The sequence below is a fragment of the Podarcis muralis genome, chromosome 5 (assembly GCF_964188315.1).
Source record: "Podarcis muralis chromosome 5, rPodMur119.hap1.1, whole genome shotgun sequence".
NCBI classification, from domain to species: domain Eukaryota; kingdom Metazoa; phylum Chordata; class Lepidosauria; order Squamata; family Lacertidae; genus Podarcis; species Podarcis muralis.
Genome location: NC_135659.1, coordinates 58,591,745 through 58,725,502, shown reverse-complemented (window position 1 = coordinate 58,725,502; position 133,758 = coordinate 58,591,745). Strand labels below are relative to the sequence as shown.

At 44.0% G+C, this 133,758-nt stretch overlaps 6 protein-coding genes across 17 annotated transcripts; 5 read left to right on the top strand and 1 right to left on the bottom strand.

Annotated features, from left to right (window-relative positions):
• Window positions 1-5,182: 5,182 nt before the first annotated feature.
• On the top strand, window positions 5,183-5,783 carry LOC114598462 (biogenesis of lysosome-related organelles complex 1 subunit 4-like). The gene has a single exon (XM_028732130.2). It carries the CDS (start codon window positions 5,183-5,185, stop codon window positions 5,759-5,761), a length of 579 nt encoding a protein of 192 aa, XP_028587963.2. The 3' UTR covers window positions 5,762-5,783.
• A 9,524-nt stretch (window positions 5,784-15,307) lies between these two features.
• Window positions 15,308-46,004, top strand: LOC114599260 (uncharacterized). 9 transcript variants are annotated; one of them, XM_077928940.1, is made up of 20 exons: window positions 15,309-16,008; window positions 20,516-20,571; window positions 21,749-21,833; window positions 22,349-22,506; window positions 24,286-24,338; window positions 24,887-25,000; window positions 25,936-26,061; window positions 27,122-27,247; window positions 30,293-30,436; window positions 31,822-31,944; window positions 32,400-32,498; window positions 33,977-34,117; window positions 36,275-36,373; window positions 37,162-37,517; window positions 38,445-38,569; window positions 40,376-40,431; window positions 41,646-41,735; window positions 42,940-43,038; window positions 44,272-44,412; window positions 45,221-46,004. In XM_077928940.1, the coding sequence occupies exons 2-20, from the start codon at window positions 20,526-20,528 to the stop codon at window positions 45,398-45,400; spliced, it is 2,361 nt and encodes a 786-aa protein (XP_077785066.1). In that variant the 5' UTR covers window positions 15,309-16,008; window positions 20,516-20,525; the 3' UTR covers window positions 45,401-46,004. The 9 variants fall into 9 exon arrangements, with proteins under 9 accessions (XP_077785069.1, XP_077785066.1, XP_077785065.1 ...); XM_077928939.1 differs by having other exon boundaries at window positions 15,310-16,025; window positions 20,516-20,588; window positions 21,751-21,833; XM_077928937.1 differs by having other exon boundaries at window positions 15,311-16,008; window positions 20,516-20,588; window positions 21,751-21,833.
• Window positions 46,005-46,006: 2 nt separating this feature from the next.
• PRICKLE4 (prickle planar cell polarity protein 4) lies at window positions 46,007-73,736 on the bottom strand. Of its 3 annotated transcripts, none has more exons than XM_077928948.1 (8): window positions 73,408-73,736; window positions 56,266-56,434; window positions 54,860-54,967; window positions 53,330-53,467; window positions 52,145-52,348; window positions 49,922-50,108; window positions 48,439-48,762; window positions 46,007-47,330 (listed from the first exon to the last, which is right to left on the bottom strand). In XM_077928948.1, the coding sequence occupies exons 2-8, from the start codon at window positions 56,416-56,418 to the stop codon at window positions 46,759-46,761; spliced, it is 1,686 nt and encodes a 561-aa protein (XP_077785074.1). In that variant the 5' UTR covers window positions 56,419-56,434; window positions 73,408-73,736; the 3' UTR covers window positions 46,007-46,758. The 3 variants fall into 3 exon arrangements, with proteins under 3 accessions (XP_077785074.1, XP_077785075.1, XP_077785073.1); XM_077928949.1 differs by lacking the exon at window positions 73,408-73,736 and adding an exon at window positions 73,146-73,281; XM_077928947.1 differs by lacking the exon at window positions 73,408-73,736 and adding an exon at window positions 72,283-72,417.
• Window positions 73,737-81,143: 7,407 nt separating this feature from the next.
• FRS3 (fibroblast growth factor receptor substrate 3) lies at window positions 81,144-105,123 on the top strand. 2 transcript variants are annotated; one of them, XM_028734133.2, is made up of 8 exons: window positions 81,144-81,490; window positions 86,103-86,196; window positions 88,954-89,090; window positions 89,473-89,561; window positions 90,422-90,608; window positions 94,531-94,692; window positions 95,929-96,086; window positions 97,905-105,123. In XM_028734133.2, exons 4-8 carry the CDS (start codon window positions 89,496-89,498, stop codon window positions 98,847-98,849), a joined length of 1,518 nt encoding a protein of 505 aa, XP_028589966.1. In that variant the 5' UTR covers window positions 81,144-81,490; window positions 86,103-86,196; window positions 88,954-89,090; window positions 89,473-89,495; the 3' UTR covers window positions 98,850-105,123. The 2 variants fall into 2 exon arrangements, with proteins under 2 accessions (XP_028589966.1, XP_028589967.1); XM_028734134.2 differs by lacking the exon at window positions 86,103-86,196.
• Window positions 105,124-109,036: 3,913 nt separating this feature from the next.
• LOC114598357 (gastricsin-like) lies at window positions 109,037-118,837 on the top strand. The gene is made up of 9 exons (XM_028732033.2): window positions 109,037-109,702; window positions 111,579-111,729; window positions 112,144-112,261; window positions 112,815-112,933; window positions 114,073-114,272; window positions 115,746-115,865; window positions 116,500-116,647; window positions 117,366-117,464; window positions 118,468-118,837. The coding sequence occupies exons 1-9, from the start codon at window positions 109,644-109,646 to the stop codon at window positions 118,621-118,623; spliced, it is 1,170 nt and encodes a 389-aa protein (XP_028587866.1). The 5' UTR covers window positions 109,037-109,643; the 3' UTR covers window positions 118,624-118,837.
• Window positions 118,838-123,807: 4,970 nt separating this feature from the next.
• LOC114598356 (pepsin B-like) lies at window positions 123,808-131,374 on the top strand. The gene is made up of 9 exons (XM_028732032.2): window positions 123,808-123,863; window positions 124,473-124,626; window positions 126,029-126,146; window positions 126,468-126,586; window positions 127,202-127,401; window positions 128,194-128,316; window positions 129,787-129,931; window positions 130,460-130,558; window positions 131,222-131,374. Exons 1-9 carry the CDS (start codon window positions 123,808-123,810, stop codon window positions 131,372-131,374), a joined length of 1,167 nt encoding a protein of 388 aa, XP_028587865.2.
• The last annotated feature ends 2,384 nt before the right edge of the window (window positions 131,375-133,758 follow it).

Here is a 133,758-nt window from a genome sequence, read left to right as displayed (position 1 = left end):
CTCTGTGGGACATACCAGGAGAGGCGGTCCCGTAGGTACGAGGGTCCTAGGCCGTATAGGGCTTTAAAGGTTAAAACCAGCACCTTAAACCTGATCCTGTACTCCACCGGGAGCCAGTGCAGCTGGTATAGTACCGGATGGATATGATCTCGCAGCGAAGACCCCATAAGGAGTCTCGCAGCGGCATTCTGCACCCACTGGAGTTTCTGGGTCAGTCTCAAGGGCAGCCCCACGTAGAGCGAGTTACAATAATCCAGTCTGGAGGTGACCGTCGTGTGGATCACAGTGGCTAGGTCAGGGCGAGAGAGATAAGGAGCCAACTGCTTAGCTTGGCGGAGATGAAAAAATGCCGCCTTTGTTATAGCTGTAATCTGCGCCTCCATAGAGAGGGAGGTATCGAAGATTACACCCAAACTCTTAACGGACGATGCTGGCACTAATTGCACCCCTGCAAGAGATGGGAGTTGCCCCCTCAATCCCATATCGCTCCGTCCCAGCCAGAGGACCTCTGTCTTCGAAGGATTTAACTTCAACCGGCTCCCACGTAACCATCCAGCCACAGCTTCCAGACATCTGGTCAGTGTATCTGGGGCCGAGTCAGGATGGCCGTCCATCAACAGATAGAGTTGGGTGTCATCGGCATACTGATGGCAACCCAGCCCAAAACTCCGGACAAGCTGGGCGAGGGGGCGCATAAAGATGTTAAAAAGCATCGGGGAGAGAATCGCACCCTGAGGCACTCCACACACCAAGGAGTGGCGCGATGACAATTCCCCCCCAAGCGCCACCCTCTGTCCCCGACCAGAGAGAAACGAGCGCAGCCATTGAAGGACTGTGCCCTGGATCCCCACGTCGGCAAGGCGGTGGTCCAGGAGTTCGTGATTGACCATGTCGAAGGCTGCTGACAGGTCTAGAAGAATCAGCAGCCCCGACCCGCCTCGATCCAGCTGCCTGCGGAGATCATCTGTTAGGGCGACCAGAGCCGTCTCGGTCCCATGACCAGCGCGGAAGCCAGACTGGAATAGATCGAGAGCCGATGTTTCATCCAGAAACCTACCAAGCTGTTCAGCAACCGCTCTCTCAATCACATTACCCAGGAATGGAAGATTCGAAACCAGGCGGTAATTGGATAGATCTAAAGGATCTAATGATGTTTTCTTTAAGAGCGGACGCACCACTGCCTCCTTCAGTTCCCCTGGGAATATCCCGGTGCCAAGGGACAAATTGATGATATCACCCAGGGGGGCCCGCACCTCGTCTGGACACGCTCTAATCAGCCAAGACGGGCTGTAATATGATTCTGGTTGTTTATTCAATACAGTAGTTTATACAACATTTGATTCAGAATATTTTTTTTATTGTTTTCCTCCTCTAAAAAATAGGTGCGTCCTTTGGTCGGGTGCGTCCTATAGAACGAAAAATATGGTGTACTTTATGTCTGGAAACTTTCAAATACACACAGGTCTTGCCGATGTGTCCTGTAAACCTCACCCACATGGGACAACAAGTGCCATGACCCTAGAACAGAATTCCTCATCTTCAGGACAGTGTGGTGGGTGTCTAAATGAGGAATTTAGGCTCAGGGCATGGTGTTTTGTGCTAAAGGATCAAGTCTGCTTATCGAACAGAAGCAGCAAGACAAGGAACTGGGTGAGGAGTTATCACAGGAATAGACAAAGATCTGAGGTGCTTCTCAGAAACAGACACTCCTGGGGTGATAGATGGTTGATGGAGGGACCCTGGGTGGGAGGCAGGGAAATGTTGGCCTCTTAGGGTGAGAGGCTGGGAGAAGAATGGAAAGAGCTGGCAGGGGCTGTGGGTGGCATGGGTTAAGAACTACATTTAAGAGAGGACTCCATAGTCTACTTATTCTATTTGAACTTTTTGTAGGTTTTTTTTAAATTTACATTGATTTTCTATATGTTATTGTATTATGAAAAACTTTAATAAAAATGTTTTAAAAAAGAAATAAACACTCCTGATTGGATGGAGATAGGGAAAGGCGAGCAAGGGTTATTTCAGATAGATAAAAGTGGTAGGGAGACAGGATAAGATCTGGAATGGGGGAGAAGCAGAAGACAAGCAAGAAACACTTGGTCTTTGTATGTGTTCTTTATTCCTTTGTGTTATTTCTTATTCTATAAATTCTGTTGTAGTTGTAGCTTTAAAAACCTTTCAAATTATTTGAACATGCCTACTTTTTCAATACTTGATTCAGATGGTGGAAAGAGTAGTAGGATCCCTGTTGAGGAATGTTGGGATCACAGTATAAAATATCTCATAAACATAAAATAAAATTCGCACAAAAGCATGGTAATAATAGAAGTTTACATTAGTATAAGTACAGTGGCTGGAAATAGCCAAAAGGAGAACTTAAGAGGATGCACAAAAACAAACAGGGCAGAAAAACAACAGCGCAAGAGTCAAACATCAGGCTGGAATTTAAGTAAAACGAGTGATGTCGAAATTAGGGCACTAGATTTCGATTTCTAAGGTGACTAGAAAATTCCATGTTACGTCAAATCATCAGAGCAAATTTAACCAATCACTGACCACAACGTGGCATTGGGTGGGTGGGGCTAAATAAACAGCATATAAAACGAGCTGCATTCGCCAACTTTCTTTCTGCTTCGAGAGACCTGAACAGTCAACAGCTGAGAGATTTGAAGAGTACTCTGCTTTAAAATAGCCATAAAAATATTGAAGATGAATTCAATCAAAATGTTTTCTGTCAATACAAGAGGTTTAAACGGTTCTGAGAAACGAAAAAGAATTTTCGAGAATCTATGTAAAGAAAACGCTGATGTAATCATGCTTCAGGAAACGCACATTGGAAAATACCATGAATATTTATTACGTGATATAAGATTGGGCAAACTTATTGCTTCAGCTAGCACTTCAGACTCAGCAGGAACAGCAATGTATATAAATGAAAATAAAATTGAAATACAGAAGACATATGAAGAAACAGAGGAAAAGTATAAAGGCAGAGTCATGATGATTCGAGTCTGTGTAAATGAAGAAGTGCTAAACATAGCTAATATATATGCTCCAAACAATAATAGAACTGAATTTTTCAGTTACTTATACAGAATCATGACAAGTTTTGACAATAGCGCGAAATGGATTATTGGAGGAGATATGAATTTTGTAATGTCAGAAGCTAAAGATAGATCAACGGATCCCAAAAACAACAGATCAACCTTATGCAAAGCAATGGAAGATTTGATTCATAATTTTGACCTGGTAGATGTGTGGAGATTTCATCATGTTGATACACGAGAATATACGTTCTACTCTCATCGGCATAAAACTTCATCCAGGATAGATATTTTTTTTGTCTCCAAACCCTTATTAAGCTATGTAAAAAAGGCAGAAATAATACGAACTATTGGCATTGGCATGGATATCAACAAAGCTAAATATGCAGATCATAATCCAATCGTACTGGAATTAGAAATGAATACTGGTACATTGTGTTAAACCATTTTGTGATCTATAAAAATATACACTGCATTTTTTTTCAAAATCAGTCAATTATTTTTTCAGTTATATATACAATTAATCAAATAATTCTGCAATAGATCCTTCTGTATTCTTTATGCATGTGTTCATCTTAAATAAATATTGTATTATTATCTCTTAAAATGTCTTTGCTGTTCTTTTCAAAGAAAGCCACTTCCGCAATAAAGAAAAGGAGGTGGGGCTGCGGGTATCATGCCCCTTCCCCACTTTTGCGGGGGCTGGCTCCAGCCCCCGCGATACCTAAGGGAATCCCCGCCCGTGTCATACCCTGGGCCAGCCAATCAGCTGGCTCTGGGGGCGGGGCCTCAGCTATTTAAACCTGCCGCAGCCGAGGCTTCTCCTCTTTCCCCCCGCTCCTGCAGCTGACTGGTTTTCCTGCCCATCCCTCCCCCTTTCTTAGGATAGGTTCTCTGACGTTGCTATGAACTTCGGTTGGTCACCGTCAAGGGGCCTGGTAGGAATTTTCCCCAAATGGCAGATTGGCTCCAGCCATTTGGTTTTCACCTACCTCGTAGCAAACCGTCACAACTCTTCGGTATTGGCGGTTAGGCATTGGTAGGGGTACTGTTCTATTGTTATGCAAATGAAGGGGGAAGGAGCGCCATCAACTTCCCCCAAGCAAGGGTAGTCCGGTAAAGGATTCCGGGGGGCGTGGCCTTGTCCTAAGCCTAAGGAGGTGTGGGCCCACGGCACACCCCACGTGTTGACGTCAGGGGGAGGTCCTAGTTGACGTGCCTCAGCAGGACTCCTTCCTCTTGTGATTAACCCTTCCAGCCTCTAGCCGGTTAATGGTTAGGACCAATGCCTAAGCCAATACCGCTCAATTCCTGTAATCAATAAGGTTGTGGCCTAATTTGACCCATTAACCTGAATTCTTGTGTCCTGTGTCTTTATTTCCTCGGGGGAGGCGGGAACTAGCCACGCAATGGGGAGTATCTCATGGGCCAACTTGTGAAGCAAGCACTGGTCCTGAGCAAAAGGCAGGGGCAGGGCCCGGGCTGGCATCTGAGGGTACTTGGAGGCAGAAGCCTGTCAATGGGGCCCCCAGATACCTGGAAGCAGCACTGGGCCAGAAGCAGGAATGGGCAGGCCCTGGTGACTGGAACAGGGTCCAGTGGGAGGCCAGAGGGCAGGTCAGGACCTGAAGAGAGGTGAAGCTCTGGGGCTGGAGGTAGGGCTCAGACATTACTCTGGGTCTAGGGCATCACTGGTCTGATGCTGCTTCAGGAAGCATAAAATGGAGACTGAGGTTTATATAGCAGCCCTATCTCTGTTGCTAGCCCTGCACTCACTGGAAGGTGCCATTACAGTTAAAGACCCCAGTCGGCTTCAACAGTCTTTTACTTTTACAGAGCAAGGGACTCTATATGATCCTCAGTGGAGTCCTCTGAGGATGGGGCACTGCCATCACAGGCTGGTCTTTCAGAAGCACTTTGGGTCTGGCCCTGTGTATCCTTCTCCATCAGCGTCTTTCCAGTAATCTGGTTCTAGGGTCAGGGCCCTTGTTTGCCCATGTGGGTGAGGTTTACAGGACACATCCAAAAGATATGTGCTTATTTGAAAGTCTCCAGACATATCGTTCAACATGACACCTATCAGGTTGGCTTCCCGATGCGCACGGGCTGAGAGTAGTAGCACGAGGGTGGGGGCCGAATAGATGAGGCGGCAGCTGAGCGGCGATGGCGGTTATATCTTTCAGAGCCACAGCAGCACCTCCGGGATGGGGGAGGAGGAAGAAGACAACGTGGCCGAAGGCGATGCCTGTGGAGCGGAACTGCTGCTGACCTCGGCCGCGGCGGACTACGCCGGGTACCTGCTGCCCTCACCGCTGGGAGGAGTCGCCCCATCCAGAGTGACCAGAGTGGATGAGTTTGTGGGGATGCTAGTCATGATTCGAAGTGATTCCTCTCAAGTAGTAAGTGAAAGTGTGCCTCATTTTCATGCAAAGGCAATGGAAATGAAGCAACTGTATAGAAAGATCGACAAACTGGAGGTCTTTGTAAAAATGGTCGGAAATAGTGTGTCAGGAATGGAAGAACAGATCACAAAGGCAGAATCAGACCTTGGAACGTTCCCAAATACTTTCAAAAAAATTCTACACACAGTCAATGTGCCATCTTTCCTTAACAAAACATCTTCCTCAAGGCAGAATCAAACAGTTTATGAACCTCCTGATCTCTTCAAGACAGAAGACTACCGGTACTTTCCTTCCCTTGGTGAAGCACAGTATATGTGATTTAGCTTGACAATGACATTATTGGAAAAGGGGAAGAGAAATGAAGTTTGGTGAGAAAAGGGAGGGGGAAGGAGGTTTGGAGAAAAAAAGGGGGGGAAAGGAGGTTTGGTGAGAAAAGGGAGGGAGAAGCCGAGGCTGCCGGCAGAGGAGCGCGGCTCTCCCCACCGCCCCCATTCAGCAGCCCAAAACCACCTGTTTCCTGTAGCCAAGCCTGCTTGGCTAACATGTTTCGCCAGTCAGTAGTAGCACAAGGGTGGGGGGCGAAGACTACTTCCCTTCCCTTGGTGAAGCACAGTATATGTGATTTAGTTTGACAATTACATTATTGGAAAGAGTTTTATCTAAGTGAGTTCAGTGCTGATCTTAGGTAGTTGCAATTCTTTGGAAATTATGTCCTGCTGCTTCCCATGTGTCCCAGGCCCTTTTCAAACATATTTCAGCTTAGTTTTGTATAGAATATACTGTTTTTCCAGTCTTCCAACAAGGTGAACTATACACTCATGTTTGGCAGCTAACCCTTGCAAGTAACCCATTTTGAAGGCAGGGAGAGGGAGATGGGGTTGGGGGGAGGCAAGCACACACTCATGCCACATGACTTTTAGGCATAAGTAGTCCTTCCCCCTCCCTGATTTTATGTGTGGGAAAGAGCATAAGTGTGTGCAAAATGGGGTTCCTTATGATCAGCTACCTACCAAACACCTTTTTTACCTTTCCAGGCTAGAAAGTGTCAGGGAAGGCAAGTGGGGAAGTAACACATGAGTTAATACCTTCCTTTCTCACACCTGCCTTTTTTTACTTGTCAACACTGAAAGGCTAGGTAGAAGCAGGTATACTTTTCTGTGTGTTCCTAGGCCTAAAATGACTCGTGGGGAGATGGAAGAGGCCAAGCAATAGAACTCATTTTTTGTCTTCCTCTGCCCAGGAGTGAACTGGCATATGGGCAACCAGTTGCCATACTCTATTAATATTTTCTTGGTTATTGTCATTTCAGAAATTGGAATAAAAAATGTATAAATACCCATCTGCAGTTAAGAGATTAAGTAGAGGGGAGAAAACAGATGCTTTTGCATCTCACATTTTTTATTTCTGCTGCTAGTATTAACCCACATACCACAAGGATATTAAAAAAAAATTATTACGTGGTACTTTTAAGTGCAATAAGGACCAAAACTATACATCCATGCCCTTTCAATTAATGTATCTGGATTCAGTTCAACGTATTGGGTGGAAATGCACTGTTTAAACAAGGAGAGGCGAAAGCTCCTTTGGTTTTTGAACTGCTGCAAAGTAAAGTCAAACAGCTATAGGTCCATGAAGATTCTATAAAGTGGAAATACAAAAAAAAATTAAAAAAATTACACCTATCAGACTGCAGTTTACACCCCTTTGCACAGATTACATTTTAGATTTCAGAGATCCTACCTTTCAAAATTCCCGATTGTGTGGAGAGGGTCCAAAGTGTAGTTGTTAATTGAAAAGAGAATCAATTTTGCACAGCAATTGTCTTATTCCATTCCCCCAACACCCGCTCGAAGAGGATGTAAGGAAACTGCCTGTTTCCTGTAGCCAAGTCTGCTTGGCTAATAGGTTTCGCCAGTCAGCATATTACAGTTGTCGTAGTCTCAATGTTAACCTTCTAATTGCCCAGCTTTCTAATTCTTTAGAACCTTTCAACAACTTTCAAGGTGTCCTGGTCTTTACTTTTTGAAATATGGCAACCCTAGCATAGTCTTCAGTAGCAAGTCTTGATTTTTGTGTGGAAACTAGTTTTTAAACAATTACAAAACAGCTTTGCTCTCTGCTTGGAGTTACAAACCATCGCTGTCCACTTTTGCACTTCCAATACAGCGCTCAGCAGGGACGCTGTGAGAACACACTGCACAAAAGTGTGTCACAGGCAACAAGGACTTTCTGTGTCTACCAGAAGCTTGTGCTATGTGACATACTTTAAACAGCCTTCACCAACTTGGGTCCTCCAGGTGTTTTGCACTGCTACTCCTTCAGCCCCAGGCAGCATGGACGGTGCTCTGAGGGCTGCTGTAGTAGAAAACATCTGGAGGGCCCTGGGTTGGCAAAGGCTGGTTTAAATCCCCCCTGTGGATAATTGTTCCTTATGGGAAGGGAGAGCCTGAGGCCCCTGTCCCTGCCCTCTGCTGCCTAGAAGGACTGTGAAGAGATGGGATAAGCTTACAGGGTACACTTTGTTCCCTCCTTCCTCCAAGCAGTTCTGGCCATGAAACTGTCAGGAGCTCGTCCTACACTCGAGTAGGACCCTGGCAGAAACACATGCCCGACTGGCATGTTCTCTCCCTCCTGGTCGTTCGTTCGGGAACTTCAAAAGCTTTCTTCTGCCCAAACATCACAGCGACCGATGCCAGCAGACACCAGCACACTTAGGGATCCGCAGAGCGTTCGCAGTTTGCGTAACAGACCCCAGCAACTCAGCATTTTGGCTAATCTACTTTATTTACATATAAACACACACGGAGCACTGCAACATGGCTCCCTCTCTCTCTCTAGCTTCAGACAGCAAAAAAGTGAAAGAACAAAGGACAATAGTCCCACTTCACGGAACACAGTAACACAAACATCCTGTCTCCGTCACTTCTCACTCTGTGGAGTCAAAACATAGACTGTCATGTGATAGACAAAAATCCCATGACTGCAATCATGGATTAGGAATTCTAACAAAAACTACTTAACAGACAGTTTTCCACTATTACAGTCATTTTCTGGCTTAGCCCCTGCTGTCGCTTTAAGCAGGGAGGATCAGGAAGATGTAATGTGACACAGACAGACACAGATGCAAAGCTGGATGCCAACAGGAGAGCATGTTATGTGTGTGACTTCATGTGTTTCCACAATGTGCGTTTGTATCTGTACAGCTCTCCAGGTGTTTATTGTGAGATTGCTTTGAGATTTTTTAAAAAAGGAATATAAGGCATGAATTGGCCACCGTCCTTGACAAATAGGAGAGTCCATCATGGTGCCGAAGGACACCATTTTGTTTCACGCGTCCATGATGGGCCTTGCCTTGCCTACATTTCCATACACTCAGGGGGATTGGGATAATTATATGGGGCTGGGGTGCAACCCATTTCTAAAACAAGGACGCGTTGGACCCTTATACTAAAATGGAGTTTAGTAGACAAATGGAAGTTTAGGGAGACTCAAAACCCATACCAATCCTGTGTCTACCTTATAACAGAATTTCAATGCAGGGGATTGCCTCACTAATTTGGTTTCTGCCATGGTTGTCTCCGTTTGAGTTACAATAGTTTAATACAGCTCCAAAGCAATATCTGTCTCTAGGCATAATGAGGCATAATTGTTTTCTCAATTAGCTGGTCTCTAATTGTTTAATCTGCCAAAGTTACACGAACCTATTAAATCCTTCAAAGCAGCAATACATTGAAGTTTAAATTATCAACATTTCTGTTGTTGTTGTTGTTGTTGTTGTTGTTGTCCACAACATTTCTGATTGCACTGATGAAATTTGTGGCAATTAACTACCCACATTCACTTTGGGCAAAAAAGCCATGCAGGTAGTCTCATATTTATCATCTGCAAGAGGAAGCATGAAGAGGAGTAGAGAAAGGCAGAATATAAATTAAATAATAAAGTAACCATCTTCTCTGTGGCCAGATTACTTTTCCCCCCTTCACAGATCAACCTATATTGATAGGACATAGGTTAAGTCACTGGGATTGTGAGCCAGAATAAAAAACCTGGGCTCAGGATTTACCAACATTTTTTCTGGATCTAGCTTCAGTCAGCTTACCCACATTCAGTAAGGTCCTGTACCTGTTGAGATATGAGCCTCAAGTCCAGGGGCTTCTCCGACTCAATGATCAATTAGCAGAGTAGCAGCTGCTTGTATTGCAAAAACGACACTGGACACCCAGAAAAATAATTAATAGTAGTTTACTTGAAAAATCTTATCTTTACCAGAGCCCTGACAATATGCAACTTGGAGGGGGGGGGGCGACTTCAGTACAGCATATAAAAACTGGAAAAAAATTAGTTCAGAGCAAAAAAAGTAAAACCCAGACAGAGAGAAGTGAAAGTACACATGAGGCTGCTCGCTGGGTAGTTTATATATGCTCCCAATGGCCTTGAAAGAGATAAACTACACAATATGAAAACAACAGTGGTCTGCTTCTAGTAGAAATGGAAAATTACTGACCAGCTAGAATTTTCTAGCATATTCTATCTTGAGCTGGAGTCTCTGTACATACATAAAACTTTAAAACCTCAATAGTACCTGCCACTTAGCTCTCTACTCTACCCTGAATGTATTTATTCTACCCATGTCTATTGCCAGACTGTTTTTGACACAAAAATTTAACAACACTACAGTATCTCAGCAGCATATAACTAAGAGGTAGAACTGATTGTCATCAGAACACTGATGTGACCAAATCTTATGTTTTTATTTTTTATTTTGTTTACCTAGATGCTCCATGTAGGGTTGAGGGAGATGACCACTGTTTGGGCACCGCAGTTAAGAATGGAGGGAGCAAAAAAGCAATACTTGCCCAAGGCTGCAATCATTCACCTGGGAACAAACTCCACAGAACAAGCACAGCGGTATCAGTGTGCAAAGAAGCATGCCCAGGATTGTGTTAATGGCATAAAAACTACAGCAGCATAGTTGCAGCTCATACACCAAGGACATTGCGATGGCTGTTAATGTCACACAAAGAGCACTTCTAAAGATGTATATAATCAGACCCAAGATTTCCAGTGAGTTTTGCACTCAAATAAATTCTTATCCCAAGGAAAAGCTTAGAAAGCAAACAAACACTTCTATAAACACATTCTCAGTTACCAAGATCGTCCATAGAATTAAATTCAACTCAACTGATTTAAATGGATGTTAGAATTACTGCCTCACTTGTTTTTTAAAAGGTAATGTGAAGATCTTCATATTTTTATTAATTCAAAATGTTTTTGTAATCTCTCCCTCCTCCCTCTTGCTCCATCCATCCATCCATCCATCGTAGCTTAAATAAAAGTTTACAAGTACAGCTTCAGTCCTGCCATATGTTTGTGGCAACTGCCCTTATGAAATAAGGTTAATTCCAATGACATCCACCTATAACAGACAGCACATAGCTCAGTTGATAAAGCATGAGACCCTTAATCCCAGGGTTGTGGATTTCAGTCTAGTGGCAAAAAAATTCTGCATTGTAGGGGGTTGGATTAGGACATAGGTGGTCTTCATAGTCCCTTCCAACTCTACAATTCTATGAGGGTATGATTTTTAACAGTAAGAGTGACTGAAAGCTCTTTTAATTCGATTTTAGCTGTTTTAGTGGTACTTTATTTACTGCTCTTACATCCTATTTTGTGTTGTTTTGCATCTTCTTCTTTTTTAGCTTTTTATTGTAAATTACTTTGAGCATTTGGTGATAAGGCAGATATAAATGCTTTTAACAAACAAATCTTGGCTAAGCATTGCAGCGTTATGAGGAAGCTTAGATTCCAATTCTAAAGCCATAGAAGTGGCCTGGGAGAAGGTTCTGCCCAGAGTTCATGGTGATGTCCCCAAGAAGGCCTGTAAGACCTTCCCCCAAAGGAGAGTGAAAACCCATTCTAGATCACTGTAGCACTTAGGTTTTTGTTAAGCTTTCCTCCCTACTCCCATCTCTGTCAATTTATTTTATATTATTTTCTTACAACATTTATAGACTAAAACAGTTTTCAGGGTGGCACATAACAAAAAATTAAACATTTAAAATTCAATAAATAATAAAACCAACTGAGAAACGGTTCTCAGTTCTCTCTGTATTAATTTTCTTTAATGACCACAGTGTTAGCTAATCAGGTTGTTGATTACCAGTTATTGTTTTGATTTTCTAATATGGTTAGAATGCCTGCTTGTTATTCAGTTGCCACTCACTAATAATACTCTAATTATTATTGTTATTATTTTAATAGTTCGCCATTCCTGGTACGTATTGGATGAGGGGAGGGCATTGTCTCTTCATGTATAAGGTCTTCCTGGAACTTCAAATGGTCCATTCATGGGTCTGAAGATAGTGTGGTAAGACAACTTGGCATTTTAAACTGAAGAAGCTGCTTGAAATAGACATTGGTCCAACAAGCCCATAAAGTCCATATCAGCTATCATCAAAGCAACTTTGTTGGGTTGAAATAAACGACAGACGAATGGCAAGTGTCATCTGGGAGGCATCTCCCGAGCATGTCTCGGGGAGTCCCGTTTATTGAATATTACAGCATTGCCACGTATGTGCTTGTTGCTGATTGGTTAACACAGATACATTGCAAAGGTTGCATATAAGACATTAATCATCAATAGATAAAAGGTTGGGAAAAGGAACACAGAGTTAGACAGGCATGAAAACCTCCTTCTTAAACAATTACTAATGATTGATATAGCGAGACTTAAAGAATGTACAGAAAGATAAGAACAGGTCAGGGATGTTGTTTCATGAACTCAATGTGAACTGAACATTCCAGGGTGGTAAGAAAAGAATGTACACAGATAGATAACTTCCCATCACAACTTCACTAAAAGTATTTGATTGATAAAGTTAGCTCACATTTACTTCCTTGGTCAGAATGTGGACAGGATGTAAGGCTAAGGGCATACACCACCATCTTTGGTGGGAATGCCCCTGCATATGCAACTTTTAATAAAATGTATACCAGGAATTAGTATCACCAGGACCTCCACTTTACACCTGAGCTTTACCTGCTACCAATCTTTAGAGGCCAAACAAGGATGTTTTAGCAAAGGATTTGTTGTAATATCTGTTGATGGCTGCACAGACTTTCTATGCCACCTAGTGGCCCTTAATTACATATAGTTCTAACAAAAACCTGCAAATATATAAAATAACCACTATTATATGCATTTTGACCATATGATTTCACTGTGATCTCACTTGGGACTTCACTATTATTCATCTTGATTTCCTGTATGACTGTAAAACAGGTGGCATTGATTAGTTACTATTGTCACAGGTCATCAATGTGGCAATCACAGATATACATAAGAGATTAAGAGAACAAAGGAAAGGTGATGGGCCATTAAGAAAGCAGGGAGAAGGCAGATGGGAAGACCCCTCACCAAACTGCAGGATTGCATGAGGCTCTGAATCTCAGAGTCACAGGTTCAAGCCCCACACTGGGCAAAAAGATTCCTCCATTGCAGGAAGTTGGACCAGATGACCCTTGTGGTCCCTTCAAACTCTACGATTCTAAATACTAAATACTGTGTATCTGAAGAAGTGTGCATGCACACGAAAGCTCATACCAAGAACTAACTTAGTTGGTCTTTAAGGTGCTACTGGAAGGAATTTTTTTTGTTACGATTCTAAAGTGAGACTGAAATAAAAGCCTCCCCTGAAGATCTCCAAACCTGGGCACCTTCAGTCCTTTTCATGAGTGGTACCTCTCAACTTGTTGTTGTTGTTTAGTCGTGTCCGACTGTGACCCCATGGACCAGAGCACACCAGGCACTCCTGTCTTCCACTGCCTCCCACAGTTTGGTCAAACTCATGCTGGTAGCTTCGAGAACACTGTCCATCCATCTCATCCTCTGTCGTCCCCTTCTCCTTGTGCCCTCCATCTTTCCCAACATCAGGGTCATTCTCTTCTCATGAGGAGTCTTCTCTTCTCATGAGGTGGCCAAAGTACTGGAGCCTCAGCTTCAGGATCTGTCCTTCCAGTGAGCACTCAGGGCTGATTTCCTTCAGAATGGATAGGTTTGATCTTCTAGCAGTCCATGGGACTCTCAAGAGTCTCCTCCAGCACCATAATTCAAAAGCATCAATTCTCAACTTACTTAGGCCATCTACGTTCATGTCATGAGATATAGCTACTTACAACACAATCCTATGCACATCTACTCAGAAGGAAGACCTGTTGAGGTGAGTGGGCATAGGACTGCAGCCTCAAAGGACTAGCTCTTCTCTTCATAGAACTCCAGGGTCATGTAGTCGAACCTCCTGCAATGCAGGAATCTTTTGCCCAACGTGGGGCTTGAACCCACAACCTTGAGATTAAGAGTCTCATGCTCTATCAACTGAGTGAAACCAGGACCCGCCAGTCTTAGTGGTGATTTATGAACATAAGAAACTAAGAAGAGCCAGCTGGATCAGGCCAATGGCTGTATCTAGTTGCCGACCAGATGCTTTCAGGAAACTCACAAGCAAGATACGGGCACAAGAGCACTTTCCACTCCTGCGGTTTCCAGCAACTGGCATTCAGAAGCATTGCTGCCCCAAACACTGGAACCAGAGCACAGTCATCATGAATTTGTATAAACCTATTTTAAAGCCATCTAGGTTGGTGGCTATCATTGCTTCCTGCGGGAGCAAGTTCCACAGCTTAACTATGTGCTGGTTGAAGCAGTGCTTTCTTTTAATCTTCCAACTTTCGGCTTCACTGGATATCCAGGAGACCTAGTGTTGAGTTGGGGAGAATTTCTCTACCTGTTTTACTCCATGCCATGCATAAATTTATACACTTCTATCCCATTAATTCTCGTTCACCTTTTCCATATACAGTGCTACCTCGGGTTACAGACGCTTCAGGTTACAGACGTTTCAGGTTACAGACGCCGCTAACCCAGAAATAGTACCTTGGGTTAAGAACTTTGCTTCAGGATGAGAACAGAAATCATGCAGTGGCAGCAGGAAGCCCCATTAGCTAAAGTGGTACCTCAAGTTAAGAACGGTTTCAGGTTAAGAACGGACCTCCAGAACAAATTAAGTTCTTAACCTGAGGTACCACTGTACTGAAAAGTCTCAAACGCTGCAACTTTTCTTCATAGGGAAATTGCTCCACCTTCTTGATCATTTTGGTTGCATCCCTTTTCTGAACCTTTTTTCCTTTATTCTTTTTGAGCTGAGGTGGCCAGAATTGCACTGACACCGTAGATTTGCACTAACGACATTATGATACTGCATTGGCAGTTTTCTTTTCAGTTCTTTTCCTAATAGTCCCTAAAAAGGATTTTGCCTTTTTCATGGCCTGCACACATGGGTTCGACATCTACGACGACACCAAGGTCTTGTCACTGCCATTTCTGACCTGGTGAGGGCAATATGTAAAATTGAGATTGGAACCATGGTCTCTCAGATCCTAGTTCAATGCACAAATTACTACACTGTAATTTAATGCACTTAGCCTTCATTTAAAAACAACAGGCTAAGTACTTTGAATGTGCTGTATGCAGAAGATTCTTACGGCAAGCGTCTTATTCAGTGCTCCCACCAACAGGGGCGAGGACAGGGCTGGATTTAAGTTTGATCAGGACCTAAGCTACTGAAGGTAATGGGGCTCTTTATATGTCCAGCTGTAGGTTTTATTTTGTTTTTTATCTTAAAATTTTGAAAATGTACATTCAGGTGTCTTTTTCTTTAATTTTTTCGGGGGCCCCAACAGAATGGGGCCCTAAGCTATAGCTTGTTTAGCTTATACTGTACCTAAATCCGGGCACTGGGCGAGGAAATGGAGCGGTGCAGTTGCAAGTTTTAGATTCACAACCCACGTCGGGGCGGGAACTCGGCGAACAGCCTGCAAGCCGTCATCTCCCTCAGCCTTCCATCTTCCTACCTAAGTAGCTGAAATGCGCAGATGACAGAGCCTTAACTAGTTAATGGAATGGAGAAGAAAGTACCCGCGCAATGCGCTATTTGACCAGCTAAGCCTTCTCAATCGCCTCGTGCAATTCTCTTTTTCCGCTCCCATGCAGAAGACGCCTGCAGCGATCTCTAAAGAAATCACACCCCATATAGATTTTATGCCCCTTTGGCAGCCTCAGGGAGACTTAATCGCTTTCCCGACAGCCTTTCGCAGCTGAGCGGGATTCTCAGCAGCGGGCCTTCTCCTTCTCTGACTTTCGGTTTCAGCGCGCGCGCTTTCGCCGGCTCACTTCTCCCATCTGCCTGCAGGGGAGAGCAGAGCCCGCGCCAGGGTTACTGTGGGTGACAATCGTACACAGGCAAGAGAAGAAGCGGCGTTTATTTGGAGCGCCTTTGGGCGCCTCTTCCTCTTTTCGGCAGCCGAGGCGCTGAGAAGAAGTTAGGGAGGCAATAAGCAACAAATCGAGCGAGTTTTCTCCTCTCTTTCTCTTTCAATGGGCTGCACTCGTCTTTTCGCAAGACCGAGAGGCTTCAGCCAGGTTTGATCTGGTGCGGGACGCGCAGCGCGTAGCTCTCCTTCCAACCACGCTTCTTTCAGCAAAAGAGAAACAGCGTTGGAGCTAAAAGGTAAAGACTTTTGCAAGGTAGAGGCTATAATAGACCTCTGGGAAATGAAGTTCATTCATGTAAACCCCCCCCCCTTAAAACAAAAGCTGATACTATGGAAATGCATCCCTGTTCTTTGAAACAGCGATTGTATGAAGGGCGGGGCGGAGAGCGACCAGTTGGGTTTGTGCTGCGTTGAGGAAGATGCTTTCCTTAAAGAAGAGGCCTTCTTGGGAAGGAGAAGGGTTTCCCTTTTTAAAAATACCCGCGCAGAATGGCAAAACTAGTTTCCTAAATATTGTGATTGCCGTATTTTGTAAGGTAGCTGCACATGGGCACAGCCAGGACTTTTGTTGGGGGGCAGAACCGATGTGATTGGTCAGTTAAATATTTTTATTTTACTTGATCTGGGGCTATGCCCATGTAGCTGCACAAGTTTTTAGTCTAGGGCTGGTCGTTTCAGAGGTATTGTTCCCCTCTCCTTCAGGGCTAACCGTTTAAGTTATACTACTGTACTACAGAATTTTAACTTTAGTGGTTTCAAGGGAGTTGTAGCTGTTTTGGGCCATAGCCAGGAGTTATTTTGGGGGTGGGCAGAACCGAGTTATCTTTGACAAAATTGGTTAGTTTAAGTATTTTTATTTATTTACTTGATTTAGGGGGCGCAGCTGCACCCCCTGGCTATGCCCATGCCTCAGGCCCTCTGATTTTGTATGTGGTGTTATAAGAAAAACTGCTCCCTTTCTCTTATGGGATATTCCGGAGCCCGTATAGAGTCCTTAAGTGGGTTCCCTATCGGTAGGAGAAAATAACAGAGTACCGTCTTTTTCTGTGTATAAGACACCTCCATGTATTTTTGGGGACTCAAATTTTTAAAAATGGGGGGAGATGGCACAGAGTTGTGCTTTTTTTTGCTGAGGATTGCCCAGAGTTCTTACATTTCTTATGTTCTCCATCTCGCCCTTTATTCACTGTGATTTGCAGCAACTGGTGTTCAGATTGCTTACTCCCGCCGATACCCAAATATGTAGTATGCAGCCATTGTGGTTGGTAGCCTTACGCACCGTGAATTTGTCTAATCTTTAAAACCATCCAAGTTGGTGGCCTCATGTAGAAGCAAATACCTTAATTTAACTATGTGCTGCGTTGTTACCCTTCGAAAGGAAGGTCTGAAAATACGCCTCGTCTTTCTTCCCAGTTCAAGACAAAAGGTGTTGTGGAAAGAGCAGCTTTATTGCTTACTGCAGCAAGAAAGAAAGGTGCCCCAGTGGAGAATTCCAAAAGCTGGGGCCGCAATACAAGAATTCAAGGCATCTATATGGCATTCTGAATACATGAAGCCCTCATGCCTGTATCATCTCTGCAATATTATTGGTTACAGCAACATGTGAACAGCTCATGGTTCTTTACCTGGCCTTCCAATTAGGCACCCCATATTTGGAGTTGTTTTCTACCTAAAACTCCCTGTATCTTATCAAGGTCTCTTCCTCAATCGGGGATTGGACTATATGATCCTCAGGGCCTCTTCCAACCAGGGTGGATAAAAATCAATGATTTTTTTTTAAAAAATCAGATTTTAAAAATTTAAATCAGATTTTTAAAAAATAAAATGCTTTTGGAGGAAAAATCTTTCCAAAGAGTTTTCTATTTAAGTTACATTATAGTCCAAAGGCTATTCATCAGGATATAAGGATTTGTTTTTCATGTGTGCTAAAGGCAGCCTAAGTTTTTGTTTTGAATTGTTTAACCACATCAGTTTACAAACATGGATACATATGCTATAATGTTATTGTTTTAGTTAAGTAAATTGTTAAAATTGTTATTAAGGAAATGATTATTTTTCTCCTTCTTGTAAAGTACAGCAGAAAATTTGTCCAAATATAAGCAGTTAACTTATTAAACCTCACAATAATTTCATAATTATCGGTCTATGTATTTCTAATAGTATAACCAAATCGGTAATTTTTGATATAAATGTAAAAACGACACTGAAAATTTATTATTCCAAAAATGAAACCTTCATCTGCTTGTAAATACTGTATTAAGATTATAGCAGCAAGAATTAGTCTTTCTGTAAAAAAAATGATTTAAATCAAGTCTTCACTGACTAGTGATTTAAATCATGATTTAAATCAAATCCACCCTGCTTCCAACTCTGCAGTTCTATGATCTTCCAGCTGGCTCTGGTCAGTGTAATTGACTCTGTACCAGCCTTTCCTTTACACCAGTATGCATACCTAAACTCTGTTAACTGGGCCGGGGGTCCTGCAAGTGCTACATGCTCTCCTCACTTGCAAATAATGGCACAGCTTTGGTAAACTGAAAAGAATAACAAGAATACAGAAATACAGAGAGAAGCATACCATATTTTTCGCTCTATAACACGCACCCGACCATAACACGCACGTAGTTTTTAGAGGAGGAAAATCCGTAGGCATGCCACCCGTAGGCATTCCCTCCATAACACTCACAGACATTTCCCCTTACTTTTTAGGAGGAAAAAAGTGAGTGTTATGGTGCAAAAAATACGGTACAATACAGAAAGGCACATTCTAAATTGGGCAAAGGGGCTACCTATGTGACTATTTGGCTACAGTGTGAAGATGTACTTTCTTTTGTCTGTCCTAAATAATTCAACATTCAGCTTTCTTGGAGGACCCTGCCTTCTAGTATAATGAGTAAGGGAGAAAAAAACCCCTCTCTATCCACTTTCTCCACACCATGCAAAATCCTATAAACTTCTGTCATGTCCTCGCTATTCACATTTTTATACTGAAATCTTTCCTCATAGAGGAGTTGCTCCTACCCTTGGATCATTTTGTAGCTCAAACCATTCCGGATCTAGAGCAGACAGCATGACAAAGTTTGGCAGTAGGATGATGGATAGAAGACAGAGGAGAAGAACTGGGTTTAGCCAGTGTGGCAGACTGTTAGCTCCACATGCTCCCACAGGTCAAGTTTGACAATGATAGCAGCTGAACTCTTTTCGTGACCGCAAAAAATTAAATATGTGTGGATCTTGAGGAGCACCATGCAAGGACTTTGCAGGCACCATTTATCATTTCATGATTACTCTAAATGGCATCTTGTTGCTTTGCTCTGGGCAGGATTCAGCTACTGAGCCCTTTCAGTGGAAGTCTTGTGCAATGACTTCCGCTTGCACAATGCAGTTCCCCCCTTCCCCCCACATGGGAGAGTTGGGAGAACCCCAAAACAGTGTGCTGGGGGGGGGGGTTGAGGGCATCATCACCTCACAAGCTGAAATGCCTGTGCAGATGGAACAAACATTCATCATAGCACAAGACTGATTTCCACCATATATAGTTAAAGCACATTTATACCACTTTCAGAATCATGGCTTCCCCTGAAGAATCCTGGCAACTGTTGTTTACTCCTAGTAGAGCTACAATTCCCCTGGCAGCAAACTACAGTTCCCAGGATTCTTTGGAGGAAGCCATGGTTGTTAATGTTGTATAAGAGTGCTTTAAATGTAAGATGTGGATGCAACCTTTCTCACACCTAAAGTCTGCCCACTTCTGATCTAGATAGCAACAAAGTGAGAAGCTATGGGCAACTCTTGAGTTCAGTTATAAACTAGAAATACCATGCTTTGTTTTAAAAACAATTCTGCTGCCTTCGCTTGAGTACCTTTGTGCATAAGCAGAGTACAGTGGTACCTCGGGTTATGAACTTAATTCATTCCGTAGGTCTGTTCTTAACCCGAAACCGTTCTTAACCTGAGGCGCGCTTTTGCTAATGGGGCCTCCCACTGCTGGCGCGCGATTTCCGTTCTCATCCTGGGGCAAAGTTCTCAACTCGAGGTACTTCCGGGTTAGCGGAGTTTGTAACCTAAAGTGTTTGTAACCCGAAGAGTTTGTAACCTGAGGTACCACTGTAACTTTCTGTTTTAAAGCAGATACAGTGGTACCTCGGGTTACATACACTTCAGGTTACAGACTCCGCTAACCCAGAAATACTACCTTGGGTTAAGAACTTTGCTTCAGGATGAGAACAGAAATCGTGCTCCAGCAGCGCGGCGGAAGCAGGAGGCCCCATTAGCTAAAGTGGTGCTTCAGGTTAAGAACAGTTTCAGGTTAAGAACAGACCTCCAGAACGAATTAAGTACTTAACCCGAGGTACCATTGTACTCCTTCCACTTTCTGGGCATGCCCTAGATCAGGTGTGTGGACGCTTTACTCCTTCAGATGTTGTTGAACTACGAGTCCCATAGTTCTGGTCATTACCTGTGTTTGTTGAGATTGATTAAAGTTGTAGTTTAGCAACAGCTGGAGGGCCAAATGTTTCCCAGCCTTGCCCTAGAACCTGGAATTGATGCTTTTATCTCTGTCTGATTCCCTAGGGCAGAGCCTAGGTCAACTGGCTGAATGTGACCTAAGATGACAGGCAGCTGTTCAACTGAGGAAGGAAGAGGCTTGGCCTGTACTCTGAATTGCCTGGTTAATTTGCACAGTAATGGCTGAAAAGCTGAAAGTATCCTGAAATGTCTTTTTTTTACCTCCTTCCACAGGGCTTGAAATATGGAGAGGGGTTACCCCATGTTCTGGGGTAGGCAACAGTATGGACCTGGGTTTTATGCAGCCGTAAGTTGTTGTTGTTGTTGTTGCTGTTTTGGTTAAGTCTTCTTTACCCTCCCTAACACTGTCTTGATCTTTGGTTGACTCAAGTAATTTTAACATATATTTATGCTGTAAAAGAAACAGAATATCTATTACTGAAAGCTGGAGCAATCTAGAATGGCTTTTGTCCCTAAGGAATGAAGATAACATGCAGGGAGCTTGATCATTTTCTGCAGAAAAAGAGCTTTAACAAAAACTTTTCTACCGTTGTTTTTTGCTCAATAATATTTCCCAGTTCTAAAAATGAGTTGTTTCATAAAATTAGTGGGACACACAATAAATGTACAGTGGTACCTCGGGTTAAAACTTAATTTGCTCTGGAGGTCCGTTCTTAACCTGAAACTGTTCTTAACCTGAGGTATCACTTTAGCTAATGGGGCCTGCCGCGCCACCACCTGAAGCAAAGTTTTTAACCTGAGGTACTATTTCTGGGTTAGCAGAGTCTGTAACCTGAAGCGTCTGTAACCTGAGGCACCACTGTATATAATACCAGTCAAATTGTAGTTTTAAAGTTTTAATTAACAGTGCCTTCCTATAAAGATGTTGTGGAGTTCAGTATACCCAAAGTATCAGTTTTTGCTGAATCGGTCTGAGTTTTAAATCTAAAGAAAAATATGGATACTAAAGCAAATTCCACTGTTTAGACTGTACAGCATATTCTAACTCCCTGTTCCAATGCTTCTGGTAAGCATCAGCTAGCAGAATCTTAGGAGTCAGCACTCACAATACTCTACCTTGAACACCATTCTTTATGATGGGGAAAGGGGGCCTGTGGCCCTCCAGGCAGTGTTGGACTATAACTTCCAATATCCTTTGGATAGAAATGGTTCACAATAACATCTGACATGGCATGGGGACAAAGGAGGAAGGAAAGAAGCAGAGCTGGCAGCATTGACCAATTAATAATCTAAACAAGAATCATCAAGTAAGTTATAAAAGTTACAAAGGAGGGAAACTGGGGTTGCTGCATTGCTTCTGGTACCTGAGATTTGGAGGTGAGCTAGCCACTGTTAGTAAGTTGCCGTTTTTGCATTTGCAAAACTGTTCTTTCCCTTTTCCTGTTTTGTTTTGACCAGTTAGTCTAGTTGTGGGTTAGTAACAGTGTGAAATGTTTTCCCCTGCCCAGAATTCGCAAAATAAAAACTATTGGAGGGACTCTTGGGATTGGCAACAGGACAACAACTACTGCCCAGATACACCACCTGCTTGGTAAGTGACTTCTGCATTTTATTTTTATTCATATTATATATGCATGTACACAAATTTGTCCCCACTTTTTCAAAGTATAATATAAATTAATGACAAAGTTAAGTTAATAAACAAACTAAAAACTAATAAAAAGATGCTAAACTTTAAACTTTCTAAGAACATGAATATGTTTGTCCCACTCTTTTAACAAAATGTATTTTCATAGTAGCTTATGAATTAAAATTAAGTTATGAAGCAACGTAAAAACTAATGACGTTAAAATTAACATTTCTAAAAAAGCAGCTCAGTAGGCTGTTGGTCCATCTAGCAAGTAAAAACTACAAAACATCCATTGGTCATGCTGGCTAGGAGTGATGGGAGCTGAAGTTGTACCACATATGGGTGGCTACAGATCCCCATTCCTGGGCTATGCTGAGCTGAAACTACTAAGGTGACTTGACCAACTCTGGTTTACAGCTCATGACTGATGATAGTAAAGGCAACTTATGCAGAATACTGTGTTTGTGTTTCTTCAGGGTACATCGTGGCAAACCTCACAACTACAACGTTGCTTACCGAGGCCGTGGTTGGAATCACTCTCAAGGATATTTCAGTGGGGCACATTCCAGCCGAGGCCATCATAGAGGAGCTAAAGGTAGTGCTAAATATTTGGGAGCAACAACCAAAAACAGAGGCAAGGCTGAAAATATATATGTGGGATTGAATATTGGACCATCTCCTTCTCTGATCCTCTACCCATTTCACAGTTATGTGGTGGACAGTGCCCCCGTAAAATCTTACTCATCCATGCTATGTTTGTGGTGGAAGGAGCACAGTTTTATTTGTGATGATTTGTTTTTATCTTTTAGGAAATGTTACTGAATGCCACTTTTAAATTATTTTTAGATTTTTATTGAGTGATACAAACATGAACAAAATAATAATAATATGGCAAAATGTCCACGTTATCTGCTTTGGGGTTGTATTTCTGTGTTTCAGTTGTACTAGTTCACTTCTCCCAATATCAAAAGCTTGCTTTTCACTAGAACCAGCCTACCTGGTTGAGAGAATGGCCCAGCTAGGCTGACTTGTTTGGCTCATTGAGCTTCCAAGATCTAGGATCTGCAGTTGAAGCCCGAAGCAGCTAAATAAAAAAGGAGAGGTTCTGGGGCTCAATTCTGCTAGGAGTGCCTGTTCCAGATGTGTGGCAGGGACAGCTTTGTGCTTAGAGAAAAGACACGGGCATTTAGCATGTACTGAAAAGTAGTCTTCATTAATATTGCTTCAAATATCCTATAGTGGAGATCTAGAGCTTGTCCACACTTGGCTTTTGCCCTGTGCTTTCTAGGCACAGGTCTGCACTTTCCCAGTCCTTGTCTGAGGGCTTTTTTGTCACACTTTCCTCAGGAGAACCTGATCTTTACCACTGAATTGAGCAAATTGCCATTTGCTTCAATTCAGCGGTAAAGCGCAGGTTTTCATGGGGAAAGCAGTGTGGCAAAAAATAATGTTTGGACACAAACCTGGAAAGCCTGGAGCTGTCCTTAGAATTGTAGAGTAAAGCTAAGGTTGGTGAGCCCCGAGTGAAGACTGGCTCAAATTAAAAGCTTGTCATAGATTTCCTGCTCTGTAGATAAATACAGTGGTACCTCGGGTTAAGTACTTAATTCGTTCCGGAGGTCCGTTCTGAACCTGAAACTACTGCCATGCTGCTGGAACACAATTTCTGTTTTCATCCTGAAGCAAAGTTCTTAACCCGAGGTACTATTTCTGGTTAGCGGAGTCTGTAACCTGAAGCGTATGTAACCTGAGGTACCACTGTACAATAAATAACAGCAGGAGTTTTCAGGAATATGTTGTAGGAAACTGCATTCTACCCAGTCACACTGTAGCTGGCAATGGCTCTCCAAAGCTTCCAGTAGAAACTTTTTCTAGCGCTACCTGAAGATGCTAGGATTTGAAAGTGGCACCCTCATGAGTGCAAATCATTTGCTCTATCCACTGAGAGAGTCTCTCCTCTCTTTTACCTGATCTTTGGAATAGCATGGACGCGGGTGGCGCTGTGGGTTAAACCACAGAGCCTAGGACTTGCTGATCAGAAGCTCGAACCTAGCAGTTCGAAAGCACGTCAAGTGCAAGTAGATAAATAGGTACTGCTCCAGCGGGAAGGTAAACGGTGTTTCCATGCGCTGCTCTGGTTCGCCAGAAGTGGCTTAGTCATGCTGGCCACATGACCCAGAAGCCGTACGTCGGCTCCCTTGGCCAGTAAAGCGAGATGAGCGCCGCAACCCCAGAGTCGGTCACGACTGGACCTAATGGTCAAGGGTCCCTTTACCTTTACCATCTGAAACTGAAACTCCAGTACTAATCCATCTGCCCTGGAAAGAATTAACAAAGCAAAGTTATCCCACACATCCAAACTCTCAGGTTGTGGCAGAGGCATTGCATGCTGAGTTTGTTTCTCTATCTGCAGGAAAAGGTCGTTCTAAAAACTCATCCCGTTCCTCGTGCTTAATCAATATGACGGTAAGCGATGAACCTATGCTGTGGCTGGTTCCTACAGGGAGGGTGTCTCTTACTCGTGGGGCAGAGATCAAGGGATGGTGTGATGTGGGGCAAAGTTTGGGAAGAAGATTTCTCATGATTATGTGGCTGGTCTGTATGGTTGAAGAAGTCGCTAACTAATTCAGACTGCCTCTGAGATAAACAAGCAAAAATTGCCATTTTGCCTCTTTTTGACATCCCACTGTTCAGGGTTTGTCAACATTATTTTTCTTTTTTATATATATAATTAATTTTTATTCAGTTTCCAATATACATTCCATCCATATTTAACATCCATTTCTATTGTCAACATTATTTTTCAACAGAGCTCTTGTGCCTTGAATAGCTGTCTAACATGGGGGGAATAGCTAGAGAAGCTTTTCCCATCACTTCATGACAACACCAAAGGCAGGGGCAGGGGGGAGGCTTCACCTGCTACATTTTTGTTGGTAAAGGTGCTGGAGCTCTGTCAAGAACAAGCAAGCTAGAGTTCGCAGCACTAGACTCATCTTTCTATTCCTGTGCTACAGCCAAATAAAAAGGGAAATAATTCTCAAAAAACTGGAGGACCATCAGCAACACCAGAATCTAAACAAGGGCAGAAGAATTCAACAAATTTGATGAAAGAAACTGACACGCCCAAGGTAATTGTAGTAGAAGTCTGGGCCACCTTGCAACAGGTAGTTCCTGAGGAAGGTGGTGAGTTCTCGATCTGTGAAGGGATGTTTTCCCTGTGGTTTCTCAGAGCAGTAAGAACTTGTAACATTTTGAAGAGTAACATGGCTTTACCTGGTTGCTGAGGGAATAAAGGTTTATGTATTAACTGAATGGAAATGTAGATACAAATCCTGGAAATGTGTTCTGATGTGGCTTATTTAACAAAATCTGCATACTGCTTGATTGAAAGGAAACCTCTGAGTAGTGTTGCAGCACTTTGGGAGCTCATTTCTCTCTCATCTCCCCTCCCCACAATCAATGAGAGTTATTTTTCTTCCTCCTTCCCTTTCTCCCATGATTCCACCTAGATCTACCTCCTGTCTCTCTCTTTCACCCCTCCCTGCCTCTGCTTTGGGGGTTCTCTAGCACAACAGACCCCAGCAGAAAGTGTTTCTTGAAGTCAGTGTTTATTGCTTGTAACTTCAGTCCTCACTTAACTGGGCCAAAATCCCCCTCTCCCCCGGTGCTACAAAGGGAAAATGGATCGCTTGATGTTGTAGTGTTATCAGGCGATTGATGGATGAGCCAGCCTGCCCACCTTTCAAAATGACCCACCGGGGGTAGGGGAAACATAGCATCTGACCCACCAGCTGGCTCCAGTTCTCTGGACCCTGATCTGTCCTAATACTGTTTCTTATTCTGACTGGCAGTGGCTCTCCAGTGGCAGACCCTTTTAAAATGAAATAACCTTGCAATCCTTCTCATAGTTCTATAATTCCCAAGATTCCTTGGGATTGAAAACAGGTTTTCAGTGAGTCTTTCCAGAGCCGTGTTGGATCCTAAAGCAAACACAGCACTGGCAGCAGTAATATAAGTGTCCCTTATTTGCACATTTCCCCCTTCCTGCTTGGCATTTCTTTAGGTGGATCAGAAGTCCAGCAAAACCATCATGTCTGCAAAGGATTTCAGTTTTCATTTGCCCTCTGTTTCCTCAACATGCCCACAGAGCAAACAGGAAGTGCCATCAAAGGAAAAAGAAGAAATTGAGGTAAACAGCTCCCTACACATTACCAAGAACAGATGATATGGGATATGGGTGGAAGATGGCATCCCTAGTGACCGCCATGTCTCTATTAAAGGTCACAGTGCATCACACTTTCGCTGCATGAGAATACTCGTGTGTAGGCACCTCATTAGAAGCTTTCCTCCATTTAGCAGAGTTTCTGGAAGCAGTGGTCAGCAATTGAAGCTACACTTTGAGATAAACATTCACAGGCCGTGTACAATTTACTCAAGTGATTTATTCCTTGACTGGTCATAAATGCATCATGGTAGCACTATTTACAATCATAATAGCAATAGCTGTAACGGCATACTTAGGTTTCAGTCCTTTCTCTTTAGCAATGACGTAGGCAGACACAGTCTATCAGTAGTCGTGATGCAGCAGTTTGCAGACAGCATTTGTTGGTCAGTCATCTGTGAGTGTTTCATCTCAGTGTAACTTCAACTGCTGACCACTGCTTCCAGAAACTCTTCTAAATGGACAAAACTAACCCCCCCCCCAGCCCTATACGTTTTCACCTATTGATAGCTGGGCACCATAACCCTGAAGCGAGCATATCACGTACATAGCTGTCTGGTCTGCTGAGTTGCTGCGCCTGCATAATCATGTTCCCACAGTCTCATCCGCAAAGCTGGTTATGCCCAACCTGAGCTCAAGATAAGGGAAGGCCAGGGACGTATCTTGAACTAAATGTAGCAACCTGAGAGGCTCCCAAGAGTAGTTCAAAAATATCACAACAAAATCCCATTAAAATTGGTATTGGCTGTTGTGACTGGGAGAAATTTGCATCAGATATAAAGCTGGATGTAAGTATTCTAAATAATAAAAAAAAACTTAACACCTTAGCGGTAATATGGGATAAAAGGCCATTTTTGTTCAAGTATCGTCTCTCAACCCTGGTTGGGTTAAGTTCAGCTCTCCACTGAGAAAGCAGTCCTTATCATCCACATCATTTCTGCATTGCAGGGGGTGGGACTTGATGACCCTGGGGGTCCCTTCCAACTCTGTAATTCCGTGATCATCATCCTCTAACAAATCTATGCAGGTCAAGTTGGAAGACAGTCAGACCTCTGAAGACCCTCCCAGCCAGACTGCTCCTTTGTCACCTGTGCATGCTCCATCCAAGACAGCAGAAGGTCTTCCAGCCACAGTAAAGGAAGAACCTGTGGTGGTATGAAAAACCTTCTCTCTTTCATTTGCATAGGGGTGTGGATTCTTTGGCTTCAATTTCACTGCTGTTAGTATTTTGCTTGTGCAGCCTGCCAATGTACAAATGTGCCCATGTGTTGGAGTAGTCCTGAGCAGGAGTGAGTAATGGGAATTTGTGACTTGTTTTTCTCTGGGCTGGGACTCTTCCAGGCATAACTTGTTCCTCCTCTGCAGTCTTGAGACTGGAGAGCCCAACCCTTGCTCAGGAAGTGTGAAAAGGGAGCTGGTATTGTTTCGTTAGCTACCTTTTTCATTCTCTCTTTGTGTGTGGTTATGTACATACACATGAAGGAGAAAGCTCAAATTTTCTTGTGACATTTGAATCCATTTTTGTAGCATAGCATAAGGATGTGAGTTGTAGCTAACCCATCTTCAGTAGAAGAGTGTTCATAATCACTATAAAAACTTGAATTACAACACGCACTGAATCAGTAATGTCACTTAATCATAAATCAGTTTGGAACAATGGAATCAGCCATTGAGACTGGTTACATTTAATCAAAGGTTAATGAATGAAGACAACTACTTAATAATTAGTTAATGTTAATTACTTAAGATTTGCCACAGAGGGTTGTGATTGCGACAGGATGCCTTGATGTAACTATATGATTGGCTGACTGTAGACACATGTGTAACAGAGAACTCTATACAAATGCTATTTATTCTTACCAAGTTGGAGTTGTCATACAAATAGTGACAGGAGATTCTTTTAGATCAGAGCGTTTTCAAGAAAAACAAAATGATCCAAATCTTCCTAGAAATATTTTTATTGATTAATATTTAATAACTAATAAGAACTCATTCACTCCTCTCATTCATACTTACCAGATGGGTGGACCCACTAAAAAAATTTATCAGTTTCTTTTAAGAGTCTTTGGGCGGCCACCTCAGCAGCAGGATAGCAATGCCTTGTGCTGGGGACTTTCCAGCTTTTATATAGTTTCAGGTTCGATCCCTGTATGGGACAACTACACCTTCTTGTATTGCAGGGGATTGGACTAGGTGATAGCTTCTGTCATGCTGATTCCCCCTATTATCTTCATGAATAGGTACAGTGGTGCCCCGCAAGACGAATGCCTCGCAAGACGAAAAACCCGCTAGACGAAAGGGTTTTCCGTTTTTCGATGCGCTTCGCAAGACGATTTTCCCTATGGACTTGTGATTTTTTTCGCTTTCCCCCCCTTTTCCTAAGCCGCTAAGCCGCTAATAGCCTTTTAGCCGCTAAGCCACTAAGCCTTTAATAGCCGCTAAGCCGCTAATAGCCTTTTAGCCACTAAGCCGCTAATAGCCGCTAAGCCGCTAATAGCCTTTTAGCCGCTAAGCCTTTAAAAGCCGCTAAACCGCTAATAGCGCTAATCTGCTAATAGGGTTGCTTCGCAAGACGAGAAAACCGCTAGAGGAAGAGACTCGCGGAACGGATTATTTTCGTCTTGCGAGGCACCACTGTATTTGCCTCAGCATGTCCTTTGAGGACAGTTACTTGTCTCGGCATGCCCTCTGACACATCCAAACGTCTGGTACATCCTGCTTTACCATCCTGTTCATTACGTTACATTAGCTGGTTCAACAGTCCCTTTTTCTTCTTCAGAATCTATTTCTATGTTCAGAATCTCTTTATCTTTATCTTCAGAGTCACATGCCATCTGGCTTTACTCACTCATTTCCATTCATACTCTGAGACCCTCACAGGCCTCACAGAGTCGTCCTCTGAATTTTCATGGAAGCTTATTTTTTGCTATTTGCACACGCACCTTCTCCAGACTGGGGTAGTGTTGGATTAGGCAGAGACCTCCCTATGTCCAGCTCTCCTGGTTAAGGAGGCTTGTGCTGGCAGGATCACTACTGTGGGGAGCCAGTGGAAAGATTGAAATGTCCCCGCCCGCCCCCTTTGCGGCCTTTTATACTTTCCTCCAGTATGTCTTCTGGTGCTGCCATTGTCAAACAAGAACTGCTGGTAATTTGGACTCTTCCTGCCACACTCTCCTTCATGTAATGTTTGTGTATAATCTCCAGTTGTGTTAAAGCCCATGGGCATACCAATTAAACTCTTCCTTCCTATAGCCTTGCTGCAGTGGTGTACTCAAGTGTATTCTCTAGAGGTTCCTCCTGTTTTTGTTTTTACTTCTCCTGAATGCTCTACAGGATTTCTTTCCTTTCTTCATGCCCACTGCTGCTTCATCTTTCTCTTCCCATGCCCTTACGTCAAATAAACTCTCTTAGAGGTCACATCTTCAGCCCAGATTTGCAAACAGAATACAAGTTTTACTTTGCAAAGGAGATGGGTAGCTAGGATGAGAAAGGTGAGGTATAAGTGCTTTGTTTTTTTCATTCTGTATTGCTGTTGTATAATCCCTTAGTAGTGATTTCTACAGCCATATTATATGAGATGTGCCTTTTAATGAGCAGGGAGGCTGGGGTGTGAAAATGAATGAACTTGAGATGTCTGGGTCTGAAGGTTGGGAAATTATCATCTAACAGTTGGATATCATCCTGGATAATCATCCTTTGAATAATCTTTTTATATATAAACTGACAGACAGAATATTGAAAGCCCTTTTTATTTCTTTCTCCTATTCTTATTCTTATGAGCCCGGCTTCGGCTGGGGAGGGCGGGATATAAATAAAATTTATTATTATTATTATTCAACAAGAGGCAAAGTGTGGAGGCAAACTTGTGAATAAGATGACAATTGTTGGGAAGTTATGCACAAACACTGTTAATGGTTTGGATAATATTCTGGGTTCAGACATAGCATGAAAACATAGCATATTATTATTATTATTATTATTATTATTATTATTATTGCTTCTTTTTCTTCGTGGCTGTGGTAATGTTTGTGTGTATCTAGTTGGGTTCAAAGAGAAGAGGGGATTCTCACTCTTAGTAATAAGATTGTAAAGATTGCTTGGGATATAGGGATACTCTTGTCTTGTTGAAGTCTTCTCTCTGAAGCTTGGGTTCCCCACTGGAACAACAGAATTTCTCCTTCCCTATACAACTTTGCAGGTGGAGTTGAAAGATAGGCAGGCAGCTGAACAACCTCCCAGCCAGGCCTTACCTTTTCCATCTGCTGAAGCATCTATAGGAGACCAGTCACCACTTGTGACCACAGAAGGCATTCATACTACAAAAAAGGAACTGCCTGTATTGGTATGAACAACTTTTTTTTTCCTTTGCAAGTCAACCATTTGGGTGAAGTAAGCTAGGATGAAATTGGTATCCTGCCTATTGTTTTGGAGATGAGGGCTTTATTCTCAATTAGTTAGCTGTCACCACTGAGTTGATTGCTAGAAAACTGCTGCCCATCTTCTGCTGAAAGTACTGTGAATATCTGCCTAGGCCTAGGACATTATTTGGCGCTAAGTTCTTAGTTTATTTGGAGCTGGTATTTTACAAAAGACTCTGCAAATGTGTAAACCTTGTCATGTTTTGGAGTGGTCCTAAAAAGGGATAAGCAATGAGGCTGTTTGTGCTCCACAAGGTCTTGTTCAAATCTTGATAAATTTGTTGTTGTTGCTTTAAAAAATGGATATTTCTAACCCTTTCAAGTGTGGAGGCAAACTTGTGAATAAGATGACAATTGTTGGGAAGTTATGCACAAACACTGTTAATGGTTTGGATAATATTCTGGGTTCAGACATAGCATGAAAACAAATGGTTTGTTTTAAATTCTGACCCTGCCACAAACCATGTTTGTTTTGTTCCTGATAAACCGTGATCTCAAACAATGAGTTGCAGCTGATTGCAACTGGAGTTTGTATTAACTGTGATTTGCTCTTATTTCTGCATAACAGCAAACCAAGTATTTGATTTTTCATTATTTGTGGGCTCCTTAAGTGAGTAGGATATTTTCATCTTGCCTTTTAAAACAGGATTTTCATTTTCATTTTTCTTTGTTTTGTTATATGCCAGTTTTAGTGTATGTGATTGATTTGTAAGTTGCTTTGAGTTACCTTGCTAAAAAAGTGACAGGTAACTTTAATAAATAATAATCCACAGGCTGTTAACAGACCACAAGCCTATCTAATCTTCTCACGTGATTTAGGGTTTGCATTAACTGAAGCCATCAAGTAAAATCACTTTGGGTAGGATCCAATGATTTCATTGCATGAGTGGAATGGCTTTTGCTTGTGCAGTGGGGCTTTCCCACCTCTCAGGTGTAAGATCTTTTAAAAAATATTTTTTTAACTCAAATCACATAGCAAAACAAATGGGGGGGGGAAACAGTTTTTAAAACAAAAGGGACATGAGTTTTGTTTAAGTTTGCAGTGACTTTTGTGAGCTAAAGCTGTGGGAGGAATAGCAAAAGGAATGTTTGAACTTTGCAAAGCCACTGCAGTGACTACAATTGCTTTTCATGCTTTTTGTTCAGTTTTCTGTTGGTGGCAATGGAAGCATGTTTATGAAGTACTTGAATTGCCCTTGAATGAAACATTCAAGCATTGTATTTTGTCATATTGATTGCAATTAGGATCTGATCCCTGCAAACCCACAGTTTCTTTCCCAACATCCTAATATTTCTTTCTCTCCTGAAGCTGGAAGCCATCCCACCCAAAGACAATTTCAGCCACGTTGGCTCGCCTCCCACTGTAGAAATACCATTCCTTTCTGAGACCACAAATGATAATCGTTCAGAAGGAAAGGAAGACATTGAACTGGTATTAAATTACACTCTCCTTCTTTCCCTGGAAGTAAACTGCTTTTGTAAGGATTCTAAAGTGAGAGTTGGTTAGCCTTTTTCAAAATATCAAGTACGGTAGGAGGAATAGGGAGGAGGGTAAATCAACTTCTGTTGCATTGCTACAGAGCCAAACTGTCTTCTTTTAATTTTAAATCACATAGGATTCAGAGTGAGAATCAAGGAGGGGAGAAATTCCAGCATGCTTCACTGCTTTGGCTAAGTTTCCAGTCCAATATTTATAGCCTTAAAATGTTCTGCCTCAGCTTGTTATGTTACAAGTAACTGAGATAATGTGGGAGGAATTGGCAAAGAGGGATGGAGGAATGTGTGTCCTAGAAATGAGGAAACAATACTGATCATTTGTGTTTCACTAGCCAGTCATTTACTCATCTCAGACTATTTTAACCCTGTTTTCACTTGAAACTGATACAGAACCAAATCACCAGCAGTCTTAAGAATGAAGACCTCCCAAGTACCCTGAGTGATGTTCATGTTGTGCCTGTGCTGGTGAGAGAGAAAAAATATGAAAAGGTAAGACTGCGGGAGCTTCTTCGTGTCTTTGATCCCTGAGAACATGGCTGGGCCTACTTAATATATTCTGAATAATAATAATAATTTTATTACTTATACCCCGCTCATCTGGCTGGGTTTCCCCAGCCAATCCATTTGTATCCAGTTCTGCAAGGTATGGTAGAAAATCCCAAAGAGGCAACTCAAATGGAACTTTTCAGGCATTCTATTTGGTCATATTGATTGCAATTAGGATCTTATCCCTGCAAACCCACAGTCCTTAATATTTATTTCTCTCCTGAAGCTGGAAGCCATCCCACCCGAACACCATTTCAGCCATGTTGGTGTTGGTGCTTCTGGGTGGGAGACTGCTTTCTTCCGGCACCAGTCCAAAACACAGCACAGCATTCACTCCTCCGGATGTTCAAGCAATTAGCAGAGCTTAGAAGAAGCTGAGACTGAGGATATGTAGCATCTGGGTTTAGTGATTTATTTACAGGATCAAAATAAAGAACAGAGCCATTATGGCATGTCTCTTCTCTGAGAGAGGACAGCAACAGAACAAAGAACAAAGAAGACGGAAGTGGCGTACAGTTCCTTCTGTTCGGATGCTTCCAAAGAATAGAATGTCAACACACAGAGCAGGTGATCTAGTAGTCACACACTGCAGCACAAGAGAGAATGAAACTCCTGATAGTTGGCTCACCTCCTGCTGTAGAAATACTATTCCTACCTGAGACCACAAATGCTAATCGTTCAGAGGGAAAGGAAGACATTGAACTGGGATTAAATTACACTCTCCTTCTTTCCCTGGAAATAAACTGCTTTTGTAAGGATTCTAAAGTCGGAGTTGGTTAGCCTTTTTCAAAATATCAGGTACGATAGGAGGAATAGGGAGGAGGGTAAATGAGGAGGGTTCTTCTGCAACCTTCTAAAAGAGTTAAAATTTCCATCTTAAAGTTAACTTTGGGTTATGGCCGGTTTCTACTGGTCTGTGGCTTACTGGAAAACACATATTGCTTACTCAGGTGTATCTTTAATTTACATGATGGAGAATCCTGTATCTGGCAGGCGGAAAACCACTTGCTGAGCAGCTGAGAGGATTACCTGTTGTAAAATATTGACCAGGCGAATCCTCTTCTCACCCCAGTGTTTACCAACTCCTGTTGTATTGCTACAGAGCCAAACTGTCTTGTTTTAATTTTAAATCACATAGGAATCAGAGTGAGAAATTCCAGCACACCTCACTGGAGGGGTGAAATTCCAGCACACCTCACTGCTTTGACTAAGTTTCCAGTCCAATATTTATAGCCTAAAAAATGGTCTGCACCAGCTTGTTATGTTACAAGTAATTGAGATAATGTGGGAGGAATTGGCAAGAGAGATGGGGGAGGGTGTGTCCTAGAAATGAGGAAACAAAACTTCATTTGTGTATCACTAGCCAGTCATTTACTCGTCTCAGACTATTCTAACCCTGTTTTCACTTGAAACTGATGCAGACCCAAATCACCAGCAGTCTTAAGGATGAAGACCTCTATCAGTCCTCTGCTGTGCTAGCTACTAGCTCCTCCAACCTCCCAAGTACCCTGAGTGATGTTCGTGTTGTGCCTGTGCTGGTGAGAGAGAAAAAATATGAAAAGGTAAGACTGAGAGTGACTTCTGATTTGGTGTCATGGAGGAGGCTGGAATTCCATTGCAGCCGTTTGCACGGGTAATTAGAGGCTGAGATTGGAGTAATCAGCCTCCCAACTCCCCCAGGGTCAGGGGTGGCAGTCTCATCCTCATTTGCCCAACACCTGGCCCCAAATCCAGAAGGAATGAGGGGGCAGGGGCCGCTGGATGGAAAGCACCGTGCGTTTCTTGGCAACTCTCCAAAGTCGCCTCCGTGAGCAACAAACTACAATTTCTTAAGATGAAAAATCGGATTTAAGTCATGGACATGCTCTGAGTGAGGGGGGAGAAATTACTCTGCTAATTAATTCAGCCATTGAGGTGCTAAAGTAGAAGAAGGATTATCATCTGCATGGAGCTGGTGTGTCCGAACGGAAGGGGGGGGGTGAGCATTCTTTGTTTCACTTCGATACTTCGTTTTGCTATGTTACTTGGCAAAATCTCCTCTGGAAGGACTGACTACCGGATTATTTATGCAAGCAAGCGAGACTGGAGAATATTGCATTTACTGATGTAATATGGTTCTAACAATTATTAACTGTGTGGAAATGGCTTTGCAAGCGAAAAATCTGGGCTGTTGGCATTAATTGCTTGGACGAAATAAGGTGGAGAAACTTTGGACATATGCCTGGTACAACTGGCAGAAAGTCAGATCTCCTCCATATTGGAATGTTGCAAGCAACTATAAAAATCAGAAAGTGAAAGTGGAATGCCATAGCTGGATTGGAAGCACAAAGAAAGAAAGAGAAAGAAAGAGAAAGAAAGAAAGAAAGAAAGAAAGAAAGAAAGAAAGAAAGAAAGACATAAGAACCCACACAGAAACACACTGTTTTGATTTATCTCGCTTGCCGGATGAACTCAGAGGTTGTTGAAAACAATGAAGGATTAACATCAGAATGACTTATGGGAACTATCGGAAATGACTATGAAAAGCAGCAGAAATTGTTGAATGGTTTCTTTAAATATTAAGGTTCATTATTGTTTCACAAGATGTGTATCTCTTTAAAGGCCAGAGCAAATAACATGACCTAGTTTTACAGCTGTGAAGCAGTATAGCAGGTGCTGTTAAGTTGTGGTAATCAAGCAGTGTCAGAAATTGGGTATAGTATATAAAGAGCAGCATGTAGCTCTCTCAGTACCCTGTGGAATGGGTCATACTCATACCTTCTGCAGCACAACTAATCTGCATAATAACCAACAGAAATATGAGATGATTTGAACCCCCCCCCCCGAACATGGGAAGTCCGCCCAAAAAATTATAATTTGGTATAACATTTGGATTGTTTGATTATTGGATAATTTGTTTAATTTGGAATGTTTAATGTGGTTTGATTGGATTGTTAAAATGGAAAATTTAATAAATATCATTTACAGAAAAGGAAAAGAAAAGGTAAGACTGCGGGAACTTCTTTGTGTCTTTGATCCCTGAAAACATAGCTGGGCCTACTTAGTAAATTTTGAATAATAATAATAATAATAATAATAATAATAATAATAATAATATTACTTATACCCCACCTATCTGGCTGGGTTTCCCTAGCCAATCCATTTGTAACCAGTTCCGCAAGGTGGGATAGAAAATCCCAAAGTGGCAACTCAAATGGAACTTTTAATTCGGCTTCTAGTGCTTAATTAACAAGGGCTTCTTCCACACTATGCATTTTACTGGGGAAAAAATACCACAGCAAACATAATGAACAAAATGTTCCCCTTTCATATTTTCATTTTTTAGCTTGTCCTTTTCTGCCTGCTGCCATCTCAGAACCTTCAGAGTCATTTCCTTCCTATTACCACGTAACCCTTCTCTCAGCTGTGGTGGTTTTTATTCTCTCCCTCTCCACACACCCCCCCCCCCCCCGGGCTTGAGGAAGATGTCTCTTTTTTCACTAGGCCCTGCCTTCCCCAGGCATGGCAACAATTCAGAGGCTCCTTTGTGTGGCCGCAGTACACTGCTTCCTGTGGGGTAGAAATGGTGGTAACAATAAGGGGCAGGATCTTACAAGTGGGATGTTCTTTTATTACCTAGAAGAATATTGCTTATCCTTATATTTCATTGCTGTCCTCATTCTCCAATCTGGCATCATTAATCTTCCTACCCTTATTCCTGGGAAACTGCTTCTTTCCAGGCTGAAAATGTATGGGCCCCTGAAGATCGTCAGGCGCCACCCTGCAATGTGAACGAAGTTGGAAAGTGTCACAGAGTCTCTGAACATGACAGTGACTTGGTAAGTTGAAAAATGATGAACATTATTTTTATGGAGGGGGCTGTAGGTGGAGAAAGAATAGAATCAAGAATGCAGGCAAGGGGCGGAAGGAAAATAGCTGGCAAGAGAGGAGCAAGAAAGAGAAAAGCAACTCTCTATCTAACCTCTGGCTTTCCAGAAGTTGTTGGACTAAAACTCCCATCATCCTTTATCATTAGCCACACTGGCTGGGGCTGATGGGAACTGTAGTCCAGCAACCTCTGGAGAGCCCAGTGTTCCCTACGATTGCTCTAAAGGACATGAAGGGGAGTATTAAAAAGAAAATGGGAAAACAGGGACACTCTCACTGGTCTTCTGGTCACAAATAAAAACGTGGCTTTCAGGGCATCCTTAATGCACAACTGTGGTTTTAATCATTGTTTGTAAGGATTCTGGGATAATCAAACTAAGAGCACTAATGATCGGGCTCTACAAGGAAAGGATGGGAGACTCAAAACTGAGACAAGGAAAGGGTCCTCGGAAGAGAGCTAGGGAGGGATAGAGAAAAAGGAGACAGCTTGTAGCACCAGGCAGCAGTGAGTCCGTGAGTCCAAAGTCCTAGCCCAGATCAGGAAAAGTTTAGCTGTGTCTGCTTAGCATTTGGGTTCTCCTGAGTTCTCACTGAAAGCAGTAAGATATTTAAGAAGAGGGGAGACTTGTTTTATATTAACTTATATAAACTTCTTAGAGATTTTTGGCAATTGAATAAATATTGTCAAATGAACAAAATTGCTATTGTACCTTATTTGATCACCCTGCTCTTTTGCCAGGTGCTCTCACAGTCCCCACCTCACAGCCTCATTTCCTGTGATCAAAAAAGTGATACAGAAAGATGGCTGGAATACTGTTCTAGTTCACCAAAGAACCAACACAGCAGTGATTCGAGGCATTCTAGCGCAAATAGGACCTCAAGAGAGTTGCGTAGTCAGCGTTCAAGATCCCCTCACAGACGAGAGCGATCCCATGGAAGCAGCGACCGGTCCCCTCGTTCACAAAAGGGCCAACACAGCAGTGATTCACGGCATTCTAGAGCAAGCCATGCCTCAAGGGAACTGCATACTCACCGTTCAAGATCGCCTCACAGACGAGAACGATCCCGTGGAAGCAGCAACTTGTCCCCTTGCAGGCAAGAACATAACCCGAGATTTCCTCAAAGCTAGAGGGCAGGGCTAGCTCATCCGTAAGGTGGAATGAGGCTGCTACCTCAGGCGGCAGAAGCATCAGTGCTTGTGGGTACCCCTCTGCCAGCGGCAGCAGAGAAGCAGCAGCAGCATCAGTGCTGATTTTGGCCAAGATCTCATGCAATTTCAGGTGAAATCTCACTCAAAATTGGTGCCGGTGACAGTGCTGCTTCTCTGCCAGCAGTGGAGGTAGCAGGGCAGATAGTGCAAGTGACGGCAGGGTGGCCGGGCTTGGCAGAGTGGCACTTCCCGTTTCGCCTCAAGCCACAAAAAGGGACAAGCCAGCCCTGCAAGAAGACTACAGTTCTTGGAACTCAGTGGGGGAACACCAGGGTAGAATCATAGAATCATAGAGTTGGAATAGACCACAAGGGCCATCGAGTCCAACCCCCTGCCAAGCAGGAAACACCATCAGAGTAGCTGGCTTCTGTTTTAGAAACTGGGTAGTTTTGAATCATATGAAATGATATTGATGTCAGGCATAGAGAAGAAAGGAGTCTGAGATAACTAGGATAATTTGGAGCCTTTTTGGTGGTGCTTATGCATAGAAAGAAATGAGCCATGGGAAATGGGGAGTTCTCTTGCAAAATAGGATAGAGTGAAAGGATTCCAAATTGAATGGGTTTCAGGCTGAACTCATGGCTACATTTGGACTGCAAACTGAAATGAAACTGGCTTAGCTATCTGGCTTCCCCTGGTGAATCATGGGGACTGTAGTTTTGTGCAAATTAGTCTTAGCCACCCACCTTACCAGTTGGCCTGCTCCCAGAGTTTTGGGATGCAGGGAAGCAGCAACAGTCAGGCTCTTGATGTGGTGTTCAAAATGCAGGCGGGCGCAACTTTTCAAGTGAGTCATGTGCTTCTTTTCACAGGAGAGAGCACTCCAGCTTCTGTCACTGTGGATATTGCTACAATCCACACAGAAAGAATTTATATGAGAAAGATTCCCCTCCCTCTTACTTGGTTCAGAAAAGAAGTCATCGCTATTCCCCAGAAGGTTTGTTTTTATTGGGCAGTTCAGAATGGGAATCTTCATGTTCCAGCTGAAGGGACTAAGATATTAGTGTTTACAATATTGTCTCCTTGGCATGAAAGGGTCCTCTCCAAGCTGTGTAGCCTTTTGGATCAACGTTTGATGCTCCCATTGTGCCAGTCGCATTTTGCCACTAGCAAGCAACCTTTTGTGACTGTATGGAGATGTCTGGGAGCTATGGGTGCACCTAGGATCTACACCTCTGCCTGGCTCCAGTCCGCTGGTCTGCCAGACACAGCGGTAGCAAAAGATGCACATCTTTTGCTGCTGCTCTACCCCGCAAAACACCTGATTCGCCCAGCAGAGCAGCAGCAAAAGACATGTCTTCATGGAAACAGGAATCACAGTGAAAGAAAGCAATATTTCAAATGCAGTTGCAGAGATGACTGGGCATTCTCTCGGAGAATTCAGGAATGTGTAAAAGGCCCCTTGTCAGATAACTGTCAGTGTGTGAAAGAGCAGGTTGCCCAGCATATCAAGTCTATCTGACTGTCACATAACTTAGGGGCTTTGTTACCCAAAGTATTTGGTAAAATCACTTTGTCTGAACCTGTTTGGACCCAGGTGTACTGAAAAAAAGGGAGGATAGAAGGGAGAAACTTTGAAACACAACTTGGTTTGTAAGCAGCCACAGTTCTCTTTCAGCTTAGATAAAAGATCAGAGACTTTCATTCCTGGAATGTGAGTGAGAGAGATTTTGGTGCCAAGGAAGGATCTAGATAAGATCCTCCTCCCAGCAAATGGTGCCTCTGTAAACTTTATGGTCTGGGTCTTGTCAGTTTCCTCAATTAAGATGATACAACAAAGCAAAAGGTTGTCTTTTGGCAGTGAGGGATTGATGTTACAAAGTATCCTGGCTTGGCTGTTCGTAAGTGCAAATGTGGTTCTTTAATTGGGGTGCATATGGGTGAGATACCAAAAAAGTTGCAGTGTTGATAGGGGAAGAAAATGATATATGTGAGGAAGGGGAAAGAGTTTCTTTCTTTCTTGAGGCCCTTTGTTTTTTTGCTCTTTCCCTGAACCGAGTATTTCATAGATTATCTTCACATGTTGTTTTCACAGTTGTGATTACATACATTTCCTCATTTTCCTTTTTTTCTATTAACATGCTTTCTTACTGTTCAGTTCTTTTTATATTACATTTTATAATTGTTGTTTTTCTGAGTAAATTCTTATTTCCCCCATTTGGCATTATATATATTTGTTGTTGATCTACAATTTATATCTTTTTCATAAACTATTTCTTTCAAATTATTCAACGTTTACAGTAGGATTTCCCTTAAGTTTTATCCATCAGCTCCATGTCAGTTTGGTAGCTATGAATACATTTTTAAATATTTTTTAGCCTAGTTCTTTTTAGACTTCTTATTGAATTACTTTTAATTAATAGTAGGAGGAATATAGCAGCTTAACAGATGATATTTTGAAGCAATGTTAATAGAACTCTATATAACCTTATTCTCTTGCCATTTTATGCACTTTCTATATAATTATTCCATGGATATAACTCTCTTTTCAATATTCCTACACATTTTATTGTTGATTTTAGAGTTTCAACATTTGTATGCTGCAATACCAGTAAAGCTCTCAAGTCCATTTTATACATAATCTGGCACTTGGGTCCATTTCCAGTTGCACTTCTTAGGTCACTAGAGCCAAAAAAAAGAACTTGGTCTTTAATCACCATTAGCGTTCTTTTATCCCCAGAGTTAGGAAGCCATGCCTCCCCACCCACAAAGCAAAATGCTGTCTAACATCTCTGTTTTGCAGAAAGAAGTGAATTGTACGAAGCACCACATTCATACAGTCGTGAGAGCCCCAGAGAGGTAAGAGAAGATGCCTATATCTTACCGTCTTAAATTGGCATATGCTTGATAATTGTTGGTATCCATCTGTCTCAAAAGACAATGGAGTGCACCTCTGGAGGTGAGAATCACAGCACCTGCAGTGGCTGCAGAGACTGGTAACTCATAACAGCTGCCTTCCTCATTGTTCTTGCTGTGCTAGCAGCACCGAAGTGACCTCTTTAGGATGCAAGCCTGGGCAACGTGTATGGAGATCCTGGGCTGTCCAGGCAACAAGACCTTCACCCCACCCCCTTGGCCTTGCTGATGTGGTCCAAAAGAAAGCAGAGCACTACATATGGCACCAGTTTGGCTGCAGGAGTTGCCAGAAGGAAGTGTAGAAAGCACCATCCAGCCATCTTAGGGACTCCACTCTGGATTTGTGTAGAGTTTACTCCTTAGCCTTTTCTTCTCCACAAGGCAGCATGTTTTGCTTCATTAAGCTGTGAATAGATCTCTGACAATATCAGTGGAGGTGTTTGAAAGAGAGCTGAAATAAGATTCCTGTTCTCCCTGTCTCTCAAAATGAGCCCTTGAGCATGTACAGTTCATGTGCCACTACAGTGGTACCTTGGTTATCAGACGTCTCTGTTGCCAAACGTTTCAGTTTTCGAACGCCGATAGCCCAGAAGTAAATGCTTCTGTTTTCGAACGCACCTTGGAAGTTGGAACGACTTCTGCTGCATGTATCTGTTGTTTTCCACAATTGTCTCTATTGAATTGGCAGACCGCCCTTTGCGCCTCAATTTTCGAACCTTTCGGAAGTCGAACGGTCTTCCAGAACAGATTACGTTTGAAAACTGAGGCACCACTGTATAATGATTCCTCCACTTAAATGCCAAGATAACCTCTGCCTGGGATAGGGACCCTTTGGTCATGCAGATCTTGTTAGACTACAGCTCTCATCATTCCTCTCCATTGGCTATGCTGGCTAGGACTGATGCGAGTTGGCATCCAGCAACAAATAGAAGGCCACAGGTTTCCTGTTCCTTATCTAAGCAAACACTGCTTTTGGTCTGACATGGTGCACTAGTTCTACAAAGGTTGGCATTTATCCAACAAATCTCTGGTGGTGGTGGCTTATTTCATACTCCCATTTATTTATTCCTTCCTTCCTTCCTTCCTTCCTTCCTTCCTTCCTTCCTTCCTTCCTTCCTTCCTTCCTCCTGGCCTGTAAAATGAAATCCAATTCACAGAAGTTAAAGAAAAAAATATCATCCTCTCGGAAAACTGAAAAGAAGAAGGCGGCAACAGCGATTTCGGAGAAAGCAAGAAAATCTACCAAGGTAGCTGAGGAAATGTATGGGTGTCTTAATATGATGATGTATGTGATCTCATGTCCTGCTTCTAGCCTTCCCTTAGGCAGTTGGTTGACCAGCACAGGAAACGGTATACTGGACTAGATGAGCTTTCTATCTGATCCAGCAGGGTTTTTGTGTACATAACACAAGTCAAGCCAGTGAAATGAGTATAAAACCTGCATGGTCCCAATGATAGCATTAACTCTCAGTAATAGAGGTTCTCCAGTACAGAGTTGTCTTCTTAGTGGAAGGTTGGTGGTAGTGGTGGTTGTTGTCGTCGTCGTCATCATCATCATCATCATCATCATACCTTGGCATGTATCTTTCCAGCATTTTCTTTAGCTGAACAAATGTGCTTCCCTTACACCTCTTACCCTTGTGGTACCATGTAAATGCCGGCAAGTTGAGGTGGCAGTGATTGCCTATTAATAAGTGGAGTTTTCCAAGTGGTATCAGCTCACTAGATCATGCCTTTTCTAATATAAGGCACTTCAGAATGCTCCAACTGGTTCAGCAGCAGGAAGAGATCTATCCTTCTGTTGTGGCACTCAGTTTTGGAAACTAGTCATGAGACTAGTGGGTGTGCTCTGTTGACAGGATAGTCAACAAATCCTTGGGAGTTCACGGTGGGATTTTTAGTCCACAGGGTAAACGGTAAGAACAAATGCATTGGTGTCCTTAGGTGTCTTGGAGTTATTTCACTCTGATGCTCAGATTAGTATCTACCCTTCCTCTACAGAGCTCAGGATGACATACATTGATATGGATTATACCACTACCTTTGAAATAACCCTTTCACGTAGGCTGGAGAGTGGCTGCTCTTAGTAAGTTTCATTATGTGAGTGGAGATTTTAACTGATCTCCCAGTCATTCTGGCCCTCCATCCATTTGCTCATCTTTTGTTTTCATTGGTACCAGCTCTGCTGGAAAGCTAGGTCTATGTCACACCCTTTCCTCAAAGAATTCAAGATGGGGTATATGGCAAAGGTTTGTTTTTTGATATCCTGCCAAGGTTGATACAATCCTTTACATCCTTCTTGGGTTGTTGGCAAACGAATCCAGTGGTAGCAACCAGTATGCACTACAGAGTTTCCTGCTTGGGTAACAGTGTTAATTTTCTGGCATGAACAAAGCCTTGCTTTGTTAGTGAGCAGATCCAATTAGGTCCTTTTCTTTTCGGTTTCTACAGACTAAGAAGAAAACCAAAGGGGACCAAGCTGGTGGGGCACCAATCTCATCAGAGACTGCACAAAAGTTACAGCCGGTGGAAACAGAATTGCCTGACCCGGTAGGAAGAAGGATTCAGTCTTGCAATGGCTGGTCTTCAGCCTGGACTAGCAAGAGTGTCTTTCCCCTTAGCCCCCTCTTCACTGATTTCCACATGTTGGTATTTGTAACTGATGCATTTATTTTTGAGTTATGCTGGCTGTACAAGTCATTTACTGCGGAACAGGGACTGGGAACAGTTTTCAGCCTGGGCGCCACATTCCCTTCTGCATAACCTTTGGAGGGTCACATGCCAAGGTTGGAGGGGCAGAGGCCAGAGTGGGTGGAGCAACGAATGTGTTTCCCCCCTCTTAGTTTCTATACACACTCAAATGCCCCTCTCTAGCCTCCTTCCAGACAAGCGAGAGGGGAGTAATCAGAGCTCAAGGACATGTTCGAAAAGGAGTAGGACGCATTCCACAGGCAAAAGCGCTTGGTTTTGTGGAAAGAATGTTGGAAAGTTTCCTGTGTAGTTTTTGATTAATTCTTAACTTTCTGTTTAATGTCACTGAGTAGAGGTTGCTAGCTTGTATTGTACACAATCAAGTACTTTGTGGCACATACACAATTGAAGGCCAGACATCAGGAGAGGGATGTTATGTAACAAGTACAAAGAGAACTGATGTGTGCATGTGCCTTGCTTTATTTTGCCAGTTATGGAAATGTATAAAAGCTGTAAAAACCCTTTGCTCAGTCACGTTCCCTTCAGACTTGCTCTGGGGGTCCTGCTGCAGCAATAAATAAAGGGGATACCTACGGAGTGCCTTGCTTGATATCCTGCACCTTGTCTATTATTTAAATGATTCCTACCTGGGGACAAACTGGGGAGTGGCCTCCCTTAACTATGGGGGTGCAGAGCAGTGAGGAAGTGTGGCCTGGAAAGGGTTCTGACCACCAGATAGACAGGCCTAGAGGACTGCATTCCACCCCCAGGCCTGAGGTCCCTGTCCCTCCCACTGCAAAGGCCAAGGTGCAAAAGGTTATGGAATCATTTCCACAGCCCATAGATGCATCTGGTTTAATGAAACATCATTGTGTGATACCTAGATCTTAGTTGTGACACCTGAAAGCAGCCCCCCCCCACCTGGGTTTCACTCTAAGACTACTGTCAGCAGCCTCACCAGAAAAATACTTCATTCTGTTGTGAGCCAGTGATCTTGCCTTCCTTTTGCAAGAGCCAAAACTATCTTTGACACACCCCTAGTTTCGTTTTAGGCCATGTTAACACCTTCTCCCATTGGGAAAATCTCTATAGATCCAGGCAGCAACCTGCAGTGAGGATGCAGACCCCACTCAGCCCCTGTGTGCTGGAGAGAAAGATGGCTCTTCATCATCCTCAAGGACTTCTGAGGACCGTTCTGCAGCTGTACTAGCAAGAAAGGAAGAGATAGAGCAGGTAACTGAGCCTCTTCGGCATGTCAGTATGAACTGGGAGATCTGAAGCACAATTATTGTGAAGGTCACATGCTATTTTCGCTCCTGTATCTGACACAAAAGGCTTGTGCAAGGCCAAGCATAAAGGGGCCTGTCGCAGACTAAGAGGAGTTGTAGTCCAAAACATCTGGAGGGAACCAGGTTGGCAAAGGCTGTTTTAGGGGAGTAGTCCTATCCTCCAACCATATTTGCTTAAGTCACGTGGGTCCCAGTGGGGCGCCTATAAACAAACATGGTCCCCAGACTCAAAAAAATGTTCACACCTCTGACAGCAAGTTTGCGAAGTGTATACTTACTGCTTTGTGACACCTCAAATTGTCTTGACTGACATTTAAAATTAAACAAAGCAGCAAATACTTTGCAAGCACATGTCTTGGTCCTCATACACAGGGCAACACCATAGGAAGCTGCTTTATACTTGGTCAGATCATTAGCCCATTTATCTCAGTGTTATCTACACCGTCAGCAGCTTTCCAGAGTTTCAGGCAGGGCATTCCCAGCCCTACCAGGAGACGCTGGGAATTGAACCCAGGATATTCTGCAGGCAAAGCAGATGCTGTACCACTGAGCTACAGCCTATCTCCCCACTACAGCATTAAACAAATAAATCCTTAGAAAAATTGTCTTCTTACAATCTGGGTTTTTGGTGTGCTAGGACTCTGGGCTGAATGTGACCAGCCCAGTAGATAAGTGAGGTAGAACTGGTGTAGAGTGGCAGTCTTCAGATCGCTGGCGCTTTTGCCTGACAGACACTTTGCCCTTTCCTGCAGGCCTATCAGCGAGTCCTCCTCAACTTTGCAGTGGTGACTGCCATGCTGTTGGAAACAAAGCCATGCATGGAGGAGGCGATGGAAGCAGCCTTACGGGCCAACTTGAGAAGGATCGGGAACTACTATGAATGCATGCTGAAGGACTTCATTGACAGCTATGACTTGGCCAATGCCATCTAATAGGATGATCTGACTAGTCTAAGGCATGTTGCGCAACAGAGTGAATGAGATGGGAAGCTGCATGTTTTTGGATTTGGTAGCTGAGGCACTGAGGTTAGCTTCCTCTTGGTGGAAGATGAGGAACCCCAATGGGTTTGACTGCAGCAGCAAGGTTAAGGCTTGAAAGTATTGTGCAGATGCTTAAGAGTATGGGAGAAAAAGAACACCACCTCATAAGGACATTTTTTCAGAAGTAGATTGTTTTGAGAAGTGTTGACTTACCCCAGGGACTTCTGAAGGTGTCAGAAATTCATTGTAGGAGTAAGTCGAATGGGAGTGGTAAGCTGGTTTTGGCATACTACCCTGTTAGGGTTAGCTATTGGAAAGGTTTGCCTTTTAATCTTGCATCAAGATTTCCAAGTAGGATGGCTAATTTTGCATTTTTTAGATCTCTTTAACCATGGCTCTCCTGCTATTACAGGCAGAGGGAAAACTGGAGGATTCCTGCCACTGCAGCAGCTTTAGTAGCCCCCCCCCCACAAAACTCTTGTGAAATGCTTTTTAGATTTGTTTCCTGAGAACTTAAAAACATCTTTTTAAATAAAAATGACTGATGTAGACAACACATCTCTTGGAGCTGCCTTTATTTGCTGAGTGTGGCTTCCCTGAACTATCACTGTTCAGACAACTATAGATAAAACTGTATAACATTTTTTTTAGCATCCTGCTTACAGTTGCCAAGTCAAGCATTCAATGATTAAGGCAGGGTTAACCTATTTATTCTTCACACTGCACCTTTTGAAAACACGGAAATTGGAAGGATGAGCTGGTAGGGAGCCAGAAGGATCTTGGAACTTGTGCAAAATGTGTGCAGGTGGTGAACAAAGGGGTACAGCCTTGTTTCACACGCTCTACGCTACAGCATGTTCTGGCCAGTGAGCTTCTTGTAAGTATTCATGCTGTAGTAGAGAGTTTAGAAGCTGAGAGTGTCCTGCCCACAAGGCTCTCCTGAATTATGCTAATCTTTACATGTTTCTTCCCTGTGTAACTAGGAAAAAAGGGGAAGAGGGAGCTGCAGGCCTTTGAGGAGGAAAATGCCAGTTCTAAAGCCTCTGAAAATGCAGAATGTGACCAAACTGGCAATGCAAACCTCTGTATATGTGAGAGTCTTGCTTCTCACTCGTCTGCTTATTCGCAGTTCTTCCTCAGCTTTGCACTTGTAGGGAGATCACTTTTCAGCACGCACACCCATCAACCGCATTGCTACATAAGATGTCTGCTTGTGACACTATTTCCACCTCCCCCCACCCCCTCAACACTTTTCGGGTATCCAAGAACTACGTTCTCTTTCTCTTCTCCCTCTTCCCCACCAGCCCAAACTAACATATACTGCAGTGTTTGTTGCTCGAACGTGCTCTGGCCGCCCACCCTATCCCTTTGCCAAGTGTCTCTTGCTCCATATCGGGTAGAACAATCCGTCTGGCCCCAGGCTTTGGGATGGGCTTTCCGAAAAAGAAGCCATCTGGCTCAGAGTCAGAATCTGAAGAGGATGAGCAAGTAGGGCACCAAGCATCGTCTTGTTCCACCACAGCTTCCTGCTTGCCTGTGCTGTCCTCGGACGGCATTTGTGAGAAGTCCCTGTTCCACACTGATGCATGTGGGGCTTCGGAGGCGCTGCCCCTAAAGGGATCATCTCCAACTTGCTGCTGAGGTGTTAGTGGGAAAGTGGACCCTAGCAGTTGGTTCTCCGTTAAACCGACAGTGCTGTGAACTACCTCTAGCCTAGAGGGGCTAGAGGTTCCCCGCTCTGCTTGAGGAGAACCAGTCAGAAGTTCAGTTTTATCAAACTGCTGGGAAGCTATTCTCTTTCGGAAAATAGCGCTTGCTTCTTCTTGGCTCCTGAACTCAGGACACAGTGATGAATCCCCAGATGTGTGAAGTGTTTCCATTGCTGGTAATAAGAAGAACAAGCATATATTAGAGCACTGGTCTTCAACTGGTGGGTCATGCCTTAATCCAAGGTGGGTTGCAACAGGTGCAGCCGCACCGCCATGCAAATATATGGTAAAGTATTAAGAAATGGATCCCCAAATACAGGTTTGCTTTAATAGTGGGTCTTGGGTCTGAAAAGACAGAAGTCACCTGTATGACGACCCTAAACTCCCAAGTCGAACTGCTGAATAAAGTCTATAAGGCAAGGGCGGGGGAGGCTGTGTGGCTTCTCTTCCAGCTGTTGGTCTTACCCAGCATGACAAACTAGTTGGGGATGAAGGAAGGTGCAGTCCAGCAACATCTAGAGAAGGGCAGTCCAACTTTATATAGCAAGAGTACTTTGAGATGGGACCTGCAGGCTGCACACTGCCTTGTCACCAAAGGGGGAGTGGGAGCAAGGCCAAAATTTTACACACAACTGCTGGCTAAGCAAGGTGCCGGGCTTTGGGAAAGGATGCAAGGACCCTGTCAGAACCCTCATGCCTCCTTCCCAAAGCCCAGCATCTTGCATACCCAGCTTTGGGAAGCTAGTGTGAGGGCTGGCAGGGTGTGTGTGTGTCAATATTGCTGAGGGCAGCCCAAAAAGGCCTGAGGACCACCCTGATTTAGAGAGCAACAGGCTCCCCTTCATTGTAGATAATCTTAACATCAGGACAGACATGTAGAAGCATAAACATCAACATTTTCTGTCATCAGGCAGAGATGCCACCTGGAATCAGAATCTGGCATCTAGTGAAGCCCAAACCTCATCAGGGCTGAGCCCTGTGGCCTCTTTTTGAGCCTTGACAAGGGAGGAGCAAGCAAGCCTCTCTTGCCCCTTCTGTGCAATGGTGTGGATTGGGCCTCATGGCAAGCAAATGTGCTGTGGTTACGGCAGCAAGCTCACTCAGTGAGGGCAACTAACTAAGTCACTCAAGAGACCTCACCACCACCATTAAAAAAATCTGGAATCAACACTACATTAGGAGTAGAATAAGATAGGACTGGGGAGCCTTCTATTGTTTTGGCTCAAAGGTGCCTATATCATTATCCCTGCTGCTGAAGGCTGATCACCCCAGACATCTTACCATCTGAATCTGCTGTTTCCTCACAGGCATGAGGGTTGGTTCTTGCAGCTGCAGAGGAGCAGCCTGGGCTGCTGTATCTAATTCTAGAGATGGGTGTTGAGTCAGGGGATGGAACAGAGATGAAAGCGGAATCAGAGGAATCTGAGCCAGTGGAAGACAAGGCCGATTCCTTCTCTAAGCTGCAGGCCTCAGAGCAGAAGAGAAGCCCATTTTGAGTAGTGACCAGCTGGCCTTGAAGTGCTTTTTTGCAAATGCTGCAGCAGAAGCAGCAGGATTTGGCGTGCCAGTGCTGGCCTTGGAGGGTGGCTTGCTCACTGTCGACACCTGCAAGAGCAGAACAAAGCACACTAGTTTAACTATTGGCAATTTTAATGCAGAACTTCGTTTGCATTTATTGCTGATGTGGCCTCCTTGCACACACACACCCTCCCGGTTAAATAGGAGATATGTCCGGGTACATTTCAGACCCCAAATGAGGAAGTAAAAGGCAAACTGGCTTTCATACTGCTAAGACAGTATGATGATGAGATAATACAGGCCGAAAATTAATTTGGCCACTTCACCCAGCCAGCCTGTGGTTTATGGCATACTCCACCAGGAGCCCCTGCATGATAAGAGCTAGATTTTAACCATCCATCTGCTTGATCACAAAGAGAGTTAAGTTGTAGTGCCAATGGTGCTACAGAGTCATACCGATGTTTCTTCATCATTTACCAGTTTGCCTCTAGTTTGAAGAGTGGGTGTGACTGGATTTTTGTAAGGCTTTTACATTTACCAATTTTGTGAATAATATTAACTGAAAGGTTAGGAATCTGTCTGATTATTGTAAGATTGCTTTAAATGCTTATACCAAGGGGAAAGCTTTCTAAAATCATACTATGTATGATTAAACCAATTACTGCAAATGTGGCCGCTATTTTAGAAGGCTTGGGATTAGCATGGAGAATAACAGTGCAGTGCAATACCTTACTCAGAAGATCCATCGGCTCATCTTGCATGCTACAATAACATAAGCCATAGCTTAGTCAGTGTGCAGGCTTCTGGGCCCCTAAAGAGGACATCACAGCCACTTTTCTCCTTCTCCAGTCCTACTGCTGTGAGACAATCCATTATTTGGATCTGAACCCGGGTTCATGGTTTGTTACATTTCAGACAAACCACGAGCCATAACCAAGGTTTGTTACGATTTGCGGTTTGGCTGGAGTGAGACAAACCACCAGGTTATGTGTGAAAAGCATGGTAAGTCAAACCACGGCCCAGTACGCATCAGTACTAGAGGAAGAGCAAAGCAGCTGTGATATCCTGGCTGGCAGCTTCATGCAAAGGCATGGTTTAGCTTTGTATTACATGAGCAACAGATTATCGAGTTCACTGGATATTACGCAGTATAGGACTGCAGTTACAACAGAAAAGGTCCATCTGTCAGTGAGCAGCCAGACACGACTGCATTCTACGCAAGACCACAGAAATGCTCAGCACCTACCAATGATCTCTCCACAGGCTTGGCAGACATCTGCATACAGACTCTCAAAGCAAACACAGCAGCAGGGCTGGCCACCCTTCATGACATAGCGCCGTGCCCCCAGGGGCAAGTCACACTCGAGGCAGCAAAAGTGCTCTTCATGCCAGCGCATGCCTTCTGCCTCCATGCACTCCGAGGTGAAGATCAGCTAAAGAGGCAAAGAGAATGCCAGATATCAAGCATGCAGTGTACGGAGGGGTGCTTTTTGGCTCCTAATTCTTTGAGGTACTTTTGTCATTGTACACCAAGAAATTAAAGCTTTGTGCACCAAAGCTTTACTACATTCAGCAAAATTGGCAGCATAGTTATTGTACCTAAAAGCACCTAAAAGTTATTGTATGTAAAGGTAAAGGTAAAGGGACCCCTGACCAGTCGTCAGGCCGACTCTGGGGTTGCGGTGCTCATCTTGCTTTATTGGCGGAGGAAGCCGACGTAAAGCTTCTGGGTCATGTGGCCAGCATGACTAAGCCGCTTCTGGCGAACCAGAGCAGCCCACGGAAACGCCGTTTACCTTCCCACCAGAGCAGTACCTATTTATCTACTTGCACTTTGATGTGCTTTCGAACTGCTAGGTTGGCAGGAGCAGAGACCGAGCAACGGGAGCTCACCCCGTCGTGGGGATTCGAACCACCGACCTTCTGATCGGCAAGTCCTAGGCTCTGGTTTAACCCACAGCGCCACCCGTGTCCCTACTCTGTCCCAAAATAAAATTCTCTGAACTGAACACATTGTGGAAACATCATATTCAAGCATTGTTTTATTTTGATTTTCCCCTTAATGGGAACTGTGCCGTAACACTTATTTCCTGGCTACTGGAATTTAAGGCTTGAAGGTTTCACCAAATCCAGCCTACGTAATTTCTAACTTATCTTCGCAACTACAGAAATTTAAACACCAACTCTCATAAAAACAGAACAGATTTTCAAACTTGGGTATTATTTTTTTTGTGGAAATGCAGAATGCATAGCACTATAGCCTCAAGCCTAGTATATGAACACAGACCTAGTTTTGTTGCACTTTGCAGATATTGCTTCTTACAAAGACACAGGTGCAGCTGCAGGCAACCCGGCCACTTCCTGTGGAAGGAAGCCCCGCACCACTACAGCAATGGAGTTGGCTAGGGCTGGAGCTGGGTTTCCCCCCTCCTACATCCGCAGCCGGGGAGGCAGGCTTAATAGACTGCAGTATAGTGTAAATATAACTTTTATATGCACTGGGAAACCCCCCCAAAATAGTGTGTCTCACTTTATTGCACTAGTTGCTTTATTATGGGGGTCTGGAACTGAACCCACAATATCTCCAAGGTATGCCTATATTTACTTAGCATGGAAATAAGTTTTGTACCTTAAGCAGGTCATACCACAGTGGGCCTGCTCTAAGATACCACTAGCACTTTTCAGATTAAATTTAGAAGGGCTCCTCCACGGTATCTGGATGCCTTCATGGTACAGTCAAAGAACATACAAGGTGGATGAAACTTCATTCCAATGTATAACGACAAACCTCATCTTCCTGCTTACAATATAACATCGTTTTAATTGATACTTCTCACTATAGAGAAAGGTAAAGGATGCAGGTGGCGCTGTGGTCTAAACCACTGAGCCTCTTGGGCTTGCTGATCAGAAGGTTGGCAGTTTGAATCTGCACAGCGGGGCAAGATGCCATTGCTCTGTCCCAGCTTCTGCCAACCCAGCAGTTTGAAAGCACACCAGTGCAAGTAGATAAATAGGTACCGCTGTGGCGGGAAGCTAAATTGTGTTTCCGTGCTCTGGCACTTGTCACGATGTCCCGTTGTGCCAGAAGCAGTTTAGCCATGCTGGCCACATGACCCGGAAAACCGTCTGGACAAGCGCCAGCTCCCTCGGCCTGAAGTGAGATGAGCGCCACAACCCCATAGTCACCTTTGACTGGACTTAACTGTCCAGGGGTCCTTTACCTTGCTACAGAGAGAAAAGTTTGGTCTTTTTGAGACAGCAAATAACCACTTCATTGTGGATAGGTGGAGATTATAAATAAGGTGACTGCTGATCTCTGGAAAGAAATCTTGCAATCCCTATGAAATTTTCAATCTTTCATTGAAAGTCCTAACCAGATTGAAGGTGGTAGATTAGGATCATCAATAGTTTCAAGAAGAGATTAGGAATTGACACAAGACCCCAAGTGTTTTTATATGCGTATACCTACTTGATCACATGAAGCACAGCGTGGGCGGAAGAATTCTGCATGGTGCCGGCCACAATAGATCTTCCCATCTCGCTGGAAGTAGATGAGATCTACTAGGGGCTGGTGGCAGGTGTGACAGACAAAACAGGCAGGATGCCAGTAGCTCTGGTCTCCCAGCTTAGGTGCATACACACCCTTTTCACCTCTGATCAACCTCTTACCACACTGTAAGCAGAAAGGACCTTTTTATCTATGGTGCATAGTTATCTAATCTTCCTGCAATACAATATTGCTGGCTACCCACAACCCAGATTGTGATCTTCATGGACATGTGATATCCTCTTATTAGCCTTGGGGGGGGGGGGAGAGAGAGGGAAATCAACTTTTTAGTTTCAACAATTTTTTGTGAAAAAGTTTTTTTGTTAAATATTGTGCCTTTCTGCCTCACCACAAGCTTCCAAGGTTCCTGACATCAGTGAAAATTAATACATAATAAAAGGCTTATCCACAGTTACCTTTCCTGGCACAGTCCGCACTTTAAAGCTCTGCATCCAAGTGCCCCCCTTTGCATAATAATAATAATAATAATAATAATAATAATAATAATAATATTCATAGAATCATAGAATCATAGAGTTGGAAGAGACCACAAGGGCCATCGAGTCCAACCCCCTGCCAAGCAGGAAACACCATCAGAGCACTCCTGACATATGGTTGTCAAGCCTCTGCTTAAAGACCTCCAAAGAAGGAGACTCCACCACACTCCTTGGCAGCAAATTCCACTGTCGAACAGCTCTTACTGTCAGGAAGTTCTTCCTAATGTTTAGGTGGAATCTTCTTTCTTGTAGTTTGGATCCATTGTTCCGTGTCCGCTTCTCTGGAGCAGCAGAAAACAGCCTTTCTCCCTCCTCTATGTGACATCCTTTCATACGCCATATTCATACGCCACTCATCTGGTTGGGTTTCCTCGGCCACTCTGGGTGGTATACAGCATTTCTGGGCAGCTTACAGCTTTGGACCTTTCCCCACTAAAACCCACTCAGCTCAACTGGAGCAAATGACAATCCATAGAAAGCGTGTGTAGTGTGTAGTGCCAATCTTCTCCAGTTCTTATGCTTAGCCAGGGGAAAGCAAACCCAGATCTTAGACTTGGGTATCTCAATCATGAGAACACTAGTATCCAGTTTTAAGGAAAGGATGGCTCACCTTTTTACAAAAGCACCCGTGAGTTGTGGGGGGCACCAGGCATGTGACTCCCTGTCCCAGGGATTCCTGCCGTCGCTGTGAAGCAAATATCCGTAGCCGCTCCCTTTCCTCCTCACCAATGGATGGGCAATACCTTGCCTTAAATAAAAGCACAAGATTGTGTCAAGACCCAAAAGAGCATTCAGATTTTCTTCAGGCAGGCAGCTGCTATCAAACAATCCACAATTGATTTCAGAAGAACTGAACATCAAATATGTTAAGTTGTGGGTGAACATATCAGATGACACAGCGATTCTTCAAACAGCTCTTGTTTATTCACAGGCCAGAACAGAACTGAAGTGAAGGGTTCAGCCAGCCTGCTTATATAGAGCTCCACTAGAACACAACAGTAACCATTTTCTGTAACTATCCAATCACTGAACGTCACTTTCAATCCCTTATTTGCATATGTGGACCTGAGTGAAAACTATCTACAGTATCCCCCTGCTGGCCCAGGGTGAGAACTTCAGTACATAACAAAATAAATTCTACTTTATTTCTAATAGTAAATCCTGATACTGTAAACAACTGTCACCCAACTCTTAACACATGCAATGCTGCACATGTCTATTCAGCAAGCCCCACTGTGCTCAATGGGACTGACTTCTAACAAGTATGTTGAATATGACTGCAGGCTAATTGACTTTCCTTAGTGCCTTAGAATGTTTTTGTCCATCACATACATCTCTACATTATGATTTTAAAAGAACAAAGGCATTGCACTATTGGGCTTAATTGAGCCAGTCTTTCAAACAGAGTGCAAGGAGAACTTATTTGTGTGGACAGTATCACTGAATGGTCCAGTCACTAGGTGGCAGCAGACTCTGACAGATGGAGTCAGGAGTTTCCTGTAGCTGTTCTGTCTAGCTTCCTAATTGGTGTGTCTTATAAAGCCTTCCATTAGAACAGTATTTATAGCAAACTCTGGCTTACTGGTCCTAGTAAGTCATTAGAGCTACAAAACTTTTGAGGCAACAAAGAATTTGTGATGGGAGTATGTATGTTACCCAAGGTGATCAGCAAGTGCAGAAACAAATACACAGTCTCTAAATTTCTGAGTGATAAATTTTGGGAACAAACAGCAAGGGCTAAATAAGCCAATCTTCGTTTCCTCTTCTTCCTCCCCAATAGCACCCTTTACCTGTCTTAGTCCATTAGAGGAAGGATACGAAGGCAGAAGAATTGAACTGAATCAATGTTACCCTCTTACCTTCACTTATAAAGGGGCTTCTTTTGCAGTACCTCCATAGAATAACTATGAAGCTGTGTGGTTAGACTTTAATTAGAATTACAGTGTGGTTCCAAGACTATAAATAAGAGCACAAATCTGTCCCCAATCACTTTAGAGGCGCTGGCTGTGTTAACATTTATTAGTGCATAAAACGAGTACCCAACTATTTGTGGTCTGGAAAAGAGTAGAGTTTTAATCAGTTTTTCCAACCAAGGCAAGATTGCTTAATGAAGACAGGATGAGAGGTCCAAGAATCTTACATCGCAGTCCTGCGGGGGCAGCTGCTGAAGGAGAGTTTTGATGCGGAGCTGGTTCTGGGTGGCAACAGGGACTGCATCTGATGAGTGAGAGTCAAAGTTTGGTGACACCTGCAAAAGCAAACAAGATTGAGAGGCAGAGATGGAGTTGTGTTTTCCCCATGAGTTTGGGGAACAATGCCTGCTTGCACCGCTGTCTTCCCTCACAACCCTCCCCCTGGCAGAGTTGGCTGGAGATCTGAGATGTTTCCCGTGGGAAAGGGTAAAGCCCAAAGGAACTGGGTCTCCTGCTGGAGGACTAATGAAAAGGAACTGGCAGAATAAGGAAAGGAGAGCTGGCTTAGCATTCGTCTGCATTAGCATGCATTTACAGCACAGAAACCTATCCCCCAAAAGGCTGTGTTTCTCAAAAGCTAACCTTTCTCTGCTGCATTTGTACTTGGGCAAGCAGCAACACACAGCCAAATTTGCTCTGCTGTTTTTGACTGCCCTACCCACAACTCTTCTTCTTTCCATGGAATCAGAACCCAGAAAAGGTAGGGCATGCCACAGAACCGATGGAACAGATCTGGGGGCACTTCCAGGCTGTTGCTGTTTTGGGGTGGGCTGAATCACATACCATCAAATTCAGATTTCACAATTAGGTTGCACAAAACTCCCAGTCAACTCCAACCAAAAGAATGGACTTTTAGCAACAAGTGAAGTGATGAGGAAAGGTGATGAGGAAAGGCAGTGGAAAGTGTGGAACAACAACTTGTTTTGACGCAATGTCATCTAACCTCCCCACAGACATAGAAGAAGGAATTTGCTCATTAAATAGACAACATTGTCTAATCCAGGGGGAGGCAACCTAAGGCCCGGGGGCTAGATACGGCCCAATCGCCTTCTAAATCCGGCCTGCGAACAGTCTGGGAATCAGTGTGTTTTTACAAGAATAGAATGTAAATTTATTTAAATTTATTTAAAATGCATCTCTGGGTTATTTGTGGGGCCTGCCTGGTGTTTTTACATGAGTAGAATGTGTCCTTTTATTTAAAATGCATCTCTGGGTTATTTGTGGGGCATAGGAATTCGTCCCCCCCAAAAAAATATATATAGTCTGGCCCACCACATAGTCTGAGGGACGATGGACTGGCCCACAGCTGAAAAGGGTTGCTCCCCTGGTCTAATCTACCTGCAAACAAATCAAGATGAATGCTCAATAAAAAAGGTTGTCTGGAATTGCCCTGGGAGCTTTTGGTTTCTAACCCCAGAGGGAAGTAAAATAATCAACAGCAGCCTTGCCATTGTCAGCAATTAGAAGTGATGAAAATGGAGAAAAAGCAAACCTGTCATGAAATTTCCAGGAAAAACTATTGCAACATTTAGGACAGTCTTCCACATAAATATATCATCAAGTTCTGCCTTACCTCTGCTGGGGGAATTTCTGTGACAGGCCCCGAGTAATCTTCCAGGGCGCAGCCAGAATCACTGTCTGAAGATGAAGCAGGTAGTAGGTAGGCCAGTGTTCCACCGCATGGAGCCTTCTCTCTCTGTGACCAGGTAGGGCTTGGTTGAGACATCAGCAGAATGGAAGCGCTGGAAAAGAAGTGCCTGTGTGAAGTGACTGGGCCCTCTTGGATAGACTCGCCAAATGCACATAGCAAAGTCACCAATAATTGTGAGCATCTCGGTCATTCATCTGTTCAATGGGAAGCATCACTGAGAACTTTAGGAGCATTAAAACTATAGCAGGATCATTTGGTGTACAGTAAGAGGCAGGGAGTTAACGCAGTACAAATAAGAGCACAGCCAAAATATTGCTATATCCAGAATTACACTGTGCTGCGTGGGCTCCTGGAACCGGGATCCTCCCAAGTGCTGCACAAAATTTTGGAGATTTGCTTCCATAACTAGCAAGGGGTTAGAGTTCAGGTGCTGCTGTCATTTTTATATCTCCTGTTGGACTTAGTCATGTGTGTAGAATGCTCACTGGGGGGAAATGAAGGCAACAAATCACACACAGATCAAAATAAAAAGACCACTATGACCTAGCTACATTTTGCCTTCTTAAGCAGTGTCTTGGGTTTTATCTACTTGAGTAGTGTTGGGACCCCTGAGATGAATGCTAAAAAAAGATTTAGAAAACATGTTCAGAGAAAGAGTGCAAATCTCTACAGAGCATCTTTGGTCTTTGGGTAGCTCCAAGGAGAAAAGGCAGCTAAGAAAATACTTCACACATTTATAGGAAGTTGAGACCTTTTCCTTAGAAAGAATACAGTATGAGCCAGCAGTGAATTGTGACAGGACTGGGCAGAGGCAGTAGCATCTTTCTTGCAGTAATTCTGTTACATTTGTTGATATGGCGATGGAGCAGGGCGAGGCGGTTGTGACACGGGGGGGGGGGCAGACTCTGGAGTGGTGATGGCCACCAGCAAAGACCCAACTGCCTATGCCTCCCTTCCTCACAAGCAACCACTGGTGTGAACTAATGGAGAAAGAAGCTATCTGTCTCTGATGTCACTGGTATAAGTAGCCAATCAGAAAGACACGGGTTCCATTTTCTTAATAGTTCTGAACTTCCATTACAGAACAACTAGCCAGTGTAGACCAGCTGAGATGTTGTATGAAAGGCATTTCACTAGAAAGATGTACTGTATTGGAAATAAAACTCATGAAATTGGTCCATTTAGGAATTCCTTGCAGGGGTTCTTGCAGGTGAACTTTAACAGTTGTGTAGAAGACAGAATTCCAGCAGAGGTGGCTTGTCAGTTTCCCCCAACTGTTATAAGGTGCAGAAGCCCCTGTCCTCTTTTCCATCTGCTACCTTAGTTTGAAACCCCAGACACTCTAGATGGCACTGTTACATCAAAATATAAGGGTTCTGTTTTTCTGAAAAAGGACCCTCAGAAGTGGAAAACAGAGATGCTGTATCAACTTTTGTAATCCAAGAAACATGTTTTTTTAAAAGAATTATTTAAAAAGAAAAAAGGGTGTTAAAAACTGCTGAAAGTTTGGCTCAAACCTTGATAACTTTTCTTTATGATAAGTGTTAAAACCTTCTCTCCCCTACCCCCTTGATCTAAAGCCAAATAGTTTACACAAGCAACCAATGAAGTGCAAAACTGTAGCAGACCTGTACCACTTCAGATTGTGGAAGGGAAACTGGATGGTTGAATGCTTTTCTGTTTTGGGGGTTGGGATGTGAAAGAAGGCTAAGCTGGAATTTGTCTCTCTGGCATCCCCTGCCTGCAGTCTGAAATGGTAAAGTCCAGGAACTTTTGCTGCTTTTGTTAACTAGGCCTAATGCTTTGCAAAGCCTGCCATTTTAGGCAAGCCTTTGGAAATCTAGCTGCGGTTTTAATTTTGCTACTTTAGGGTTTCAATACCGCCAATTTGCTGCAATTATTTTTATTTGGTCTTTAAGCCTCCTCAGGGATTTGAGAGGCGGGATAGAAATTTCAATCAACACACTTTTAATGTTCGTGTTGTGACTGGTTGCCTTCATATGCTTGGCACATGCCCAGATCACCAGCATAATCCATTACCATTGTGTGCAAAATGTTATACAGTTGCTGATATGTATGCTGGCATCTGGGTGTGTAGCAAACCTATCAACACTGTGACTGTGCTAATTCAGATGAGGCTGCCATAGAATCTTCTCAAAAAGGTTGTGTGAGTCAGAGCTAACTGCTGTATTTTCTCTAGTGCTGTCATAATTGCAAGCCAAGTATGTTGCTGCTGCCCATAAATTCATTTTCGGGAGACAGGGACACTTTGACTTCGGGCATTAGGATGAGCTGTAATCTATTCTTCCCCTCTGTGTGTGTGGGGGGGGGAATATTTTTCCCCTCCACACCCTTACAAACCTGCAGTGTTAATCATTCCCTGGAGCTTGGGGCACTGGGGGCTTACACTGGGTAGCTTTCCTGGTTAATGGTTACACCATGGAAAGAAGTGGACTCATCTCCCAGTTCTCTTTTCCAGAACTGGCTCATTTCCTTCCTCCCGTGTATCTGTTTCCAAAACAAAAGAGAGATTGCAGTTTGATGGCTCAGTTCAACTGCTGCGATTGCTTGGATGTCTTCCCAGAGTCTGACACTCTCCAGCTAGATTTCCTGTCCCAGCTCCAAATGAAGGAGAGAGAGAGAAAAGAGATGATTCTGGATGGGGGCTGGGGAAGGGTTAGTTAGATGCAACAGAGTCATGATGAATGATCAGCAGCCATGCTTTTAGAAAAAGAGTGGAAGGAGGTGACAAGATCATATATACAACAACAAGGATACTGTTTCAGCATGCAGGGATGTGAAACCTTCTGTCTAACTAGCACAAAATTCCTTGTCCAGTCAGAGAGGCAGACACACAGGAGTTCTGTCTGATATAAAGACAGCCTTCCACAGCCTGCAGCACTCCAGATGAATGTTGGACTCCAATTCTCATCAGCCTCAGCCAGCATCAGCCCCAGCCAGTGGTCAAGAAGGATGGAAACTGTAGGCAACAAACTTCTGGAGGGCTTGTTTCATGCAGAAGGTTGTTTAAGGGACATTTCAATGAGCCACACAAAAAGGGGTTCTAGAAAGTCTATTTTATAGTTTAACCACCCACACCCACACCCACCCAAGTGCTTTGTACTTTAATAAAAATATTCCCTGACCTCTTTTGTTAGCTCACATAAGACTGAAAACAACTTTGCACAAATTCACCTTTACAGTCCTGTTAATGCCATTACTCTCACCCTTTTCAACACTATTCACAGAAGCACACTGGGCATATTGGTAGCACACTGTGCAAAAGCAACTAGGCACCTGAAGGAGCAAACTGCAGCTTAGAGAATGGAAGATCCAAACTGGAAACTTTCAACTTCAGCCTCAAACTGAAATCCCTTGGCCTAATAAACAGGCTGTTATTTTTCTCGGGTTTAGCCACACATGCCTGTCGTTGGCTCAGAGCTGCCTCTTCCAATGTAATTAGTGCAGAGAGCTCAGGTTATGCTGCTGTGAACCTGGGTCAATAATTAACTCAGCAAATTAGCTAGCAAACAGGAGGGAAAACAAAAAGTTCAGATTCTGCTGGTTCCCATCACCTTACTTCCCAGAATCCAGTAGTAGCACAGATAACTTAGAAGTTTCCAGAAGGGTAGTCATGTTAGGCTGCGTATACACACATCCCCTAAACAATCCTGGGAACTGTTTGCCCCACTAGAGCTACAACAGCAGCATCCTTAAGCTACAGTTCCCAGGATTCTTGGGGACAGGGAATATGTTTTAGATGTATGGCATTTTCACAGCCAAAGTCTGTTGTAGAAAAAACAGCAGTCTTGTGGCACCATAAAGACCAACATATCTATTACAGCAGATTTGTTTTCTGAACCACAGTCTGCTCCACCAGACTGCATGAAGCAAAACCCTAAAATGTAATCCCACCAGGGCACTTTCTAAGATGGCCATATTGAATAAAGGAACTTTGAAGGGAAGGGAAACTTCAGCAGGAAACCACTGAAATACATTTTATCAGACAATTAAATTCTATCATCTGTGGCTGTAATCAAGACTGGGGGTTTATCACCACGCAGTTTTTATTAACTAGCTAACCAATGCCAGCATCACCAATAGTGCTTTGTTGACTGATGACCCTAAAAATTTTGCTTTCAGGTAATTTCCAGTGTATGTTCTTTTTGTGTTTAATTTCTCTCTGATCTCACTCCTCTACATCCCCCCTCCACTTGCTAATTTAGGATTACACTTCATTCATCTGATGAAAAAAACACAAATTACGTCATAATACAGTTGTTAATCTTTAAAGTGCTAGCTAAGGAATAAAAAGCATGGGAGACTGCTCTTTCTCTGGATTCCAAGAAATAACCATGTTAAGGTTTGTCTAGCTGTATATCACATCTCTCTCCAAGTCCAGTACATTTTAACATGTAAAAACGAAGCCCGGCTTGATTTCACCAGGAGGGCATTATCATGCAAAGAAGGTGGTGTAATCATGCAGGTGAGAAGAACCTTGCACCACAAAATGCATATTCAACAGGGATTCAAGAGATGCAATCTTGTTCAGCAAATTGTTGAGAGATTTGAATAGAATAAAAACCTCACTTATCTCCCTACATCTGTTTTGCTTCAAAGCTTTTTCAGTTATGAATTCAGGACACTACAGCACATAACTCCCATTCTCTCTGCAAGTAGATTACTGCAGGATGGGGCCTTGGATCAAAACTAAAAGCTCCATACACCTTGACCACCCACAAAATATGAAGGCAACTGTTGACTTAGTACAATTGTCACATGACAGCCACTTGAGACAGCTTTCAGTGGACAGCTTTTTTTACGCAGCATCTGTAACACGTACAACAAGTTGCCAGGTGGATCACTGCCATTGTGTGAAGAGAGTCCATGTCGTGAGCAAGGGGGATCCACACTTGAAACAGCTTGCATATTGTAATCATAACATACGGGCAAGACCAGCCTTGCTACCCTGGGTCCTCACCTATAAATACCATCATCATTTTAATACAAATTAAAAGAACAATTTTAAACAGCTTGTGCTTTCCCCCACTATAGTTTATGATATTTGAATAGCTGGAAGGGGAAATAATTAATCTCTAATAGTCCTAGAACACCATTAGTGGATAATTCCCAGCTGGGAGGACCATCCCTATTGTAACGCCCCATGACAGGATACTTAACAAAGGATGCTTTACTGGACTGGAGCTCAGCCAGCACTGGACTGGGATTCAGCGGGTCACATATATGATGAATTATTACACCTGTTTTAAGCACATCCCATCCATTCTCTCATGACAAAGTAGGTTGACTGAGCAATGGAAAAACCCAAGCTTTAACACCTTCCACCTGGCCAGAAGTGGCAATGACATCTGCACTACCTGCTTTGCTTATGGCTGGGATCTCCAGCAGTGCCATAAAACTAGAAAGCTTTAGTAAGGTAAAGGTAAAGGGACCCCTGACCATTATGTCCAGTCATGACCGACACTGGGGTTGCTCATCTCGCTTTATTGGCCGAGGGAGCCAGAGTACAGCTTCCGGGTCATGTGGCCAGCATGACTAAGCTGCTTCTGGCAAACCAGAGCAGCGCATGGAAACGCCATTTACCTTCCTGCCAGAGCAGTACCTATTTATCTACTTGCACTTTGACGTGCTTTCGAACTGCTAGGTTGGCAGGAGCAGGGACCAAGCAACGGGAGCTCACCCTGTCACGGGGATTCGAACTGCTGACCTTCTGATCGGCAAGTCCTAGGCTCTGTGGTTTAACCCACAGTGCCACCTGCGTCCCAAGAAAGCTTTAGTAGCATTCGTTAAAAACAGGCATTCTGAAAACTGTGTGCTATGGTGATGAGAGAACGAGATGCTGTCAGAAATAAATCAGTCAAAACAAGGGGTCTTGAGAGTAGTACCCACCCAAGAGGTTATCAGTTTCCTGTCTGTATTGTTTATTGCTGGGGCCTGGTCTTTTTCCAAGCAGCTTGTGCTGGGGCATGGTGATTCAGCCATGACTCTACCATCAGGTGTACCTGCTCATTCACTCACTCATGATGCAGGCACATAGCAGATTAATCCAGCCTCAGAGAAGATGGCCCTATATCATTGTTCTTCAAGTCAAAAGTAATGCCTACAACAGGAACTCATACAGAAACATTGCTGAGGGTGGATAACCTTTATTCTTATACAGGCACGACCATTTTAGATGCATCCAATTGACGCGTAATCACAGACACACGGGTTGGACCTGGAGGAAGGAAGAAAGGAGGCAAAATGGGATGGGGAGGGCACTTATACAAGCTATGCCGATGCACACAGGGTACAGGAACAGAACCCCTGCACGGAATGGTTGTCGCCTGTATAATCCAAAATAAATATTCTGCAATGTAAGGGTGAAATGTGCCTTCAATTTTAATTCAGGGGTGGCTGGGGATAAAGTGTAACTCATCAAAAATGTTGTGAACTCACAACACAAAGCTGAAAAAATAAACAAAACTGTGTTACCATCTGCCTTAATCTGGCAACTATCCTTCCGTGAGAATTAATCCTTTCATGTGCTTCTAACTCAATGGTTTTATGTGACTAATCAATCAGGCTGGCTGTTGGCTGTTGACAATTCTTTGTAATCAGTCCTGGTAATTAGTAAATTCCATCCTGCCTACCAGCTCAAAGGGAATGGCTTCCTTTACTAAACTTACTCCTTTTCCCACTTTACATCCCATCTTCCTTGCAAAATGAAAACCCAAAGCAGCCACCACCACCAAAAGTACATTAAAAAAACCAAACAAACCATATGAAGAGTATAAAGAGAAATTGTTATTTTATGGAAGTAATTAGCACATGTCTTCTTTCATCATGTCCTCCTACTCCACTTCCAAATTGCTTCCACCCCCATCACCAAATTTAATATCCATCTATAGGATTTTCCAGGACAGCCTATGCTCAGAGGAAACAATGCTGAAGACAATGAATTTAGTAAAAATAAGTTGGATTAGAAACCTGTAGGCCAAACACTGGAATAACAGGATTGGAGCAGCAGGCAGAGGCAGTGCTGCTCCAAGACACAAGACACAATTAAGAACAATCCTGGCCACCATTCAAGGCACCCCAAAGTGCCACAGCACACTGGTTGTAAACCACTGTCTTAAAAAGCTATTACACAAATCTATGGTGCAACTGCATTTGAAATACTGTATACATTTCTGGTTACCTCAACCAGAAAGCATCTTTATAGAGTTGAAAAGGTTCAGAAAATAGCAACCAAACTGATCAAGGAGATGAAGAAACTCTATCAGGAAAGCTTGCCCCCATATGGAGATTTTTAGTTAAGGCCAGTATGAGGTGATATGAAACAAGTGTAGAACATTAGGCACACCACAGAGAAAGTGGACAGAGAATTTTTTTTCTTCTCCTCCCTTACACTGGAACTTGTGGACATCCAATGAAACTGAACATTGGAAGATTCAGGTCAGAAAAGAATGTACTTCTTCACTCCCACAGGAGGCAGCGATGACCACCAACTTGGGACAGCTTTGAAAGAGATAAAGGCTCTCAAGGGCTACCAACCACAATGGATATCTTCACTGTTGAAGGCAGTATCCTTCTGACTGTGAGTGCCAAGTGTTGGAAACTGCAGGAGGGAAGAGTGCTCTTGTACTCAGGTCACACTTGTGGGCTTCCCATAGACATCAGGTTGGCCACTGTGAGAAGAGAATTGCTGGGCTGGATAGTCCATTGGCCTGACCCAGCAAGCTCTTTTTACGACTTCATGAGTGGTGAACCTCTTAACTCATAGGCCAGGTCCAGTCCCAAAGGCACTCCAAGCCAAAGCAACAGTGTGAATAACACGGCAGCACCAGGTTGAGAGGAGAGGTTTAAACCTTTCCTGCCTGGCTCATTTCTGCAATGGGAAGGAAAACTGCACCCTCTGTTCTTCAAGTGATCTATCTAAAAGATCTTCTGCAATGATATTCCCCTCTAATGTAGCCCTGGGCCAGGCAAGGGAAATTTCAACAATGGTGAGGAAAATAACCCATCACATCTGCATTTCTCTGTTGATCCGCACTGCCCTTATAATAGAAGTATAACATGAAAATCCATTCTGTAGATTATCCATGCAAAATGGCAAGAATGTTCTTTAAAAGATATTTTTATTGATTTTCCAATATCATTCCAATAGCAGCCTCATTATAACAACACCAATTTTATCCAATTAATACAATTATTCATGTCTTCCTTCACCATGTCCTCCTACTCCACTTCCAAATTACTTCCACCCCCATCACCAGTGGTACCTCGGAAGTTGAATGGAATCCATTCCGGAAGTCCGTTTGACTTCCAAAACCTTCGCAAACCAAGCTCCTGCAGCCAACCAGAAGCCACGGAAGCCCCGTCAGACGTTCGGGTTCCAAAGAACATTCGCAAACTGGAACACTCACTTCTGGGCTTGCTAGATTCAGGAGCCAAAACGTTCGACTTGCATGGCGTTCGGGATCCAAGGTATGACTGTATACAATTTAATTAAACTGGCCCCCTCACATGCTAGAGCTGATGGCAAGAATGTTCTACTTTACTGTTTTGTAGCCTCCAATAAGAAAGCCTAACTCTAAAATAAACCTCCTCTGATGTACATCATACTATTCCTGCCTACTAGAATACACAGGTATACCTGCCTCCCAGACCACAATGTGATGAAAAACATTGGTCTTCTCTTGACAAGCAGCAAAGCCATATGCAGCAAAAAACAACAATTGTCATCACATGAATACTTGGTACCTGAGGAAGACCTGGATTCACTGAATCAGAAGGAAGGAGGGATGGGAAAGAAGAGTCGAAACTGTGAGAAGTATCACTGGACAAAATACACGGCATGTGTTATTTCATATCTACAATCCCTAGCAGCACAAACATCCAGAATGCATCACTAGAGGAAATTGTGCTCATGCTCACAATCTGCTGTGTTTTCCCATGACTCCCACCTAGTGCTATGAATCGAAGGCTGTGCTTCTGGCCCCCACTGTGTGGAAAGGAAAGGTTAATTTCCATCCTGACCTGCATTTGACTTTTGGAGCTGCAATGTGGCATGCAGCACCCCCCACAGCCGAAACATCATCCTGAAAACAATGTTTTCAGTTTACAGCTGTAATCAGCCTGGGTGTGGTATCAGCATGGTCTTATCTCATGCCAAACTGTATCTCTTCAAAGAGGAACAAATTTTCCCTAAAGCAAATAGAACAGATTTGTATAAATCAGAAACAATAATGTTCTGCAATAAAAAAAAATAAAAAAGAGAATTGTAGCTGAGATGGGGAAGCAGAGCAAATGCCAACTGGGGAATGGCTGCAAATCTTTTCATGATGAACCACAACTGACACCACACCTAGCAGGAAGAGGCTGAGGCGGCAGGGTAGACAAACCCTAACGCACCTCTGTGCTGTGATAGCATAAGGAAACTGTGGGTAAGAAACAGCATAAGGGGGAAAACAACATGACATTCAAAATTACCATGAGACCTTGAAGTTGCAACACAACCGTAATAACCTCAAAAGCACTTTCTTATCTATACAACCAGTTATCCTGGGATAACTGCTGCTGCAGCTGTTGGGGGGGGGACTGCCATCTTCCCCGCTCAGAGACTTCTGTTGTTGTTGTTGTAGCGGCGGCAGCTGTTGGGGAGACTGCTGTCTCCCCCACTTGGAGGACTGCTGCTGCTGCTACAGAAGAGAAGAGGACTGCGGAAAAGACTGCAGAGACCAGGTCCCTGGGAAGGCAAGCAAAGTGGGAACAGTTGGCGTGGTCCAGCTGCTGGGGCAACACTATATAGCCTGCTTAGAGACATCTAGTTTGGTTGTCCTAGGGGATTTTAACATCCATACCAACACAGCCTTACAAGGGGCCACTCAGGACTTCATGGAAAGCATGGCCTCCATGGGGCTGTCCCTGAATAAGTGTGGCCCAACTCATAGCCATGGATATGCCTTGCACCTGGCGTTCACCTCTATGGACATGGTTGATCTGACACTAAGTAAAAGTGAAACAAAAGAAGTGCCATTGTCGGATCACTTCCTGGTGCAACTGCACTTCTCTGTGACCCTTACCCTCTGCAGAGAGGTGGGACCGATTCGGATGGTCCACCCCCGCCACTTAATGGATCCAAATGGTTTCCAAAGAGTGGTAAGGGATGTTTATTGCATGTTGATGGCCTTTCTGGTGATTCCCTGGTGGCCTGCTGGAATGTGGAGTTAACCAGGGCTACTGACTGTTTGGCTCCAAAGCTCCCTCTCCGATTGCATGGAGCCTGGACGGCCCCGTGGCTTTCCCCAGAGCTGAGGGAGAGGAACCAATTGCTGAGATGGCTAAAGCGCTGGTGAAAGAAAACTCATTCTGAATCAGACCAAACACAGGTTAGAGCTCAATGTCAAGTCTACCAAGTGACGACAGTGACAGCGAAGAAGACCTCCTTTGCCACCTCTATTGCATCTGCCGAAGACAGCAGCAGGAGACTCTTTCAGGTGGTCTGCAATCTAATGGAACCAACTTCACCATTGGGGTCTAGTGAGGACCCCAAGATCTCCTGCAATGATTTTGCAAAGTGTTTTGCAGATAAAGTTGCTCAGATTCGGAAAGAGGTACCGTAGATTCCACCGTGGTAGTGGGGCCGGGGCGGGAGAGTGCTAGAGTCCTGTCTGGTCAAGTTGTGTGGGATCAATTCCAATCTGTTACCTCCATGGATGTGGACAGGCTTCTTGGACAAGTGAAACCGACCACCTGTCTCCTTGATCCTTGCCCATCTTGGCTCATAAAAGGGAAGGGAAGGGCGATGAGCTCCACAGGGTGGTGAATGCCTCCCTCTGTGACGGTGTCTTCCCAGACCTTCTTAAAGAAGCAGTTATTAAACCACTTCTTTAAAAAACATCTTTGGACCCGGCCAATATGGCCAACTATCACCCAATCTTAAATCTTCCATTCTTGGGCAAGATGACTGAGCGGGTGGTCACTGAACAACCCCAGGCATGCCTGGAGGATGTGGACCGCTTAGATCCCTTCCAATCAGGATTCAGGCCTCATCATGGGACTAAAACTGCCTTGGTTGTGCTGGTCGATGATCTCCGGCGGGCCAGGGACTGAGGTGGAAGCAGTTTCCTGGTCCTGCTGGATCTCTCAACGTTTTTTGACACCATTGATCATGACATCCTTCTGGACCGTCTAGAGGGACTGGGAGCTGGGGGCACTGTTATACAGTGGTTTCACTCCTTCCTCCTGGGCCGTGTTCAGAAAGTGGTGGTGGGGGATGAGTGTTCAGACCCCTGGGCTCTCACTTGTGGGGTGCCTCAGTGCTCTGTCCTCCCCCCAATGCTTTTAACATCTATATGAAGCCGCTGGGAGAGAGCATCAGGGCGGTTGGGCTGGGCATTCACCAGTATGCAGATGATACCCAGCTCTACCTCTCCTTCAAATCTGAACCAGTGAAGGTCCTGTGTGAGTGTCTGGTGGCAGTTGGAGGATGGATGGCGGCTAACAGATTGAGGTTGAATTCTGAAAGTACTGTATTTGAGGGACAGGGCAGGCAGGTGTGGAGGACTCCCTGGTCCTGAATGGGGTAACTGTACCCCTGAAGGACCAGGTGTCCAGCCTGGGAGTCATTTTGGATTCACAGCTATCCATAGAAGTGCAGGTCAGTTCTGTGTCCAGGGCAGCTGTCTACCAGCTACACCTGGTACACCGGCTGAGACCTTACCTGCCTGCAGACTGTCTCACCCGTTTGGACTACTGCAATGTGATCTATGTGGGGCTACCTTTGAAGATGACCCGGAAACAACAACTAATCCAGAATGCGGCAGCTAGACTGGTGACTGGGAGTGGCCGACAGGACCATGTAACACTGATCCTAAAGGCTCTTCATTGGCTTCCAGTGCATTTCCAAGCACAATTCAAAGTTTTGGTGCTGACTTTTAAAGCCCTAAATGGCATCGGCCCAGTATTCCTGAATGAGCATCTCCACCCCCATCGTTCAGCCTGGGCACTGAGCTCCAGTGCCGAGGGCCTTCTGGCAGTTCCCTCACTGCAAGAAGCAAGGTTACAGGGAACCAGGCAGAGGGCCTTCTCAGTAGTGGTGCCCTCTCTGTGGAACACCCTCACTTCAGGTGTCATGGAAATAAACAACTATCTGACTCTTAGAAGACATCTCAAGGCAGCCCTGTATCAGGAAGTTTTTAATGTTTGATGTTTTAGTATGTTCTCATATATGCAGTGAGCCGCCCAAAGTGGCTGGGGAAACCCAGCCAGATGGGCGGGGTATAAATAATAAAATTATTATTATTATTATCATGACTACAATAAATCAGATGAAACATTTTGACAAAGAGCGACCACTCCCAACAATACAAAAAACTTTGGACTCAGTTCTTTTTCATGTTGTATTTTTCACTAAAAAAAAATAAGGTGGGATTATCTTTTTGGGTGCCCCAAGCTTAACTACTGATATTTAGAATACTCAGTGGACAGCAAAGGGGTATGGCTAGAATAGTCTGGAATTATTTGCTTGTGTGGATGGAAAATAGTATTCTGGATAACTACCTTGTGATAACAACCTCTGGATCTTGATTTTGTGAATTACCACCGTGAACAATCATACACCTGCTACTGTTGATTGCAATGTCTGAAGGAACAATTACCATGTCTACTCAGAAAAGGACTTATTTCTGAGTAGGCATGGGATTGTATCTAAAGTGGTGCTACCTGATTCACTCCATAAACAAAATGATTTGTGCTTCAGCAATGAAACCCACTCCTTTTACTCTGCCTAACCCCCTAATCTGTTCTTGAAATTTCCTTAACACCCCAGAGCAGATTTGGGGAAGGCATGGGGTACTCATGGCAGATGGAGGGAGGGAAGTGCTGTTGCACACACATAAATACTTGCAGTCATGTAATGAGTGAACAAGATCCCACCCATGATTAGGATTGCACTATTAGTGGCTGATCTATATTGTATAGTAGTACAGTATCCTCTTAGGGCTGTACTGCTGATGACTACACATAAGGGATTGTATTTTTGAATGCTTTCCCATGTAACCTCCTCACATCAAGAAAATTAGTACATCAGGCAGAGGGTTAGATGGGAGCTTTTTCCTTTGGAAGCTGAATTTGCAGGGAGTTTTGAAGAACACTTAAACTCCATGCACACATCCTATCTGCAGCCTAAAGATTGCCTCCAGCATTTAAAAGGGTTATGGCAGACTGATTCTAAACAGGTTGACTCAGAAGTAAGTCTCACTTAGTTACCCATGACCAACATGGAATTAAGTGTGCTTTGGATTGTGGGCTTCCCCTTTCCACCAGCATCCTACAGGGGGGGGAGAGCCTCAATAGTTCTGAATTAGGGTTGTTCATTTTAGCCTGGGCACTGACTTTTTAATTCTGGGGGAAATTGTTTATTGGGTGCTCCCCCCTGCAAATAATAGCACAAATCTCAGTTAGGAACTATCTGGCTGTGGGGAAGGGATTGACCTTGGCGTTACAGAATTAACTGAGGAGCCTGATGTTAGTCCACTCTCCAACAGAAATCTCCCTAAAATATAATTGACATATGTAATGTATACATTAGTAGATCCAAAGCAGTGGGACACAGTATGCCCAGACTTAACCCGAGAAGGTGACCAGCAGGGTTTACCAGCGGCGTAGCGTGGGTTGTCAGCACCCGGGGCAAGGCAAGTAATTTGCGCCCCCTAACCCAGGGCAAGGCAAGTAATTTGCGCCCCCTAACCCTACAAATCTATGCCTATGAATGATGGTCCCTCTCTCTCTCTCTTTCTCATATTCCAATTGATTCCCATTTCCGCCGATTGATCCCCGAAGCTCTCACCCAGCGAAATTTGTGCGTAATTACGCTTCGCCATCCCTAATCCTGCTGCTTCCACCGGGAAATCATGACGGTGCGTTTCTCCTCTCCAAACTTTCCCCGGCCCTTTGCCGGCCAGCGCAGCCCTTTTGGCTATGAGCTCCCCTCCTTCTCTGCCCGCTTCCGACCCCACCTCCCCGTCCAGCCTCCCTACCTCCTGAAAAAAGGCGCCAGCGCTGAGCAGGACACCCCCGCGGCCATCGGAGAGAGGCGGGGCTGAGGGAGGCGAGCCAATGGGCGAGGCGGGGGTAGGTGGCCACGGGGGCGGGCGCTGCCGCAGTCCTCGGGTGGGCAAGGTAGGAGCAGGCGGAGGCTGGCTGGCTGCTCTGACAATAGGGGCGGGCCGAGGGCACGACCGGGCTGGGCCCTCTGGACTCGCGCCCACCCCAGATGTTGCGCCCGGTGCGGCCGGCACCCCTGGCACCCCCCACGCTACGCCACTGGGGTTTACATCAGAAGTATGCCCAGACTTAACCCGAGAAGGTGACCAGCAGGGTTTACATCAGAAGTGGAGAATCTTTTCCAGCAAAAGAGCCACAAGCCAGTAGTGGGTGGTGCCAGAAGCAAAAGATGGTGGAGCAATGAATGCAAATTAAACCTTTATACAATCCTTTCTGCTCTTCATCCAGGCAAGCAAGCAAGCAAGCAAGCAAGCAGCATGGTCATACTTCCAAGAACATAGTCCTGCCAGACAAAAACGCTTAAGGAGGATGCAAAGCAGAGCCAGCAAGGGCTGGGGGAGCTTAGGGAGGGTCTGTGGCCTGCAGAGTCCCACGGGCAAGAGAGAGAGGTTTGGGGGGCACATTTCACCCCCAGATCTGATGTTCCCCACCCTAGTTTAGACTCTAAACTTGTTTCATTGACAGGGCCCATTCTGGGAATATGTGACGAATCTGAGAAAGAACACCCCCTGAGCATGTGCAGAATGCAGTTAAAAGGGAAGTCGGAGTAAGCCTTCCTTCCCTTATCTGAATTGAAGGGAAAGATTTTCAGGTTTTAAAATTTTAGGCAAGCTTAAACTAAAGCCCTGACAGCTCCTGTTTCCCTAAAGGAAGTATTAACTGTACTTCTTAAATTATCAGAATTCTTTTTGGTGCAATACAGAAAAACCTGGCAGACACACCAATCTTGACATTATTTCAGGTCCCCTATCAGTGCTGCCCCAGCAGATGCACCTGTCAATAATGTAAATTGCCCAGGACAGATCACCATGCACCTGAATACAATTAGACTCAGCACTGTAGTCACAAATCTCAGCAGACCTCATACTCAAAACAACTACCTAACATTTACATACACCTATCAGTCTATTCATTATCTTTTCCAGATTTCATTTTAAACTCTGTAACAGAGAGAAAGTAGTTTCTAGGTCAACCTTTGCCAATCTAGTGCCCTCTATATATTTTGAACTGCAACTCCCATCATCCCCAGCCTAGGACTGATGAGAGTTGTAGTCCAAAACATCTGGAGGGCACAAGGTTGGCAAAGGCTGCTTTAGGAATAAATAGGCTCACCTTTTGAAAGGGGCATATTTCACAAATGCACAAATTCTACATGGGTATATCCTCTGTACTGAAACTCACATGTACAGTGGTGCCTCGCAAGATGAAATTAATTCGTTCCGCGAGTTTTGTCGTCTTGCGATTTTTTTCGTCTTGCGAAGCACGGTGTCGGAAAAGTTTTGGAAAAGCTTCAAAAATCACCAAAGTCTTCAAAAACCTCAAAAAAGGCTACCACACCGCGTGCTATGAGTTGCTCCTCGAAGTCAAGTCGCAACTGTATTAACGGTGTTAAGAAAAAGGAAACAAACTTGCAAGACGTTTCTGTCTTGCGAAGCAAGCCCATAGGGAAAATCGTCTTGCGAAGCAGCTCAAAAAACAAAAAACCCTTTCGTCTTGCGAGTTATTCGTCTTGCGAGGTACCACTGTACCTTATGTGTGTTCCAAGGCTGCAATATTCTGAAGTTACCAACCAGACAATATGCAATCTATTAAAAAAAAAAGTACCCCAGCATCTTTGACTTTGCTGCAATGCACCCTGGGTCATACCTTTCAGATTGTGTGCTGCTGTCACACTAACTAACTTGTCTTCTACTGATCTTATGCATACACAAGTTTTGCTCCATGCGCATGCTAGAGGAGGTTCCAGCTGGCAACATGTTCCTGTATATGCAATGAAACAGACATGGGTGCAGCCACACGTTAATAATGTAACTTGTACCCTATGGAGCCACAAAGAGGGGAAAGATTTTGCATGTACTGTTATTTCTGTCCACAGGTGAGAGATAACGAAGAAATATTTCTTCCTCATCCAAATTATCATCATCTGGTTCTGTTTTCAGCAACTATCAAGGCAGGAAACATTTTTACAGGCTGCCTCCAAGGTACACTTGCAACAAAAGATTTAGAAGAGGACTAAAGATGCAACCTGTAATCCCAAGTAAACAAAATGTGATATTTGTGACCAATTAGGATCTAAACGTTATTCTTAGTTACCAGGGTCGAAGTTCCATTGAGCTCCAAGGGAGCTCTTACTCCCATGTAAGGGTTGCAGCTTTACTGTAAATAGTTTGAAGCTTGCAACAACAATCTGGGAAAAATAAACATCAGCAGATGTCCCTTATTTTAAAAGGATTATCCCTTATCCCAGACTATCCGTTTCTCTCTCTCTCTCCAGACACAAGACCTCCAGGATGCTGGTGGTGCAATCCAAAGTCTGTCCAACAATTGCACTGGTTTTAACAGAGCCTCATTACCCCCTTGTTACAGCACTTTGGTAAACCTGCACAGGACTGAACTACTTCATGCCCAGCCTCAAACCAGGGCTCCCTCTAGCTCAGTACTGCCTACACGGACCGGCAGCTGTTCCCCAGGATATCAACGGGGGGGGGGAGGGTCTCCCCCAGGCCTACCTGATGACGCCGGGGATTGACCCAACACCCAGGCCCCTTCTGCAAGCAGAGCAGGTGCTCCTCCAGCTAAGGAAGACTAACAAGCTTTCAGGTCGCAGGCGGCGTCTCCCGTCCCTTTCCTTCACCAGGAAACCAGCAGCCCAGCCCGCTGCTTCCCCCTCCCCACAGCCCCCAAGCTTCCCGGGAGGGGGGACGCCGAGAGTGGCCCCTCAGGAAACCGCCGGCCCTCTCAGCGGAAAGCCACCCCGGACACCTTCATTACCTGCTGCTGCTGCTGCCGCCCCGGGCTCGGCTCCTTCCTGAGGGAACGCAAGAGGCGGACGCAGCGGCAGGAGCCAGTCGCGCCCTCGACGCTGCTTTTTTTTCTGGGGCGGAGGCGGCGAGGAGCTCTTCCCCCGCGCGCTCCACCTGCCTTGGCAACAGGAGTCCTCCCGGCTCAGCCCTCAGCGGTGGGAACTTTGAATGCCGGGGAGAGAAACGAAACCAGGGAAACGAGGGGTGTCCGGACTCCCCCCCCTCCCGCTCCTTTTCCTTTGCTGCGTCTTTTCCTCGCCCAGGAGACGGGCTCCTCTGCTGTGTCCGCCAGCGGGGTCCTAATTACAGAGCTTTCTGTGCAGCCTCAACCGGCGGAGGGAGCCAATGGCAGAGAAAGCCGAGCAGAAGGCAGAGCGCCTGTCCCTCCCTCTCCTCCCTCTCCCTCTAGTTTTCCTTTGCTTTTATTTATGTTAGCTGCTTCCCCCCAGTCGCCTTTCGAGGCTTGGACGCCTTCTCGAGATGACAGCGAAAAGACAGTCCCACCAAGAAATAAATAAACATGAAAGCTACAAGACGCCGTTCGGATTGCAACAAAGCAGCGGGTTTAAGCAAGCCCTGAAGTCCCAAGTAGCAGGAACTGACACCCGGCAAACGCTTCTTGCAGAAGCACGTACAATAATAAACACTTCAGTTAAAAGACAGGGGAAGCAGAGATCTTTTTTAAAAAACTTTTATCCAGAACAGTGGCTCTCAAAGGGTGTGGCAGGAGAGGCTGGCAAGTGTGGCAGGAAGGTTCAAGGGCAATCAAAGGAACATTTCAATATTTCAGTGTACTATAATAGAGTATCAAAATATTATTTTTATTTCCAGAATATGGATAGATATCTTTTCAAAATGAGAGCAAGAGCATCAAGTGATACTGAGGACGATCCTAGTTGTGCTTTCCAACGTATTCCTTATCAATAAAAAAATTCAGTGCAGGAACCACGGATCTAGAACTTGGAAGTGTTGTAGTCAGCTATATATTTCTTGGAAGGGAGTTCCATAGGATAGAAGCCACCAATGGGAAGGCCCCGTCTCTATGGCTGTGGTAGCTGCAGTGTGACTATAATTTGAGGATTCAGGATGCATCTTATTCCTATAACTGCAATGTTAGAAGGGCATGTGAGAAATCACATAAATAATAATAGTCCTGTGCGATAGGCCACGCTAAGTAAATATATATTGTATACATAAGCAGCAGTTCTTGCCCATAGATTGTTGCAGGAGGGGACACCCATATACAATATGGTGGGCCCAACTAATCCTGGTGGCATCCCTTTTTCATTGTGCAATATACCATCTGTCTCCTGTTTGCCAGTAATTAAAGGAACATGTACAGGGGCTCTATAGAATCCAAAAGTCCTGCATATTTTCTCAAGAATGTTGAGGCAGGCGTTATAAAGATACAGTTCCCACGAAGCCCTTGCTTGCTAAAGAGTAATCTGCTATTTGGGTTCATTGTGAGGTTGGAAACTCAGCCTCGTTATCTCACTTGCCCTCTCTTCTGGACTTTGTTCCATTACCCTGGTGGGCCTCTTTCCCCTTTGTGTATTCTTGGTATGATTAGTATTTCCCTCCAGCATTTCTTTGTTCAATAAGTTAAATGACATTGTGTGAGAGAGACAAAGCTGAGAGTAAGCGTTCAACAGTGCAATCCTATGCATATGCACTCAGAAGTCCCATTGAATTCAATGAGGTTTACACCTAAGAATGAGGGTTAGCAGTCTTTTGCAGCAAAAACAAATCTTCCTTGCAACTAGTCCACAAAAAGCTTGTGGCTAATGAAATTTGCTTCTCTTTCAAGTGCCACAAAGCTCTCTGTTGTTCACCTAATGTGACCTGCACCACATCTGGCAAGCATTGGGAAGTGGATGAGCTCAAAGAGCTGCTCTTCCTGGGGAAGATGGCCCCATACCTTGGTGGGACAACATGGTAGGTTGTGTGAGGAGCTGCTGGGACTCAGTGCACCTGAACTTCAGGTTGCAGCACCTGTCTATGCAGGCCTTGGACTGACTCTGTGCACCCAGTTTACCACTGGATCCTCCCAAATGGGAAGAGGTATAAGGAGAGCTTCCTAGCTCAGTCAGACGGGCTGGACAACAGTACTGTATTCCCAAGCTTTAGTATGTTCCTGGATCCTTTGGTCACTTCCACACCAGACATTTAAAGAACATGACTTCCCCCAAAGAATCCTGGGAACTGTAATGCTCCCACCATAATTTCCAGCACCCTTCACAAACTACAGCTCCCAGAATTCTGTGGGGGGAGCTGTGTGTTTTTTACACATGTGGCGTGGATGTAACGAGAGATTGTCCTCCATTCCTGGCTTCTTGCGTGCTTCATGCTCCTGGCTTGCCCTATGGTTCTGAGTACTGGCTTTGCTCCTCAACCCATGGCTCCTGACTTCTGGCTCATCTCCTACCACTCCCTATGGCTCAGCCCTGACAGGTGGAGAGACTTTCTAAGCCCAGATGCTTCAAAATGAGAGGAGGATGTCTGTCTGGGAAGGCTACTGCTTAAGCTTCCTAAGAGCTAAATTAACCCACATAATCCAGACCACAGTGCGCTGTAAGCAAAGAGCAAGAATGAACAAGGTACGCTACCCCAAAGTTAGTTTTTGTGCACAGTGCAGAGCTCTACATGCTTCTAGCAGCTGGACTATTGATTGCTGGTCAAACAGAGGATTAGTACCCTCTTTGATCCGAGTGAGAATTCCTCCATGTATTTTGATCTGCTTAAACCTGAGGGTACAGGGGTCTCTCCAACATTATTTTTTCTTTGGGATAGAAGCCAGTCAACACTCAGCATTTTATCAGGAGCTCTGGGAATCGCCGATGCTTTCCAGGAAGGATGTCCCTTTGCCCCCCCCCCCCATAACTAAGAGTTGGGCAAAACGTGACTGAGAGACAAAAATAAGACCCCATACAATATATGTCATAAGTGTATCCAGATTTGTTTTGGAACCATTGAGTGTCTTTTCTTTCATGATGCCTGACCTAATTCTACAGATAGTTCCTGCTAGCCTCTGTTTTTCTTTGCCCATAGCATTTTGTCTTAAGAACTTTGTTCCAAACTTATGTTTAAGGACACAGCATAATAAGCACATCTTCTGTAGTGGGTTAGGGCTAAAAATGCAGCAACACTTTCACTTCAGAGGAAAATGTAATTCTTGGGCTGTTGCAAAGTCTGACTCATAAAAGTTAAAAAAAAGAGACGACTGCATTGATCTTCAAAACCTGGTGCATGTAAAGCATTGGAGGATGTCTCTGTGGAACTGTGATCTAAACAGACATTATTCTGTGTAATCTGTCTAGGCTCTTACTGTGGTACGTGGGTGTAACATATTGTACATTACTATTTTATAATGTTAATTAACGCTACTGAGGCACTACTAGTGCTTTCTGGCATGCATCAGTGGATGTACTTGACAGTTATAAACAGACATATGGAGCAGGAAAAACAGGGGCACACCTTTTTTTAAAAAACAGCATTCCATGCCATGGGGATTTTTTTTTTTTTTGAGGGAAAACTAAATATTTTGCCAGCACAAATTGTTTTGAGTGAAGGCCCCATCTAGCAGTTGGCAAGAGAGAGTAGAAAGAGAATTATCCATGTTGTGGTTTTTTTGTGGTGTTCCATCTGTGTTGGAAGAATGCATGCGAGTTGTTTGACAACTGCTGTGGCATGAGCTGGGCGCAGAGTGTTGTGGTGTGCACCCTAGCTGTGCCTCCAAATGTCTTTTCTTGTCTTCACATGCAAAAGGTCTAAACGTAAGCTATTGTTCACAACCTTTGGGTGGGGATAGAAGGAAGGTCTTTTACCCAGAGGGTGTTTCCAAGGTTTCCTCACAACATTGCCTGTCTCAGGGGTGGGCGGACTTCAGGGCAGAGGGATCTTCTTTGGTTTTTTTTACTAGAATCCCGAGATCCATCAACTGGAACAAAGTACAAGAGGCGTACAAGGAACCTTGAGCCCATTAATTTTCCTCTGAGCACTAGAACCGAACACACTTTCAGTCCTTCAACACAAAAATCCATTCCTGGTTGCCTACTCACCCCAGTTTCTTCATTTAAGCAGCATAATATTGTGTGTGTGTTGTGGGGTCATTTTGTTGCTGACATTGTCAAACCACTGTGAGTCAGACATCCTTGTCAATTTACTTCAAATTACACAGAGATCAGGAGCAGCTGGTGTGGAGGCCTGGTGCGCAGGAGCCATCCAACCAGTAGCAGTGTCAGTGGTGCTTACCTGGATGGGGCAGGCAGGGCAGCAGCGAGGTCAGAGCTACCAAGGCACACCAGCTGAGCCAATCCAGCACTGTTGCTTTTGTGCCTGTGCAGTCACAACCTTACTACCACCATGCCCCATTCAAACAAGCAGCAGCAACATCCCTGTCAAGAGAGTGGCTTGGCTACACCACCCTTCCATGTCAGCTGCTCCTGCCAGACATACCAGGAGTAGATTCATATCTCCCTTCTATCACCCCCTGCTAAACTACAGTGGTACCTCGGTTTTTGAACATAATCCGTTCTGGAAGACCGTTTGAGTTCTGAAACGTTCGAAAACCGAATACAGAAAACTCAATACGGAAGCAGTGTGGCATGTTCGACTCTTGAGGCGTGTTTGAAAACCATTTACTTCTGGGTTTATGGCTTTCGAAAACCGAAATGTTCGTCAATTGAGACGTTTGAAAACCAAGGTACCACTGTATGCCAATGAGTAGAAAATATCACTGAGGGGTGTCATCTTCTATAGCAGAGGTCAGCAAACTTTTTCAGCAGGGGGCCGGTCCACTGTCCCTCAGACCTTGTAGGGGGCTGCACTATATTTTGAAAAAATAAAATAAAGTGAACGAATTCCTATGCCCCACAAATAGCCCAGAGATGCATTTTAAATAAAAGCACACATTCTACTCATGTAAAAACACACTGATTCCCGAACTGCCCGCAGGCCGGATTGAGAAGGCGATTGGGCCGCATCAGGCCCCCGGGCCTTAGTTTGCCTACCCATGGTCTATAGGTTTTAGCACAGGGGTCAGCAACCTTTTTCAACCGTGGGCTGTCCACCATCCCTCAGACCATGTGGTGGGCCGGACTATATTTTGGAAAGAAAAAAAAGAACGAATTCCTATGCCCCACAAATAACCCAGAGATGCATTTTAATAAAAGCACACATTCTACTCATGTAAAAACACCAGGCAGGTCCCACAAATAACCCAGAGATGCATTTTAAATAAGAGGACACATTCTACTCATGTAAAAACATGCTGATTCCCAGACCGTCTGTGGGCCGGATTGAGAAGGCGATTTGCCTTAGGTTGCCTACCCCAGTTTTAGCATCTTGCTGTTCAGCTGTTTGTTTGTTTTCCCCCCAGAGGTGCTTGTTACAATCTTGCTTGCAAACCAAGTATTTTGTTTGCAGAAAAATGAGTATGAAAACTAAGCTGCAAGCAGTAAACAGCTCACATATTTTCTCGTCTCATAATCCTATTTTGTTTATCCACATTTCAAAAAGTCATTAATATCTTATTCTTAAAACATAAAGAAAGGTGCTGCTGCCACTTAGTACTGCCCAACAGTATCTTCTCAGTAGCAGCCCCTCACTTATGGAATGCCCTCTGTCCCCTTCATTATTTGAGTATATATTACCATGCAGGCATTTAATGGTTGTAAGAAAATCTCCCTGCCAGCCTTGAAATTATTTAGCAGTGAGTATATTTCATTGTGTTGAAATGTTTGAATTGGTTTCATTGTTTGCTGCCCTTAGGCTACGCTAAGAGGAAGGGTGGGATAAAAAAATAATAATCTATTAACTAAACAAATAATGATGCACAGAGCCACTCAACACACATCCGAAAGCAGTTTGCTCCTGTGAATGGGATCCTTACAGCTGAAGGCTCCCAGCACAGTAGTATGCATGCAATGGCCTCATTCCCAAGCCCTAATTTAGAACCCTTGTGTCACACCTTCTGCAGTAGTGAGAAGACAGCAGGGAAACTCCAGAAAAACTAGTTTGGGAGAGTAAAGGAGTGGCAAAGACCATCGTTGTGGAAGCAAGGAATAAATTACGCAGTATAGTATAGAAAAATCATAATATATGGTAGCTGAAAACCTGGAGGAGCAGGAAGTATTTTGGAAGCGACCCATCCTGCCTGCCTAGAAACTGCTCTCCACATGTTCAAAGGCAGTTCTATTATTATATCCACGCAGCCAGACATAATGTCATTGCCAACTTCTGTCATTTAGAGGCAGGTTCCACAATTGAGCCCTGGCTCAAATGAAGCCCTGCGCATGTAAATATTATTGCTATTACTGTATTACATTTATACCCTACTTTTTATCCTCACAACAACCCAGTAACTGGCCCAGTGGGTTTCATGGCTGAGTGGGGCTGTGAACCCTGGTTTTCCCCGCACGCTCCCCAGGTTCTAGTCCAGCGCTCTAGCAGCAAAGCCACATTCAGGAGAGGATGGCTATTCTTGACCGCCTGGGTTTGCGTCCGCTACCGACAAGCTTAAACCCTGCGACCCGAGCCATGCGCGCGCAGCTCCCCCTGGCGGCCATTGAGAGAACCCTCGGGATCCCGAACCTCGGGAACCGGCTTCCGGTTTGAGTTGGAAATTTCATTTTGCGCCGGGCGAGCAGAGCTGCGAGAGCGCAGCGCTTCTGCACGCGAGCCGGTGGCGCATTAAATTGCCAGCACCCAAGCGACGGTTTGGGGGCTGAACGACTGAATTGCAACCCCAGGTGCTACGTCGTAGGGGCGGCGGAGGCAGCAACACAAAAGTCCCGTCGCAGCGTTTTGAAGGACAACCGTGGGGATTCCGGTACACCCGCTCCCGCCGGCCCCAGCCAACGCGGCCGGTGGTCAGGCACGATGGGAGTCGGAGTCCGTCCACATTAGGAGGTCCGCACCTCCAGCCGCGCCGCGCCGCCGCTGCTTCAGGGAATCGGAGAATCATACAACTGTATAGTTGGAAAGGGGTTCCGAGGGTCATCTAGCCCAACCCACTGCCGCGCAGGAGCCTTTTGTTCAACTTGGGTCTCGAACCTACGACCTTAAGATTTAAGTGTCTCTTGCTCTACCAACTGAGTAGAGCAGCGTGGAGGCCATTTCTGAGATCAGCCTCCTCGGATGCTTTGTCACCCGCGGAGGAGGAGGATGAGAAGGGCTTTTCGCCGGCAGGAAAGCAACTGCTAGACTAGAGTCCCCAAAACAGGCCGATCGGGAAAGAGTTAATCCGCCCCGCTCCTCCCTGGCACTGTGGCCGAGATCAGCTTCCCAGCCCCTGCCAGGACTACGGACCGAGCGGCCAAGGTGGGCTAGATGTTTCCAAGCACACAAGATTGCTCCTCCTCCGCCTCCTTTCCATGTGGGAACCATAACACAGAATATGGAGAATCGTAGGGTTGGACGTTGGGCGACATTGCAGCTTTTGTTGACAATCCCCTTCCAGCCTCATCTGCGCCTCCAGTTTACAATCCCAGCAGCGGGCTACCCGGCAGGGTGGTCGCTAGCCATTAGTTCTCAGACACTGTTCCCTAAACTGCAGCTAACGGAGCTCTTACATATTGCATTTGGGTTGGCCATTTTTAACGCTTAAAAACGCGTTGCTTTAACAAAGAAAACCACATAGATTTCAGAAACCTTTTTTTGGGGGGGGGGTCACAGGCGGATCCGCCACCCCCCGGCCTCCCCCCCCCCTTGCTTTCTTAATGGCAGCTGTCGCTTTGCCCCGCAGGAGGGGGGGGGGGGAGAAAGGGAGGGAAATGGCGTCAAAAGCATCCAGGAAGTCCCGTCATTAGACCATGAAATCATCACTCTACTTTTACAAAGTCTACGCTGGTGGGCGCTTTCCCTCGCCTGCCCGGCTTGCCTTGGGCCCGGGTCCTCCTGCCGGCGAGTGACGCTCTAGGCTGCGTCCGCCCGCTCGCTGCTCCCAGCGTCCCCGGCCGGAGCTGGACTTGGGGAGAAGGGGCGGCGGCGGCGGCGGCCACTCTGCTCCCCCCGCTGCTGACGGCTCCCTCCGCGCCTGGACAACGCCGCAGGTACGGAATAATCTCCCCTCTCTGCCCCCGGCCAGCCGGCGCGGAATCCCTAGGCCAGGCTCTCGCGCAGGTCCCGGGTCACCCCTCCCCTCCCTCCCCAGGACAGCAAGCCTCCCCCCGCACCTGCCATATCTCCTCCACAGCCCAGCATTCATTCCCACTATCCATTACTATTATTGCCCTCCTTTTCAAGTCATGCCCCCTCCCCCCCATACATGGGCACCTCGCACGCCTGTTTTCCTCGTGTGCTCACCTGCAGCCTGCCTCTCAGGGGTCGCCTCCCCCCAATAATCTCCCCCCTCCCTTCACCATCTATCTCCCAGGGTTTGCATCCTTTTTCATGGTTGCTCTTCACCTCTCAGCCATTGCACTATTATTGCCAAGCAAATAACAGTCAAGCAAACACCTCGTTCCCTCGCATGCAAGTGATGAATCACTGTAGTTGGTGTGCTATCCTGTAACTCTCCGTGACGCTGCTCTCACCCTGCGTCCCTGGTTGTGTGAACGCGTCTGGAGGGTTTTTCCTGCTTTCCCGGACTGAACACTGAAGGCAGTTGCTGGAGCCCCCCCTTTTTTTGCATAGGAGTACATTTCCCCAGCCCTGCCCAGCAGAAGGGTGGCACTCAGTGGCGTAGCGTGGGTTGTCAGCACCCGGGGCAAGGCAAGTAATTTGCGCCCCCTAACCCGTGGATTTGCGCCCCCCTAACCCGTGGCTTTGCGCCCCCTAACCTGTGGATTTGCCCTAACCCCAGATGTTGCGCCCGGTGCGGCCGGCCCCCCCTGCACCCCCCACGCTACGCCACTGGTGGCACTTAGGATGTTCTGCATCTTTCTTCCTTGTCAATCACCTTGGCTTGCTTTGGCTTTTTATATTTCCTTGCACTCCTTTCTTGTGTATTGCTGCCTTTTCCACAAATGCTTTATCGTCGGATGTCAGGACCGACATTGGATGCTGAGCCAGATCCTTGGGTTAGCAGTGCTTTCCTTGACTGGCAGTTGCTCTCTAGGATTTGGAACTAGTTAAGCATGCTAATTTTTCAATGTTTATCAAGAAGCAAGTCCTTTTAAGACATCACAAAGTTTGCATACAGCTGCTTCATGTATAGTGGGAAGGGAAGCTAACCTGTGATGGTTCAGGAGCTCTGAAGAAGCAGAACAGAATAAAAGGGTTTCCAAGCAAGGTATGGCTCACCGTGCAATCCTATGCATAGCTACATACTCTTAGTGAATTCAATGGGACTTACTCCTAGGTAGGTTTATATCGGATTGCAGTTTCAGACATGTTTTGGATTGGAATGATACAAGTGGTACCATTTTCCATTTATATCTATATTTCTAAATATATCGGCACTTTTGGGAAACTTGCCTTGATAACTGTGATGAGTGCATTACAGATGCTAAGTAGTGCAAAGGCCATTGGCTAAAAGCAATAAATATGACTGACAGTCATATCCTAGGCTCAGAATAATTTATGCAAATTAGTCAGATTTCAGGGGTCAGTCTTTCAAATGATTTCTATTTTTTTGTCAAGGGTTTTGGTGGCATAAAGCAGGAAGGGAGGGGAACCAAGACTGGGCGGCAGTAGAATTGGGGTGCAGGTAAAGTATCCAGAGAGTTGTCCAGGGCCCAGAAACTCTGTTATTCTGATCAGTAGAAACTTCACATACTATCATTTTAATGGGCAAAACTAGATTTGAATGGTATAAAAAATAAGCCACTTGTACATTGCTGAAAACCATTGACTTGGAACCAATTGGAGTTCTCTGTGAAGTGGTTTTAAAAATTAGAGTTGTGTATCTTTCAGCCATGGCTTTAATGGGAATGCAGTTCTGATTTATTACATGTGCAAATTGAAACATTGAAACTGTACATGTAAAGCTGCCCTTAGTGTCCAATAGATACAACCAACATAGTTTCCAAATTTCCCTTGGAGCCATGAGGGTTTTACACAAAGCCACTGCTGTGATTCTCAACTCCAATTTTTGCAGTAGCTAACCATTAAATCATCAAATTGTAATGTTGGGAGGGACCCTGAGGGTTATCTTGTCCAACCTCCTGCAATGCAGGAATCTCAACTAAAGCATCCGCAACAGATGACCATCCAGCCTTTTAAAAATGTCCAAAGAAGGAGAGCCGACCACCTTCCGAGAGACTCAGTTCCACTGTCAGACAGCTCTTACCATCAGAAAGTTCTTCCTGATGTTTAGTGGGAATCTCCTTTCTTGTAACTTGAATCCATTGGTTTGGATCCTACCCTCCAGAACAGGAGAAAACAAGCTTGCTTCATATTCCATGTGACAGCCCTTTAGATACCGGTATTTAGATGTTAGATAACCAATTCTGTAATCTTACAAACCCAGAGAATATGCAAGAACCCTGAGTATATCCTTCGCTTGTGGTCTGCTTGAGAGCCATATCATTATTTGAAATTAACATTAGTTCAGTGCTAGTGAACTCTATCTGCTTTCACTTTTTGCAAATACAACCAGTGAAACAAGAAAAGGTGGTTCAGCTAGCTATTCAGGTGTCAAAAGCAAATGTGATGTCTTGACATCAGTATTTGTTTGTGTACAGGCTGCTGGGATCTTCAGTTGATAGAGGGAGCAGTTGTCGCAGGGTTGTTGTCGTTTAGTCGTGTCCGATTCTTCGTGACCCTATGGACCAGAGCACGCCAGGCACTCCTGTCTTCCACTGCCTCCCGCAGTTTGGTCAAACTCATGCTGGTAGCTTCGAGAACACTGTCCAACCATCTTGTCCTCTGTCGTCCCCTTCTCCTTGTGCCCTCCATCTTTCCCAACATCAGGGTCTTTTCCAGGGAGTCTTCTCTTCTCATGAGGTGGCCAAAGTATTGGAGCCTCAGCTTCACGATCTGTCCTTCCAGTGAGCACTCAGTGCTGATTTCCTTAAGAATGGAGAGGTTTGATCTTCAAGTGAATATTGAAAGATGTATTCAGGAACATGAAATTGAAATAGGTAGCAAATAAAACACTTGATTTCACTACCATAGATCAACTGACTTTAAGATGTATTTTACATCATTTGTTTTGTGAAAAGGACTCATTTATATATTCAGGACAGATTGTCTGTCAAAAAAAGAAATTCTTCTCCCACTGAGGGGAATGGGAAGTGTTTCCCCCCCAGAAGTTCCTGGGGAGCATTTTGAGAGTGGGATGACTCCTCCCTTCTTGCAAACCATGGCTAAGGAAACTTGGTTTTTGTTAGTGCATTGTAGCATGGAACCATGGTTAATGCCGGGAAGGAAATAAGGAAATTGTTTGCAGGAAACAAATGTTAATTATCTACAAGACCGAAGTGTTTGAAGACAGTTTTTAACTGTCTTAAAATGAGAAAGGAACTTTGTTGGGTGCTAGACACATAACTGATGCATACAAGTTCTGTAATACAAATTTATGTTTGAATATACTACTACTTTGACTGATGAGACCTGCTTGTGTTGTTGCCAGGTCCCCTCTCATTACTCCACTGGGCAGTTGACAGCTTTTTAATCCTAAATATAAATTGGGAACTTTGAAATACAGTGGAACCTCGGTTTTCGAACAGCTTGGCTTCTGAATGTTTCGGAAGCTGAATGCCGAAAACCCAGAAGTGAATGCTTCCATTTTCAAGCACGCCAGTTGAATGGCTTCTGAGGCACGTTTCTCATTTTTTCCCCATTCACTTTGCCAACAGCTCTTTATTCCTCGGTTTTCGAACATTTCAGAAGTCGGTCTTCTGGAATGGATTACGTTCGAAAACCGAGGTTCCACTGTATATAGATTTCCCAGCATTTACACACCTGAGTGCTTAGTGCGGATCACTGTCTGTTTTGTTTCCTGTACGTTGTTTGCCTTCAGGTATCCTGCTCTATATTAGAAACTTGATTTACTTTTTATAGGAATATGCATTACAGATTTACATTCTCTAGGACTGGTAGATCATTAATGTTCTTTAGGTTAAGACCAGCTTTTCATTTTGATCCTGGCTGTACACACACACACATTGTGAAAGCCTGTTATACTTTAAATTTCACTTTAATTTCCACTTAAAACCTACTTGATATGCTTTGTATGTTGTTGCGTTAAGATAATTTTACAGCAGGCTTTATGTCTGAGGCAAGTTACCATATATTAATTAACATGATGACGGAGAAAAGGGAAGTGTATCATTCTGAGGGCACTTCCTGTTGCATAGGTTGAGCTCTGTTACGATGCAATGGTAACTCTTTCCTGTGCTGATCCCGTGGGAAATAGCTGCTAGCAGAACAATTTTAAAGTAGCAATCACCTGTAAATATTTTGTGTGGAAGCAACTTAGAGGTTTAAATAAAAAGTAACATTTTGATACCTTTTATCAGCTTTCAGTTGCGATGCCACATCCCTTGATGTTTTTAGCGATGAATCGGCTAATTTTTTTCAAAAGAGTTGATAATGTTTCACTTGAAATTCATTGGCGTGTCGCAACCCTACTTTTCCTCCTTACATGCTAGGTTGAGACTGGTGTGCTTTGTACATGATGCCACTGTGAAAATATTCTGAGTCATGTTCAGGGTATAACCTGAAGAACTTCTCTGTAAGATACAGTAGTGATGTTTGTTGTATATTAATTGGTTACAGAATGTTTGGCACTTCATGCCTGTGCAAAGGAAATATAATTTACAGCCAAGCCGGAGGCAGCAGGAAAAACAGCCAACAAAAACATGGAAGACAGGTGAGCTTCCAGAGGATGGAAAAAAGGCAGGCACTATTCCTGATGATAAACTAAGACACTAGAGGCTTTTTAGTTTGCTTTTCATCTTAATTTTTTTTAATCAATCATTTTACTGAGAGCAGGAGGAGTTTTCATTCATGGCCAGGAAGTGGAGCAAATCACTCAAGGAATTTCTGGAATCCAGAGCATTAGGAAATTCTAAAACTCTGGTTGATAAAAATGATCTTACGGTCCTCTTTAGACCTCAGGTGTGTTGTAATTTCTTGAATGACTAAGTTGGCTTGTCTACATTTTCTCACTTTTACTAATTTGCCTTGCTGAAATCCCATTGCTCGTTTATTAAAAATTGCCCACCATATTCCACACTAGTCTGTGTGTATTTCTTACTTCTCAGTTCTTTCAAACTTTCTGCCTGGTTGAAATGCTTCCCACATCAACTTCTCTGCCAAGGAACACCTGCACAGGATTTTGGGAAGCTTTGTGAGAGGGACAAACTCAGTTCATAAGGGACACTGGAGAAGACTATTAGACCTCAAGGTTGCCCCATGAACTGTGCGTGTGCCCTTAAAGACACCCAGCATTTCCCTGGGGCAGCACATTATAAGGGGAAATCGGTAGTAATGGGAAGGAAGTTTTTCTGTCGCTACTGGTCTTTTCCATTGCAAGAACTCCTGATACACTTCTTAGGAACCTCTGTTGTCCCTCAAAACATGTTTGAAAAACCACTGCTTTGTGCTAAGGTTATTCAAAAGTATGTGTTATCTGAGCTTTAGGCCAGCTACTAACTTATTTTATACAAATACTGGGCCAAAATTATGTGTGGTACCTATTTATCTACTTGCACTTTGATATGCTTTCGAACTGCTATTGATTATTTGATTGTTGTTAGCCGCCCTGAGCCCGGCTTCAGCTGGGGAGGGCGGGATATAAATAAAATTTATTATTATTATTATTATTATTATTATTGTTATTATTATTATTATTAGGTTGGCAGGAGCTGGGACCGAACAACAGGAGATCACCCTGTCGTGGGGATTACTTCTGCAATAACTACTGTATTTTTTGCTCTATAAGATGCACCAGACCACAAGACGCACCTAGTTTTTGGAGGAGGAAAACAAGGAAAAAAATTATTCTGAATCTCAGAAGCCAGAACAGCAAGAGGGATTGCTGCGCAGTGAAAGCAGCAATCCCTCTTGCTGTTCCGGCTTCTGGGATAGCTGCGTAGCCTGCATTCGCTCCATAAGACGCACACACATTCCCCCTTACTTTTTAGGAGGGAAAAAGTGAGTCTTATAGAGCAAAAAAGACGGTACTTGCTATATGGGTGTGGGCCAACCTCTATGGAAGGTGTTCAGCTGTAGCTTGGCTGCCTGAGGCATGTAAATGAAGGAAGCCACAACTTAAGATCTATTAGCACAATTCTGTATATGCCTACTCAGAAGTCCCATTGACTTCAGTGGGGCTTACTCCCATGTCAGTGAGTATAGGGTTACATTCTAAATTGCCTAAATATGAGGCACTCATGCTTTCAGGGTTGAGTGCATTTTAAAGTAGCAATTGAAAATTTCACTTTTATCAAATATCCGTGTCCAAATGGATACAAGAAAAATGTATTTTATATATATTACTTATAGTCTCTAAATTAAAGTTAGATCTCCTTTAACCAGTCAGATATGGTCCAATAGTAGTTTTATTCAAAACACTGATTTGTCAGAAGAGGAAGAGAAATACTAATTGCAAAAAAACCGAGCTGTTCTGAAACAACGACATTATGCTGTAAATCGTTGTACTTAACTATGTTGAGAATGCTATCCAGATAAAAATGCATGTGAGAAATACCATTAGCTTTTAGCCCAAACCCCCAGTCATAACCCAGACAGTTAAAACTAAAATAGACAACCCTTAGGGCACAAAGGTTTAGTCACTGGAAGGGCACCCTAAGAGCCGTAGGTTTTTGTGGATAGTCCTATCTGTGGCCAGAGAGAGGCCTGCCCTTGGAAGTTCCCTTCCAGCCTTCACAAAAAGAACCACTGCCATTGCCTTTTACTGACAGTGGAGAAGGCATGAACGGTTTTCTCTTTTTTTTGGGGGGGGGTGTCAAAGGAAGCTGATGGATCCAAAACCCTTCTGTTACCCCTGAGGATGCAGAGGTGGGGAAGAATGCCAGCCCTGGCATTGACATATATATTTCTCTCTCCTCCGACCAGCCTCTCCCCCACCACCCAGCTTCTACCCTGACTGGTGTGAGACCAGTAAAACTACACAGACTCTCCCCCACCTGCCCTCATTGAATTGCTTTGTCTGTAACTATTAGAAGCCAAGTGATGCTTCGAATGCACTTGTACAGAGAACAGGGTGTCTGCTCCTAAATGGCATCTGAACCTATGAACAAACCCTGCCTGATAGAACAAAATGGAGCACAACATCATTTCACTCTGGATTCCTGGGTCATTTTCCAAAGGCAATTTCTTTTCTTGCTTTTATGCAAAGGTTCATAGTGAGAAACTGAATTAAGGCTAGAACATAGTAAAGGTGAAAGTGATACTGTTGCCAATCCAAGCTTTCATTTTAGGGTGAATTGCTATCTGATAGACGAACTTTTAAAAGTGATGACAAACCTTACTGATACAATTTTACTTTACAGTAAATAATAGGCAACCCTTAAAAAATTGTGATAACAAATAATGCAAATTCTGAATGCTGCATTCTTTTAAATATTCTTTCTCTTTCTTTTGATTCCGTTCTCTGTACCAGGTGAAGGATGGCACAGTTCCTCTGAAGCTGTAGGCAACGTCTTGACATCCTGGTTACCATGACACCCAGTAGAGGACTGTGGGGGGAAAGTGGGAATTGCTCCCCTCCCCTTAAATGCTACTAATGGCCATGGCTGGGTAAGGATTAAGCAAGGCATTAAGATTCCAGAGCTTTCTTTCCTCATTTATGTTTCATCTCTGAAATCCTACCCTAAGGTTTGACAGTACTATCCTCATGGAGTGATTCTAAATATAGAAAGCAATTAAATTGTCCCCAAATGGTTGTGCCATTGTTTTGGTCTTTTCCTTAGCATGGATGGAATATGAACATTCCTCAATTTGAAAATAATCTCACTTGCGAAACACAAATTCCCTTGCAGCCACTCTGTGATGCTGCTCACACGGAGTGACATTAATTCTGAAATATTTCCAAGGTTTGGCAGAGGGGAGGTGGCTTGTGTTTTGCTTTTCTTCAAGCTGCGTTTGGAGGGCTGGAAATCTTTTTCTCCTTACATTCTAGGATTTGCCCAGTGTGCTGACATCATGGGGAGTTGCTGTAGCTGCCCATGCAGAGACAGTGTTCCAGATCACCACCCCACCAAGTTTAAGGTAACATGCTTATTCATCCTACTCAAAGTGTTCTACCACTAGAATTATTCAAAGTTAGTTAAGGCACACAAAACTTCATGCCATCAAGGTATTAGAGTACTTAAGGGCAGCCATTTCTACAGAGGAGACAATTGAAATCCTTCTGTGGTTTTGCATTGCTACCCCTTGAGTTTGGAAAGGTTCCTGTTCTCTGTGTGTTTTATTTGGTAGTAGTGTAGAGGTTATGCTGTTCAGCTTCCCAGTTAAGTTGCCTCTTAGTAGATAATAAAAAGCAAGGAAAGCTATCTTGGTCCGTAAGAAAAATACACCCCAACACACATTTGGCTTACTATCTAGCCTGATGAAGAGTTATGAAGAATCTGAAAGCTTGCTCGCTGTTTTGTGACATTTTAGTTGAACCTCACTCTGGCTCTTGAAATTACTTATGAGATCAGTCGCTTTAATGGCTCATTCCACTCAGTAGTTTTAGTTATTAGGCCAGTGTTGGCTAGTAAGTCTTGGGTTAGCTTGTAATAGGGATATAGCTTGAGTACAAGTATAGCCATTAATAGAGGCAGGAGTCTCTTGGGGTATAGAATAACAACTCTTGTGCCTAAAATCTTGTTGTGGACTGGGCTAGCAGCCTCCAGGTACATTGAACTGACTGATATATTTCCCTGACAGCAAAGTCATCCCAAAAGAAATTCACCATTCTACAAGAGCCAAAGTAATTGTATCAAGGAGATACCGTTGGGACTGTGTTTTGCTATGCAAACACAACCCACTTGAATGTTGTTTTATATGGTATTTGTTCTGCCCACTAAGGTGCAATTTGGCATAATGCCTGGAGCTCCTGACAACAGGTTTTGGTGTTTCTGCAGGTGACAAATGTTGACGATGAGGGCAACGAGCTGGGCTCGGGGATTATGGAGTTGACACAGAGGGAGCTTGTTTTGCACACACACAAACGTGATGCTGTTCGGTGGCCATACCTCTGCTTGCGACGCTATGGCTATGACTCCAACCTCTTCTCCTTTGAGAGTGGGCGCCGCTGCCTGACTGGACAGGGTATGTGCATTTCTCAGCAGGGACAGTGGCTTCAAAATGTTCTTGCTACAGAAGGCTAGGCAGCTGGGATAACAGCGAATTTCTCTCCTCATGGCATGCTGTAAATCTGATCCTTGTGCAGAAACCATTCTCTCCTCCTGTAATATACAGGGCTAATTTTCAGTTCCACCTTCGGTTAAATGTTTATTATGATCATTTGTGGATGCAGTGAGACTCGGGACTTTGGGATCTGTGCTTTGCTAAACTGTGAGGTCGCTAAGATCGTTCAGTTACTGGCATTCTGATAGCACTTATACCACTTTTAAAATATGTCGGATAATTGGATATTTTTAAATTTTAAATTTACTATTAAATGGATAATAGTGAGACAGTCAGTTAAGTTTTAATATAATTGAAAGCTGACACCATATCATAAGATCAATTCTGCCCTGCTGGGTCATATCAAAGGTCCATCTGTAGTCTCCATAGGCACCCAGCCAATATTTTTGTAGTAATAGAAATTAGAAGGGAAAATGGTCACTAGCAGAGTACATAACCCCTGCTGCAATATCCCTTGATATTCCTTGAGAACCGCATGCAAGGGTCTCTTAAGATATGCTTTAGATACATGACCAATCCAAACCAAATTCCCCTGAGTAGCCATGATTGGCAAGTGCTATTGAAACCATGGTTTGAACCTCTGTTTTAACTAAGGAAACATGACTTGTATTTGTGATTTGTGTTAATGCACATGCTATATCAGGGCCATCTTTAGCATACGTGGTGCCAGGGTGCAAAGATCCGCCCAGCACCCCCAAATTACCATATTTCCCCGTGTGTTAGATGAGGTTGTCCTATACACGGATAGTGCGGGGGGGGGGGGGGAGCTGCGCACTGCCAGCCATCTGGTTGGCAGGCGCGCAACCCTCTCCCATGCCGCTGTGGGAGGAGAGTGTTTCCTACAGAGGCTTGGGAGGGAAGCTGCGCACCTGCCAGCCATCTGGCGCCTCCCATAATTCGCCGCCAGGGTGCCCTGCACCCCTTGCACCCCTGGGTATAGACGGCCCTGTGCAATATGGTACTATGGGCTATGTGGAGGAAGGGCAGGGATGATGGTGGTCTGGGGTGGATCGTGCTGTGGTTACTCTGGCTTTCTCCCAGCTTGCAAACCATGGTTTGTTCAGGTGCCAACTTCGCTTTGTGCCAGCAATTTGTGTCTGCATTACCCAATACATAATGATAAATCACAAAAAATGCTCAGAGTACTGTAGTTAGAAAGCCAGGCTTCATATTCACAGGCTGTAGGCCCTGCTGTTTCCTTGGACTTCTCTACACAAGTGTGTGCTTTTGGACTCATTTGCATTTCCCTTTTCTTTATTCCCCTTCAAGTTTTGCTTTTTTAAAACAACAAAAACAACAACAATAAATTCTTCTTTTCTTTGAATGATCCTTGCCTTTATGCTGGGAACAATAAGGCAGAAACAGAGTAGGAGTTATTTGGGTTTTGTTTTTTTCGAAAACCGAGAACGTTTTCCTTCAGAATAGCAGCTGTTGTTGCCATGCTCTTGTCCTGGTTGCTATGGTTTTTTTGTGCGTGTTTGTGCGTGCCGATGTCCGATTGGTTAACTCAGTACAGTCAGACAATTGATAGAAATATTTATGGGGGAAGGGGAGGTGTTGGCAGTTTGATATACCATAAAAATGGGGGTCCCTTCCATTCGTGAACCCATTTCAGCTCATGCTGGTCAATAAGAAGTCAATGAGAATGATCTGGTGGAAAGGATATAACTCCAAAACTGAGCTGGCAAATGAGATGGAAAATGGCATGTTTTGCTGTTCATGCCTTACCTCTGCTATTACAGGCTTACCGTGCCCAGCACAAGCCTTATTTTGCTACTTCCTTACTCGTTCTCTCTTCCTCACCTTTTGTCTCCCTCTTGTTAACTGGCATATAGAAAGGGGCAGGGTGAGTGGATAAGAGAAGGGTTGGAATTGTTGAGAAAAAAATATATTTCAATTTTTCATTAAAACTTTTTTGGAAGACATCCACCTCCCTAACGTTATAATAAAATGCCTCATTTCCGCCAACAGTTCTGGATTGTGCTCTGATCGCGAAGAGAACTCTCGCTTTCTGTGGCAGAGGAATGTGTTTAAACAGGTTCAATGTATTCTTCACGGTCAGAATAGTGTAACAAGCTGGTCAGACCATAACTTCCCCTCCCCACCTTTTTCTGTCTGTCTCTGTAGCTGTAAATAGCTGCCTGCAGAGAAAAATGTACAACATTCAAGGAGCTTCAACGACAAAAACCAGCCTTGTCTCTCATATGAAGTGTTCTTTCTTCCTCTTGCACATGTGCTCTGGTGGTCTCAGCATGCAAACATCAGGCTGGTGACAAGGAGCAGGACTTTTTCAATGCCTCTGGAACTCTCTCCTCAAGGACGTTGGTCTGCAGTAATGGACAACACAGAGGGGCCACGCCATTTACCCAACCTTCCTCCAGCTGAGTTGCTGCTGGGATGAAAATGGGGAGGGGCAAAGTGGCTGCAAGGTGGGTGTGGTGCAAATCCAGTGCTTCTGCTGACTTGTTTGCACCACTCCAACCTCATTGCCACCTTGCGCCTCCTTCTCTCTCCCCCAATATGCAGCAGCAATTAGGCTGGAGGGAGGTAAGGTAGATGATGCAGCTCCACTGTGCTGTCCACTACTATCTACCTGGCCTCGTTGAATTTACTCCTTAGGCAAGTGTACAGTGGAATCATAACTATTTTAAAAGGACTTTGGTTAATTTTAATGTTGCTAGTTTTCTTTTCTTGGATTAGTCAATGGTCTTTGATTTTAATTTTTATGTGTTTTTATTATTTAGAGATACTATTCTAAACAACTTTTGTATTATTTATGCGATGATGACATATAAGTATATTCATATATAAATAAATAAGGTTTTAATTGATTTACAAGTACATTATATCAGGGGTGTGCTGATGTCAAATTTGTCAGATCTACTTTGCTTTTTTCTAAAACCCTAAGATCTCCCATCTAGAGCCGGTAGCAAAAGACACATTATTAGAACAACATGCCTCCGATCACATTCTGAGCGTAAGGATCTGCTTTCACACCAGAACTAAACTGAGCACCTTTTAACATAAAAGTCAAATCCTGGTTCTCTTTCTTCATTTCAGCTGCCTAATTTAGGTTGGGAATTAGAAACCTCTTTTGATCTACTGTAGATCACCCCAAAATCTACCAGTACATCCTGATCTACCTTCTGCCTACATGGTGTAGTGGTTAAGAGCGGTAGTCTTGTAATCTGGGGAACTGGGTTCGCATCTCCGCTCCTCCACATGCAGCTGCTGGGTGACCTTGGGCCAGTCACACTTCTTTGAAGTCTCTCAGCCCCACTCTCCTCACAGAGTGTTTGTTGTGGGAGAGGAAGGGAAAGGAGATGGTTAGCCGCTTTGAGACTCCTTAGGGTGTGATAAAGCGGGATATCAAATCCAAACTCCTCCTCCTCCTCCTCCTCCTCCTCCTCCTCCTCCTCCTCCTCCTTTATATTGCTTTTTTATGCTGTAAGATATCTAGGGGGCCTAACTTCAGGCCCAAGAATAGGGTTATATATTTAAGTAAGTAAATATATTTACTTAATAGCCATGCTATGGCATGCCCTAATGGCTCTTCTAAGACAAGGTGCCTTTTCAATCTCAGGTGTTTCTATTTTGATTTGCAGTTTAATCCAGATGACTTTATCCATTTGGTTCATACAATTCTTTTATTCATTCCTATTAAATCAGTTCCCCCACCACCAACCCTGCCTAACTCTTAGCACTGGCATACGTTGCAGTAAATTTCATTGCATTATGTAAGTAGCTTCCGTGTGGAGACCCAGACTGCATGGCGTTAAAACAAATCTTCCTCTTTTCTCCAACACTCTTGATATTTGCCTAGGAATTTTTGCATTCAAGTGCTCAAGAGCAGAGGAGATTTTCAACTTGCTGCAGGAACTGATGCAGTGTAACAGCATCAATGTGGTGGAAGAGCCTGTTGTCATCACGAGGAACAGTCATGCTGCTGAACTGGAACTGCCCCGGACACCCCAGACACCCAATAGTAAGGTCATCTCTCAATTTGTCAGACAGAGAGGGGAGTGGGGGTGTAGAGTTGTATACTAGCCTTATGGCACCAACCACAGTTTGTTCCAGTGAGCAGGGAGGTGGAATATTTGTATGAGGCCAAACTGGCCTTTTCAAGCCTTCAAGTAAGGCCCTGTGAAAGGCCCAAGAGTGTCCCTGCCTTTTGTACAATCCCCAGGGGATTTGGCAGGATCAGTGTTTGGTTGGAGCTCAGCCCTTCCACTGTAAAGAGCTTATAGTTGAGGCCAGAAGGCCAGTACAGTGGTACCTCGGGTTAAGTACTTAATTCCTTCCGGAGGTCCATACTTAACCTGAAACTGTTCTTAACCTGAAGCACCACTTTAGCTAATGGGGCCTCCTGCTGCCGCCATGCCACTGGAGCACGATTTCTGTTCTCATCCTGAAGCAAAGTTCTTAACCTGAAGCACTATTTCTGGGTTAGCAGAGTCTGTAACCTGAAGCGTATGTAACCTGAAGCATATGTAACCCGAGGTACCACTGTATACCAGAAACTACTCTTCTGGTGGGCATTGCTGCAATTCTAGCTACCATATACTGGGAAGGTGAGGCAGTGAGGAGTATACCATCATGCAGGCGCACTAACGGAGCCAATCCAATGCTCTCATTATTTTGCAAACATGCTTCCCCCTCCCCCTTTCCCTCTTGGTAAGCAGCAATAACACACCTGCCAGGAAGCTAGCTTCGCGACTCTGCCCTACCAGGCAAGCTGTTTCTGCAGTCTACTTCTCCAGTGTAGCCCTAGCACTTGTGCCCATACGTCCTGTGTGGTATGCTTACTGTAAAGTCTTAAGTTTTGTGCTCCCTTCTTTCCAAGGCAACTGTTTAAAACAGCAGTTGTCAGATCGTGTTTTGAACTTCACTGTAATTTCCATCAGAATCCGTCCAAGCTACTGTAGAAAGCTTGCCTGGAATCTTTAGATTCTTGATGTCTGTATTGGGTCGAGAAATAAAGTTTTGTTCTGTGCTTGGATTTGGCTTAGGGATTTCTACATCTCTACGTTTTGCCACAGGTAGCCATATGGTTTGGTTTCTAAGCAATATCCTTACAGTGGAGACCATCACTGATCAATCTACTTCCGCTTGCCTTTTGCTTGTTTTTACTTTGCAAATGTGTACAGGATATTATCTAAGGCTAGTTTGGAGGCTCTGCTAGTTGCGCTCATGCTCTAAGGCTGATCTCATCTTTCTCCAGCTCTCGGATATACAGTTCCAGGGTTTCCCAACGGATTCCACAGCTTCCCTGTGGAGGCCCCATCTTGCCCTGCCGCCAGACACGCCTCCATGAGCAGCCTAAGGCATTCCTCAGTTGGCGAGGACTCCACGCATGCCCTCATTGTCCCTGATGAGCAAGTAAGTTCTCCTTATGGTCAAGGCCAAATTAAGGTGGTTGGAGGCCCTGGTGCAATTCCGAAAATAGAGCCCACCTGCCCCCGCAAAAGGAATGCAAGGAATAAGGTAGCTCAAAATAAGTCATGTGGTATTTTAAAGACTAATGCATTTATTACGGCAAAAGCTTTCGCAGACTATAAAAATACTTGTGGCGTTTCTCAGCTCTCAGCGACACCCAAACAATTATTTTTTTTGCCAAGCTTGATAAACAAAAAGAAAATACTCTGAACATGTGCAGTCTCACATTTTAAGTGCACTAAACACATCATTGTTTTTGCTTACTACCTGCCTTGAGCCAGTCATCTATTCTCAGCCTTAGCTATATCACATGACTGTTATGAAGATATAGAAGGTTGCAAAAGGAGACACCGTACTTGTATCACAGGCATCAAACTTTGGTTCCTTTTAACCAGAGTGATTTATCTTTATACTGTAGCCGGCTGTATTTTTTCTGCCTCCCTGCCTGACTATTTCATGATAAGATACATGAGTTCTACCTGGATTCATTTGTAAATTGTGAATTCATTAATTCTGTGTTCACAATGAACAGTGCAAGGTGAATGAAAATACAAAGAAAAACAGAAGTTAAATCAAGGATTTTAAAAATAATAATGAGAATTTTGATGAGTTGAGCTGTGTGATGAAAACGAAAATGAACAAGCCTTTCTGCTTTGTGGGAACTAAATCTAAACCTTTGTAGTCATTTATGTATAAGCTAGTACGATCCTAGGCATATGTACTCAGAAGTACCGTATTTTTCGCCCTATAGGACGCACCGGCCCATAGGACGCACCCAGGTTTTTTTTGGGGGGGGGGGCGGAATAAAGGGGAAAAAAATTATTCCTCCCCACCAGCCACGGGAACTCCCGCAGGGCTCCCTAGGCTGCGGAGATCTGCCCGAAGCACGGGGCGCTCTGCTTCAGCACGCCCCGCGCTCCGTGCAGCAGGCTGCTATCCGCAGCCTAGGGAGCCCTGCGGGAACTCCCGCGGGCTCCCCAGGCTTATGGATAGCTTCCTGAAGCCTGGAGAGAGAGAGGGGTCAGTGGGCACCGACCCCTCTCACTCTCCAAGCTTCAGCAAAAGCCTGCATTCGCCCAATAGGACTTACATACATTTCCCCTCCATTTTTGGAGGAGAAAAAGTGTGTCTTATAGGGCGAAAAATACGGTAAGTCTCGCTGTGTTTAATAGGGCTAATTCCCTAACAAGTGTATTTAGGATTGCAACTTTATTATCAAGTTTACCTTCACTTTTGAAGGTAGTTATTTTAAGCTTAGTACGTGGTAAGTTGCTTCAGGGAGGTCTCATGCCACCTAATGGCAGAGATAGGGAACCTGTGGCCCTGCAGATGTGGTTGGACTACAACTGCCACTATTGACCAGGCGGGCTGGGACTGATGGGAATTGGAGCCAACATCATCTAGAGCAGCCTTTCTCAACCTGTGAGTCCCCAGATGTTGTTGAACTACAACCCCCATCACCCCTAGCTAGCAAGGCCAGAGCTCAGGGATGATGGGAGTTGTAGTCCAACAACATCTGGGGGCCCACAGGTTGAGAACCACTGATCTAGAGGCTACAATTTCCCCGTCTCTGCTTTATGCTTACTTTGCCTCTCAGACCCATTACTGCAAGTCCCTCCTCTTCTGAAAGCAGACTCTCCTCCAGCCATGTCAACACCTCCAGGTGACACCTTGGTCCTTCAGAATACCCCCATGTATAGGTTTGCTGGCAGCTGTTGTTCTCCTCTTTGCCACCTCCTCATCCATCTTCTCTCCTTGCAGTCCCACACCTATGTGAACACAACCAGCGGTGAGGAGGAGATGAGGGGTCGCCACTGCATGCACTCCTTGCCTGAAGTCCACCCTCCTGTTTCCCATCCCAGCCATAGCTGCTCGCTAGAGGACCGGAACCCCCAGGTTTACTTACAGCCAGGGGAGGTGAAGTTCATGTTGGGTCCTGCCCCTGGGTACAGGCACATGATGAAATGCGACGGCTTCTGCCGGCCCCACTGGGAGTGCGCAGGGCATATGTGCACCCCCAACAACAACAACAACGAGTGCAAAGACGAATGCCTCACCCCCAAGTACGTGTACGAGAACATCAACGGCCTCCTGCCGTCCCGAGGTGCCTTGCTTCGCCGGGGCACCAGGCGCTTGAAAATTGCCCGTGAGGATCTGAACCCCCCCGGCTGCTCTCACCGCCGGGCCACCCTGCTGCACTACGAGAACCTGCCTTCGCTGCCGCCCGTGTGGGAGTGCCAGCCGCTAAGGCAGGACCAGGAGGAGGAGGAGGAGGACTCTGGCGACGCAATGACGCCTTCCCCTAACGGTTACCCAGAACTCGAGGAAGACGACCCTTTGCAAAACTACATGAACTCAGAAAGCGCTGTGCTGCAGGGGGGCCTGCGCAGGGGGGGCTGCTTGCAACGACGCCGCAGCTGCACGCCCAACGTCTTCAATTTTGACTTCCGCCGGCCTTGCTCAGAGCAGACGAGGCAGCTCAACTACATCCAGGTGGAACTGGAGGACGACCCCCACAAAGGGTGCCGGAGCACCCCGGTCCCCTGTGCCTCACGTTCTGCCGCCCACCCAGCCCGCAGGACGGATTCCTATGCGGTCATTGACCTCAAAAAGACAGCAGCCATGTCCAGCCTGCAGAGGGCGCTGCCTCGGGACGACGGGACTTCCAGGAAAACGCGGCATAACAGCACTGACCTGCCTCTCTAGGAGGAACGGCCGACCTGAGCACCGCATTGTGGCTTCACACCGGCTCTTCAACTAATCATAGCATCATTGCCATCTTCCCATTGCTCCTCCTGTTTCCCAGTGCGACTCACTGGGATGGCTCCATCAAGCTAACTTGAGAAATGTAGCCTATTTGTGCCTCTTCCCAGCCCCCCCCCCATTTCTCCTGCCGTGTAGTTCTTGAAGTCTTGCCAAGTGTTTGAAAACTTGACTTGTTTGATAGCAGGGAGGGGGGAGCATTAGTGATCAGTGCTACTTGTTCTCCCCTCCCCTGCCCCTTTATATAGGAATCATGTTTGGAAAGCCTTCCCGTTTTCATTGGATCCTCTTGAGGATCCTGCTGACAGAATGTGGGGTTTTTATGTAAAGCAAAGGAATATTTGTGGAGGAAGAAACACCTCCAAAAACAGTACAGGTAGGGCATGAGGGCTAGAAAGTTTATACCTTTTTATTTTTGAAGGAATGCAGAAATATATTTATTTTTTAAATCCATGTTAATTTTATTTATTCATTTATTTATTTTTCTGGGAGGTGGGGTCTCCCTTTATTTATTTATTTATTTATTTAATTTATTTATGTATGTCAAGAGTTGAAGTGCCAAGTAAATATAGAGTATAATGACTTTGTAGTTCATTCCTCTTTTGTGACAGTGGGGATGGGGGAGGTCGCCCCCCCCCCCCCGTGCCAATTGAAGGCAAAATAGTGGCAGTAAGTAAGGAAGGAAGGGATTTAGTCTAGCGGACTAGCACGGCTCCTTTGCAGAAGTTTGGAAATGAAGGCAAGGATGGTCCTAGCACCACGTACTTACAAAGTTGGCTCCACATGCCGACAAATCTGATCTCGTAGCTCAAGTTCCTTTCTTCTTATTGGGTGTAATGCACATCTCTCCACCATTGCAGCAAAAAAGAACTGTGGGACTGTAAATTGCCAACCCCTAACAAAGCCCCGGGATGCAGGTGGCGTTGTGGGTTAAACCACTGAGCCTAGGACTTGCCGATCAGAAGGTCAGCGGTTCGAATCCCCGTGACGGGGTGAGCTCCCGTTGCTGGGTCCCTGCTCCTGCCAACCTAGCAGTTCGAAAGCACATCAAAGTGCAAGTAGATAAATAGGTACCGCTCCAGCGGGAAGGTAAACGGCGCTTCCGTGCGCTGCTCTGGTTCGCCGGAATCGGCTTAGTCATGCTGGCCACATGACCCAGAAACTGTACGCCGGCTCCCTCAGCCAATAAAGCGAGGTGAGCGCCGCAACCCCAGAGTCTGTCACGACTGGACCAAATGGTCAGGGGTCCCCTTTACCTTTTACTAACAAAGCCCCTAACAAACTTTTCAACACTGCCTTGCTAGTAGCTCCGCAGAAACTTCCCAAGAAGCCAACCTTCTTATAGTAGTGCCACGGAGGGATGTGGATTTAGGTGCAGCTCACTCTTTTGCTAGTGTCCTTTGGAATCTCTCTCCCTCCACCTCACCTGATTGTGCCCATCTCTCAATTCCAGCAGCCTTACCGACCCCCTCACACTGCTTCTTTGAATACTTTGGTGGATCCCAGCCCACCTTTTGTGGATAATCGGCGTCTAAATAGAGCTTTTTGCATAACTTTATTGACAAGCACGGCTTTGTTTCACTGTGACTGCCAGGGCTGGTTTAGACTAAAAATAACCCTACAGCAGGGAATGTGATTGTGGCCATTTCTCTTTGCTGCTGCAGTTCTTCCCCCAGAGGTGGCTTTTCCGGAGATAACTGCAGCGCCTTACAGTCCTGAGAAGCTGTGCAGCTTTATGGACTTTGTGCCCCTGAAGCCATTGGAAAAGCTCAGTATGTCTGAAGCCACTGGGAAAGTTCAGTAAGCCAAACAAGAAGGTATTTCAGAGTTTCTGGAAGCTGCTTCATGGCTACTTTTTCTTAACTACTGCATTGCAGACCACTCTTCTGAGTTGTTTCTTTTTTGTCAGTCACCATATTTTCATATTCAGAGGGAAGGGCCCTTAGCTCAGTGGTAGAGCTCATGCCTTGCAAAGCATCAGTCTGGCATCTTCAGGTCGGGTTGAGAAAGGTTTTGAGAGCCGATACTGGCAAGTCCGAGGCAGATAGACCGATGGTCTGATGGTATACAGCTGTTTCCCATGCTCTTATATCCTACAGCTTCCATGTGGGAGGCTGTGTGAAAAGCTTATAGACTAAGGCCTGTGCACACACTCCTGTTTCCTCTGGCTCCAGTGCACTCCATCCATGAGCCTCAGTGCACATGGCGTTAGTCACATTGCACATGCATCCTGTGTTTTCCCAAGAAATGCTTCTGTTTGATGTGTTTCTCCTCAAACCAACTTCCATCCAATTTGGTTTAAGCTGAGATGTGCACAGTTCAGACAGCCGTTGCGCATGCACAGAAGACAGGACGTGTGCAGATGACTGTTTCCTGGAATAGGAGTCCAGAGGTGTTGCAGATACGGGGGAAAACAAATCAAGCACCATGCATTGGGTGATGGCACTCCTGCCGCTGCTCTGGTGCGTACAGGAAGTGTAAAGGCAACTTGAAATGCAGCAGGGGAAAGCCACCTTGCCGTGTCTTAAGCTCCTCCTGCGTATGGACCCTCTTGCACCATACAAGCTATTGTTCCCCTGCTCACTCCCTTTTGAACATCTTGTCCTTCCCACTTCTGTGTGAATACAGCCAGAATACAGAAGATGTTTGTCAGTCTGTGTACTGGGATTCGAGACTGATTGTAATATTGCAGCTGCCCCATGAGAGGTCACCTGGGAAGGCTTGCATGGGGCGGCTGCTCCACATGGCTTCAGCAGGGCAGATGACCACAGTGACGATGTCAAATCTTCAGGATTCCCCCCTTGTTGCATCCATTGCAGTCTTGTGGACCACAGTTTAAGAGCCACAGGTGTAGGGGGATCCCACAGTTAAGGTGGACAGTCTAGTCAAGAAGGTGCTTGGATTTATCTTAAAGATATCAATGGAACGTAGAGATGGATGTGCTAAATTTTAGAGCCCGAACCGAGATTTCTTTTTGGTGACAAGAGTAAAACAGCATGAAGAATTGTTGCAAATAAGTTTTCTTTTTTTCCTAAAAACATTTCAGTGCAAAGTTTGTTTTTCAGGCAAAGGGCCATCAGTAGCCTTTCTTCTTACCTCATTTTGTACCATTTCACTATTGAATATAGTATGAGAAAGTGAACAAGCAACCAAAGTGAGATCTGTGAGTTTTGTTGTTGGGGAAAGACTAGGTACATGCTCTGCATGCCCTTTCAATAGTCTTTCTTCTTACCTTATTTTGTACCAGGTTTTTTTTGTTTTTAAAATAAAGTTGTAGGGGAATCTGATTACCTCCAGCATCATTAAAGCAGGTGTAACTTTTAGCAGTGGCGTAGCGTGGGGGGTGCAGGGGGGGCTGGCCGCACCGGGCGCAACATCTGGGGGTTAGGGCAAATCCACGGGTTAGGGGGCGCAAATCCACGGGTTAGGGGGCGCAAATTACTTGCCTTGCCCCGGGTGCTGACAACCCACGCTACGCCACTGACTTTTAGTATTGATTGCCCTATAGAGACAGACTGAATCAGTTGCAGTGAAACAAGCAGAGGGCTGCCACCTAGTGTTGTCTTTCGGAAGTGTATGTCCCTTTGTCATCAACTCTTCCTGTAGTCTGCCTGTTAATTTTTTAGTAGATCTACAAGACTCTTTGCACAGCCACACTGACCCAATGGAACGTGGTGCTCTTCCAATCTTTTTGACCAGAAGTGCTGGGGTGCCACTTTCTCCCTTGACAAAAGCTCATTAATAGGTCCATGATGGGCACAAATTCAACAGGTGCAGCTTCCCCCATTATAGAGATGAGTGATGGAGAAAGCTACACATCTGGGGTAGCTGCCTGCTGCAGACCTATTTGGGACAGACTTTCCTCCATCATGAAAAAAGAGGCTGGGGTGGGGGAAGGATGATAATTCTAAAGAGAGTCTAAAATTGATCTTATAAATATTGATATTATAAAAATGGATCTTAAATAATTGTAATTTTCCCAGCCACATGTGGGACCTTTCTACTCTTCCTCATAAGCCCGGAGCTTTTAATGAAAACTCATGGATAATCTATTTAATATAAATAAGGAAAACGAAAGTCCAAAGTGCTTCAGTTCAGCCCTTGATCAACTTCCACAGCATGAAACCAGATACATTTGGTTCTAGTAGTAGGCCTCATCAAGTCCAGCTTATGACAAGAAAATATTTTCTTTGTTTCCTAATCATTTTGTGTTGGTTTTCATGCAGTGGGTTGTTTTTGACCTTTTGATTTGCACATACTTGCCTTGCTTTTAAACAACCATTGACAAAATGTGGCTTAAGGGTGCAAGTGGAGCTTATTTTCTCTCATTTGTTACATGTGCCATGCTAGCCTTAATTGATAAAGCAAATGGAAGAAAAAGGCCTTTTTTCCTTTTGTAAACCAGCTGCTGTGCTGCCCCATCTCCCGATATAAGGTGCTCAGCATCCCAAGTGGATATCTACCTGCTTTTAAAGCTCTATCTGGTGCTATGAGAAAGACAATTAAGTTCAACACAATGCTTTGGTCAACTACCAAGGCAATGTCCTGTTCTGGCCTAACTTGGATCGCCACGTTCCCCTCACCCTGCAGAAACCCCATGCTTTTAGCAATAGTGTGTTAGGCAATCTCCCTCCCCATAGTATAGCTTTTCTTTGCATGGCCAATGTAGAAAGCTGTCATGATTTATTGCCTCCCACACAACTGGTAAATGCACTGAGTCTCCCTGTGTCGGGTGGGATGAGCGGGGAGGGAAAGTAAAATGGCAACCTTAGACTACCTATGGTTTTATGACTTCTGTGATCTAATCCCCATGTTAGTCTGTATAGTCTGCACCAACTTTGTCTCATAGTAGGGAAACAATAATCTGTATCCTAAGGGGATCTCCCAGCTTGCTGTTTTTAAAACTTTTCTTAGCCTTTAAGCTTCTGGAACATCTTAATATGTTTATCCCCAAATCCCTTGGGTAGTAAAAATCAGCATTTAAAAGAGGAGCCTTAGTGGGTATGTTTGTTTACCATTACAATGTCCACATCATTTCTCATGAGGCAGGAGCAGGAACTACAAGTTGTGAAGCTGAGTAATGGTGGTACCTACTCACTTCATAGAGGTATTATGAAGATTAACTGGTGTTTACAAAGGGTTTGAGTGACATAAGTGCCAAGCAAGAATCGTTATGACTGAAGTTAGTTTGTATGTCAAATGTAATCTCTGGTTGGTTGTGACTTTAGTTTTGCAGCCAGTGTGAAAGGGCTGCCCACATACCTCTTAATTCCCAATATACTTGCCATTGCTCCAAAATGAGTGTATCTGTACTCTTGCTTGGGGAGTCATCTTGTCCCTTGTGGAAGAAAGGGTGACTATTCTTTATTTGCATTCGTAACTTTTCTTAACATTTGCCCCCAACTATTTTGCTTATATTTTCGCGTGGCTTGTTGACTGAAATATACTTGGAGTCGTTCAACTCAGTACATAACATTGACCCTTTCTTTAATTGCTAGATTGCATAAAAAGCAGATTGGCACTGTCTTTTTAACAGCTGTGCCAATGACACAAGGTGCCATTTTCTCTCATTCTAGTGGCAAGACAACCTGCCTCTGCTAGTATTTTTGCTGATGTGCAGGCAGTAAAGGCACACGTGTTCTGTTTCCTAGGGATTGTGGCCACCTCGTCACGATGTCCTCTCAGGAACTTTAACCTCTGAACTTCTGTGAAAATATGCTAAATTCCTACAGCTACTTTAGGAGAAAGAATCTAAACCATTAGCTAAGGAAGTTACCAGATTGGCATATGCAAGCCAGTGACTAGGATGAGTGAGGGGATAGATTGGGGAGGAATCTGGTTACGTAAAGGGGATACCCTTTCCTCTGCAAGTGATTCATTTTGAAAAGCCCAGCTTTAGCTAGGCAGATCTCAAGCTTTTACCCTGTGCAGTTTTCTTCATAGTTAACTAGTACTGATGTCTTTGCTGACTATCTGATGTGGCAGGAAAGCAAAGGCACTTGGGGATGCCCAGCTGCTCTGGCCACAAAAGCTGCTCTGTGGTTTCTTTCTTCACTGGTTCCTGCTGTGTATCCTCCGTTCATTCTCTCTTTGTATCTCATCCGATTGTATCCTTCAAAGCAAATAGCATTAGCAGTGCCATGTGATTGAGGAGCGCTCGTGTCTTATTTTAATGTGCACTACGAATGTATCCAAAATAAATGAAATCTGATTACTATCTTTTGGAAGGCGTGGCTTGTTTTGATTTGTGAACAAATCATGTGTCAAGATTATTTTGGCTGTGACAAAATCTCCCTTCTTTACCTGCAATCCCCGACTTTCCACAGAACTTCTACATAATCTCCATCCTTACTCTGGGTATGATATCACGTGAAAACTCTCAGAACTTATAGTTCTAGTTACAGGTAGGTAGCCATGTTGGTCTGCTGTAGTCGAAACAAAATAAAAAATTAAAAAATTCCTTCCAGTAGCACCTTAGAGACTAAGTCTTTCGTGCATGCACACGAAAGCGCATACCAATAACTAACTTAGTTGGTCTCTAAGGCGATACTGGAAGGATTTTTAAAATTTTTTATCTTATAGTTGACATTCATGTTAAACCTATTCTTGTGTAGAGCTTGGCCCTATTCGGAAAAATAGTAGCTCACTCAAGCTGCAGATGGTTTTTCACCGTGATGCAACTGCAGAAATCCACTGTGCATTCGAGAAAACAGCAACTGCGAACAGCAGCACTATATACTGTGTGTCAGAATTCAGGGTGTGCCTTTCGGTGTACTGTATGTAGTTAGCTATGCTTAAAGGATGGAGGGTTTCAACCTGAGTCACAGGCAGGCAATCAAGGAACTGGTCCTTAAACACCAAGGTAGAGACAGCATGCCAGAAGTGGTACAGAATTTGGCATCCAGTAAGAAAATCAAGGTGAAAATAGGTGCACTCTCAAATTCAGAGTCTCATTCTTGAATTGCACTATGTTTGGATCAGCATGGCTCATGGCATCATCAATAATGTCCCCAAATTACTTGCAAGTGTTGAGGTTCACTGACAAATGTACCAGTTTCTAAGAGCCTAAAGCAATCTGCACCCTGATTTGAATTTGATTAGCTTTTTCTGAGCTATGGAAAACCACATCCTCCACGTGAAGTTTCAGTCATTGGCTTTAAGAATTATCCTGGATCTCTACAATGCATTCTCTCCCACTGCATTATCTGGAAAATGGGGATGGGGGGATATGGAGATGGTCCTACATGACTTAATTCAACAGAAACAATTTTGTTGTTTATTAAATTTATTCCTGCCCTTCCTCCCAAATGAGCCCAATTCAGTACAAGCTGGAATGATCTAAAATATTTGGTTTGGACATGTGGAACCCTGATTCAAATCTCTCTGCTCAGCCATGAAACTCACTCACATGGCCTACAGTAACTGCAATGTAGATTAAATTCTTGGCTGGTTGAGTCTAGACCAACCATAGGATGTCACAGAATGATGAAGACTTAACCTGAACACAAACACCTGAACACAAACACAATGTTCCTCAGCCTCAGGAAGAAATGCTGTTGTGTAGAGTCAGATCATTATGAATTGCTCCATCTCAGGATGTGTCTAAAGATGAAAGTTAGGATACCTGTGTAGGAGGTTGGGTGGGATTGATTGGCTGGATGCTACATGCAGCTGCATTTCTGCTCATTTTAGTAGAAAAGGGTGGTATGCTGTTCAATGCAGGGTGGTCAACTTTCCTACTGTTGTACTGGAAATCTTGCAAATGGAATCAGATCAGACTACATACAGTGCACACACACATTTTAAAATGCCTTTTCTAGAGAGCTCCTGTACATTACAAACTCCAGTTAGGAGCCACTTCATTTTATCATTCTAATGCCTATTAAAAGAGCCCTGTTCCCATCACAATCTTATCCAAGGTGGAAAGCAAATCCTATTTCGCCTGAGTAAGGACAGCCAGAAGCAGCCTTGCTGGTTACCAGATAAGCAGCAACAATTGCTCGCCCGGTACCATTCACCTCAACCAGGATCTGGCAGGATCCGCACCACGTGGAAAATTTAGTGCCCTCTGCAGATTTAATTATAAAGAGGGCAATGATAAACAGCCATTCACTTAAGGTGAGCCTTATCACACCTGATATGCGCTTGCCAAAGCCATTTTTCCTGGAACCTCACCTCTTTTCCACCCCCTTAGTATTTTTTAATTTTTTTTTTTTTTTTGCCACACACATAACGCTGAATGTGCACAAGTTAAATTCATGTAAGTTTGGGGCTTACTGTACTTCAGTTCAGCCAAGTTGGTCAAAGCTACCTCCTAAGGAGCGCTCTGGAAAAACCCACAAACCTGACTGTACAATCTATTTAAAAGTGTATAAACACACACAATAAAGGAGAACAAAAGCATTTCCATATTTTAAAAAATGCATCTTCAATAAAAGTCATGAAACTCGATGTTTTGTTGCAGCAAATTATTGTTGCTTCAGGAAGAAATGTTCATGTAACATTTGATGTGGTATGTCTCTGCAGAGCCACAGCACTTCCTCCATCCATCCTCTTGAGCAGGGGTCAGCAACCTTTTTCAGCCGTGGGCTGGTCCATCGTCCCTCAGACCATGTGGTGGGCCGGACTATATTTTGGAAAAAATATATGAACGAATTCCTATACCCCACAAATAACCCAGAGATGCATTTTAAATAAAAGGACACATTCTACTCATGTAAAAACAAGCTGATTCCTGGACCGTCTGCGGGCCAGATTTAGAAGGCGATTGGGCCGGATCCGGTCCACAGGCCATAGGTTGCCTACCCCTGCTCTTGAGGCTACATATTAACGTAGCCATTAGTCTATATCAGGGGTCTCCATCCAACATCCCACCATTGGCTGCACATTTTGGCACCTGAAGCAAACCACAAAATGGGGCGGGGGCTGGGAACAAGGGGTGAGAAAAGATCAGGAATAAGAGCACAATAAAGATCTATATCGGGAACAAGCAGGGGAGATCAGCAGCAACTACTATTTGACAAGAGGCTGCTGCAGAGGTGGCATGAGGAAGAAGGCTGCTGAAGAGATGGTAGATTCAGCCTCTAAGGAGCATAGCGCAACTGCTGCCAGCACTGCAGCAGTGGGCTATGCATTCCTTGGAGGCCAGATCTACTGCCCCGGGGGATCCTGCTACCTGAAGCACACACTTTACCTTGCCTTATGTGTGGGCCGGCTCTGCACAGAGGCCTTCCTTCATGCCTGCTGTGTCCCCTTCTACCTGCTGAAATTAGGCTTTTTAGAAGTGTTCTGCCATAGGCAGAAGGTTGTGATATGTGCTTGACTGTGTGTGCGTGTGGTGCCCAAAACAGTTTCTCCAGTTTGCACACGTGTCCATGGGCCCCCAAAGGTTGGCATCTCCTGATCAATACGGTAAGTGGACTGATCTTCTCCCTGTTCTACGTAAGACCCTTTCCGTGCCCCCAGAGCTCAGTAAAGGTAAAGGTAAAGGGACCCCTGACCATTAGGTCCAGTCGCAGATGACTCTGGGGTTGCGGCGCTCATCTCGCTTTATTGGCCAAGGGAGCCGGCATACAGCTTCCAGGTCATGTGGCCAGCATGACAAGCCACTTCTGGTGAACCAGAGCAGCACATAGAAGTGCCGTTTACCTTCCGGCCAGAGCGGTACCTATTTATCTACTTGTACTTTGTGCTTTCGAACTGCTAGGTTAGCAGGAGCAGGGACCAAGCAATTGGAGCTAACCCTGTCCAGATATTCGAACTGTTGACCTTCTGATCAGCAAGCCCTAGGCTCTGTGGTTTAACCCACAGTGCCACCCATGTCCCTAATCCAGAGCACAGTACATAGTGGCAGTTCCCCTATCACCTAACGGGGAACAATGACTATGTACCTCATGGTGGAAAAATCCACAAGTTTGTGAGCTTACACAGCTTGAAGAGTGAAGAGCAGAGTGAGCAGGCATGGAACAGAAGAAGGATGTATATATATCACAATGCAATTTTCAACAACTTTGGTCAGCCCTCACGCATGTTCACTTCATCAAATCTGGCCCTCTTTGAAAAAAGTTTGGGCACCCCTGTTCTATCCTGAGCTGTTCTGCTCATTCTATATGATTGGATCCTTGTGAGCCTTTTCTGTTCATGTCAAATAAATTGACTTTCAATCTCGATTGGTATAGTATGGTTCTAGTGATGCTGGAATGCTTCTGATAATACCTTGGATGGAAACAGTGAAGATCACATGACTGTTTAGGGCTTCGTATTTTTCCATTCTAATCAAAGTTTTGCATGTTAACACCCCCTGCCTGCTAACAGCCCCTTATGAAAACACATCCTATAACTATCATATCTCATACAAGTAAAAGATAAAACAAGTGCTTGCTGGAGATGTAGTTTGCAAGGACCTTGTGTGTGTGTTTTAAAGAGAACTGAATATATGATGATAAGAACCAATGTCAACCTCTACTTCCAAAATATGAGCTTAGCACAAAACATCATTTGCTTTTCCGATTAAATAATAGCGATTGAGATAAAAGTTCTGCAATGCCTTTGAAAAATTGTTTGACCCATTGTTAAGATTCTGATATGTGACTTGGCTGCAAGTTGGCGGTGAAAGCAGCACTGTTCAGGGTATATAAGAAGGGACCCTGCTGTGCCAACACTTACCCAGTGTCTTAAGACCAAGGTGCAGCAGTGAAAGAATACACTTTAGAAACTGCTCAGAAGAAAGAAGGCATCATGAAGTGGCTGATCCTTGCCCTGGTGTGCCTTCACCTCTGTGAGGGTGCTGTTGTCAAGTGAGTATGGAACAATGGCATGGTGCAGCCTCTCCGGGTGATTCTTGGCTTCAGTTGTGCTTGGTAGCCGGGGGAAAAGAGCAGCAATGAAGTATGAATGCTTAGCACGATGTGCCTGTAAAGTAATAATGTGCTGTTCATTACTTACTGCTATCTGGGAGTAAGCAATAAGCATTCGGGGCGAGGCTTAATCCCAGATAAACATGCCTAGGACTGCTGCCTAGGATCTTTAAAAACCTATGGACCAAGTTAGTCATAATGACTAGCCTGAGATCCATTGTTTTCTACTGGATTTCAGTAGCAAGCCTATGTCTACAGAACTATGTACTGAATTCAGTCGTTCTGAGTATAGTAATGATTGTGACAGTTAGCTCATAAAATTTAGATAATGGGTGCCCTCCAGATGTTGTTGGACTTCAACTCCCATCAGTCCTAGCCAGCATGACCAATGGTCATAGATGATGGGACTTGTAGTCCAACAAAATATGGAAAGCACAATGTTGGCTATTCTTGATTTAGATAATAGCACCGATGCTCTTTTATCAAGTTGTTAAGTCAGAAATATAGCTGTAAAGTGCAACACAGAGCATTTTATCATTGAAACTTTATTTTTATAAAAGCCTTTAAAACCACAATATTCTATCCAAAGGCAGAGATTCTCAGTCCTTGGTAAGCTCATGGGAGGCGTGATGGTGACAGCCATCATTTTTCTGTCCTCCTCAGCAAATCAGAGTTATGCTGTAAACACTGAAAAACAACAGAAGAGTTTTGTGGGATCTTAAACACTTTTCATTGTTTTTGCTGCAAGAAGCTAATACAACTACGGTACCTCTCTGGAAATTGTGAATATGGAGATTCCAATCTCAGTGATGCTAGTTAATAGCCATGGAATCTTACTACTCATAGTATGTACAGTATATGGGTAAAAAACTTATTTTCCTTAGAGCTAGGAAGGCCTGATGTATGTGTCTCCACAAGCAATTATTTGGTCCTGCAAGATCACTCTAATTCTGGTAGTGGTAGGAGAAATGTTTTTTAATTATTTAAGTACAGTATATACCGTAGGTATTGGGGTGGGCAGAGAGAGCCAACTAGAGCCTTAATTGGCATGCTAATTGATCCTTCCTTGATTGTCAGGTGTAACATTAACTGATGAACAGCTAGTGGGCAATAACACACACACACACACACACACACACACACACACAAACACACTGCTCAGCTGATCAGCTGATGAGGGAGCTGTGTGCCTCTGTGTGTATGTATGTGAGACTGTGAGATGGGCACACCCACTTTGGGCAGCACCCACCTCTGGCTGGCACACAGTCCTAAAACGATGGCCAAGGATGAATGTGGCCTTTGAGCCCAAAACGTTTTGCCATCCCTGCAGTAGATGTCATTACCTAAACAGTCAAAGCTCAGGAAGGCAAGAGAATCACTGAGAAGGGCAAAGACAGGATCCAAAATAGTTTAGCTAATACCTTTTTATTGAATCAGCAGCTGTAGTTATTGGTTAAATAACAAGTAAGATGAAAGATAGACAGAGCACTTTTGGGCAGGGAGGGAAGGAGAAATGTGCAATATCGCAGAAGAGAAGTCCAGTGGAAGAATCTGTACAAGTGTCCCTCTTGGCTTTCCATTCCTTGTTAACAACACAGTGCACGAGTTAGTGTGGCCTTTTAAGGTTAGGATGGTGTCAGGTTAGCTTGAACCCTGATGGAATTAGATGGAAGTTAGTGTGCTTGCCTTAGGTATTATATGGTTCAGACCAGAGAATTCCATCAATGGTCTGAAGATATTCCACTGAGCATACTTAATATGCACAGAGTTTACAGCTGTCTTTTTGACTCTGTGTCTAACTCTTCATTCCATACAGAGTTCCCCTGAAAAAGTTCAAGTCCATGCGGGAGGTGATGAAGGAGAAGGGTGTCCTTGAAAAGTTCCTGAAGGACAATCATTATGACCCTGCCAGCAAATACTTCAACAACTATGCCAGTGGTTACGAACCCCTTGCTAACTACATGGACGTGAGTATACTGTTGGCTAAGAGAAGCTACCAAAATCATAGAAAGAGCAAAACTAGGAAAGAGTAAAAGCTAGGATATCAACATGTGCTGGATGGAATAAGAAGTCCAGATTTAGCTGAATATCAGTGTTTGAGTCCTAATATGTGACTATTAAAAATCATGGGAATTTTAAGTTTTGAGAATGGAATTGTGGTTCTCTTTGTGCATCACTCTAAATTAAAATATATGGGAGAGCATGAAAAATCAAAAGAAGAAAAATATATATGAGGAATATTTTTGGGTAGTTACAGTAATGGGTAGTTTTTGCTTCCTTTTGGGGCGGTTGTGCAAAATGTTCTATTGCATGTGCTGGGAATTTATGCAGATATCAATGTGGGGAGGCTATTGTTGATGGCAATGTACTCCTTTTTCTAGATGTCCTATTATGGAGAGATCAGCATTGGAACTCCACCCCAGAACTTCTTGGTTCTCTTTGACACTGGGTCATCCAACCTCTGGGTGCCATCAGTCTACTGCCAGAGTCAGGCTTGCAGTGAGTATCCTCTAAGCCAGTGGTGGCCAAGCGTGGTCCTCCAGCCATTTGGGGACTACAACCAGTGGCGGAACTTCATGCTCTGGCACCGTGGGGCGGAGAGCAGGTGGGGGCGGGGCTGGCATGTGTCCTGGAGGCGTGGCACACTGCCTGCAGGGGTGTGGCACCCAGCGTGGGGGGGGGGCAGCCGCGATGGCACCCCACCGGGATTGCGCTGCCGGGGGCGGTGCACTCCCCCTGCACTCCTCTTCCTCAGACAGTGACTACAACTCCCATAATCCCTAGCTAACAGGACCAGTGGTCAGGGATGATGGGAATTGTAGTCCCAAAACAGCTGGAGAGCCAAGTTTGGCCACCACTGCTCTAAGCAAAACAAAGGTGAAGAATGATTTTTGGGTTTATATTTTGGTGCTGGAACTTTTCTCACTCGCAGCTGCGGATTCAGGTTCAATGGTGGATGAGAAGAGGGAGTGACACACATGGTATTAAAACCTGGTTTTGTTGTGATCCTAAAAGTGACACAAGTCTGTTTTTCTTCAATTTCTACCACTAGCAAACCACCCATTGTTCAACCCCAGCCAGTCTTCTACTTATTCCACCAACGACCAGACCTTCTCTTTGCAGTATGGAACTGGGAGCCTCACTGGGCTCTTTGGCTATGATACCGTAACGGTAAGCAGCAGTGCACCCTATATTGGTTTCAATAGCAACAACAACAACAACAACAACAACAACTGTATGCCACCCATCTGATTGTGTTGCCCCAGCCACTCTGGATAGTTCCCAACAGAATATTAAAAACTGCTTCTTGCAACAGAAGCAGATAGATAGTAATTTAGTGGCCAGGAAGGAATCCATTCTAACATTCCTAATGCAATGCACTTAGATCACACAGGTAACAAAGTATAGTGACCTTGAGCACAGCCAAAGCTGCAGATGCAGTGGAGGGTGGGGAGAAACCCTCTTGTACAAATATACTTGGGGATCTATTACAGCCAACCTCAACAATCGGTTCTTCAATAGCACTCTGTGAACTTAATGAAAGAGCGTCATTATCAAGAAAGCATCTGTGGCATCTGATCTATGCAAGGCAAGCCAGTTCAAGAATATGTGCAGCCATTTCAATACTATTATGAAGTTGTTACTATGCACCAGGCAAGAGGATTTGTGCATAGCCACAGTGACCAGAGAGCAGTCATTCTCAAACCTGTTGTCACTTGTCCTCACCATGTCCCCTTTCCCCCCAGTTGCATGGCACACAACAGCTTTGGGTGATGCCATTCTGCTATATTTCTTGATGGCACTTGTCCACTTTACAGTGGTGCCACTTTCTCTGTCACAGTAGTATGAGAACTGATATTTCTACTTTGAAACAAGGCAGCTGGTAGTGACAATGCACTAGCGCAGTGACTGCTATTATATTCCATGCATAATACTCATTAGCTCAAGGGATTTATTAGATTAGTCTACTATATTTTTTAAGGTGGTAAAAGAAGAGAGCTAACTGCATTTCTAGGTATTGTTATGAAGTCCCAATGAACAGAAAATCAAGAGAGGAACGCTTGAAAGTTCATCTCCTCATCTTGATAATGAGCCCAGAGAGGTTTCATTTTCCCAGACATTTTGAGTGACCCAAGTCCATTTAGATCACTTGTTTCTCAGGATAAAAAGTGGTTAGTGAATTGTCCTGTAATATCCCCATTGCATATTGCATATGCTGTACTTTTCTGGCAGGTTTCTTTTTCTCCCATTTGTAACATGCTTTTTCTGCTTTGTTGTGATGATGACTCTTTCCTACAATTCCCTTCTAGATCCAAGGCATTTCCATCACCAACCAGGAATTTGGCCTGAGTGAGACTGAGCCTGGCACAAACTTTGTCTATGCCCAGTTTGACGGCATCCTGGGCTTGGCTTACCCTGCCATTTCTTCTGGTGGTGCCACCACAGTCATGCAGGGGATGCTCCAGCAGAACCTTCTTGATGCTCCCGTGTTCGGCTTCTACCTGAGCGGGTATGGATGCAAAAAATTCTTTTTCTTTTGCATTTGCCTTGCCTCCGTCTATCCCTCTTATAGGTTTCTCAGGGCACCTTTCAGTAGGGAAGGATGGCTTGGTCTTTTTCCAGTCCATATCACTTTCCCGCTTTGTTCATTCATAAGTACAAATTTTAAAAATCTGCATGAAGATTCATATTTAAATACTTATTTTTGAATATATTTTCCCCAACATGCCTTTCTGTATATATTTTCTCACAAAATATGCCCCCCCTTTTTTTACAATGTGCACTTTAAAAAGCATTCTGATTTGCTTTTTTGTGTCAAAAACATTTCTTTGCAAACTTCAGAGAAAGGTGAAATCTGAAGGATATCTTCATTCTGATCCACAGGCCAGTCTGGGAAGGGCAGATCATGTCAGGTCATATTGGAATTCACAACGCAAATTCCTCAGGCATCCTTATCTTTCAGGAAAAGTCAATATAAACCAGAAGCTACTCTCCTATTTTGTTACCATTGCTTTAACCTTGAAGTGTACCTTCCCCCATCAGTGATGGGCAAACTAGACAAAGGAAGAGAAACTCATGGGGAATGATTGACTCACTTCTATCATAAGTTCATTCATTCCTGTTCAACACTATCCAATGACAATCTCCCCTCAGTGGCCATGGTTGGTTCTCTTTGACTACAGCTTTCAGATTCAACAGACAGTTTACTGAGAACTAGTATGGTGTAGTGGCTTGAGTGTCAGACTTGTACCTGGGAAACCAGGGTTCAAATCCCCGCTCAGCCATGACACTTACTAGATCACCTTGGGCCAGTCACTGCCTCTCAGCCTGACCTACCTTGTGGGGTTATTGTGGGAGTTAAATGATGAAGGGGAGAACCATAAATGCCACTTTGAGCTCCTTGGAGAAAGAGGTAGAGTATAAATAAAAATAAATAACAATTTACAACAGTAATGGGATTTTTGAGACATGTCAATTACAAAATAGTCCTTTGCTATTTTGTACAAATGCTAGGGCTGAGCAACTAGCTTGAGGGAGAATTACTAGCCCAAGGTCCAACACTCTCACTAATATATGCCATTGCCTCTGATGATGGACCTTGGTTGCAAGGTTATAAAGCCACATATCTATAATAGCATTCAATTCAAAGTAACTTAAACATAAAACAAAGGAGATGTTTGCTGCTCTGTGTAAAGCACCTTCCATTTTAGAGTCTCTCCAGGTTGGATCCAGGCTTACAATGCAGTCCTGGCCATGCCTACTCAGAAGTCCTATTTAATTCTGTGGGGTTTACTCCCTTATAAGTGGGGTTACGATTGCAGCTTTAATCATGCTTAGAGCAGACCCACTTTAGTCTTGTCCCATAAATGGCGACAGGTCTACTCTTAATTATGACTGATTCCAGATCAAGCTTTCTGTCTTTTTTCAGTGAATGTATGTAAATAATGAAGTGTTTCCCCTTCTTGTGCATTTGTCCTTCTAGGCAAGAGGGCAACCAGGGTGGTGAACTTGCTTTGGGAGGAGTTGATTCCAGCCTCTACTCTGGTCAGATTGTCTGGACTCCAGTCACCCAAGAAGCTTACTGGCAAATTGCAATCGAAAGGTAAGACTATTCTCATAGATAATGTCTACTGGGAGCCTGATCAGGCTTCAGTGGAGGCCTGTGGTTGAAAACCTGAACAGTCCTTTGATTTGAGTTTTGGGGCTCTTTAAATCTATTTCCCTTGGACCAGCTGAGTAATTTCCCCCCATCTTATTTATTTTGCATACCATGAAACATGATCCAAAGAGCATTAACAACAACAACAACAACAACAACAACAACAACAACAACAACAATAATATTTATACCCTGCCCATCTGGCTGGATTTCCCCAGCCACTCTGGGCAGCTTCCAACAGAACACTAAAATACAAATATCCTTTGCTTATGCTGAAAATTATAGTTCAACAATCTGCAAGCATATCTTACTCCATTTATTTCTGGCTCTGGCTCTCTGCATCTTCCAGGACACGGAAAGAAGAGCTGTGATTATTATAGCCCAATTACAAAAACCTAAGACTGCAATCCTGCTTTTGGTTATTATGAAAAGCTCAAAACCATGGCAGCTTTGATGATGCCATGAAAACATCAAAAGCAAGCCAGGAAGCATGACATCCTATGGTCTTGCGGCTCCTCGATGCATCATCTTAATAGGAATATAACTGCTGACAACTTTTTAAACTCTTCCCCTCTAGCTTCTATATTGGCAACCAGATCAGCAACTGGTGCAGCCAGGGATGCCAGGCGATTGTGGATACTGGAACGTCCCTCCTCACTGCTCCACAGCAGGTCTTTGGAGAGCTGATGCAATACATTGGAGCTGAGCAGGACAGCAATGGCGAGGTAGGGGGGGACGCAGCTGTGGATTGGGGGCACGACCACTTAGCACCAGTAATCTGAAGATGCTCAGTATCAGCACCCATGAAACTTAGCATGTTCTTGTTTGACCCCACACAGTGGTTACAGTTCAAAGGATCATGCAAGGAGTGTAGACTCAGGGAAATATATTTCTCTTATTTGGCTGGTGGGGTGGGAGTGGGGACAGCGGCAGAGAAAGCCACTCAGGGCGAGGGCGAAGCGAGCTGCCCATAGGGGCGGGGAGCACCACAGGGCCTCTGGAGTCTGCCTGCCTCCTCCTACTCAGCCTCCCTGGTGGACTGTTTGGGCAGCGCAGAGCCTGTGCATGCCCAAGCCACCGCATCTTTCCCAGGAGAGACGCATGGCTTGGGTGCGCTACAGGCCCCACAGTGAGTGCTGCCCGGCATTTTGTCACCCCCCTCAGTGGTGACACCCGGGGCGCCCAGCACCCACCACACTCCACTTCCTCCGCCCATGAGTGGGGAGTGTTACCAGCTGTCAGAAAACTCCTCCATCATCTTCCTGCCACAAACTCCCGCCTTGACTTTGAAGAAACCATTGAAGACCTGCATTTCAGTTTTAACCACCAGGGAAAGGGCGCCTAAGGATCCTCATTTTTTTAGTCAGTGGTGGTAATGTTTGAAGTGCAATAGTGATTGAAATATGCTGCTGCATAGCTCTTACCATACTTCTCCTCCCACAGTATGTGGTCAGCTGCAGCAACATCCAGAGCATGCCGACCATTACTTTTGTCATCGGTGGAAGCAGTTTCCCTCTGAGTCCCTCAGCCTACGTCCTTCAGGTATGTGAAACCACTGAAAAGCTGTTCCCCGTTAGTTAGTTAGTTATTTGTTTGTTTGCTTATTTAATAATCCACACCTTCACAAAAAATGTGTTATTTGTTTATTTATTTAATAGTCCTAATCCACACCTTCACAAACAAATATCAAGGTAGTATACAACATGTAAGAATAAAATCAGCGAAAAGCATTAATGGAAACATAATTAAAGACATCAGTTAATACTGATTGATGGCACCAGGCACTGGAAAAGGTTTTATCTCTTTGCTGGTGGCTGTTTCAGGACTCAGGGCTGGTTGTCTCATCCAAGGACTTGCTTCTGGCTAAACTGCCTATGTGGCTTTTCATCCACCTAGGGGAATATGTGATGTAAAGCAGTCTTTAAAAATAACCACTAGGAAACGTAGTTAGTGTCTATGCCAATGTAGTAGGATGCAGGTGTAAAGTGCTTGTACCCTAGTGATGGAGAACGTACCTGGACCATTAATTACTGGGATGCTGTTTGTACCCTTCTGACTGCAGAGCAGTGCTCTTACACCTCTGTGTAGGGTCAGTGTGCAACAGTACTTTACACAGCTGCTAATGCAAGTTTGCACTCTTACAGATACCTTTTTTTAAAAAAATATTTTTTATTAATTTTCCAATAAAAACAGCCAATTAACATATCCATCAAATCATAATCATAATCCGATTATAATCCAATTAAAAACATAAACTAAAATAAAAAACAACCAAATTACAATCCAAATTATTAATCATTAATTTGTTCTGGGCTTCCCATAGTCTGGACCTCTGAAGTATATCTCCAATCTTACAGATACATTTTAAATAAAAGCCAAACATTGACCAAGAAAAGGGCAAAAATCTTGAAATTCAACATTGAGGTGCAAAGTTTGTGTGCTGAAATGTAGTGTTCTCTCATTACTCTGCAGTTTCTTATTTATGCCATGAAGTTGATGACAACTCCTAAGCCAAATAGATTTAACTGTGATTTTTCTTTCACAGAACAACAGCGGCTATTGCAGCATTGGCATCATGCCCACTTACCTGCCATCCCAGAATGGACAGCCTCTGTGGATCCTTGGTGATGTCTTCCTTAGGTCCTACTATTCTGTGTACGATCTGGGCAACAACCAGGTTGGATTTGCACCTGTAGCATAAACTCCCCCAGAAGTCTTTTGTGCTGCTCCAGGCCTCGTCCCGCTTCATTCCACCTGCTTATTCATTCTGATACATGCTGTAATCCACCAGCCTTCCTTTCTAAGGACTTGGAGGTGTTTCCTCTGCAAAAAATTGAAACCTCTGCTGTGAAAATCCGCAACATGACTGTTGGGCTTCTCTCCAAAGTAACTGCAAGCAAATAAAAATATAATCTAATCATACAAATAACAATTTGAGTTGTATGAGTTCTTGCCTGACTTGCTTGGGGGGAAATGTTATTATTATTATTATTAAATATTTGAGTGTGTGTGTGTGTGTGTGTGTGTGTGTGTGTGTGAGAGAGAGAGAGAGAGAGAGAGATTCACAGACACATCATAAACATAAGTAAGATATTTTAAAAAGGAGTAAAACAGTTGAAAATAGGTTTTAAAAATTGTACTGTATTAAACATAATACAAAATGAACACCATAGGCAGAAACCTTTTCATCCGTCTGGAAAAGCAAAAATGTCTTTAATTATTTTTGGAAAGTATAGCTAGTGGGTACCTATCATATCTCAGTGGGAATGTTGTTCCAGGGAACAGGGGCAGCCACACTGAAAGCCCTGCTCTGCGTTGCTGGAGAGTGGCAGCATCAGATTTAGGGCAGTGTGGAAAGTCCCCCCACATAGGGTGCTAAGCCGAGGGGGTGCAAAATGAAGATCCAAAATTGAGAAGGTCTGTTTGGGGGCCCCCAAATTATTGCCTCACACAGGGCACCATATTACAAATGATTACCAAAGTCCGCCCCTGAGAGTGGGTTTCTGAAACTGCTGACGAAGCATGATGGGGAAAAATGTGACATCTTAATGTTTTCCCTAAAGCTGCAGAATTTTGCATTCCCCTAGGCCCTGGGGAGGGTTACCAAAAATCCTTTATATTTGCATATGTAAACTGCTTTGGGAGGTTGGGGTTTTTTTGGGGAGGAGGGGGTTTAAATCAAATTTTATGAAATAAATAAATAAATTCACCATCACACTACCCCAGAATTATCCCTCTACTAGGGTCTCCCAGGACAGAGAGACCAGCAAAACTGGTAGTGTAACAACAAACTGAGGAGCACTTTTGAAAAGTCCATTGTTAAAGTCAGAATGGAACTTCAGATACTTCCCTTAAAGTCAGTGGGAATAAAAGCTTACCCATGTATGATTTTTTTGCAATGAGCAGATCTGTAACCTGCAGGTAACCTCCTGAGCTAAGCAGAAGCACATCACACAAACCCTCCAAGTGCCCCTATTTTCCAGGGACAGTCCCAGATTTACAGAAGCCCTCCCAGTTTCTGATTTGAACTTGGAATGTCCTGCTTTTCCTTAGGACGTCCCTATTTTCATGGGAGAAATATTGGAGGGTATGGCAGGATATCCCTATTTTCATTGGATGAATGTTGGGGGGGGGGGTATGGAGTTCTGTGACCCCCAAGCAAGGAGATAAGTAACTATACATCCTTTAGAAGACATTTCAAGGCAGCCCTGTAGAGGGAAGCTTTTTAATGTTTATTGTTTTGTTATGTTTTTTATATATGTTGGAAGCTGCCTAGAGTGGCTGGGGCAACCCAGTCAGATGGGTGAGGTATAAATAATAAAATTATTATTATTATAGAATAGGATGTTCCTACTTTCATCAAAGAAATGTTGGTGGGTATGCATCACAGGGAGAGTTAATGAGCTCTTCTGGCAAATGTATGGTTCTCCATATTATACGGTTTTGCTGATGACCCAATCTGTGAGCAGCAAAACATGTCAGGGATGCCAACCTTGGATTTGGTTTCCTTGAAATAAAAGTCATTGGAGATTTCGGAGATTTCTATGATATAAGATTTTCACCTATTAGGCTGAGCCTAATAGGGAAGGTTTACAGCAGTAACACTCCAACATATCCTGCTTCACATCACATTTATAGGGGTCCACTAAGTCTTTCTGCCTCTCTCAGCCCCATTTCCAAGACTTCCTAGCTATTCCTACATCCTTTCTGGAATGCTTCTGGGTTCAAAATCACAGTAACAGAAGCTCAGCTAGAAAGCTTATGCAGATTTGGGAAAGTACCACCAGGGCCAAGAGGATACCAACATGGTTAATGAAGCTGTTAGAGACAGAAAGGCTTCTTGAGAAAAATGATAGTCTTGTAAGGGGAACAAAATGGAAGACAAACCTTGGCAAAAGAAATAGGAAGCCTATAAGAGATGGGGAAAAAGAGAGGAGCACATTGCTAAAAACATAAAGACCAACAACAAGCATTCCTTAAACACATTAGGAACAAGAAATACAATTAAGGAAATGTCAGACCTTTGGATGAGAAGGGAAACAAAAGTGTGCTAAAGGAGGAAAATGACACTGCAGAAAGGCCAAATGAATTATTTGCATGTATCTCCACAGGGAAGATGTAGGGCAGATAGCTATGCCTGAACTTAGGAAGGGAGGAACTGAGGTAAATAGTGGTGACAACAGATGAAATCCTAGGCCTAATAGATAAATTAATAACTGCCAAGTCTGGATGGTATCCACTCAAGAGTTCCCAAAGAACTCAAGGCGAAATTTCTGAACTCCTTAACTTTTCCCTGACAGCAGTCTCATAGTTGAAGACAACAAAGCAGCCAAAATAACACCAAAAGTGCAAACCAAACCAGGTTCCAAAGCTCTTACTCCAATAGTTCCCTCCATAGTCTTCCATGTGTATGAGGTAGTTGTCTCCTATATTCTTCTCTGTGCATATATGAAATAAATAGTTGCCAACCTGCATAAAAGGATAAAGGCATAAAGCAGCACATATTTGACAGGTGAGTTTTCCCACTAGGACAAGTGTCCAACTCAGGTATATGAAGAGTAAAGGATAAGTCCATCATCTGAAGTGCCAGCACCTGCCAGTCTCCAGGTGCTTTATAACACAGTTCTTTATAACACAGAGCTGTTGGTTAGAATCATTTATTGTCCCTAACAATGCTAGCAAAGGGGACACTGTATATTAATTGTATTAATTCTATTTCTGCAAAGACTCCAATACCCCAAGGTGTGCACGATATCACATTGCCACCATAAGTGCAGAAAAGTTAAATTCACAAGCTAAAGATTCACAAACTGAATGGAACCTCTCTCCCATCCTAATAGAATCATAGAATTGTAGAGTTGGAAGGGACCCCAACTCTAGTCATCTAGTCCAACCCCCTGCAATGCAGGAATCTCAGCTAAAGCACCAATGACAGGTGGCCATTCAACCTCTGCTTAAAAACCTCCAATGGTTTGGATCTTTCTTACAAAATGACACTGCATGCAGGGATGTGCCCTCAATCCCACAAATCCTAGTAGCATGAATGCAAGCATTTTTGTAGTTAGTACAGTGGATATTGGGCTCAGGGAAAAAGTGTGTGTGGTTTGCATGGTGTGTATGTGTTGTGTGTGTGTGTGTGTGTGTGTGTGTGTGTGTGTGTGTGTGTGTGCAGCCAGTGAACCCCATATGAACCAGTCTATACTCTATGGTCAGAACAATTGGAGGGTATCTCCTACAGAATATCATGAACTAGATGGTCTTGGGTGTCTTCTATTGATTGAATGAAAATGATGCGAAAGTAGAGTTTACTTCCTGCCTTTCCCATATGAAGTTACCCTTAGGAAAATGTTTTAACTGGTGGAGATGATGACCTGGGGCTTCAGGTGTGTAGTGCCTACTGCCTAGCTTCTTTAAATGGGAGCCGCCATAATGACCTGTTGCTGTCTGAAGGACAAGCTGCAGATGCATTCAAAACATGAGGCATCAGGGAGCTCCCCTGTATTAGCTGCTCCACGCTGTGGGTGGCCAGATGCCCTATTTTTAAATGTTTATAATATATATATATATTTAAAAAATAAAACAAATAAATAGCTGAATCAAGGCAGTGTGCAACCCCCAGAGAACTTCATAACTTATTGTTGTTGTTTTAGAAAGAGTGTTTCCACATGAATTTGTAAGGATTTTCCATTTAAAATCCACCTGGAAATGGAATGAGATAGAATTAGCCCCACTCCCTAAGCAACTTGGATGGACCAGATTTTGATGGGCCCATCTATTCTTACCTGCTTCCCCCAAAAGTTGAATCTTTTGGAGTTAAGAAAGTGATGTGAAAGTGTGGGATATGGATAGCTTGGCACACTGTCCCATAGCCACTCCCCCAACAAAAAAAATCAGAAAGTGTGTTCAATAAACAGCCGACATTGCCCACTTTGTGCAAACAAATTAGCATGAATGCTCAATAAGCAGGTCATCTGTAATTGACGCTAATCTGGAATAGTTTCTCATACTATTCAAGCTATTCTTAAATTTTATCTGTGGGTGAAGAGTTCCCTGAATTCCCTGAATGTGCTGACAATCCTCCCTTAAGACCTTCCCACTCAGTGTGGTGGAGAGGGTGGGACTGGCATGCACAGATCTTCCATGGAATAATTTAAAAATACCTGAATGGAAACACATAAATACGCAAGGTGTGAAAATGTGTTCATGCAACAGAAAACAGCTATTTCAAAACCTCATTAAGTTCTATTAGGGAACTCGAGCTGTTGACAATTATTATCTTTGACATACTAATCAACTGAAAAACCTAGATATTAAATGTGAACTGATCACAGCTTAGACCCAAACATGGAATTAAATATAATGTTAGCAAGCACAGCTTCCCAAGGGCATGGCTCAACATGGCCCAATACCTTAGTGAAGATAACCTGGAGTTACAATATTTGTTCGACTCAGTGTATAAAAATGGAACATATCTAGCCACACTTAAATACCCATCACAGCAGCTGTGATTATCAAATTGTCCTTTATTGTTTCTGAAAAGGGTAGGAACAGATTATAAGGAATTTGGCTTATTAATATCTTATCGCAGATTTGTTTTCCGTATTAGCGAAAGTTTGTAGATAATCACTCAATTTTTTTTTTTTTTACAAAAAATGAAGGGCACAATCTGCATTTAAAACCACTCTAACAAAGGACTTTCTATCACTCATAAGCAATGGAAAGTGTAGATATTGGGAATGCATGGTACTGGAGGACGTCAAGAGTAAACAGATAAGCCAGCAGAGGAGAGTAGGCCTGGGTATAAAAGTAGGGACACAACAGCTGTAACTGCGGAAGGGATTTCTAGATTCTCTAGAATATCACACTGGCCAAGACACAGAGCATCATGAAGTGGTTGATCCTGGTACTGGTCTGTCTCCACCTGTCGGAGGGGGTGGAGAGGTGAGTGTCTCAATTAGGGTCTCATTCAGACTTTCTGTTGCACAGCTATGCAATTTAAAGCTCCAGGCCTGAGCAGTATTTTTGTCCCTGTGCTTTCCCTGTGTTTTATCATTGAATTGAAGCAAATGGATATACACAGAAGACCCAATTGACATTTTCTCCAATTCAGCTGCAAAACTTGGGTTTTCCCAGGGAAAGTGCAGGGACCCAAAAGCTTGGAGGCAGAGCTTTAAATCCCAGACCCGTGGCACAAAAGGCAGTCTGGATGAGCCCTGTAGTAATGAGTGAGATGGAAATATTACTGGAAGCTAAATCAGGTCACACATTTTCAGCCAATGACTATGTTCTTATCTTTCCATAGAAAAGTTAAACCCTAGTTTTTCGGGCTTCAAGACTTATTCTTTCTGTCTTGTGCACCCCCTTGTTTTTATTTATTTAATAAAATTTAATATGATGAATAAAATAAACAATAAAGTAGCACGATGGACTGTTAGCAGTTCCCAGTACCAAAATAGAGGAGGAAGCTGATGAAGAAAGAGGGCATAGGAGAGGTACAGAAGGACCAGCACTGTTGCTTTTGGCTTCCTGAGATCTTTGTGTCCTCTGCAGAGTCATTCTGAAGAAAGGGAAATCCATTCGGGAGAACATGAAGGAGAAAGGAGTGCTGGAGGAATTTCTGAAGAAAAATTACGTTGATCCTGCAGCAAAATACCACTTGAATGAATACAACATTGCTTACGAACCAATAACCAACTACTTGAATGTGAGTATTAAAATAATAAAATATGCATCTTTCTCTCTTCTTCTGCCCATCTTGCCCTTTCACTTTTCAGTCTGTCAAAGGTTATACGGCCTCATAATAGCAGCATAATTGCTCCTGTCAGGACCATTTTCACACCACTGTCTCTGTCCATGATGAATTTGGGGTTGAATAGTGAAAGTGCTTCTCCACTTTTGGAATGATGGAATAAGTGAGCTTGCCCACTTTGTCACCTAGCTGGAGGGTTAGAGGTAACGGAGTATACAACAAAAGCGTACTTCTAATCATGTCACTTGCTAGGGTAGTGTAATGGTTAGAGAGTTCGACTAGGACTCGGGAGACCAGGGTTCAAATCCCCACTCAGTCATGAAGCGTACTGTATGACATTGGGACAATTGCTTTATTTTTATTATGGTGAATGAAGTATGCTGCCTGAAACCCTCTGTCCACTTACCTGAGAATAAGTTGCATCAATCTCTTTCCTTAAAACCACCAGTGTGGTGTAGCGGTTCAGAGCAGTGGACTCGTAATCTGGTGAACTGGGTTCGATTCCCTGCTCCTCCACATGCAGCTGCTGGGTGACCTTGGGCTAGTCACACTTCTCTGAAGTCTCTCAGCCTCACTCACCTCACAGAGTGTTTGTTGTGGGGGAGGAAGGGAAAAGAGATTGTTAGCCGCTTTGAGACTCCTTAGGGTAGTGATAAAGCGGGATATCAAATCCAAACTCTTCTTCTTCTTCTTAACTGAACAGGAAAACAAGCAGCAGAGTGCTTATCTTTCTATGACAACCATTCGGTAGCTGGTGGTTTTCCTTTTTACTATTTTACAAGCTTGAGAGAGAGCCACTGAACAAAAATCTAAGCCTGCATACACCACTGATGAGATTTAACTTAGGTGCGGTTCCAAAATCAGCCCTATGCAGTGAGCAAGCATAGAACTAAAAGCTCCAAGGCACCCCACCAGGTCTAGGTTTCACCAGCCTCTACTGTCTACAAGATACACTAAGGGGGAATTACTGGGGTGAAAACAGCAGTAGCTGGGTGTGTGTATCCCTTACTTGAATCTGACAACGTTGTGGTGGTTGGCATCTGTCTGTCTCAAGACGCAATGGGGTGTGCCAATAGGTGTGAAGTCTAACCAGCAATGGGCCTTGTAATTACAGAAGATGATTAAATGATGACATTTTGATTTTGTGTTCTTGCACTCAGCTTGCCACCAACGCACTGTATGATCTCGGACAGTACTATTGCTTACCTCCCATTGTGGGCTAGGATGCATTTTGAAAATGACCTGAGCTGCCATTTCTGTGTGGGAACAATAGTAGAAATGAAAAGGAAATGTTGAAGCTCAGTATTTAAAAATGTGACAAAATCTTTCTTCTTACCAAAATTTTCTCCTTGGACAGTCCTTCTACTTTGGACAGATCAGCATTGGGACTCCACCACAGGACTTCCTTGTTGTGATGGATACTGGCTCCTCCAATCTCTGGGTACCATCTGTGTATTGTAATACTGCAGCCTGTGGTGAGTACTAACATCCAGCTGCAGGGAAACTTGTTTCTTTGAACTTATTAGCCAACTTGGCTTGTTTTCTTTTTTAAAAAGCCACACTTATCTCTTGTACTATTTTTAATGGGAATGGAAAAACTGTATATTATAGTGATATTTTAGAGATGGCTGATCCTTCTTTTTCCTCCTTTAGTTCAAAATCTTTATAACTCTCAGCACTGACATTCTGACATAAAATAACAATAGAATGTGCCAATGTATTAAAGAACATGACTCAGTTAGGAAGTGTTCATGATATTGTGCTTTTGGTTTTGTTTTCGTTTTGCTTTACTCTAGAAAACCACAATAGATTTAACCCCAGTGCATCTTCTACATACTACAACAATGGACAGACCTATACTCTCTACTATGGGAGTGGTGACTTGACCGTCATGCTAGGCTATGATACTGTGCAGGTAAGTGACCATTGCATCACACATTCACCCACCTTAAACTTTGTGGCATTCTAGGAATCATCAAACATGGGTCAATCAAAGAAAAAGCAGTCTGTTCGGAACCCAGCATTGCAACCAGAATTTACTTCACAAGCTAAGAAAGAAGGGGACCAAGCAAAGCTTAAGATGGAAGCTTGTGGCCCAGATATTGCTGGCTGTATGCCACTACTGCAATAGGCAGAAATGAGGGTTTGCTTGGTTGTTTTGCACACCACTTTCTACATAATGGGTACTTTGCTGTGGTGGACAAGTAGTTTGAACCTGATGACTGCCGAAGCTGTTTTAACATCTGAGGCAGAAAACTCAAAAGGTCATTTTATGATCCCACCCTTTTTATTCATTCCTCTACAAATTAACCAGGTCTAGTGTAAGGAGAACTTCATAAGCTTTCCCAGTGAGGCATTGCAAATTATGTTTGTTTAGCTCACAGTCTCATTGCCTCTTTGTTTTGCATTATTCCTAAAAATGGCATGTGTTACCTATTCTTACTATTGATAATTTGATTTATTCAAGCTCAAAATCATTGCTATGCCTCCGATTGTGGATGAAACCCATTTTTCCTTCTGTTCCTCCCAGGTCCAGAATATTGTCATTCAAAACCAGGAGTTTGGCCTGAGTGAGAATGAACCTGCCACTCCCTTCTACTATGCCAATTTTGATGGAATTTTGGGCATGGCTTATCCTGCCTTAGCTGTAGGGGGGTCATACACAGCCATGCAGTCGATGATGAGGCAGGGGCAGCTCTCTGAACCCATCTTCAGCTTCTATTTCTCACGGTGAGATACAAAAATCTGTAAGTTTGTCAGGAGGCATTCAGAAGATCGAGCTCATAGATGTTAACCTGGAATAACTAAATTACAACTCCCTGTAGTATTCTTACTGCTCCTTAAAACCATGAATATCATTCAGAGTTGAGATGGATACCCCAGCCATTTAAAAATATTTCATTTGGGGAGGGTTGCAACACATGCTAAGGTTTAATTTCCTCACATAGGAACATAGGAAGCTGTCTTAGTATAAGAGCCTGGCCTTTACTCCACCTGACGGTAGCTAGCCGGGATTTCAGACAGGGAGTCTTTCACAGCCCTACCTGAAGATGCTGGCTATTGAACTTGTGACCTTCTGTCCACAAAGCAGATGCTCTGGTAGTGAGTTATGGCCCTTCACCATTAGCAGATCCTTCCTCAAAGACCCCTAGAAAGACAGATGCTCTACCAATAAGATGTAGCCTTTCTGCCTACAGTAAGAGTTTATGCATACGATCCCCAAATGACTATCAAGTCCCCTATTTGCCCTAACACACTTTAGCCATCCTTTTGGCTTAGAAAATGGAGTGGTGAAAGGATGGGTTTTCTCCCTCCTTTGAATGTATGCTTATCAATCAAGAGAGAATCTGATCTTGGGAGGGGTGAGAGGAACCCTATAGTTATTCAGGATTTGTCAAACTGAAGTAGTGTGTGCCCAATTGTTTGTTCCCATGTTCTCTGCTTTTATGTATGCAAATATAGACCTTGAAGACATTCATAAAGCTAGCCTTGACTGGTTTTGTCCATTTCCCCACTCAACAGCCAACCAACTGTTCAGTATGGAGGTGAATTGATCTTAGGAGGTGTTGACACTCAACTGTACTCAGGAGAAATTGCTTGGGCACCCGTCACTCGTGAGCTTTACTGGCAGATTGGTATTGAGGAGTAAGTGATATTCATAATTCTCATTTCATCTATAGCTAGTTATGGTTTTCTCCCATTGCCATGTCTCTATCCAGATGATAACAAAAGGTCTCCAGCCTCTTTGAATGTGCAGCATTTCTACAGAGGGGAATAGTCTTATTCTTGTTTGCTACTTTAAAATGTGTGTGTGTGTGCGTGTGTGTGTGTGTGTCTGCATGCTTGCACATCAAGAGGTGAGTGTGTCTGTGTGCTCCAGCACTGGAAATGAACCTTCAAAAACCAGGAGGATAGTGATCCATTCAAAGCTAGGCACTTTAAAGTTCTATTAGTTTCAATGGGAGAGTTATGCAAAACAAAGAAAATAATTCTAAGAAGGAGCAATAGATAACAAAACGGTGTTCACTGCTGCAAGGATGAGGATATCCTTGCTGAAGTGTAGTAGTTTGGTTTTTTTTAGCAAAAAATGCTACATGAAAGCTGCTGACAGGTGTGCTTGAGAAGCTCTCTGTTTCTGAAAGATTGCCAAATGAAGACGGCATGGGAAAATGAGATGAGTCACTCATCACTTGTCACCAGGGAATAGTGAGATTCGCACCACAATATTTTGTGCACCACTTTCAGTCATAATGGATGGACCAGCTAATAAAAGGAAACAAACCATGTTCTTCCCAGCACCTTGAATGCTACAAAAATACAGGATTCCAGTAACTTAGGTTGGCAAGCCTATGATGCTGCTTTACACTAAGGCAGCTCCCCTGGTCCATTTTGTCTAGCATTGCCTAAATCTGCCTTTGCCAGCCTGATGCTCTCCAGACGCTTTTGGTCTACAACTTCCATCAGCCACAGTGGCTGGGGCAAATAAGACTCATAGCCCAATACATCTGAAAAGCACCAGGGTGGCAAAGGCTGTTCTGCATGGATTAGTAGCAGCTCTCCAGCATCTCAGAGGTCTTTCCCAGCACCTTTTTAACAGGACGTGTGTGGCAAATCCCTGGCTATTACCATTTTGTCTGCACCCCCCAGATTACAAGTTTTTCCAACAGAAGCTTCTTCTTTTACTCAAAGCATAGTAGATTCCCAAATTTTGGGATGTCTCAGATTTGGTTTTCACATTTGAAAGTGGGAAACAGCATGGCGTTGAAAACTGGATTTTACTTTCCAGGAAAGATTGATCTGAAGTAAGTAAACCTCTTTGGGTTATAGTTTATGTGGCTATGTATGTGTTTCCATGGCCATAATAGCTGTTCTTGGGTTGTATCCAACTAAACTCTACTCAGAGAAAACCCATTTAAATTAATGGACCTACATTGGTCATGTTATTTTCAATGGGTCTACTCTGAGTAGGACTAGCATTGGCCACAACCCTTTGTAGCTATAGATGAAGACTCCTCCATCTTAAATATTAGGAGGTCTTTGTGATTCTCTTATTGCCTGCTTTGTTCTTTATTGCTAACGTTGTCCTTGCAACATTCTTTGCTTTTATCTCTATAGGTTTGCCATCGGTGATGAGGCTACCGGCTGGTGCAGTGAAGGCTGCCAAGGAATTGTAGACACTGGCACTTGCCAGCTAACTATCCCTCAGCAGTACATTGGGACATTCCTGCAGGCTATAGGAGCTGAACAGTACAATGGAGAGGTAGGTGGAGCAGGAAAATTCCTGCAGCTCACTCTTCACCACAGGGGAACAGGCTCCATCTGAAATCTTGCACCTAGGATGCTACAGCCAGGTTAAGTACAAGAGATGTGTGCTCCTAGATGAACACAGAGACATTGTCCTCACTGCTATGGTAAAGAGAATGCTGGATTAGAAGACTGGTCTCAGCCTGATCCATCAGGATAATTCTGACGTTGCTTGTTTATTATGTATTTGGTATTTCCATTTGTATTTTACTTATGTTAGAATTTGTTGCCATACTGTTCTTGCTTAAAACAAAAACCAAAAAACCCTCACGGCAGCTTACATAAAAATAGTCAAGTTCAGATAAAATTTTTCAAAAAAGGCTTAAAAACAAGGGGACTCTAAAAAGTGTCTGTTCTCTGTATGTGACTGGAATAAATCAAGCTTATGTTGTCTGTCAGTCTATTTTCTAGTGCGGATTGAGTCTGACCAATCTCTGGCCTGGTGTGCTCACTGAGTAAACCTTCTGTTTGTCTTCTTTCACAGTATGTGGTGAACTGCAACAATGTTCAGAACATGCCCACCATCACCTTTGTCATTAACGGAGTCCAGTTCCCACTGCCTCCCTCTGCCTATATCTCTGAAGTAAGTGTACAACATTGCTTAATGGCACATATTTTACACCAAGGCACCTAAGCGTTAGAGCGTATCTAGAGATTGCACCAATGCTCTTGATAACACAGCCTTTGCTTTATGAAAAGATAGCATTGGCGGCATTTCACGTCATTTTTTCTGATCCTTATTTTGGGGACCTTGCATGGGTCTCTCCTTACCATCTTATTTGTTTCCCTGCATTTGTAAATGCAAAGATCTTTTCAAAGACTAGTCTGCTCTGGATTTTATCTCTAGAAGCAAGACTTGTAATAGTACCTACAAATGAGTGGTGGGGAATCCTTTAATTTTGTCACTTCTGCCAGAGTACGGATGGTGCTTGCTGCTTTGGCATCCCTATTGATCATGTGTGTATTACAGTCAGTTCTAAACTTGCACATGTGGGTGGTCAGAGACTCAGAATGAGAGCACGTGTATTATGGATCTAACTCTCATAGCTACCATATGAGCTATGCACTTGCAAACAATCTCTAGGAAGTATATTTACAGCTATATAGTTATAGCAAATGGATGAGCAGCCACATTTCTAACTTGCAATCTAATCTGGACATGATTTCGTACATCTTTTTCAAAGGCATTATCACATTTTCTTCCAGCAAAAATGGAACTTATAACGCATTTTCTTTTATTTCACAGAGCAATGGATACTGCATAGCTGGAATTGAGACCACATACTTGGCTTCCTCAAATGGGCAGCCCCTATGGATCCTTGGTGATGTCTTCCTTAAGGAATATTATTCCGTCTTTGACATGGCTAATAACAGGGTGGGCTTTGCACCATCGGCTTAGACAGCACAAAGGCCATTTCCTCTTTAGTCTACTGCTACTGTTCTCTTGGACTCAAAAGAATCATATTAAATTATGTTTGAAGGAACATTGCAGTTTCTGGATTTTCTATAGGCTGCCTGTCCTGGTTTGTATGTCATCAGTTCTCTTGAGAGCCATTGAAATGGGGAGATAAGTTCCAATTTGCCAGATTGTAGCCTCCTCCTCCCCATCACAACTGCACTCTGCCCTGGAAGAAGCATACAGTAGTAGCCCTCTGGCAGGCTGGAAGGAGCCAGATTTGCATGGGGACGACCCTCCCTGTGCACTTTCCTTGCTATTGCAAGCACTGAGTGCTTGTGAGAAACTGAATTAGATCACCTAAGCAATCTTAAGCAAAAAGATACATTTTAAATACTGGATTGAATGCCAGAACGAAGGGGCCAAGCTGGAATGTTAACTGCAAGAGAGTTCCGCTATTCCACCCCAAAGGCCCTGTCTTGTGCGCTCATCAACCTATCTGGTTTTCACAGGCAAGCACACAAACAGCAGATCTTATATTATGGTCTGGGACATACCAGTACAGGCAATCTTTTAACTAACCGGACTCAAAACTATTTAGGCACTTTGAATTGGGCCAAGAAACATATTGGCAGCCAGTGTAATTGGCACATAATCAATGTCACATATTCACACCTTCAGGTTCCTGCTAGCATGCTGGAGGCTGAGAGGTTTTTTTACCAGCTGAAATTTTCGAACCGTCTCCAGAAGCAGCCCCATGTAAATGGCATAGTAGTAACCCAACCTGAACTAACACATGGTGACCAAGGCCAGGTCATGTATCTCCACACTGGGCTGCAGCTGGTGTTCAAGACCGAAATGATAGAATGCACCGCAGAGAACTGCCACTACCGATGCCTCTACTGACAGTGGCAAGTCCAGGAGCACTCTCAAGCTGCAAACTCAAAACTTCAGGGGGAGTGGAATCCAGATTAGTGGGAAGAGAAAAAATCCTCTAATCTGAATTGTCAGTTATTTGTGAAAGAAAAATACTAGGCTTAAGGACAAATGATGGGATTAACATTTAGCTTGGCCCTCAGATGGCTTTAAAAACGATTAGTCAATCTCAAATATCAGTTTCACCACATATGATAATCTGACCCAGATCACTGAATATGTCTCCAATAAAGTTAGTTTATATATGTGGGTGACATTTTAAAGATGATGAATACCACCCATAAAAGATTTAGATTGAATGTTTCCTCACCTTCCATGAACGTATCTTCAGTGTTTCCTCTTTCCAGACATTCCATTCTCTGAATGATATAAGACATCTGCCTGATTTCCCCATGCTATTTCCTTCAGTTGAACTGCAAGAGATGTGGCTAAATGTTCTATGTCTGTGCATACCATATTCTGTCCAGGGCTGGTCCAAGGCATTTTGCTGCCTGAGCTGAAGCAGGAAATTGTGCCCTCTGACTTAAGGTGCAGACTAGTCCCCAAAGCTGGTCAAGTAATTTAGGTACTTGAGGCAGAAAAGCCCACAAGCACCTTTCTCCCTTCTTGGGAGGAAAAATGCAGTAATAATAAATTAAATAGCTAATCACTTGCAGCCCTTTCATGGCACCCCAAAATTAACTGCCTGGGGCAACTGCTTCATTCTGCTTATTGGTAGGGCCAGTCCTGATTCCTCCCACTCTTCAAAACACTTGTATTATTGTGCATCAGTGAAAAGATGTCCTGTGAAGAGTACAAACTGAAACATTGGAGGAGCTCATTTTCCTATCCTACATTTCCATCCAAGGAAAGCTGTCAGTAACAACAGAAATGCTTTCTATGGTCAGTTCTGCTGTCCATCTGGAAGCTTCACTGAAGTCCAGAACTGAAAGATTTTGTCATGTGATATGTTCACAGGCTGTGTTGACTGAAATCCATCACCCTGTGTTTCTTTTGTCTGTGTGTACATATGTATATGTATATGTGTATGTACATGTATATGTGAAAAATGTTAACAATAAAAATATAATTAGAATGACTGAACCAATTATAGATAGTCTATCAATAGCTAAAATGGTTATGAGACATAACCATGACTCGCTGCAGGACGACGACAACTGAGGAGGAGGCGGAGCTGGAGCCGCAGCATTAAGCTGTTAAACACGCCCCCCGGAGACACCTGGTTGGCTGCCTCTGGTGGGCGTGGGCGCCACCCAGGTGAGGAGGGGCGGGGGCTAAGGCCCCCGGCCAGGGGCGGAGCTCGGGCTCCCGCCCACAACCACTCCCCTCTCTTCCAGGGAGGAGAGTCTTTATGAGACATAATACCAGATACTTGGGACAAACAATAGATGGTTCTCTTCATTGTATCCTAGTTATGAGCTAATCAGGGGCACCTGATAGATGGCAAAATG

Bases quoted from the DNA above. Each gene is read 5' to 3' on its own strand.
- LOC114598356 (XM_028732032.2), top strand. From the start codon at position 123,808: ATGAAGTGGTTGATCCTGGTACTGGTCTGTCTCCACCTGTCGGAGGGG. The intron at 123,864-124,472 runs GTGAGTGTCTCA...TGTCCTCTGCAG, and splicing joins CTGTCGGAGGGGGTGGAGAG to AGTCATTCTGAAGAAAGGGA. The intron at 126,587-127,201 runs GTAAGTGACCAT...TGTTCCTCCCAG, and splicing joins TAGGCTATGATACTGTGCAG to GTCCAGAATATTGTCATTCA.
- PRICKLE4 (XM_077928948.1), bottom strand. From the start codon at position 56,418: ATGTCTCAACCAAGCCCTACCTGGTCACAGAGAGAGAAGGCTCCATGC. The intron at 54,968-56,265 runs GTAAGGCAGAAC...TTGCTTTTGCAG, and splicing joins CAGAAATTCCCCCAGCAGAG to GTGTCACCAAACTTTGACTC. The intron at 47,331-48,438 runs GTAAGATGTCTG...TCTTATTACCAG, and splicing joins GGAAACAGCAGATTCAGATG to CAATGGAAACACTTCACACA.
- LOC114598462 (XM_028732130.2), top strand. From the start codon at position 5,183: ATGAGGCGGCAGCTGAGCGGCGATGGCGGTTATATCTTTCAGAGCCAC.
- LOC114599260 (XM_077928939.1), top strand. From the start codon at position 20,526: ATGGAGAGGGGTTACCCCATGTTCTGGGGTAGGCAACAGTATGGACCT. The intron at 24,339-24,886 runs GTAAGCGATGAA...CCTGTGCTACAG, and splicing joins CGTGCTTAATCAATATGACG to CCAAATAAAAAGGGAAATAA. The intron at 36,374-37,161 runs GTAAGTTGAAAA...CTCTTTTGCCAG, and splicing joins CTGAACATGACAGTGACTTG to GTGCTCTCACAGTCCCCACC.
- FRS3 (XM_028734134.2), top strand. From the start codon at position 89,496: ATGGGGAGTTGCTGTAGCTGCCCATGCAGAGACAGTGTTCCAGATCAC. The intron at 90,609-94,530 runs GTATGTGCATTT...ATATTTGCCTAG, and splicing joins CCGCTGCCTGACTGGACAGG to GAATTTTTGCATTCAAGTGC. The intron at 96,087-97,904 runs GTAAGTTCTCCT...CTCTCCTTGCAG, and splicing joins TCATTGTCCCTGATGAGCAA to TCCCACACCTATGTGAACAC.
- LOC114598357 (XM_028732033.2), top strand. From the start codon at position 109,644: ATGAAGTGGCTGATCCTTGCCCTGGTGTGCCTTCACCTCTGTGAGGGT. The intron at 116,648-117,365 runs GTAGGGGGGGAC...CTCCTCCCACAG, and splicing joins AGCAGGACAGCAATGGCGAG to TATGTGGTCAGCTGCAGCAA. The intron at 117,465-118,467 runs GTATGTGAAACC...TTTCTTTCACAG, and splicing joins CCTCAGCCTACGTCCTTCAG to AACAACAGCGGCTATTGCAG.